This window comes from Magnolia sinica, chromosome 5 (genome assembly GCF_029962835.1).
Source record: "Magnolia sinica isolate HGM2019 chromosome 5, MsV1, whole genome shotgun sequence".
NCBI lineage: Eukaryota > Viridiplantae > Streptophyta > Magnoliopsida > Magnoliales > Magnoliaceae > Magnolia > Magnolia sinica.
In genome coordinates this window covers 201825-344345 of record NC_080577.1, presented here as the reverse complement: position 1 = coordinate 344345, position 142521 = coordinate 201825, and the positions used below count along the sequence as shown (strand labels likewise).

Genomic DNA, 142521 nt, shown 5'->3' with positions numbered 1-142521 from the left:
ATGGGTGGCACTACCGCACCCAGGCGGTAGTGCTGCCGCTCTCTGGTGGTCCAGGCGGTAGTATCGCCCGGGTGCAGTAGTGTCGCCCGTCCCCCCTCCCCCTTTTTTTAAATTTCGAGTGGGTCTCATCGTGGGTCCCACATAAAGAGATTATTTACTCTCCCCCACACGCCTAAACCCTCATATTCCACACCCTTTCTTCATCTCCCTTCCCCTTTCTTCATCTTCCTTCACAAAAACCCTCTATTTTCCTAATCTCTCAACTTCCAAACCCACTACCCACATCTTCCACAACCCTCATTTCCATCTTTCAAACTCTCATTTTACTAACACTTTCTTCATCTTCCTTCCCCTTTCTTCACCTTCCTTCATAAAACCCTCTATTTTTCTAATCCTTCTACCATCTCCTCAAGTTCCAAACCCTCTCTCTTCATCTTCCACAACCATATTTTCATCTTTCTAACACCTTTCTCTTCATATTCTAAACCTTCTTCCCTTCTTCTAAACCCATCATCCTCATGGGGAAGAAGAGGGTGGTTCAAGCAGGTCCATTATCTCCGCCTCTCTTAAGAAGCACGAGGCAGGCCGCTGCGGATGTCGCAAGTCCACCATCACCACCCGAGAGTGGAAATGTGAGGACGGTCAATGTTGGCACTACGAGTTCTTCACCACCACCTCGTGAAAGGAGGTCAAAGATGGGCCACGATGGAAATGCACGGACATTGGATGCAAACCGATATCGCGATCGGGAAGTGGTTTTCGAAGTCACGGTGGGGGACCGACTGTTTGTCAAAAATGACGTGCTTGATCGACTCTTGCATCAAGGTTGGGGACCTATTTTTGAAGGTAATTTTCCAGCCAATGAGCATGATGTACGATTTTTCTATTCTCGAATTATTAATGCAAGTGTCAACCCACTTGGATTTGACATTTCCTATGGAGACATGGTGCGTCCCATCAGGGTAGAAAACATCGTGAACATACTTGGCGTGTTACTGAGAACAGTCTGTATCCCTATAGACACAAAGAACTTGAACACATCGCAGCACAGGAGTGAGCTGAGCAGAGATTGTGTGGCCACCTCATGGAGTGGAGGAGAGAGAGTAGCTTCAGAAATAAAGAAATGATTCCAATTTATAGACTGTTGCACTACATCTTCACACATAATTTATATCCGAGATGGGGAAACAGTACGGAGGTTTCTGTTTACCATGCAGAGATAATGTTCCAGATAAGGCATGGGGAGAATGTGTGCCTGCCCTCCATTATCCTTTACCATATAGTGAAGGCCGTGAGGACAAGAAGATGTAATCTCTCCCTCCCATTTAGCCACCTAATTTGCAAGCTAGCCCGAGATAATGGGTTCGGGGCATCCATCAGCCCTTCACATCCAGAAAGAGTGATAACCGAAGACACCTTAAATCACATGCAATGTGGCCCTAGACAAGAAGCAAGGCAGTTGGAAGAAATTGGAGACGAGATAGCTGAAGATGAAGAAGAAGAGCAAGAAGGCAACAAAAAGGATACGGCTGAAGAAGAAGAAGAGGGTGATGATACAGGTGAGGTGCCCGATGCACGTCAGGGTTTAGATGGGCATTTAGGTGTGATCGAGGCAAGTATATTTGAGATTAAGAAGGACCAAGACTATCTGAAACGTAAGATGAAGAGTATGCAACGAACGATAAAGGCGGTATTGTGTTGTGTACAGAAGGAAGGAGTGCCCCCTCCCTCGCCGGACTCGGTATCACATTAGGGAGTTGTGACGCATATGGACTCTTTCACTTCTGTTAGGCCGTGTTAGTGGTTATGTGCTTTGTATTTACTGTGTAGTAAGAAGTGGAGCATTTCCACATAGTAGTGTAATAGTTAGTAGTTGGGTTATTTATGTTTTTCACTTGGTTAGGTATGTATGGGAACAATGTACTAACTCAGATTATAAATGAAATTGTTTCCACTTTGGTTTACGATGTGCAGTGGTGTATGGATGTTCTCATTTTATCACTCTCAATCCCCTTTATCATGCATCTCAGATTGATCATGGGCCTTCACAATCAGAGCTGATTCTGTCATTCCTCATCCCAAGCATGAAAATGAGTGGGGCAAACATGAAATATGAGCTGGGCAAACATAAAATTGAGCGGGGCAAACATTAAATTAAGCGGGGCAAACTAGGAATTCAGCAGGGCAAACATAAAATTGAGCGGGGGAAATATGAAATTGAGCGGGGCAAGCTAGAAATTCAATGGGGGAAACATGAAATTGAGCGGGGTGACCATGAAAATGAGCGGGGCAAACTAGAAAATCAGCAGGGCAAACTGAAATATGAGCGGGGCAACCTAGGAATTCAGTGGGGGAAACATGAAAATGAGCGGGGCAAACTAGAAAATTAGCGGGGGAAACATGAAATAGAGCAGGGCAAAGTAAGAATTCAGTGGAGGAAACATGAAAATGAGTGGGCCAAACTAGAAATGCAGCAAGGCAAACTAGAAATTATAAAGTATGCTATACCCAAAGTAGAAAGTTTATTTCATCATCCACCAAGATTACAAAGTATGATATACATCAAAATAGTAAATAAATTACAGAGTATGCTATTTTTCAGGTATAGAAAACTTGCACTTTCGGCGATTATGCCCTGTTTGTTTGCATTGCCCACACTTTATTGTTTTCGATTCCTCTCCACACGATGAAATTCTAAGCTTTTTGGGTCTTTCAACTGACCTCTTTTGTCTCGGGGGTTTAATTTGCGCACAATACTCCTTGAAACCCGCTGAAATTTCTTCCCACTTACTCTTGTCACATACTGGGTACACCGATTCGCTATATGTGGCCATGTAATTTTGCGCCATGTAGAATGGGGGTTAGTATGAGTAATGAGGGAGATTGTAGTTTATACATGCTGACAGGACATCCATACAAGGGTACCCCTTCACGCCAAACTCGCGACATGTACACGAAAACTCACTGAGCTTGACTGTATCATTATAATCTCCCACAACATAGTACTCATCTCGAGAAATAGGATGATAGCGAACATCTCGCGCCTTCTGCACAAGATCCTTTAACTGTTGCTCTGCCCATGGTGTCAACAGCTCTACAAATGATGCCGTAGATTCCCTTCTCTTATAAAACAATTCCTGTATCTTAAATCTAACCCCTTCTATCAATTTCGTAACAGGGTATTCGCATGCTTCTTTGAAGAGGGCATTAACACACTCAGAAATGTTTGTAGTAACCAAGTTGAATCTTTTTCCTAAAAAGTGCGAAGATGCCCATCTCTTATATCTGATTTTTGTCAGCCATGCATGTACTGCGGGGTTGGCCATTTCAATATCATGCATTAATTTCTTGAATTTTGCCCTCCTACATATCTTCACTGCCCGCCAGAAGTACATCTCCAATGACTTATCTTTAAAGGTGTCCACCAAGTTTCTGTAGATATGATACACGTAGTAACCATGAATTGCACGCGGAAAGACTTGGGGAACCTCTTTCAGTAAACCTTTAGGTCGACAGATATAATCACAAGATCGTTCAGAGGCCCTATCGTATCGTTAAAGTAGGTAAGGAACCAATTCCAAGTGCTACTGTTCTCCGATTCCCCAATGCCAAATGCAACTGAAAATATATGATTGTCCTCATCTAAGGTCGTGGCGATGAATAGAACACCCTTGTATTTTTCCTTTAAGTGTGTCCCGTCAATGGCTAATACCCTCCGTAATGATTTTTAAAAACTTCTAACGCATTGTCTGAGCGCAACAAAATATCTCTCGAACCTGAAAATCTCTTTGTTAACAAGCAGGGCAATCACTGCCCCTGGGTTGACCATCCTCAACTCATGCAAATACAAGGGGAGTTGATTGTAGGAGCCTTCATAAGACCCCATCACCTGATTAATTACAAGCTCCCTGGCTACCCATGCCTTCCTATAACTGATAACAATATTATACTTCTCTTGCATGACGAAGATAATATCACGTGGCCTCAACCCCAGGCGTTACTCATTGCGGCTAACAATCAGATCACAAGCTAATTTACTGCTTGCTTGCCGGTGATCGCTCCTCATCCACGACATGCCACACGTGTGTTTTGACGTATTAGTCCGTATCTTGAATATCCTAGAATCACTCACGCGAGATGCATGAACACGCCATTCGCATCTATCTTCATAGCACACAACCGTAAATCTCCTAGAATTTGAATACAGTACCCTATACTGGAATTTATTCTAAATTGCAAATTGGCTCAACACATACTGGCACCGACTCTTGTCCTTAAACATTTGCCCAACGGCTATATCGATCGATTCACACAATGAATCCGTATATTCCAGCATTGTTGCATTAGTGAATGCAGCATCATCAAACAGCGCGGGAACTTGACGAGTGATGAAGTTTGATGTTTCGGGAAGGTCTGGATTTGGGAGGTCGCTTTCAGGTTTGATGTATCTTCAGGCTATGGATGATGACGGCAGATTTGCTGTTGTTGCTAGAGGCGGTGCCATGTAATCATAAATGAGGTCAAGGTCACATGCACCGCTGACTTAGCTACTCACAAATTTTGATGTTTGAGGCGGCTCGGGCAGTTGATCATTTGTTCCTCCTACTTGTAATGGAGTTGGCTTATATTCAAATTCCACGACATGCTCCTCTACCACACTATACACGTGTGTTGTCATATTAATGTATTGTATTGTCTCGATGACTAAAGGGATGAATTTTTTCGAATGCTTCAACTGTGTTGTCAGGAACTCTCTAACGTCATCGTCGTCCTCAAGTACGATTGGAGGGATTGATTTATTAGAGCAGGGATACAAAACTTTCATCCTAATATCACAATCTGTTGGTGTACTCTTAATAATCCTATACATTTTAGATAGAAGTTCCTCGTGCTTAGTATCAACATCTACCGAAATAGTTTTCGTACTTCCACTCGTGTACATCCATTGCTTGTTTTCATATTATAATTCCCCGCCATAGCAACAGATGATTCTCGTAGCCATTATCTGGAAATCAATACAATAACAAATTATCAATAAATCGTAAAACAACGGAACCTTGCCATAAGACAAAACTCAATTAAATAATAGAAGACCGAAAACTTGCTTTCCCTTATAGATGAGAATGATACAAAGCTTAAAGAAATAAAGAGTAAGCAATTCGTGAAATTTTCATGTAAACAACCGGAGCTTATATATATTAGGCCTTTTATGAATGATTTCGTATCATATTTTATTAAATTAAGTAAGGCAATCTACCATGACATTGAGCGGGGCAAACTGGAAAAATGAGCGAGACAACATAGAAATTGAGCAAGGCAAATATGAAATTTAGCGGGGTAAGCATGAAATTGAGCGGGGCAAACGTGAAATTGAGCGAGGCAAACATGAAATTCAGCGAGCATAGCATGAAATTGAGTGGGGCAAACTATAAATTAAGCTATGCAAGCAAACATTAAATCGAGTGTATGTAATCCCCATCAATACAGGAAATTCACTAAGCCTAACGCATGAAATTCACTAAGCCTAACACATGCGCATCAACTTGTATTAAATTCACTGAGCTAGCATCAAATAAGTCTATCAGTAAATTTACTAAGCTAGCATCATAAATAACCAGGATTAGGCCTTCAACGATACGAACTCGTTTAATTTGGTGACATTATCTATCATGACATTGAGTAAGACAAGCATAAATCTTGATCAACGCAAACTAGGAATTGATAGAGGGAAGTATGAGAATTTAACACGACAATCTAGAAACTGAGCGAGGCAAGTATTAAAATTGAGCGGGGCAAACTAGAAAATTGAGCGGGGCAAACTAGAAATTAAGCAGAGGAAACATGATATTGAGCGGGGCAAATATGAAATTCAGCGGGACAAACTAGAAAATCAGCGGGGGAAACATGAAATTGAGCGGGGCAAACTAGAAATTCACCGAGGCAAAAATGAATTTCAACGGGGCAAACTAGAAATTGAGCGGGGAAGCATGAAATTGAGTTAGGCAAACATGAAATTCAGCGGGGCAAACAGAAAATTGAGAAAGAGAAAAATGAAATTGAGCAGGGCAAATATGAAATTCAACAGGGCAAACATGAAAATTGAGCGGGACAAACTAGAAAATTCAACGAGAAAATCTAAAAAATCAGCGGGGCAAACTAGATATTGAATGGGGCAAATTGAAAATTGAGCAGGACAAACTATAAATTCAGCTATGCAAGCAAACATTAATCAAGCGAGCGTAACATGATATTGAGCTGGGCAAACGATATTTCGAGCGAGCATAACATGATATTGAGCTGGGCAAACATTAAATCGAGGGAGCATAGTATGATATTCAGCAGGGCAAACATTAAATCGAGCGAGCATATCATGATATTCAGCGGGGCAAACATTAAATCGAGCGGGCATAACATGATATTGAGTGGGGCAAAAATTAAATCGAGCGAGCATAGCATGATATTGAGATAGGAAAACATTAATTGAGCGATCCTAGCATGAAATTTCTCGAGGCAAACATTAAATTGACCTTATCTACAATGAAATTGAGCGTGACAAATATGAAATTGAGCGATCCTAGCATGAAATTTATCGAGGCAAACATTAAATTGACCTTATCTACCATGAAATTAAGCTAGGCAAACATTAAATTGAGCGATCCTAGCATGAAATTTATCGAGACACACTAAATTGACCCTATCTACCATGAAATTAAGTCGGGCAAACATTAAATTGAGTGATCCTAGCATGAAATTTATCAAGGCAAATATTAAATTGACCTTATCTACCATGAAATTAAGCTGGGCAAACATTAAATTGAGCAATCCTAGCATGAAATTGAGCAAGGTAAACATGAAATTCAGCGAGCATAACATAAGATCAAGTGAGCCCTAACATGGAATTGAGTGAGCTTCAAATGGAATTGAGCGAGTTTCACATGGATATGACCAATCAACGCATAAAATTCACTAAACCTAACGCATGAAATTGAGTAAGCCTAACGCATGAAATTGACCGAACTTCGCATGCAATACAATTGTACGAGCCGAGCATTTTTTTAAAATATTTGTACCACCGACTACCGTAGTACCAGTCAAATGTAGGTTGAAGAGAGGTGCTTTGCAGTGAGGGAATATTTTGAACCTTCTCAAGGATTGCAAATGCAGCCACTTCGTGGGATTTCACATAACCCGAGCCAAGACTGAAAATGGCAAATATAGAATGATGATATCTAGATGATTCACGGATATTCCGATCAAGAAAATGAGAAGAAAAACCTCTATACGTCGGTTTATCGTTGAAAGGGAGTGAAATGTGGTTATTTTGAGAAGGAAGGTTTTTTGGTTAAGGGAGTGAAAGCAACGGAGTGAAAGAATGAGTAAAATATAAGCCATCTAAAGGAAACGGATTGGCTACTCCCCCTGCCACCAGCCAATGGTTGGTGGTTGGTGGTCTGTGAGCCCCACCATGATGTATGTGTTTCATCCATTCCGTTCATCCATTTTTACAGTTCATTTTAGGGCTTGTTCCAAAAAATGAGAGGGATATAAATCTCAAGTGGACCACACCACAGGAAGATAATATTTATTAGATACTGATATTAAAATTCTCCTAAGGCCCAACGAACTGTTTATTTCACATCTAATCTGTTGATTAGGTCATACAGGCCCAATGATGTTGATTAGGTCATACAGGCCTAGATGAAGGGAAAAACCAAAAATCAGCTTTATCCAAAACTTTTATGGCCCCCTAATGGTTTCTAATGGTTGACTCTCATTCAACACTATTTCCTGTAATGTGGTACACTTGGGATTTGGATATAACTCATTTTTAGTCTCATACCATAAAATGATGGACGGCATGGATGAAAGCATACATCATGGTGTGGCCAACAGACCACCGAACATCTGCCGTTTGCTGGTGGCAGGGGGTACCCAATCCGATTCCATGAAAGGGAGGGGTATTTTCGTCGTACAATTCAGTGTCAGTACGAGGAGGTCTAAGTGCGTGTTGTAAGTTCGTATAACTTCAAAAAAATCACTGGATAAAAGGTGGGGTCCACAGTTGTAAATTTCTCATTTTACCGACAGCCTCAAGATTCAGGTGGAATGACGCACGGTGGATCTTGAATACAGTAGAGAATTGCATCGCAGCGTACCTTCTGATACGTGGCATTCAATAATTGGGCCGTAAGGGAGGGTGGTTACACGCCTCTCTTTACCTTAAAACGGCATCAAGTTGTTTGATGGCATATTATTATGGTGAGCATCGACGATTTGTTTTAGCACCCCGGCCCATATCAGTCTCTTACTAGGAGCGGGCTACCTAGCCACCTGACTGAATTGTACCCATGAAGTCGTAATGGGTGAACGGCTTGGAAGGCCTATAAACAACACCGTGGCCCCTCGAAACTAATAGTGACCGTCTCATTTTCCTATGTGTGGCCCGCCTTTGATCATTGTGATTTTTGGGTCCCTTGATTACAAAGAGACAACAAAGGTGATGGATTATGTGGATGTCATGACAACCGCCCCACGCGTGGCTCTAGATGAAGTAACCCAGCGAGTAACTTAGCATCAGGTACGCTAGCTCAGAGATGAAAGAACGGGACTTTAGACATTGTATTTGAACTACTTGCATTGACAAATCGTTTTTGTCATAGGCCCGAAGTATACTCTTGAATTGAATACTTTAATCCTTTAATGATGCAAAGTTTATTGAAGGGCTAAAATGATCAAAATCAGGAGCTTTTATTTAGGAAATCTTAAAAAGTAAAAATAAAATAATAATAATAGAAAATTTACACTATCTTATAAATCTGTTATTTTCTGTTACATTTCTTAAAACTTAGGTTAGGTTGTGTTGGGTTGAGTTAGGAATGAGCCAACTACTCAGGTTGCCTCCACCGTAATGTGTATTCAAAATTTATTGTAACCTCATGCTAGGCCAATGATAAAAAATCATCCCCATCTGTGATACAGGTAGTCCACAGTATTATAAAAAATGCACGAGGCAATAATTGTCTCCTAACTTGTTCCCCTCAACGTAACTCACTTGAGTCATGGATAAACCTGATCCATAGGCCATAGACCTAAAGGGCCTATTTAGTTCACGGCATTAAATTGTATGGAATTGCATTGGATGGAATTAACATCATTTTTGCACAATGATTACGTGTCTTTAAATAAGATGATTTTTTTACTGTTCAATCCCAAATTTGGGATCAAAACTTTCATGTAGGAAAAAAACATTGTATTAAGCAAAACCAGCAAATTGTAATCGATGGACCAAAAGCACAATTGGCGGATGTCTTTCTCCTAACTTTTTTTTGTGTGGCCCACCTAAATCACCAATCTACATGATTTTTATCTCTAGGCCAAAATGAGATTGTGCATCCAATGGACGTCAGAGTAGATATCACACATGCATCACGGAGGGTCTTACAAAAAATACAATACAGTGTCCCTCTCCAAATTTACTGGAGATTATTTAGTTTAAAAAAATAAAAAAATGGTATGGAACACTACTCTTGATTTCGATGAGTCCATCGTGATGCTTGTTTTAGATCCACCGTGAGCATTAGATATTTACTCCCATATTAGGGCCAAAGGCAAAATAAAAAATAAAATAAAATAATTTTGACTTGTGATTTTGGTGGTCCACACCGAATGAGATAGTTGAAAGCTCGTTACCCTTGATTTTTACAGAGCCAGTTGCGGTAATTATATGAAATCCACTCCAACCTTTAGATTCTAGACAAAAATTCAAGCATGTGGCCGATAAATCATACCCATTAGTGATTCGCTTGGACTATGCTAAAAGGAAATAGTTTGGAGGGCGATCGTTGCTCTCTGCAATGTTTCCAATCGAAATCGGATCATGTGATATGCTTGAGTCACGAATGAAGTTGGCTTTTGGGGGTGATGCACTTGATGGTCAGGTAGATTTTACATAAGCATCATAGTAGGGCTTACCAAAGCCACTAATCCATTTGCTAGCCCACCTACCGTGACAAAAGGATGTGGAATGATAAATATTTGGATGAATGAGGTAGCTTTCTTAAAACTTTTTTGAAAAATGTACTAAAATATATATTTTATATTGAATATGTAGTTTTTTTCTTTTTAATTCCTTTTTATTTATTGGTGTCTACCATGCAGTCATGTAAATGTTTTAGATCATCAAAAGATAAACCAAATTCAACGGCTAAAGTCACGAGAATTATTCCAGCTAGTCATGAGGCTTATCACGTTTAAGTTTTTTTGTACCAAAATCTGTCATAAGTAGATCAACGATGGAGAATAAGCCACGTGACATACACAATGTCTTTGGGGCATATGCTGGAGATACAAGAGATCGATCATTATTCAAAGAGCCTCGGTGTTTATGCATTTTTTGGCAGAGTATGAGAAATTGTTAAGGCACATCGGTGCTAAAGCACGCTATGAGCACTCGGCAAAAGCAAAACACAATCGAAGAAAGGTAACTTACTCTTTCCCAGTAGATTACATGCGAAGGTGCCACGGGGATGGGCAGTTATCCTCACGCTCCATCAATGTTATAAATTGCAAAGGCCAATCAATCAAAGTAACGCAATATTATTTATCTTTGCCTAGTTAACTATCCTCGCTACTCATCATCTATGGGATGTTTAGCATATAGGAGTAGCTTGGTTCGTCCCTACGCATATGCCAACTTTAGTTATAGTCAGTAGTTGTAATTCCCTTCCATCTATCTGCATCTACATGTCAAACCTTAGTTTTAAGAATCGTCCACCTAGGCTCATATGTTGGGTCAACCGTATTTGTAATTATCAACATTGTCTCAGTCTCGCTCATCAACACGTTGCTCCACGAAACAACATGTTGCTGTCGGTCAGGTAGATCTGTACATGAGTCGAGTTAGCTCGGTCAGCTCACTCAACTCGGAAAAGCTCGACTCGCCTCAGCTCAAAACTAGATTCAGACTGGGTCAAGCTGGTTTTTTTAGCTCGAAAAAATTTTGAGACGAGTTTGAGCTTGACTTGGCTCAAACCCCAACTCAAATTGGCTCGGATTGAATCAACTCGATGACTCAATCATTTTGATCTTAATGTTTCTCACCAAGTGTTTGATGAGATCCCTTAACGAAATGTTGTTTCTTGGATTACCCTCATATCAGAGTATTCTCGAAATGGGTATTCAAAGAAATATTGAAGAAACAAATTCCAAAAAAAAAAACTTTACATTGTAGGACTGCTCTTATAGTTTAATGTTGATGTTGCTTGCCGAGTATGTTGATGAAATGCCTGCAAAATGCTCTTACTGATTTCCATTCAAAACGTGAGAGATTGAAGATGCAATTTATGTGTTTGAAAAAATGTCGCACGGTCTTGAACTCAGCTCAATCTGGCCCATGCTGTGGACCAAACCGAGCCATGCTAGCCGATCATGATTGAGGATCGATCCGAATCGAGCCGTGTCAAGCTCGACTCAACTCGACTTGTGTACAACTATACAGTCAAGTCGGTGATCCCGTTGTAATGGTAAGTATTGCTCATTTATGAAAATATATCTTCTATTCATTTTCTATTCATTCAACCATACAATTGTTGCACCCTTTAAAAGTTTTTGATTTCCAAGGCAAAAAAGAACTCATGGGCGGAAGAGCCACAACCTCTGCAAGTCACCTAATAGCGCACCCGACAGTTGGTTGAATAGACGATCGATCGAGCTACAATCAAGCATTGCTCTGTCTCGATGCTAGGGGTTGATGGTCATGGTTTGAATCGAACCCAATCGGTTCCAGCACACCTGCAAACCCCACATACATCCTACATGACCAAATTATAAACCAACATAATTGGTCTTAATGTATTATTGCAAAACATCCATTAGAAGTGTTGGCGGATGGATGAGATGAGATATAAACTCAGTGTTTACAAAATTATTGATTGAAGTGGGAGAGTATGACATGTTGAACCAGGATCAAGGTTTGTATGCCAATGCCTCTGTAGCAATACATGCTTGTATGTACCAATCTATTGGAGTTTTAGTTAGGTCCATGTAGAGGTGTACACAAACTGACTAGCTCGGTTAGCTCGCTCAACTTGACTCGAAAAAGCTTGATTCGACTTAGATTGAAGCTGAGTTCGAGTCGAGTCGAGCTGATTTTTTTAGCTCGAAAATGAGTTCAAGCTGGCCCCAGCTCGACTCGACTCGGATCAAACCCAGCTCGAATCAAACTCGGATTAAACTAGTTCGGTGACTCAGTTACTTTAATATTGATGTTGCTCACCAAATGTTTGATGAAATGACTCAACGAAGTGTGGCTGGTGGCAAGGAAGGTATGTATATGAAACAAATACCCTTTTTTTCTTGATTTTTATGTTACTTAGAAGGTGTTTGATAAAATACCTAAAAAACCTTTGTTGTTATTTTACATACAGTGGGATTTTAAAGGTGCATTCTAGGTGTTTGTGGAAATGTTGCACAGGCGAACTTGGCTCAAACTGGCCCAAGCTGCTGACCGAACCAAGTCGAGTTGGCCAATTAGGCTCAATGACCAAGCCGAGCCGAGTTCGAGCTGAGGTAAGCTAGTGGGCGAGCTGAGTCGAGCTGAGGCCAGCTCGACTCGGTTCAACTCAATAAACACCCCTAGGTCCATGTTTCAATGACTGAAACCCTTTTTTGTGCACGAATGATAAACTACAACCCGTTTACAGGCGACCCAGTGACTAGATAACCCTAAAATTGGATCGGTACCCATGTTGGGTTGACACGGGACTTAACCAGTTGATTAAGAAGGCAGCGAGGTATTAAACTTTTAATTATATATTTTTATTATTATTGAATATATAAGTGTACAGTTTTGCTAAGCGTGAATGTTGGTATGACATTCTACATGTTTTTTTTTTTTTCAAAAATAAATCCATCCATTAGGTTGGTCTATAACCTTCTACTATATCTATATATATATATATATATATATATATAGAGAGAGAGAGAGAGAGAGAGAGATTTGGTACATTTATCATATGACTCCTAAAATTGGAAACAAGTGGATGATTTAGAATTCTTGGGCTAAGTTTTGTATATTTGTATATTGATTTTGCAATTTGTGGCCTACTTGACTGATGATTCAACATTTTTTCTTAGTTTAGGGCATTAATACAATAATTCTTATCCGATTAATGGATTGGACATGAGACTTAGGCCCCGTTTGTTAAATCTGAGGTCTAAGGACCGAATCTGAAATCTAAAGATTGAATCTGAAATTTGAAGTAAAAAAAACTTGTTTGATAATTATGGTTGAAGTCTAAAATTTAAGTACTGAATCAGAAACATATTGCTTGTTGACAAACATATTAAATGTCTGAAATATGTTAATTTGACACATTTGGCCCTATCTCTCGTTTGGAAATGTTTTACATTATAAAGAAATTATTTTTTATTAAATGAAAATAAAATCATTATATTTAATTCAAATAAACTAAAATACTTAATAAAAAACTAAAATATCATCATAAGGCCCTCAATTCCTCTTAGCGGGAAGATTGTCACTATGTGTTGTATAGGATTGAACACCAGTAGTAACAAAACCTTCAAATAATGCCCACCTTATATTTATATAGGGAAAAAAATCATATTGATCTAAAACTTTTGTGACCCCAAAAGGGTTTCAATGGTAGATGTTCAATCCCTCGCTGCTTTTTGCAGCTTATTTTTCGTCTCAAGCTTTTATACGAGCTCACCAAATGGATGGATGGTTTGGATATAACACATACCTCATGATGGGACCCACAGAACTTGCTGGCGTCAATACAACAGCTATATAGTTGGTGTGAGGTACACCAACCAATCCACATCCTACTTGACGTGGATTAGCTCTTGACAAGTTTTTTTTTTTTTAACACACGCACACACACCCCATGCACTCACGCTGGTGGAATTTCACCACCTATGGGTACTCAAACCCTTGACCAGGAGTTGAAACTCCTGAGAGTCTACCACCCGCGTAAGAGTAAGGACGAGATTCACTACTGAAGTGACGTCATCAAGTTCCATAGGCCCACTATGATGTGCGTGTTTTATCTACACCGTCCATCTATTCGGAGATTTAATTTTAGAGCATGAGTTAAAGAATGAGGCAATCCAAATATGTAGTTGACCCCACCATAAAATAAAAAATAAAAAAAATAAAAAAAAAAAAAAGAAAAGAAAAGAAAAGGCAAGATTGATGCCTACCGTTGAAACCTTCCTAAGGCTCACCATGATTTTTATTTGAAATCCAACTTGTTCACAAGTTTACACAAACATGAAAGAAGGGAATAAAAAATATCAGCTTAATAAAAAACTTTTGTGGCCTATTTAAGTTTTTAATGATGGGCATCACTATCCCCACTGTTTTGTGTGGTGAGGTTCACTGAAGCTTTGGATTTGACTCATTCTTTGGATCTTTACCTAAATTATATTTCCAAATGGATGGACGGTGTGGATATAAAACATACATCATGATGGGGCCCACATAACTTGGTGACGTAACTTCACTAGCATGTTGAGAAGATGTCGGGTAAAAGGTGGCATATACGGTGGTCAATTTCTCTTAGGTTTATGAAACGGACTGGGTACTCCATTGTCAACCAATGGCTGATGGTCGGTGCTGTGTGGGCCCACTATGATGTATGTGCTTCATCCATGCCGTCCATCTATGTTTCTAGATCATTTTATGGTATGAGACCAAAAATGAGGTATATCCCAATCTCAAGTGGACCACATTATAGGAGAACAGTGTTGAATGAACATCGACCATTAAAAGCTTTTTGGGGGCCATAAAAGTTTTGAATCAAGCTGATCTTTGTTTTTTCCATTCATCTAGGTCTATATAAGTAACGTCCTAAAAAAAATCGGGAGTCGAGCAGGAGCCCAACACCTGAGTTTCAACACATCACTTATGCAATATAGATAATGATGATTTAATGCTGTCCATATTAGTGCCTTAAACATGAATGAGATTATACCAAAACATCATATCATACTCCAAAGACAGTTAAATTACGTAAGCGGAAGACTGTGATAGATGTATAAGATACATAAACTGTTGTAACTCTCCAGAGTGTGAACATGTTACCAGGTTAAATATATACATGTATACTCCCAAAATGAATAAAATGAATATACATGTGTGTTCCAAAAGTGTAAGAAAAATGACAAGTATAATGACATCTAATCAGCATCCCTGTAACCCCGTCGATCAGAACACGGTGTACATTGACTCGCCTGATAACTGCATGAAGGAGAACTCTTCCTCATCGTCATAAAAGTCCGGCTCCGCTTCATAAGCATCGCCATCATCTACAACTATAACAGGGTCTGGTTGGTGTTTAAAACATTGTCCCAGAACGTAGGAATGATTATCAACTCGGTGGAATCATGAAGCAAAGGTTAACATGTTATCAATTCAGTTAAGCAGTAATAATAAAGCAATACAACACTCATGTCCTACGTACTCTTGTTAATGCAAGTATGATATGTTATAATGATGCATGCCCTCACCTGCACTCCCTCTTGCACAACATCTAACGATCGCGGCATGCACCACTCCCAGTAAACGTGCACTTCCTTGCCAAAGCACCATGCAATGTGATGCATGATTCGTGTTATTCAAATTCTTAGTTAGGTTTATTCATACAGCAGGGTTGGGAAGCTAAGGTACATCCCTTATATCAATTTCCAAACAATGATCCATTCTAAGGTTGTCAGTCCTACTAAATCTCATACGATGTTGCGGTTCTAGGTCACTACAAGTGGCTCGTCACCAAGTCGTAGGCCGACAGCTCGAATACAGTGTCCCATACCACTGTATTCGGCTCACGAGGTGGGGTTGCTCACTGGTGACTACGGGGAGGCTCGTCGCCCCTGCGTAGGCCAACAACTTGACCACGGTGTCCCATACCACCATGTCCGGCTCATGAGTCTCAGTGGATCGAGGTACCAAGGTTAATGGGGTTTCCATTGTTAAGTGTGGTACATAGGTTCAAGCAGTAGCGTCCATACATGGTGAACATGCCTTAGGCCAATTGGGTTACTTAACAAGCTCGAATGGTACGAGCATATGTTGAGCCGATCGACATGGAGCGCGCAAACACTCCGTATGGCCTAACCACTACCGACAAGCAGCGTACGACTCGGATTCATCGGGCATGTCTGTCGTGGCTAAATAACTCGACCACCGATCACAGACCATTACCGATTGCCTGGACTACATCATAGCCACAAACACAATACAAATAATAGTATGCGCGGGTATTAATCAGGGACAACATATGAGAGCTAAAATCAAATATAAATCTTAATCTAAGCAATTCAACAAACCACATACTACACATGTATCAGACAATAGCATTCCATCCTTAATTCACATAGTAGTAAAATAGGTTATATGAAGGATTCTATAACCATAGATAAAGGAGTTGAAAATCTCATCTCAACACCCTCATTACAAGCGTTTAAACAAGCATTTTCACATTCAGGCATTTCATCAAACACTTAGGCTACATATATCATATACATGTAATACGGTAGTTATAACAGGTATTATAGCAAATCCTTTTACAAGGGCTTCATCGTGCGTACACCAAACATGTTTTATTAGTCAATGAGCATGGCAAGCATAAATCATAATTCCATACACATTCGAACATTTCAACAAGCACACGAAATGCATTAAAATTCACATAATCTACATATACATGCAATATGTGGAAAACGTTGTATCTACACACATGTGACAGAAATCAAGTCAGTTATAAATCATTACTGGCATTGAAAGCCTTGAAACTATAACCTAAACATTTATAATCTACACCTTTTACCGGTAGACTCGTAACGAACTCAGTTTAAAAGCTAAGTCTTTGTCTAAGGCACCACAATAACCTATAATAGGGAATAGGTTAGCTATTCCACCATTTACACTATTAGAAACCCTAAAATAGATTAGGGTTAGGTTTTCTTACCTAAGAACAGAATCGGAAATGCCAGAATAGTGACACGGGAAGAGTGGTTAAGCGCGTGGAGTAAGGGGATTGAATCCCAGAAATAAACTCCAGTTTTCTCTCTCACTTTCTCTCTCTTTCCTTCTCTTTTTCTCTTTTCTCTCCCCTAGGGTTTAGAAATTCGTATGGAGTGAGAGAGAGGGGGTTTTAAGCCTTTATATAGGCCCAGGACTGATGGAAATGGCCCCAGGGCCAAGGTATACTTAGGTTATATCTAAAGGGCGTCTGTTTCAGTCCAACAGAGCACTTTTGGTGGCCTCTCTTCAGCATGCAGTTGGTCTTAAGCTCCCTGACATTGGATCTAGGTCAAGCTGAGTTTTTGGTCTGATCGGATTTATAGATCGACCGTGGTGGACCAGTTTCAGTTCAACAGTCACCGGTACTCGATCAGTGCCACAAGTGTACCGACATGAGTTGAAAATTTTCCCTGATCCAAGGGTGTACTTGGGTTAGATTCTGACGGTCTGAATCCTTAGATTTGGCCTGCGAGCGAACGACTCAATTCACTTAAATCTGGGTTCGGCTTCTAAAAATATTTGCGTTTCTCACACACTTCACTCCAGGCTCAAGTTGTGCATTTTCAGACACTGTTAGGACTTGATTTCTGAGATGGTTGTCAAGCCCAGTGAAGCAGTCATATTCATATAGTTTCGTGGTCATTGGACTTTTGACGTGCGGTCCAGGTCCGATACGGAGTTTCCATGTACTCCCGAGAGCATCTGGGTTTAGGGATTGATCATAGATTTCAGGGTAATATAGCGTTAAAGATTCTACACGTTTTAGGTCTTGCAGTTCGTATTTAAAGTAATTAGTGCTAATTCCAGAGGTAGTCCCGTTTAACACTTATAATTCTCGTCTAATTTCTAAAGGATCTGGTCCTTAGTGATTTCTGCCTAAAGTGATACTCGGGTCTTTGAATGGATTTTTCTGAGACGTTACAATATAACCTAATCAACAAATTGGATGTCAAATAAACAGTACATTAGGCCTTAAGAGAATTTTAATGGTGGATATCCAATCATTATTGTTTTCCTGTGGTATGGTCCACCTGAGATTTATATTCCTCTCATTTTTAGTATCAAGCCCTAAAATGATCTTTAAAAATGGATGAATGAAATGGACGAAACACATGCATCATAGTGGGGTACAAAGAAGTTTCACTAGTTAAAAGTTGATTTTGTATTGCACAAACAATTTAAGCAAAAATTTTTGTTTAATGAAAAATCCCCTGAGCGCATTCCGCATTCACCATTAAGCCAGACTCCTCTCATAGAAAGAATTCAGTGAAAAACCACTTAGCACTTTCCTTCTTCCGTATTAACGATGCATTAACAAACACCACTAAACACGGAACATTTTTGTAATTGCCCTTCACACATGCATGCATTTAACAAAGTTCAAAATTTGTGCGTGATGAGCCCATGTGTATACAATTTGTTAGTAAAAGAATTTGAAGAGACATAAATGTAATAGCTTAAATCACGGATTGCGCCATCCTCAAGACAATAAATCCTCCCCAACTAAATTATTATTTTGAAGGATGCTATCAAGTATTCCTTTAAAATAATTCAACTCAAGTCTTAAGATTGTTGTTGTATAATAAATACTATATTATTGCACAACCTAAATATATTGTGAAAAAAAAAGAAGCCAAGAGAGGAAGTTTGAGAAAAAGAGATGCAAGAGATTGCCGGATGATTTTCTTAGAGAAATTTCCTAATGTACGACCCATTTATGGCCCAAGAACCTTTTAAAGCCCACTTATTTTTAGCTCCCAAAAATAAGCCCCACATGTACAAACAGCTTTTCACAAGTCAAAAATGCCTCTGCTTTATCAATTTCACTCCATTCACTTCCTTACACTCAAATACACGTCCGAGCTCATCTCTGCCATACTTATTCCTTCTTTTCACCCATTTTCTTCATTAAATCTCCATAGAATCTCCATCCTACTATCACATTACATCTCCATGTTCCATTCTACTCAAGGCTACCTGCATTCATTTTCTGAGGGGACGTGGATGCATTGATAAATGTAAAATCTTGTAGGCTTTTCTCCGAAGAACACGTTTTACATCAACGCACTCTTATTCTTTTTCTCAAACACAGATTTCACTGATATGACGGCTGTGGGAGATAAGGACGATTAAATTCTTAAGAAATTACCTAGAAGTTTGTGGTCAATTTCATGCATTGCTATGTCAATTTTACGTGGTTATCCAATAAACTTCAAGAAGTTCGCGGTCAATTTGATGAAGTTTTGCGGTCAATTTCACTTAGTTCCCGGTTAATTTATTGAATTGATCGGTCAACTTCATGCACTACTTGGTTGCATTTTTGTAATACGACTATGAATTTGTAGTGCCTTTTTTGTAATACGACTGTGAATGTTATATATTGAATACATTTGTTGCTTTCTTTGAAATTGTGAATTTTTTACCACTACGATTCAAATTTTCAATAAGACATTCATTTCACGGTCAATTTCATGCATTTCACGGTCAATTCTCTTCACTTCACGGTCAATTCCATGCATTTCACGGTCAATTCTCTTCACTTCACGGTCAATTCCATGCATTTTACGGTTAATTCCATGCGATTTCCCCTCACTTTACGGTCAATTCAATTCATTTCATGGTCAATTCCCTTCACTTCACGGTCATTTCCATGCATTTGACGATAAATTCGCTTCACTTCACGGTCAATTCCATACATTTCACGGTCAATTCCATGCATTTCATGGTTAATTCCATACAATTCCCCCTCACTTCACGGTCAATTCAATTCATTTCACGGCCAATTCCCTTCACTTCACGTTCATTTCCATGCATTTGACAGTCAATTCCCTTCACTTCATGGTCATTTCCATTCATTTCACGGTCAATTCCCTTCACTTCACGGTCAATTCCTTTCACTTTTCATGGTCAATTCCGCCCTTTCCCCTTCACTTCATGGTCAATTCAATTCCCTTAGGGCACGTTTGATTTTTGTGTATCAGGGAAATACCCTTGAAAAAGGTCATTATTACCTTTTCACCGTGTTTGAATTTTCAAATGCATTTTCGTATCGAAAATTGGTCCAAAAAATTTGACTTACGTTTGTGGACCCCACTGTGATGTGCATGACATATCCACACCGTCCATCTATTTTATCAGAAGATTTTAGGGTCCAAGTCCAAAATTGAGACAAATGCAATGCTCAAGTGGCCCATACCACAGGAAACAATGGCCTTAAACGTTCGCCATTGAAAGTTATTTTGTTTATTGGGCCCACATTAATGTTTATTTGTCATCTAATTTGTTCATGAAGTCATAAAAACATTGATAAGGGGTAAACACAAATATCAACTTCATCCAAAACATCCGAGGGCCACATAAATTTTTATACAGTAAGCATCCAATTTCCACTGTTTCCTGTGGTGTGGTCCACTGGAGCTTTGGATCTGCCTCATTTTTGGGTTCATGGCCTAAATGAGGCTGACATATATGATGAACGGTGTTGATACATCATGTATATCACAGTGGGCCCTGTATTCATTTGACAGCCATCCTCGGTTTTAATGCTTAAAAGTTAAGCCGTCAACGACAACACAAGAAACGATGCAATAATTACCTGGTAAGTAATTATTATTTATTTACCAGGTAATTGCCTCTTCCCTCAAAAATCAAACAGGCCCTTAAGTTCACTCACTTTGCGATCACTTTTAATCACTTTAGGACCAAGAAGTGAGTGAAATTCATCGCGAAGTGAGTTAAACTGCCCTAGAAGTGAGTAAAAATCATCGTGAACTGAGTGGCATAGATCCCTGCAATTGAGAACTTTGAAAATATGACCGATAAGTTGGTTATATTCGAGCTAGTACAACGGTGAATTTCCTACTACTTGGTCAAATCCACCTTATACATGTGAATACTAAACAAGTTATATCATTGTGTTTGTTTTTAGAAAATGTGTTCGATAATGATCCTATGCTCGTATGGTGGGGAGTTAGTAAGCAAAAACAATCGATACATGTACACGAGTGGAGACTTGAAAACTACTGTTGTGGTTGTTGACGCTACATATGATGAGCTTCTATCGAAAATATACAGGATTGCGAAGAGTAGACCTGAGGATTATAATATTAGGTTGAAAGCATCGTATCCTTGCACAAACGAATCAGTCCCTCCGACTGTAATTGAAGATGATGAAGATGTGAGAATGTTCTTGGCAGCACAGTTAAAGCATTCGGATCACTACATCCCTTTATTCATCGAGACAATGCAGCGCGTTAATGAGGCAATACTCAAAGACCCGGTGGCTTACAGTGATTTCGAACATGACGCCCTAACTATAGGAAGTTTGGGTGAGGAACATATATCGAAATATGAATATATGGCATTACCTTCACAAGTTCCTCTAAGCAACACTCCAGTACCCGAGTCGGCTCAAACATCAAGCTTTATGACAAGTTAAGTGAGGGCGTCGACTGACGTGAAGCTCATAAGTAAATATACGACATCACCTTCATTTACAAGAGTAGATTTTCCATCAACATCCAACGCCAGAAATGTAAGTGGAAGCGACATTCCATTGCCCGAGCAGGCTCGAACATCGGACTTCACCACCGGCCTTCCCATTTTACCTTTCGAGGATACTGGTTTCACCAATGCAGACCTGTCATTGTATTCATATCCACTTGATGACCTGATTGATATAGCCATTGGCCAAACATTTAAGGACAAAAGCCAGTGTAAGTATGTGTTGAGCCAATTTGTAATTCGCAACAACTTTCAATACAGGGTATTGTATTCCACATCCAAGAAATTCACCACGGCGTGTATGGAAGATAAGTGTGATTGGAGGGTACACGCATCTAGAGTGAATGATGCAGGAATTTTCAAGATTAAGACTTACACGTCTATACATACATGTGGAATGTCATGGACGAAGAGTGATCATCGGCAAGCAACCAGTAAGCTAGCCAGTGAACTGACTGTCAATTGCATTGAGCAACGGCTGAGATTAAGGCCGGAGGACATTATATTGGCAATGCAAGAGAAGTGTAATATTCTTATTAACTATAAGAAGGCATGGCGCGCTAAAGAAATTACAATCAATCATGTAATGGGGTCTTATGAAGACTCTTACAAAGAACTCTCGATGTACTTGCATGAGTTGAGGATGGCGAACCCGGGGACAATGACTGTCTTGCTTATGGATCCACAAACAAGGAGGCTCGAGAGATGTTTTGTTGCACTCGGACAGTGCATTAAAAGTTTTCAAACATGTCTGCAAAGGGTCTTGGCCGTTGACGGGACGCATCTAAAAGGTATGTAAATGGGTGTTCTGTTCGTTGTTATGGCTTTGGATGACAACAATTATATTTTTTCAGTCGCTTGGGTATCAGAGAATCAGAGAACAGCAGCAGTTGAAATTGGTTTCTTACCTACCTCAGTGGTTCGTTAGGGAATTTACTTGGTCTTGTGATCATATCAGACCGGCATAAAGGTTTAATAAAAGAAGTTCCCCAGGTCTTCCAAGTAGCAACCCATAGCTACTGCGCCTACCATATATACCGAAACTTGGTCGACACGTTCAAAAACAAGTTGTTAGAAATCTACTACTGACAAGCTGTAAAGACTTGAAGGAGGGTTGAGTTCGAAAAGTTAATGCATGATATCGAACTTGTCAACCCCTCGGTATATGCATGGTTAAGGGAAATAGGGTATGAAAAGTGGGCATCATCGTACTTCCTACGAAAAAGATTTAATTTAGTCATTACAAACATATCTGAGTGTGTTAATGCTCTATTTAAATAAGCACGAGAATATCCCGTGACTATGCTGATAGAGGCAGTAAGAATGAAAATTCAAGAGATGTTCTATAAGAGAAGAGAATTAGCATCATCATTCGTTGGACCGTTGACACCGTGGGCCGAGAAACAATTAAAAGATCTCATACTTAAGGCACGAGATGTTCGTTGCCATGTAATTTCTTTGGATGAATACTATATTATGGGATAGTACAATGATATTGTCAAGCTCGGTGAGTTTTCATGTACATGTCGCGAGTTTGAAGTAAAAGGATTCCCTTGTTTTCATGTTCTTTTAACATGTATAAACTACAACCTTCCTTATTATTCGTACTGCTCCCCGTTGTACACGGCGAGGAATTATCAGATCACGTATGAAGATTCCGTGTACCCAGTACGGGACAAGAGCTAATAAGAAATTTCATTAGGATTCAAGGAGTATTGTGCAAGTATGAAGCCACCACTACAAAGGAGGGCAGCTGGAAGACCGAACAAGGCACAAATCCTTTCCCGTGGAGAGGAACGAACAACAAAAAAATACAGACATTGCAAACAAACAGGGCATAATCATCGAAGTCGCAAATTTTCAATACCTTCGGAATAATGTAATTTGTAGTGCATTTTTTGTAATACGACTGTGAATGTTATATATTGAATGCATTTCTTACTTTTTTTAAAATTGTGAATTTCTTACCACTACAATTCAAATTTCCAATAAGACATTCACTTCACGGTCAATTCTATGCATTTCACGGTCAATTCCCTGACTTCACGGTCAATTCCATGCATTCCACGGTCAATTTCATGCGATTCCCCCTCACTTCATGGTTAATTCCGTATATTTCACAATCAATTCCCTTCACTTCACGATCAATTCCATGCATTTCACGGTTAATTCCCTTCACTTCACGGTCAATCCAATTCATTTCATGGTCAATCCCCCTTCACTTCATGGTCAATTCGATGCATTTCATGGTCAATCCCCTTCACTTCACGGTCAATTCCATGCATTTCACGGTCAATTCCCTTCACTTTACGGTCAATTCCATGCATTTCACGGTCAATTCAGTCACTTCTCAATAAGACAGTGAAGGGAATTGTCTTGGAATTCGCCGGAGTTGCATATGGTCCACATTCAACTATAAAAACTCATCAACTATTTGGGTAATGCTTTCCAGCTGGAGAAAGTCCTGGAACCAATGTTCGAAGTATCAGTATCACTACAAGTTTTGCTGGCTAGGGATACAAAAACAATATCGATATCATCATGGGAACTTCCCATGAGGTCGGGTTGCGTGGGCCCCATCGTGATGTGTGTCGAACATGAACACCGTGCATTTGATGGGTCCCCTTTAGGTTATGGGATATCCCAAATATTAGCCATATACGAAACTTAGGTGGGCCATACTACTATGCGAAGACATGCCTAAAACATATAAAAGCACTTGGTAGGGCCCACATGAGTTTTGGATGCGACTAAAACTTGTTCAGACCCCTCATCCAATTGGGACACGCAATTAATTGGTTGGATTTGTGAACCACATCTCGGTGGGCCTAATAAATGATTATGAATGTTTTAATGGGAGGGTAACCCCTCTCAACTGTTGTATGTGTTGTGGGCCACCCAAATCATGGATTGAGTAGATTTTTAAGCCTGTGGCGCACCATGGAATGATGCATCTGACTGATGGAGTAGATGTTCGACACACATCACAGTGGGGCCCAAACAGCTTGACCTCATGGGAAGTTCCCATGAGGTCGACCTCATAGTACAATGTCCATATATATATATATATATATATATATATATATATATATATATATAACCCCATTGATTGCTGGGAGTGGGTGCTTTGAAGAGTCACTTGACTTATTGTCAAAAGATAGATCTGTATTTTAATTTGATTTAATTAGGAGCAATATTGGTGTAATTTAATTGCAGCATCAACCTAACTAATTTGGCCAATAACCTTTCACACCACCTTGCTCAACTATTGTCTTAACTACCACTAGAGAACTGTCATGTTGTGTAATTGTACACATAGTTGTTAGTTGTTACATGGGTACAATAACATAGAACGGTTAACATAGAGCAAACCATTGATCGAGCCTCGTTTCTTAATTATGACAAGCTACGATTTAAGTTATGGTTTGGATCATAATTTGACTTTGGGCTAATATAGGATTGATAAAAATTTAAAATTGACAAAGTCCTCTACTACTCAGTGCTTTGATGTGAATGTACGAAGTGCAACACAAGAATATGCTTTATGTTTCTCCATTACCTTATAAACATGGAATTCAAATAGTTCCTGGAAGAGGGTGCTTTGAAGATGTAGTTAATTGATGGCAAAAAGCACTTATATCTTTTGATTTAAATTAAGAGTATTGTTAAAATTTAATTTTAGTGGTTAACTAACTTGATTAATCCATTTTTCAAATCACTCATTCTTATTGTGATCTTCATTAATTGTTACCGGGAACTTACCACATTGTCTAACTATATACATAACTACCATATGAGTACCAAATCACCTGTAGCCTGAATCCTACATGGAGCAAAACCATATTCCCTCTCTACTAGTTATTCCCTCTCTACTAATTCAAATAGTTCCCGGAAGAGGGTGCTTTGAAGATGTAGTTAATTGATGGCAAGAAGCACTTATATCTTTTGATTTAAATTAAGAGTATTGTTATAATTTAATTTTAGTGGTTAACTAACTTGATTAATCCATTTTTCAAACAACTCATTCTTATTGTGATCTTCATTAATTGTTACCGGGAAATTACCACATTGTCTAACTATATACATAACTACCATATGAGTACCAAATCACCTGTAGCTTGAATCCTACATGGTGCAAAACCATATTCCCTCTCTACTAGTTATTAATCCTTTAAACATTTTTCGTGAAGAATACTTTTAAGATATAGATTTTTTAAAAAGAGAAATCATAAGATTTGTAGCGCCAATAGCCATCATTGTGACTACTTCTGACAGCTTGAGAAGAGAAATCATGAGATTTACAAGGCAAATCAACATCTAGGGATAGTAACCAACTTCTTGTTGTTCGGTGCCTTCGCTCATTGTTGAAAAAATATTATTTGGTTAAATCAAATAATGTATTTTTAAAATTTAAATTAAAACTTCAGAAAAAAAAGTTTCCCTCCAAAAATTTTTGAACAAAAAAATTTATGAAAAAAGTGAATTCCACTTTATCCCACGTTGCTTGGATATGGAAAATTTGATGGTTTTATAAATGGTTTTGAGAATAACTTGGGAAAAGAGGGAGAGAGATTGGGTTACGTGTTCCAATGCGCATACACGCACAGGTGTAGTGAGGTGGTGTGCCTGTGGAGGCACTAGTGACACACTTTTCACTTCATGAATACCATCTTATATAAGTTTATGGAAACGGTCAAATCCGTTTGTTACTGAGAATGGCTAGAAACTGACATTGATTAATGCCAGTGATATGAAAACAATCAAATGGTCTGAAACGTCTAGATTAAATGAGCCAATGGTCATAAATGTTTTTGTAATGTTATAATATTTAATGGCCTCAGGTGCAACAGTCCATTCTCTCTATCTATATAAACTGGATCCTTGAGTTTGATTACTTATGGATTTTGCCATAGACAATGACTGTGTTAGCCGAGTTCCTAAGGTGGTCCCATGATTGCTGCATGCACGACCAAACAAGTTTGTCATATCTTGTAAGCAATCTAGCAGTACCCTGTCAATGATCTCTAATCCAAGAGGAGATGGGGAAAATTATGCTTTAAGGACAACGTATCTAATAAGTGTGGCCTTATTTGAAACAAATTTTCTCAATTATTTTTCAATATCCAAATTCTTTATTTTCATAATTTTACCAACATTTTTAAAGCGAGATTTTCGACATGAATTCTGAAAGCGTTGCATCAATCAAGCTAATGAACCATGACCTAAATAGGCTTGATCGATTTAGTGGCACCAACTTCGCCAGATGGCACGACAAGTTGAAGTTCATTCTCACCGCTCTAAAGATCTACTACATTTTGGACATGAACCTGCCACCACTTCCAAATGTGACTTACAAGGGTTATGCATAACAGATCGTTGCAAGATTCAAGTGACAAAAAGACGAGTTGTTGTGTTATGGTCATATCGTAAACACCTTATCCGACCATCCATATGACTTGTACACTGGAATAACCTTGGCCAAAGAATTTTGAAATGAACTGGAATTCAAGCACAATGTTGAAAAGGAAGGAACAAATAAAATCTTAATTGCTAGGTACTTCGACTTCACAATAGTAGGCAATAAGTTTCTATTGGCACATATCCAAGAATTGCAACTGATCATAAATAAGATAAAACTATTAAAAATTGATATAGCTGAATCCTTCTAAGTTGGGGCCATAATAGCTAAACTGCCTCCAATCTGGAAAGATTACATGAACAGGTTACTGCATACATTTTAAAAGTCTACCTTGAACAAATTTGAAGACATATTCGAATTGAGGAAGAATATCGCAACTGAGACAAAAAAAAATGATGCCTATAGTGCGTTCTTATCCAAGATGAATGTAGTAGAAAAACCATCAAAGAACAATAATAATCCGGAGAAGAATGAATCCCTAAAACCTAATAAATATAACAAAAAATTCAAAAAGTCCCAAAAGAATAAGAACATAAAATCCAAATAGGGCGTCTGGCGCATGGCATTATATGAGATTAGGTGGGATGGAATTACATCTGGTCTCATGCAAAGTCCATTCGACGTTTGGGGAGTACATAAAGGGTTGGAATTAGGTGGGATGGAATTGCATTTGGTCCCATGCTGAATTTCCGTGGATTTTGAAATCCGCCACACACGTGAGCCCCACATTGATGCATGTGTTTTATCAATGTCGTCCATCCATAGACACCATTTACATATAACATTCTAGTAATATACATGTATGAGTGACCGACATCCATTGCGAATTTGGTTCATTGATTACAATTCCATGGTTCACCAAATAGGATTTTCCTTACTCTAGTGTTTTTCCCATAGCAAGATTTTTATCCCAAACATGAGGATTGGATGACTCAAATACCATTGTATTTTCCAGACATGCAATCATCGTGCAATACTGGTATTAATCTCATATAATACAATTCCATATAATTTAATCTCACGGACTAAACAAGCTCAAAGGGTCTTGCTATGTCTATGGAAAGACCAGAGTCTATAGAGAATGCGGGAGGCTTAAGAAAAGAGGCTAGTGTAGTATAAGATGGCATAGTCCCAATTATCACCGAAGTGAATATGGTTAAAGGAAAAGTCCCCAGTTTGTGGTAGGGTACAACTGCCATAGTACATGTGTGCTATAACAAATTTACCTTTAAGATCCGTGAAGACACGACCAATGATTAAGAGTTTCAAATGGGGAACGAAGGCCGGTCAAAGGTTGTCAACAAAGGAACCGTGGAACTTGTGTTTACCCCTGTAAAGAAGGTAATCATGACCAACGTGCTACATTGCCCAAACATGAGAAGGACCTTAGTTTTATGAATTTTTTTGGGAAAACCAATGATTATGGTAGTATATGAATCCGACAAGTTGATATTATACATGAATGATTTTTTTTTTGGAAAAGGTATGCTTGTAATGGGACGATCAAACCCTTGCTTAATGAAAATAATTCTTTTGTTTATGTGGTTGAGTCTGTATCCTTGTGGCATTGTACATTAGCACGTGTAGGCTATAATACCATGAGACTCATGGCTAAAAGTGGATTAATCTTGTATAGTGAAAGTAAGAATGATAAATTAACATGTGCATACAGTATAAGATGACTAAGAAATCATTCCCTACTATTAATGGATTATCTAAAGTATTAAACCTATTGCACACTCAGATATGTGAGCTAAATAGCATCCATACATCATATTCACATCGACCAAATGAATATAAATACATCATTCATGAATGATGACCTCGACGAGAAAGTATATATAGAGCAACCAGAAGGGTTTGTTCCACCAGAAAATGAAAATAAAGTGTGTAGGCTCATCAAGTCAATGTATAGATTAAAACAAGCACCTAAATAGTTGCATGAAAATTTCAATTCAAATGTGTCATCTTATGATTTTCATAATGTAGCTGATAAGTGCATTTACTCTAAGGTCCATGGTGATTGCATTATTATTATATGTTTATATGTTAACGACATGCTAATTATCAATAATGCAATGAAATGTGTAGCTAAAACGAAGGGGTTTATCTCTTCCAATTTTAAAATAAAGGATCTTAGATAAGTGAATATCATCCTATGTATCAAAGTTAAAAACATAACGGGAGTTATGCGCTGCGTCGGTCTCATTACATTGATAAAATACATAATAAGTTTAACCGCTTAAAATTTAAAGAGGCAAATACCTCATTTGATATAAGTATCAAGTTCGAATAAATAATAATTACACAACTTTAATATGTTGGTGATATAAGCAGTCTTATGTATGCTATACAATGCACATGACTGGATAAAACATACGCTGTGAGTAAATTAAGCAGGTTTACTAGTACTTCCAGCACAAAACATTAGAACGCTATTGGTAGAGTTCTTGTTACCTCAAAGCGACCAAATAACTAGGGCTATAATATATACATAGAATTTTCGATCGTATTTGAATAACATATCGATGCAAGTTGGATATTGAGTGCATGGGATAATAAGTCCATAAAAGGGTGATTGTTCATCTGATGAGGTGCAATTGTTTCTTAAAGATCCAAGAAATAGACACGTAGAAAACACTCGATGTTGGAATATGAGTTTATAGCTTTGATTGCAACAGACAAAAAGACTGAGTGGCAAAGGGATCATATACTATAGATCTTGTTATGTGCGAAGCTTATACCCGCTATTTCACTTCATTGTGATGGTGAGGCCACTATAGTAAAACCTACAACTACACACATAATGCAATGTCCATACACATAAGTCTGAGACATAACCATGTAAGGCAGTCGATTCAAGATTGAATCATTGTGATTTCATATGTGAAGTCAAAAAATAACTTAGCTGATCCTTTTACTAAACTTCCAATAAGAGAGATAGTAAGAACATTATCCAGAATGATGTGGTTAAAACTCTCCACTCAAAGTTTCACAAGTGATGAAAACCTAACATAACATTAAAAAACCTATAAGTTTAGGTTAAATGGATAAGAACAAGTCACTGATAAATAAAAAGTTTCAGAAAAATAAAAATAAAAATAAGATGATCTTATCTAGGACGAATAATGTTTTTCATTATAAATAACTTAGTTGATCATTTCACTAAACCTATAATAAAAGAGATGGTAAGGGCATTATCCAGAGGGATGTGGTTAAAACTCTCCATTCAAAGTTCCACAAGTAATGGAAACCCAACATTACATTAGAAAACCTTTAAGTTCAAATTAAATTGATAAGGACAAGTAACTGATAAGTAAAAAGTTTTGGAGAAACAAAAGTAATAAGATGACCTCATCCAGGATGAATCGCTTGTGTAGGTGCACGTGCACAAGCGATGACATGTGCAGTGTAGCTATAGAGACACTAGTGGCGCCAATGACCCACTTTACACTTCGCACATGCGCTTATATAAAAGTTTTGAAACGATTAGATTTGTCCATTTCAGAACGACTAGAAATTGAGCTTGGTCAATGCCAACGGTTCGAAAACCGCCAGCCATCTAATGATTTAAACGGGTAGATCTTTAATCCAACGGTCTGAAACATCTGGGTTAAATGAGTCAGTGGTCATAAATAGTTTTGCAATTTTATGATATTTGATAGCCTTAGGTGCAATGATCCATTCCTTATATCTATATAAACCGGACCCCTACGGGTTTAGAGCATAATAAATCCAATCGATCTCCTTTGCAAGAACACAGAATCTTTCTCATATTCTTTTAAATAAGTTAGTAACATTCTGTGTATTCAAACTCACTAAGTTCTGAGTCTGATTATCCACTAAGTCTACCAAATACATTAACTACATTAGCCGAGTCCCCAAGGCGATCTATTCGTGATTGTTGTACACATGACTAAATAAGACTTGTTGTATCCTGGAAGCAATTCGCCGACAACTCATGGTCCATTTCTAATATAAAATGAGGGGTGAACTACACTTTAAGGATATCGTATTAGATACATGTTTTAGCTTAATTAGAAATATATATATTTTTAATTTATTTTTCAGCATTCAAATTCTTTACTCTTGAAATATTTATCAACACTTAATCATACCATAGTGGCATTTAATTTTAGACTTTGGCCCATATGCTGCATTTTAATTTCATTTTAGACTTTAGGCCACGGGCTGCATTTTGATTTATGTGCCTGTGCTAGTTCCTTTTTGTCTAAGCCCACGCCCCTTTGCTTTCCTTAGGTTTTGGTCTCGTTGATTGTGATAGGGCTAAGGCCCATCTCTCTCGCTTTGCTCGGCCTTGATTTCTGTTGATTATGACTGGGCTTGGCTTCTCGCTGCTGGTAAAAAACTTTTAAGCTTATTTTCTTTTTTTGAAAAGCGGTGCTGTTTTTTAGACTCGCATGACGAAAATATGTTTCAGGCCTCACAGGGGGGAAATGCCCAACACCCCGTGGATCCATCACCTAACAAAAAATACTCCATGGAAATGCTGATTCGTGCTCCCGCAGGACATATATTTCAGATCCAGCACATCCATCAATACTTTTCCTTTCACTTTTGCTTTTAAACAGTGCTTTTTTAAGGCTCTTACATGGTGCTTGGATGCCATATCCATCACATGACAAAAATATTCCTCATGCTGATGGATGCACAAACATCTCAGATCCAACATATACATCAAACTGGGGCGTGCTGTGGTCCACTTGAGATTCGGATCTTCTTCATTTTTGGGTTAATTTCCTAAAACGAGAGGTCAAAGCGGATGGACGGCTCGGATATAAAATATATGCATCACGTTGGGCCCCACAGCACCCAACACATGGCAACACCACCTGACTGATTCGCCTCCGCACGGGTTGTGGGTTTTTATACAGCACGGTCTCTCCTCGCCAACTGCGCATCATTTCTTCCCAAATTTTTATATTGGTATGCGGAATGACTCTTTCCCCCCTCTACTCCGCTGAGACTCGCTTCTCCTTGTAAACTCTTGGCTGGTTCTTTGTTTGAGAGAGAGAGAGAGACAGTCTTGGCTGGTTCTTCGTTTGAGAGAGAGAGAGAGAGAGAGAGAGAGAGAGAGAGAGATGCGATGCCAGCCGGTGGCGTGCCTTTGGTACGGAGGTAGCCCACACCTCCATCATCATAGGATAACTGCTCGCGCTGTCTTGAATCAGCCGCCCACCCTTTACACGGGCGGATCCGATGGCTCCATCATCTGGTGGAACCTCAACCCCCCTCACAATCGGGTAGGTCATTCTTCCTCCCTCTCGTTTTCTCTTCTTTCTTCCTAAGTCAATGAATATCCACCTTATTTATTTAATTAATTTTAATTTCCATGGACATTGTCAAATCGGAATCCATTGATATTTTATGCACTTGCCACCGTCCGTCCATCCTTCATCGTTACATTTGATTACTAACATCCGAACCATAAACTTTGACAGGAAATTTGGCCAATGGCAATGCTGTGTGGTCATGCCACTCCCATAGTAGGTCTAGAAATTTGCATCCCGATCATTAGCCATGGACAGAAAGAGAGCTCAAGTAATGTAAGCTCGACCTCATCTGGTTCTGCTGCACTAATGAGTGCTTGTACTGATGGTGTGTTATGCATTTGGAGCAGAGGTAGCGGCCATTGTAGGCGTAGAAGAAAATTGCCTCCATGGGTAGGTACCCCATCTCTCCTGTCATCCTTGCCTTTGTCCAGGCGATATGTTTGCATTGCTTGCAATTTTTCTGATGCTATGCAAGCATCAAACTCCGGTTCAGTTGAAACTGCCGAGATTGTGAACCCTGGCTACCTTCAAAATGAGACTGCAACTGACAAAGAAGCACATTTCAGAAGGACCTCAAAATGTTCTATTGTCATTGTCGATTCATGCACCCTCAATATTGTCCAGACTATCTTCCACGGGAGCTTGACCATTGGGTCATTGAAATTCATGGCTGTAGTTCCATCTTTTGAGGACATGAAAAAACAGTCAGTGATCATGACAGATGCACTTGGACAGGTAGAATCAATTGCAATACTGGAGCCTGATCCAAATGGCGAAGCTGGGAGTGGTCTGCAGAGAAGCTCTTCATACATGGGAAGAACATCTGTTGAGGCTGACAGTTTGCAGCATGATGGGGTACAGGCAGTATCAGTTTCAGCTAATGGAAAGCTATTGGCTCTTGTATTTAAGACTCACTGCACATTTATGTCAAGGACCAGTGAGACTGCTATTTGCGAAATCTCCTTAGCTGATGGTTTGCTTTGCAATGAAGGCCCTCTTACTCCGGCGTGCCCAATTGGGGGCATGTTTCTTCAGAGTGGCTGTAGTGACAATGCATTGGATGCAGATGAAGGATCTGTAGAACAGTTTGCTGTATGGAGTGACACGGGTGCTGCTATCGTGTATAAGATATCGGTTTCTGGTGTCACGTTTGATGTTGAGCCTTGTTGTGAAATCCCTGCTGCTGTTGCTGCTCCACACTCTGTGAAAATGCTAATTAGTTACTGTCAGTTGAATGATTATCTTCTTCGTATAGAATCATTATGTTTTGAAGTGCATGCTTCAACATCGTGGCAACCTCGTGTCTCAATATGGCTAGTGCATCAGCCTCTGATGGCGCAGATTGTTAGCAATGGGCAGTTAGGTATAAAGAAAAGCGACAATTCTGGTGATCCTTGCTCCTGCATCATGGTCGGGGAAGGTAGTTTTCTTGGTGATTGGGTTGGGACATCCTGTTCTCTTTCTGAAACTGAGGCTGTCAGGCAGAACGCATGCCTAAAAGCAACTGAAGGGGAGACTGATAAAAGTTCTCACCAAAACTGTGTTGCAAGTCCTACAAACTTTGGCAATGGTCTTCTGTTGAAAGGACAGATTGTGTCATCTTCACTGGTGCTTTCGGAAGATTTTTATGCTCCATATGCTGTAGTCTATGGCTTCTATAATGGTGAAATACAAGTAGTTCGATTTGAGATGTTTCATCAGGAACCAAATTTCATTGATGGAAGTTTTCATCATAACATCGATCCATGTATATCTGAACAATCTCTTTTGGGACACACGGGTGCTGTGCTTTGCTTGGCAGCACACCATATGGTTGCAACCTCGAGTGAACAACATTTCAAACGGGCGTTAGTATCAGGAAGCTCTGATTGCACGATTCGTATATGGGATATGGATGTCGGTAGCCTTGTTTCAGTAATGCACCACCATGTGGCTCCAATCAGGCAAATTATTCTTCCACTGCCCTGGACGGACTGTCCTTGGAGTAATTGTTTTCTCTCTGTTGGGGAGGATTCTTGTGTGGCTCTTGTTTCACTTGAGACTTTACGGGTAGAAAGAATGTTTCCTGGACATCCAAGCTATCCAACAATGGTTGTATGGGACAGCAGGAGAGGTTACATAGCGTGTTTGTGCAGGAGTTTCTCTGCTTCGTCTGGTGCAATTAATGCTCTATACCTCTGGGATGTTAAGACAGGTGCTCGAGAGCGCACCCTTCGTGGTAATGCTTCTCATTCAATGTTTGATCATTTCTGCAGAGGTATCAATGTAAATTCAGTGACCGACAACATACTGGGTGGCACTACTTCGGCATCCTCATTGCTCCTTTCTGTAACTGAAGATACAAGTGTTGCACAATCGCATATTACAGATCTTGACAAGGGGATCACTAAGTCGCTTGCAGCAGGCAACACTCAGCAAAGAATAATGGACTTCCATGGTTCTGATGGTTCTCCAGCACATGATACTAAAGGAAAGTTACCGATTTCAAAAACAGCTCATGAGTTTACTTCTCATGCAGCTGATCATAGTTCTATAGAGCAAGCTCCATCACTTCCACTCCAACACCAGAAGCATCTTATCAAATGCTCCTGCCCTTATCCCGGAATTGCCACCCTGAAATTCAATCTCTCATCTTTGATGTATCCATGTCAAAGGCATAAAGAGTCTGTAGGGAATGGTGGCAAGCAAGAGATTGTTCTTGTCTCAGAGAAGCAGCTGGAGAAAACAAATTCAAATGATAGTTGCGATATGGAAGGGATTGCAAGTCATCCCATAGAAGAACATACATGGGTCAGATCACTTGAAGGATGTTTACTTCGCTTCAGCTTATCTTTTCTACATTTGTGGAATGTTGACCAGGAGCTAGACAAATATCTGACTGATGAAATGAATGTATGCAAACCAGAAAGCTTTGTTGTAGCTTCTGGTTTGCAAGGTGATAAAGGCTCTTTGACAGTAGCTTTCCCTGGTCTGAGAGCTACACTTGAGGTATTTTAAGAAACTGTTAATTGTCAGGGCATGTGTTTTGAGTCTTCTCCGTAAACCCTAAGACTTTCTCTTAACATTTCAGCTTTGGAGGTCTTCATCTGAGTTTTGTACAATGCAATCATTGGCAATGGTTTCCCTTGCCCAACGCATGATTAGCTTGTCTCGTTCCACTTCAGCAGCTAGCAGGTGCAATTTTTTTTTTTTTACTTTCCTGTTTTTTCACTGTTTAATTGTAAGAAGATTAGATCAACTGTGCATGTTCATGATTGCATCTATTAGCCACATCTTCTCTCAGACGGAAGGAGATATGTCACCCATGGTACAACAACTATGCAGGACATAGAAAGACTTTCTACGTGATTTTTTTTAATACTTATTTCTTATTATTCTTCTTATTATTTTTTAAGAATTAACAACATTATTGAAAGAGGAGCACACGGCTTATGTTTACATAGATTACACACTAGCTAAGATTGACCCATCATTTGGTTCAAAATCCTTTAAGCAAGAAATCCACCCAATTACATTCATTTTTACCCTTATATATACATCTCCCTCTGATTTGCTTGTGACTTGGAAGTGATGTGCATTCGTCTCCCTCTATATGCCCCATATTGCCACCTTCATCATTAGCTTCCACCTCTCTCTCTCTCTCTCTCTCTCTCTCTCTCTCTCTCTCTTCTTGTGCTATGGCTGGGCCATGCCAAAAGGAAGCCTGTGATTGAGCTCTGCATCATCCAAGGTGACCGGAAAAATGCAATGAATCCATCCCACAATTTCGAGACAAAGGGGCATGGAAGAATAAGTGATCTACCGTCTCGACCGCTTTCGTACATAATGCACAACAATTTGGGATGATCATTGCCCTCTTCTGAAGATTATCAATTGTTAGAATCTCGTTCCTCGCCACCTACCATATAAACGCTGCCACTTTCGGAGGGGCATCGCTAGACCAAATGAATGATAGTCTCCTGCTCTCCTCATTCAGATTAGGCTCACCAAGTGAATCATAGAAGGAATGAACTGAAAAGTCTCCTGATCTCTCCAATGCCATTGAGTGTTTTGCTCCCATATGCCATTTGTGACGATGAAGCCACTCTGAGAGCCTCGAGTATGCCTCTCATCTGACTGATTCTTGCGACACAATGGGGTCCATACATGATACAACGGAGTGATTTGAAAAGGATACGCACCCATCTATGGTCACCTCCAAGTTCTCAACAACTCTAGCTATTAGTGGAAATTCCATGCTAAGTGGAATCTCTCCTAATCAAATAACCTCCAGAATCAGATTCTTCTCCCATCTCCCCATGTAAATCAGTTGCTAGCCTTGCACTTATGACTTATCCATCACTGATGTGACTCCCTTCCACTCCCCCGATGCCCTATATAGTGATGACCTCTTGACCTACCACCCACCATCCTAAAAGTCATATTTGTTTCCTATTACTTCCTGCCATAGACTTCCTTTCTCCAATTTGAATCACTATATCCATTTGCCAAGGAGAGCTTCGTTTATCTTATGATTCTTACCCATTCTTCGAATTTCCACAACCCATATGGCTTACATGCCTTTTCCCATTTTAAACGGTGGAATTTTTGCTTCACCTCTGCTCCTTGCCAATGAAGTTTCTTCTTAACTGTTCCAATCCTTCGATCACGAAGGCCGAACACTTGAAAAGAGACATGTAGTACACAGGTAAATATGACATTGCCGCCTTTATTATTATTATTATTAATTTTTTTTTTGAAGATTAGACGGAATTTTATTGAAGGCTCGCCAACAAAAGCTGGCATGAAAAGAATACAAAGAGTAAAAAAGAAAAGAAAGACATCATCCCTGGGGCTTAAACAGAGTGCTCCACTAAGAAATAAATACCGAGACGTTGGCCATCATTGTCTCAATTGAAAGGGACATGTTTTGAAAACACCGTCTATTCCTCTAAGCCCAAGTCGCCCACCACACCTCTGGAAGGGAGATGTTCCATTGGGCTCCATCTTTAATATGGAAACCTCCTCTATGCTAGGCCCATAGAAGATCCCCAGCATTGTTGGGCATGGTCTATGAAGGGTTGAAGGAAGAGAGAATATGCGACCAAAACTTGGATGTAAAAGGGCATGATATGAATAGGTGATCAATAGTCTCCTCATCTTGTTTGCAAAGATAACATTTATTAGGAATGATCAACACTCGCTTTTGGAGATTATCTATCATGAGAACTTTCTTTCTTCCCACAAGCCATGTGAACGCCGCCACTTTAGGAGGGATGGCATAGTGCCAAAAGTGGAAAGAATGCCCCATTCTTCCTCCTGTATCTTGGGGCTAGATCATCTTATAGAATGAGCTCACTGAGAACCGGCTAGAATTGCTGGCATTCCAAATCATCTCATCCCTACCAGTTGATGAAGAAATAAGATGAAGCAAGTCGAAATGGCGAAGAAGCTCCTCCACCTCGTGATCTAGCAAGTCCCTTCGGCATGGAGGGGTCCAACAAACGTTTGAATTGTTCTTGAAAAAACACTATGCTGCTGTAATGTTTGGACTAGGAGCATGACAAGCTAGGTTGGGAAAGACTTGATCTAGTGGAACTGCACCACACCACACATCGGCCCAAAATCTGACTCGAGTTCTACCGCCAATAGAGAATGCCATGCCTTTCTTGAAAGCAAGCTTAAGAGACATGATCGACCTCCAAGTATTAGAGGCCTTATATAAGGGGGATTCCTTAAGTTTCCATCCCCCCACCTGGAACCCATATTTGGAAGCAATCACCTTCCTACAAAAGCGACCTTCCTCCATGCTAAACTGCCAAAGCCATTTCCCCAGAAGAGCGTAGTTCATGCTTTTGATGTCCCTCGATCCGGCCCCTCCCTTGTTCAACTGTTTACAAACTTCCTCCCATCTTAAGAGATGGAATTTGTTGGCAACTTCAACGCGTTTCCAAAAGAAAACCCTCCTAAGCTTGTCTAGTCTCTTCCGAACAGACGACGAACACTTGAATAGAGACATGAAATAAAGCGGCATGTTAGAAAATGCAGATTTGAGAAGAGTTAACCTTCTTCCCATGGAAAGATGGCGACTCTTCAAACCACTTTGATAAGATCCCCTCAATTCTCTCAATTGCCTTATTCATTAAATGAGTAGGAGGCTTCCCAACACATAGGGGGAGCCGCAAATAAGAGGAGGGAAGGGATCCCGCCTTGTAGCCAAGGACCGAAGCAAATTCTGAAATTTCATCTTTGGAAATGTGAATGCCCATTGTCTCGCTATTTCCCAAATTACCTTTCAGCTCGAGAACTACCTTGAAGCACACTATAATTTTGCGTAAGTTATCTACCATGTGTGAGTCCGCGTCACAAAAAAATAATAGTATCATCTACAAATTGGAGGTGGGAGATAGACACCTGTATGTTGGGAACACTAAATCCTCTTATAAGATTCGATTCCTGACCCCTTGCAAGCATTCAACTAGAAGCTTCTGCCACTAATAGGAATAGGAATGGAGAGAGAGGGTCTCCTTTGCAGAGGTCCCTTGAGGGTTCGAAGAAGCCTTTGAGCGTGCCATTTATGAGCATCGAGTAGGCCACCGAGTGGATACAAATATGAACCCATTTCTCCACTTCTCTCCACAACCCATCCTTTTCAACAAATAATCTATGAATTCCCATTCTACGTGATTGTAGGCTTTCTCAATATCTAATTTGCAAATAATATCCGACCTCTTTTCTTTATATCTTGAATCAAGGCATTTGTGAGCGAGGAGGGCACTATCCAAAAATTGACGACCACGAACAAAAGCTCCTTGATTTTTTGAAATTATGCCGTCAATAACTTCACAAAAGCGTGAGGCTAGGATTTTGCCAATAATCTTATACGGGCTTTCAATAAGGCTGATCGCGCAGTAGTCTTTGATATTTTCAACCCCTTTTATTTTGGGAATAATGGCTATAAAGGACGCACCATAAGCTGAAGGAAGGCTGCTGTTGAGGAAGAATTCCTTGACAAGGCTTATAACATTTCTGCTCACTGCATTCCAGAAGACTTGAACAAATGCCATGGGAAACCCATCTGGCCCCGGGGCCTTGTTGTGGCCTAGTGCATCCACGGCCTCCTTAACTTCGTCCGGTATCTGACATTTGAAAGAGCTGGCTGATTCCTTAAAGAGGTTGGCAAAGGGAAGGACGTCCAGCTGTGGACAGAGCCATGGATCCTTAGAGAGAAGTTTCTCATAAAAGAAGACTATAGCTTTACACACCTGGGATTTTTCTTCAAACCTTTTGCTGTCAACTGATATTGCAGTTATCTTGTTATTCATGGCTCTAGCAGAGGCTATTTTGTGAAAGAAGCTTGTATACCTATCACCCTCCTTAAGCCAAATAGCCCGGGAACGTCGTCTCCACTTGATTTCGTCTTCCTTTAGACGTTTGGAGCATTCCTGCAACAACAGCTCACTACGCTTTATCTTGTCCTCTTCTGAGAGTAACTGACCTTCCTCACTTATATCAAGGGCATGGATTTCTTCAATGATAGAGGAAAACTTAACCTCCCTTTGTCCATAGACTTCCTTGCGCCAAACATTGAGCTTGCCTCTTAGGAGTTTCAGCTTAGAGTGGAGCAATACCTCAAGCTGACCAGGGGACTTAAAGGACCGCTACCAAGTCTCCACAAGGCCATGAAAACCATCCACCTCAAGCTAGGATAGCTCGAATCTAAAAGGCTTTGGGCCCCAACTGCCATTTCAAAGTGAAGAAGAATTGGTCTGTGGTTTGATGCAGTTCTAGGCAACCCTTTCAGCTGAATGAGGGGAAATCTGTTGATCCACTCAGAAGACACCATGAATCTGTCTAGGTGGGACATAAATCTTATGGCCATTGGACCAAGTAAAAACAACACCTTGCATAGGGACATCAACCATTTCAAACCTCTGAACCCACTCTGCAAACTGCCTCGTGCTTAGGGTTAAATGAGACCCCGAAGATTTCTCGTGTATAAATCTTGTAACGTTGAAGTCACCTCCAACACACCAAGGAAGGGACCACTTTGAGGGAATGCACTGAAGTTCCTCCCAAAATCTGGATCTAGCAGTAGCCTTGCAAGGCCCATAAATTGCTATGAAGAGCCATTCATAACCTGAGGACACTTCAGATAATACCACTGTAATTGAAAATTCACCGCACCAGCTTTATACTTTTCTCCATATTGACATATTCTAGGCCACCAAGATACCACCTGCTGATCCGTCAACATTCAAAGATACAAAATCCTTAGTCTGAATATCACAAATTTCATCCAGAATGTTCCTGCTGAAAGATGCCAACTTCGTTTCCTGAATTGTAATAATCCGTGCCTTTGACCCTCTACATATATTTTTAACTCAGATCCTCTTTTCTCTGCTTCCTAGGCCCCTCAAATTCTAGCTTAGAATATTCATCGTGATGCCGATTGTGCTCGTCTACCCTTGCCTCCCTATCTAACTCTAGTCACGAAGTTAGCCAATATCTCCAAACGAGTCAGTTCCCTTTGGACCTTTGGAATTTTCCGAATAGGTCTCCTTGCCACCTCCCTTCCCTGTTGCTCTATGGATTGAACAAGAGCCACTGCATCTTCATCAGAAGCCTGGTAAGACATGCCAAGTTTTCTTCCCACCCTGTCTATGATGTCTTTGGTCCAAACTATCTCGTCCTCTGACATAATTGTTTAGGTAAGCACTGTATCTTGAGGTTTGTATTGATCAAGATTCTACTCTTGACCCTCTTCTACCATCCGTTGAACACTCCCTGCAAACGCTTGGAAGTCGCCCCCATTGCAAGTAGCCCGCATGTATGCTGTAATCTGCAGAGGGGACACATCCAAAGTCTCCAAGAATACCCCCTTCTCAATGAAAGGGAGACCTTCTGATTGGATATTAATATCTACAAAAGGGAGACCTGACTGTATATTAATATCTACAAAAGGAAGACCTTCTAACTGGTTATTAATGTCTACCAAGGCTAACTCATCAAGTCCATCTTCGTTAATCGGAGTTTGAAAGTGAAAATCTGTTTTTGAAGGCATCATATCTTGCTTATCCTAGGCTGCAATTTGAGAACAAGAACTGATCTTGTAATGCACTTGACTGTTCGTGGCTTCTTCCAGATTGTCTTCTAGGCAAAGGGTTTTAGATATGGGAGAACCCACTTTGTCTCTTAGCAGCACAACCCTCGGACCAACTATGGTATAACGGACTATTGCCCTAGACGCATGACTAATAGGATTGCCTACTACCAGCTTAGTGGAGGACTCGTTCACACACAGAGAGATAAGCTCGTGTAAAGCATACGTTTCGTCCGATTGCTGTCTAGGGGTAGCTATTTTAAACCTGTCCCAACCTGGACATGTGGAGTTTTGAGGCTCTTCACATGCTTTAGACTCTTCAAGAGTGTGAGAGTATTTGAATGCAGTGACCACGTGGCTCTTTACAACACCTGTCGTTTTGGGATAGAGAGGCAACTGCTTGCAATTAAAGGAGCTTCCACTTGTCGCCTCTCCACAGCCTTGAATCAAGGCTTGGTTCTGGGCCTTGTAGGGAACCTCAACGTGGTTCTTTGAGAATGCGACACATGCTTCCGAGTCTCTCGTTTGTAATCGAGCTTGGTCTCAAACTGTCATTACACAACTTCTATCGCACCGAACCTCTGTATTTAGGTCTAGAGAAAAAAATCTCCGCAGCAAATTGTGGTGATCCTTCCCCATGTTATGGCTCTTTTGTTGCCACATCACCTTCAGAGGAGTATGGGACTATTCCTCCACCTGCATCACACCAGACCATGCCAACTTCTCCAGCGCTCATCAATTGTCCTTCCAACTCCTGCAGATGAATAGCGTTCATCCATCTTGTAAGCTCACCTTTTTGTGCTCCTCAGGAGGCTAGAGAGAGTAATCCTTCTTCCCGGCCTTCGTCTCCGGTTGGAACTTGAGATTGTTTCTCTTCATGGCTCTTCCATTCCTCACCCCATCGACCGGGGAATCCCCGTGCAACTTCTTTTACTATTATGAGTTGGAGACTTACCTTTCCGACCTTAATCTTGATCAGCTTCGGAGTCTGGAAAGCATTTTTGGTCATGATATAGATCCTTGCGGCACTAACATCCTCACACTTCTCCAGGCCTTTGTCTTTGGCAAGAAGAATGCCTAAACAACTATCGATGGCTTGGAACACTTGTTCCAAAGCTCGAGGGGATGCCACAGAGGAGAATCTATCCATCAATGGTTCTGAACATAGAACAATTTTCCCACCTACTGACTTGGCGAATAGGGCCATCTTTGAATAAGGCTCCTGCTATGAGAATCTCTTCTACTTTAGATTCCTCCTTCAAAGATATCCATATCTCAAGCTCGTTAAGGGCCCTTAACTTGTAATCCCATCATCCATTTTGCAACACGCCTTCAACCAAGATCTTATTTGAGAGAGCATAGCTCCATTCTTTGTCAGAACCACCACTGACTTCTAAAGGGAAGGCCAAGCCTCCTTGATGATGGAAGGGTGAACATGAACAACTGGCCCAATGTCAGATATCTCTCTCCAACTTCGTGCTATAGTCTGATTGTTGATTGGGGTCGGTGACTTCTCCTTGTTGCTATTAACTTGGGGTTGAGAGCAGTTTCCGTAAACGATAACTTCCTTGAAAGATTCACTTAAGCTCCCCGGTGGTCCTTGTAATGGGGGAAGCCCATTACTGAAGGGATCCTCCCCCATCGATGGAACTTGATTTGAAGACGTCCTTTGTGTTGATGCTGGGCTGTAGCTTTTCCTCGAGCTGACCTCTCACCCTTCTTCTTTTGAGCTGCTGCTTTGTTGACGATGCCTGGTGCGAACTTTGCTCTTTGGACCAGCATTTTTCCTTCCACCGAAGTTTTCACCATTGTGAAGATTCACCACTTGTTCGAGCTCTCCCTCTGATCTCATCTGAACGAAGGCGAAACCTCGAAGGATTCCTAATCCCTGAGCCCTCGGTAAGACAACATCCATTACATCTCCTGCTCGGTCGAAGACCCTGGCGAAGTTAATGGCTAACCATCTGTCTGGGTATCCTTTTACGAACAAGGTTGGGAGTTCGGCAATAGGGCTAGCATCCTTTTCCCCATTATTTGAACGTTTCCTGTTTCGAACTTCAATCCATTTGCCATCTTCATCGTCTTCCTCACAGATGCCCTTCCCTTTATCAACACCCTGATGCTGAGAGCAACCCACATCTGCAGTCTTGGTTCTTCCGCCATTACAACCTTCGATTCTAAGCTGGTCATGTTGAACCGTAGCCGCTTTTTGTCAATAAGCTGGCCGATAATTATCTCTGCGTCCTTCTCTCATTCTGCCTGAATTAGTCTGCCCCCTAGAGGGAGGTATCTTCCTTTCCATGTTGACACCTTTCTCTCTATTCTTTTGATGACCTTGTCCCATAGGTGTTTTGCCGGTTTACTCATGCATAGTGGATGTCTTAGATACCCTGGAAGGGAGAGAGCGGGCTCCACACCTGAAAATTATTGCCAGAGTTTCTACTTCATCATATGTTGTGTGCACTCCAAACAATTCGCTTTTGCTATATTAACCTTTAGACCTGATACCACCTCGAAACATTTCACCATCTTCCTCAGATTATCCACCATATTAGATTTAGCCTTACAAAATAAAATAGTGTTATCTGCATATTGAAGATGGGATATTGGTGGCACTCCAACTCCCACTTTAAAAAGCTTCTAGTTAACCTCACTTCCTAACCTTTATCTAACATCTTACTCAATGCTTCCACTACCACAACGAACAAGAAGGGGGAGAGTGGATCGCCTTGTCTCAAACGTCTTACCATCTTTAAGAAGCCTTTTGGTGATCTGTTTGCTAACACTGAATACCCTGTCAATGTTAAAAAATAAAATAAAATAAAGGAAAAAACCTTGCCAAGCTTATGCATTTTTTTGATCCAGCTTCTTTATTTTTGCCAGCAACCTAATCCTTCCAGCATGTAGTCTAGGAATCCACAATCTACGTGGTTGAATGCTTTCTCAGTATCTAGCTTGCAACTGATTCCTTTCTTTCCTTCCTTGTGCTTCTAGTCAAAGCATTCATGCACGATCAGGGCACCGTTTAAAATTTTGCTTCCCCAGACAAATGCTTCTTGTGTTTCCGATCTGACTTTATGCAGAGCCACTCGAAATCATGCAACAAGAATCTGTGCTAGTATTTTATACAACCCTCCATTCAATTTGATCACTCGGTAGTCCCAAAGAGTCTCTGCCCCTTCTTTCATTGGGATAAGAGGAGTGAATGAGGCCCCTAACTATGGGGAAAGGCGGCCTCTCCTCCAAAATTCAGAAACAAAACTGTACAGATCCCCCTTAAGTAATTCCTAAAATGTTTGGAAAAAAGCTAAGGGGAATCCATCAGGGTCCAGAGCTTTATCCCCAGCTATTAAGTCCACTGCTGCTTGTAACTTGTCCATCAATGTTGGCTTCTCCAAGCTTTTTGCATCCAACTGCAATAGTTGACTAAATGCTAGTTGATCCAACTGAGGCCTCTTCCATCCTTCATCCGATAGTTAGATTTTCATAAAATTTTGTTACAGCATTGCACACTTGTGCTTTATCGTCTATCCTTCTACCATCCATCAACACACTATGGATCGCGTCGTGTCCAGCTCGAGCACTTGGGATGTTGTTGAAGAATTTACTGTTTTTGTCTCCTTCCTCCAATCACGTGGACGGGACTATTGTCTCCATTTTATCTCTTCTTCCATGAGCCTGTTCATGTAATCCTGTGATTGCATCACCCTTGTCTCTCTTTCTTCTACTGACAGCTTGCTGCTCTCTTCCTTCGGATCAAGATCTTGAATCTGTTGTAAGATTTCTCAGGTTTTGGCTTGTCTCTTCCCCACAACTTCCTTTTTCAAATCTACTAGTTGCCTTTTGAGTACCTAGAACTTCTTGAATAATTTGAAGCCCTCGAAACCTACAACTTGCATCAAATTCCACCGTTCTTTTACATGATATGAAAAGCCTTTTACCTTGAGCCACATTAGTTCGAATAGAAATTGTCTTGGTCCTCATTTATCTTTCTCTATCTCCAGGGTTATTGGGCAGTGATTGGAAACAGGTTTTGGGAGTCTTCTTTGCTTTATGAGTGGGAACATATCCACCCAATCCGGGGATAGCAGAAATTGGTCAAGCTTCAACATTGAAGGTTTTTCCTGGCCGTTGCTCCATGTATATTTTATGTCTCCCATTGGGATATCTACTAGCTCATGCTTGTTGACCCAATTTGTAAAGTCATATGTACTTTTGGATATGTTTCCTGCATTCTACCTTTCGAATGTGAAACACACTACATTGAAATTTCCCCATATTACCCATGGTTGCTGCAATTTGTTTCTAATCTCATCTAACTCAACCCAAAATTCTGATCTAAGATTTGCAAGGTTCGGACTGTAGACAGAAGTGAAAACCCATCTCCCTTTTAAAAGAACCAAAACCGAGAATTTGCCGCCCTACGAGTCTTCTTCCTCACACAACTCCAAGTACCACATCACTGCTATACCCCCATTCGAGCCTTCCACATCCAATGCGGCCCACTCATTTTCTTTGATTCCCCAAATTGAATCCAATAGCTTTTGGTCCAGTTTCTGCATTTTTGTTTCCTGTAGCGTCACTAGCTAGACTCTAGTGCGCTTGCAAAGGTCCTTAATTTACACCTTTTTTTTTTTGGTGGCACCCCAGCCCTCTAATGTTCCAGCTCAATAACATCTTCATTTAGACATGACATTCACCCCCTTCCCCCTTTTTCCCAATTCGTTAGATGCCCCTGAATCGTAGTTAATAGATCATTCAAGCCTCGCCAATGCTCTTATGCCCCTTGGGGATGAAGCCATTGAACCCTATTTCATTAGCTTGACCTTTTGAGCTCCTCTTCCACAAATTTGAGAGCTCAATATAGTATTCTTCAGTCTCCAAATGTGGCCCCAATCATTTTTGCAACAAGGTTTATTGCCCCTTTTATCCATTTCATCCCCGTCTTCTCGATCAGTCTCCTTCTCGTTCTGCAATAACAGTCGTCATGCCTTCACATTGCATTGCAATCTCTCCTTTTGTTTCCTGATGGGAATGATGTCCAACGCTTCAGAGAGCAGTTCTGCTGAGCTCAACAGCGGTCCTGCACTTGCAGCTTCATGTATGAATAGTGCCTTATCCTGTTCTTCAGCATTTTCTGCGTCCTCTGAATTCTAAAACACCACCAGCTCCATTGAAATGCCACTGCCTTCGTGTAATTCTTGTTGGAGGACGTTAGAAGGGAGTTTCTTTCTCCTAGCTTCAGCTCGAAACAACCTTTTGGCAGAAGGGGGTCTTCTTAACTTGAAGCATCTGATGAACCTTTCTTGAGTTTAGACATGTGTTCGCCATCTCTCCTCATTGGTAACTTCCCCTTGATACGTCGTCATCTGCTAGCTCGGATATACCAAGCTTACTTTTCTCTTCCAAGCCTTCAACCTGAGCCTGCTATTGTCCTCCGAACCTGACATCTGAGCCTACAATATACCGCTCTCTCTCTCTCTCTCTCTCTCTCTCTCTCTCTCTCTCTCTCTCCCCTCTCCATTGTCACATGTCGAGACAATATTCAAATCGCAACCCTGCTTATTTAATGCATTGTCCATCATCATCTCCTGCTTATATTCATTACGGCATCTGCCTTCCTCCTCTCGCATGCAAGCATACAGATAGCCACATCTTGTGTGGAGAATTTCTACTAGCTTCTGCATCATCCCACATCTATTAGCATGTCCCCTCCCTCTGATTTCGTGTTTCTCTTGAGCATCCAACTCGTGCTCCTTCCTTGTTTCCTCCTCTCTTGCCGTCAATGCCTCTTCTATCCGCCTCTCTCCAGCTTCTACAATCTCTTGCTCTGTCCTCTTCTGCCGCAATTCCTTCTCGAGATAACTTGACCGAGATTCTAATGTCGCGAATAGAGATGAGCACTTGATCTGGCATGGCCTTTTTCTTCTATCTTTTCACACATAGTTTCACCATTCATAACTCTTCCATGGTTTCCGTCACTCTATCAATGGCTACAACTTCACCGACTCCAGCTTCTACAATCTCTTGCTCCGTTCTCCTCTGCCGCGATTCCTTCTCGAGATAACTTGACCGAGATTCTATCGTCACCAATAGAGACAAGCACTTGATCGGGCATGGCCTTTTTCTTCTTTCTCTTCACACAGTTTCACCATTCATAACTCTTCCATGGTTTCCGTCATTCTATCAATGGCTACAACTTCACCGACTTAGGAATCCACTTCCATGATAATGCAGGGGCATTTTCACACCGGGCTTGTGTGAAGCAGGGGCACGCTCGGGGTGGATGGCCTGTCTGAGGTGGGTGGCTCGTGTGAGGTAGGCCCCACCTGTGTGGGGCAGAACCCATGTGAAGTGGGGCCCACAAGGGGGGTTTCAGCTGAGGGCCTGACCCATGTGAAGTGGGGCTTGGGTTATGAGATAAAGGGATTGATTTGCCATGCCCTATCAATTCGAGCTTTTAGAGCAAGTGGTTAGTTGCCTTGCATCACATGAATGCCTTAAAGAACCAACATTCCAATGGCAGATCCGATATCTATATCCAACAAGTCTCCTCCCTGAACTATGACCAATTAGACCACCGGCACAAGCTAGTTACTGACCCTTAGTTGAATAGAGCTCCTGTGAATAGTATGGTCTCTAAGTCCATAGATGGTCTCAGGGAGGCCAACACAACGTTGTTGGAGAGCATTTTCAGTGTGCGATCTGATTCATCCACCCACAATTTTTTCGAGCCATCTCCCAAGTCCTAATGTCAGTGGTCGAAGCCCCCTGACTTTTAGTCACAACCAGGCTTCACCGTAGATGCCTCCAGGTGTTCTCAATCACCGACTCTTTGAAGCACATGTCCGGCCCTTCTGGTTCCTACTACACTGTCACCGATCTCTCTTCCTCCACTTTCTCCTCCTCCCCTTTGTTTCCTTCTCCCCCTTTCTTCTCTTTTGCCCTCGTGAACACCCTACAACAGCATCTCTGAATGATCCAGAGCCTCCCCGAACCCTGTCTGGTACTACGGCTTTTCTTCTCTACATATCCAAGCCCCTCACTCATCTTCCTCCCCTCTCCCTCTTCCCCGGACCTTGTCTCCTTCCTAGAAATCTCTTTGTTGATTGTTTCTGGCCCATATCTAGCTATCTGCACCTCCAATTTCTTCTCATGATAGTTCTTGCTGCTGTAAGCTGCACCTGCTTGTTTTGCCTCCTCGCACATCGTCATCCTCACAAATGCGTATCCTCTGATTTCCTTTTAAGCCCCTTTTCTTCACTATTATCACTTCCATAACCTCCCTGCAGTTTCTGAAGGCCCTTTCAAAGTGCCATTCTATCAATTCATAAAGAATTTTAAAAAAAATAATGTTGGAAACTCTCTAAGCTTCCAAGTTTCCCGATCTCTCCCTTTTTCCTTCTTTTGGACCAGTGTCCAGCCCTCCTCCCCAAATCTTCTATCGAGGATTCCATCCTCCCCTCTGGCTGCTCCCTTTCCTTTCTCCTCTTCCCTGTTCCTGTCTCTCCTTGTTATCTCTTTCCACTCTTCTCTCCTTGAGCATCGTAGTCATCGGCAGTGATATAGATCTTCTCTCTTCCCTGCTGAAACCCCTGTGGTGACCTCCCTTTTCCCGGAACCCTGATCACCCTTGCAAGCTACCTCTCTCTCACATCTTCACCTTGAGGACTGATTGATGTCTTCAATGTTGAAGATGGGTTTGATCGCCCTCTCGAGCTCTGTTCTTGTTTTAGAACAGCAGGTATTTTGCTTCTTCCCCTCGAATCTATGTGACTTAAAACTCATGTTCTTAAACTAGCCATTATTTGAAGAATAGCTGCCAGGATAGTGTTCCAATTTCTGCTTTGTCTGCATGTTTCTTCATGTCTTGTTACTAGGTTCCTTTCTTGTGACGTGTTCATAAAATGATCTTTTGGTGTGAGAACACGCCTTTGGCCTAATTGACTTTGCTGATTAACTAGACTTGTGGTGTTTGGGTTCCCCCTTTCCCTTTTTTTCCTTCTTAAAAAAAAATCCTTGATCTGTATTTTTTGCAGTGCCTTGGCAGGGTTTTATACTCGTAATTTTGCGGAGAAAGTTCCTGATATAAAGCCACCTTCGCTCCAGGTTGCATATACTGCATGATGGTTTGATACCTTCTCTTATATCTTAACATGATATGTCAAGTGTGATAATTTATGTTAACATTTATTAAATAAGTCTTTTATTACTACCCTTTAGAAGTTGAGTTATGTAAAGCTGATCTTCTAAATAAAATGCCCTCCTTAAAGAGTCCAAATGAAAAGAGATATGCCTAAGATCTTATATAGGAGAAATTCGTTGACATTTTTTTTAGGAGCAACTGAGGGCCTGTTTGGAAAGATGCATTGCATTGCATTAAATGGAATTAACACCATTATTACACAATGATTATATGTTTGGAAATACCATGGTATTTTGACCATCCAATCCCACGTTTGGGATCAAAATTTTCTGTTAGGAAAAACACTATTATGTGAAACCAACTTTTGGTGGACACTGGAATTGTAATCCATGGACTAGATTTCACAACCGATGTCGGTCACCTATACTTACATGCAGCTCGCGTGTCACGTGTAAAGGGACATGGATGGACGACATGGATAAAACACATGCATCAATGTGGGGCCACAGACGTAGTGGATTTTGAAATCCACCTGAAATCCTGTTGTATCTCCTACTGGGACTGGAAGGCCAAATACCTAGACTTAAAACAATCCTTCTCATCAATTCCAAATGCCGGGTGGAATTTATATCCCACCTAATGCAATGCAATACCACCTAATCCTGCCTTCCAAACAGGCCCTAAAATATTATATTAATTAGAAAAGTGATGCAAGACCGATGCATGAACTAAGTAACATGTGAGATCAAATAACCGAATTAACATATTTAACAAAAAGACACAAACATCGCTATATTCATCGCAAATATCATGAAAATCAAAAGAAAATCATGCATAATCTTGACCTAAGCTATCAACATCGTAACACAAGATCATTTGAATAAAAAGAAAATAGGATCTAATGGATGTAGGGACATCCAATTAGCATAGGGTATAGTCCATTTCAAAATAGGAAATCTAATACAACCTAGGGTGAAAATTAAGGTTTGGGTAATTTAGGAAAGTAGGAAAATTCAGAATTTTAGGTTTAGGGTTAGGGTTTGGATTGTGGATGGGTATGGGAAGGTTGGGTTTAGGAGAAGACGAAGATCTGTGATGGGGAGAATGAAGAACCTGAAGAAAATACCTGGATGGGGGAGAAAAGAGGAGAAGATGTGGGGATAGATGGAGACTTCGCACCTTCGTTGATGAAGATTAGCCTTGCATCAATCTTCCTTCCAAATCGCATGGAAGTATCTTCAATTCACATGAAGATGGGAGAAGAAAGCAAGAGCTTTATTTTATTATTTTATTATTTTTTTAATCACAAAATTCAATGGGGGAGAGGTCACACGCCCCCAAGAAGTTTCAAAAATTACGAAAATCCCCATCTTGTGAATTTTAACGAAAATAGCCCTAGTCTAAATAAAATCAACTAAAACACTCATAATGTGTCCAAATATAAAATAATAAAAAATTAAATCCTAAAATATGATAAAGTCTAAAACTGACGTGGATGATCAACGATCAATGGCTCGATCATGCAATCCAATGACCCGATCGTCGCGTCCCTCCGATCCAATGGTCTGGATCACTCCATAAAGCAGCCCATGTGCATCTTCCTAGTGTGGGGTCTTCCAGATACTCGTACATGCACATGGGGTCTTTAACACGATCATGGGTACTCGCCTAGCCACAGGGAAATCGGCGCGGCCCGCCTCCTCTTTTGATACATACGTAAGGGTGTACGTAACGTGATGTCCTCATCAAAAAGAGGGGTTAATTCCAAATACATAAGAGAGATCTAGTAGTCATCAACTGCTAAGGACTGGGAATCAAGATTCGACTCTTTCTTACAAAAGTAAATGAAATATTAAATCTAGAAGTGAGGTTTCTAATTTTGTTAGAAACAAAGCAAAGCCCCCAAGGCTATGACCTATGTGCTACTTAGTGGATGACTCTAGCTGATTGCCCTTGATGATGATTGGTTCATTGAAATCTGCCCAATAAGATGCAGCCTGTCTCAATGCTATAGCTTCAGCTTGAGGTGGAGAGCAAGGTGAAATCAAACCTGAGATGGATAGTGAAATTTGACCAGAAGAATGTCTCAAAATCCCCCAATGCTAGCTGTTGACTGAGCTCTGTTGGAGAGATTGCGAACATTTGAGTGTCCATGAGCCGTTAGGGGGGTCAGTCCAGCTTATCGAGGCTTTAACACGATGATCATCACCGACCACTGTCACATAGTCTTCACAAATTTTCATGGGGGGCAGATCCTTGAATGATTTGGATGATGCTACCCATTCCAACACCGTTCCTATCACCTTGTCGATTAGCGACTCCATGGAGACTTGCATGTCCTTGAATATCCGACTATTCCTCTCCTTCCAGATGTCCTAACAAATTGTGGAAGGAAGAAGACCCCACAATACTCACCCCGCTTTTGTGGAAGGAACAACTTCCCTACATGCTAATTCCTCCTCCATCGAATGGTTTAAGACGCACTTGGTTTAAAAGCTCCCTAGAAGGTGACTCCACACCTAAGTGGTCTACCTCTAAAGCTATTTTCCTACTCGGAAAATTGATGGAGATATACAGCGAGAGGAAGAAGGATCTCCACATGATCTTTATTGACTTAGAGAAAGCTTACAATAGGATCCTTAGAGAGTTAAATCTAGTGGGTGTTGGGAAAGAAATGAGTTTCAAGAGGATTGATGCAGGACTGGATGCTCTTACCTGACATGATGCAATGAAATTAAAAGGCAAATTAACTAGAGCAATGGAATGACAAAATAAAGCTAATTTACCATAAATTCAGAAATTTCAGATTCATGACGTATCCAAATTCAAGCCTATGACAGTCTCGCAATGCGAATCTCATAAATTACTGATTAACCAGGACCTATGGGAGATAGAACCCCCATCCTAGCATAGGGTTAAATCTGGATTCAATGGAAATCATGTGTCTTGTACGAGCTTTGACATGTTAGGGCGGTTTAAAGGCTATGGAATATGCGAAATGGGTTTGGGGTATCTAGGCTTTGAGGAATTAAGGTTGGAACATTAGGGTTGAGGTTTTTGGGATTTCAAATTTTGGGATTTCAAATTTTGGGTCAAGGGTTTTAGGACTTAGGGTTTCTAGAATTGGGAATATGGGTTTCAGGTTGTGGGAATTAGGGAATTTTGATTTGGACGAGGGATTAGATTTTAGGTATTTGGGATTGGAAAAATTGGAAGTTTTGGAAATTAGGGTTACAGATTAGGGTTTTGAGATTCTAGAATTTCAGTTAGGGTTCTAGAGTTAGGATTGAAATATGGACAATGAATAGAGGGGAATGGAGGTGATGAAGTAAGAGGGACAAGGGGGAAGGGAACCGTCCTTACGGACAACCCCACACGTGTCTGTATAGCCGTATGGACATGAGTTTGGGTCCGAGGTAGTTTGGGTTGGGGTGGATGGGCTAGGGTTTGGTTGGGTTGAGGTTTGATCGGATGTGGGTTCTAGGGAGAAGAGAGAAAAACCAAAGAAGAGAGATTAGGGAAATTAGAGAAAGAGAAAAGAAAAAAGAAGGAAGATAATACCTTTTTGAGAAGAGAGAAAAGTAGGAAAGATAACTTGGAAATCGCTCCCCATGGTTTCGCACCGCCAATTCAATCAAAGGATGATTCTTTTTTTTTTGCTCAATCTCAAAGCAAAAGGAGAGAAATCTATTTCATTCATAACATGGCTAGGGTAGGGATGTTCAACCCTTTATAGTATCAGAAAAGACATTTTAGAAAAAGACGCTATCAGATAAGATTCAATATAAAGACGCGTAAAGAATTAAAAGTTGTTTCTAACTCCCTAATCTCAATACAAATATGAGCCATAAAAAAAATAATGAAACATCTACACAAACTAAACAACTAAACTATTTCGTGGCCTATGGAGGTCCACGATCAAGATGTTCGATGATGATGATCCAACCATTAGAATGGTCCATGTTCAAAATCCAACGGTTCGATCATCATGTCCACTCGATCCAACGGTTTGATGTGTCTATCAAGCTTCTATATGCAACCCATGTGTATTTTCCTACTATGGGGTCCTTAAAGATGCACAGACATGCACGTGGGGTCTTCAATGTGGTTAGGAATGTGAATTGGGCCAAGTGAGTCTCATGTAATGGTCGTCTATCCATAAGGAGATTGGCTCAACCCTCCTCTGGTATGGTGCTCGGATGTCCTCATCAATTCTCCTCGGCCGAGGAGATTTCGCCTCTGGTGAAATAAAGCTGCGGTGACACTCGAGGGGATTCGTGCCTTGTCACTGAAGCTCTGCCTCTGTGATCCACGTATTGTCTGACTTTGGTCCGCCCTTCCACTTGATGATGTATTCCTGGTAACCTCCATGTCGTGTGGAAACCACTCACTCATCCAAGACATCCTCTATCTTTTCTCTCTTGGTGGGTGTGTATGGAAAAAGAGGTAGATGCTGGGAAGAATAGTCGGGTGTAGGCCAAAGGTCATGGGACAAGCCAGGAGGGATATCATGAGATCGAGGTGATGGTCTGAATAAAGGCTAGTAATTGTAGATGTTGGACCCTTAAAAGATACAAGATCTTCCACATTGAATGTAGATTTAGTACCCATGTAAGGTGGAAGATCTACAACATACACATCGTGTCCCAAATTATTCAATATGTTATTAAGGTTCTGTACTGCGGGCTTGTAGTTTCTTAACAGTCCCTTGCAGAAACTGTTCATGCCTTATATGAACCATCACATAGGCACCCACCTGAAACTTTCTGAACCTGTGATGAGAGCCAACAAATATCTTATCCATTTCATTGGTCATGCTAATCCGTTTTCTAATTTCAACATGCGAATCATGGATATGACATGTAAATGCATTTGCGGACTCTGACGACCCATGTGAGACTAATGCGAGAATAAAATCTATGGGTTTCTTAGGCGCATCTACTTGCCTTTCCAGATCCGCTTCCTTTGCGGGACTCATTTGATTGTGAGGAAGGTTTGGTAGAGTCAACCTGGGGACAAGATTTAGGGCATGTTGAATGTTCTGCATGGGTGTAAGCTCATTTGGTATGTCCTTTAGGATAACATCACTAGACTTCCCCAATACCGGACTAACCTCAGGTGGTAACTTTACACTACCCTCGGGTGTAACCTCAGGTGACATCTTCATACTAACTTTAGGTGTGTCCTCACTTGCCACGTGGACATACACCGTCAAATAAGCTTTAGTCTCCCTTTCAGACTCTTTGGCATTTATTATAAGGAAAGACTCAAGCTGGAATTTCCTCTCATTTTCAGGATCACGTTTCTTGATGTCCTCCTTTTTTGGAGTGCTTTTGGGCGGGAAATGATTCAACTTTATCTTCTTACCCTTATGCATAAATTAATACGTATTCGAGCAACCAAATAGTGTCACATCGTGATTATACAATTAGGGTCAACTCAAAATAATGTGACCTATATCCATAGACCAAACATTACACGACATGTTTGTATACAAACCAAACTGGATGGGAATGGGACAACGCTGAGAAATTGGAATCGAAGATGCATCAACCCATGAGATTCAATAGGGTTGAGGGTGAGGAGCAACTATCAAACCTGAGCGATCCACGGTACCAGCAGAGACCGCATTGGTGCAACTGTCACTATCAGTGATCACATTGCTGTTTTTGTCACCACATTTGGCATAAGTGTGAAAAATTGAATTCTTGCACCAATCATCACTTTTTGTAGTTTGGCCTAAGGTGCATTTGACAACTACAAGTGGCATAGTATCTACTCCAACTTCTTCATCACTAGCACCAATTTTGGGCTAATATTCTTCTTCTTCCCAATCGCCTTCAACCACATTTTTATCCAACTTGTTAATGATGAGGGCCTTATTTTGCTCTTTTGTAGGGCATTGATGCGCGAAATGCCCGTATCCTCAGCAGTTGTAACACCGCACTTGTTCACCTCCCTTTGAACTGGTACTAGCTAGACCTTTATCCGTGACATCCGTAATGTTGGATTGAGTACTAGTAGGGGTTTTAGATTGACCCCCAATACTAGGCTTGGCTCCTTGGGAAGTGGCCTTGACATTGGACTCATGAGGGTCGAATCCCATCATGAACTGCAGTTTTAGATGCCGCTCAAGGTCTTGTAGCACTTGATAAGCATGCTCTAGGGTGTTGACATCGTAAGGGATGAGCTCACGCTCAAGCTCGGATCGGAGGCCCATCTTGAAACAAGAAAGTGTCACTAACGGGTCCTCGATGCTACATCGCATTATGTATTCATCGAATTTGGTGATGTAATCTGTCACGGGCATTGATCACTGGTGACGGGATTGCCACTGATCTAGGAGCCTCTGGTGGTACGAGAGGGGGATATACTTTTCTCTCAAAATCTCTTTCTTGGCCCATAATGTGACCGGGCCATCTCCAGACATCTCCATCTTCCCCTCAACATTTGTCCAGAACAATTTGGCTTGGCCCACCAAATTCATCATGGTGAATCTCACCCGACGACAATCGGACATAACGTGCCACTCGAAATAATGATCCATGTCTGCAAGCCAATTGAGAAAGGCCTTGAAATCTAGGCGACCATCATAATTTAGGGCCTCAACTTTCAAACTCTTCATGACTTTATCATCAAGATCATGGTGGTCTATATACTCTCCTTGGGGTGGTTGGGTACTCACCCTACCACGACCAACACCTCAGACGCGGCATCTTCCACACTGTCCAATTTGGTTTCCTCCATCTTTACTTCCGCTTGAGATTGACTATTTATCCCATCGTCGGGGTTTTCCTGGAGGGAAGCTTCCAACTGGATCATGCGAGTATGGATCTCATTCTCGAGGGCTACCAATTGATGACCGGTGGTTCTACTTTGGGCCTTGATGGCATTGATAATCTTGGCAAGCTGTTTCGAATTCATGATGGGGTGTAAACCAAAACCACGCCCAGTATGAGTGGGCATAAAACGGGAACCTAAAGGGGAACCTTAAGACTAAAGACTTTAGATGCAATGTGATGAGAATGGGAAGACTGTTAACCCTAGACACGACAATATGAAAACCGTACTTTAAATGTAACATGAAAGTCCTATGCTAGACCTAGGCTCTAATTCCAAAATTTGATGCAAGACGGAATGATCTAACCTAATATGATGCCATAAAATTAAAAGACAGATTAACTAGAGCAATGGAATGACAAAATAAAGCTAATTTACCATAAATTCAGAAATTTCAGATTCATGACATTTCCAAATTCAAGTATATGATAGTCCCACAATGCAAATCTCATAAATTACTAATTAACCAGGACCCATGGAAGATAGAACCCCCATCCTAGCATATGGTTAAATCTGAATTCAATGGAAATCTTGTGTTTTGTACGAGTTTTGACATATTAGGGTGGTTTAAAGGCTAAGGAATGTGAGAAATGGGTTTGGGGTATTTAGGCTCAAACAAATTAAGGTTGGAACATTAGGGTTGAGGTTTTGGGAGGTTTCGGGTTGGGATTTCAAATTTTGTGTTAAGGATTTTAAGACTTGGGATTTCTAGAATTGGGAATATGGATTTCAGGTTGCGGGAATTATGGATTTATGACTTGGACAAGGGATTTTTGGACTTTGGGGATTTGGGTTTGGAAAAATTGGGAGTAATGGAAATTAGGGTTGCGGATTAGGGTTTGAGATTTTAGAATCTAAGTTAGGGTTTTAGAGTTAGGATTGAAATTAGGGACAATGAATAGTGGGGAATAGAGGTGACGAAGCAAGAGGGACAAGGGGGAAGGAAACTGTCCGTACGGACAACCCCACACGTGTCCGTACGGTCGTATGGACATGAGTTTGGGCTGGGGTAGTTTGGGTTGGGGTGAATGGGTTAGGGTTTGGTTGGGTAGGGATTTGGATTGGATGTGGGTTTTATGGAGACAAAAGAAAAACTAAAGAAGAGAGAGATTTGGGAAAGTATAGAAAGAGAAAAGAAAAAAGAAGGAAGATAATACCTTGTTGAGAAGAGAGAGAAGTAGAAAAGATAACTAGGGAATCACTCCTCGTGGTTTCGCGCTACCAATCCAATCACATGAGGATTTTTTTGCTCAATCTCAAAGCAAAAGGAGAGAAATCTCTTTCATTTATAACATGCATAATGGCTAGGATGTAGACGTCCAACCTTTTATGGTATCAAAAAAGACCTTTTACAAAAAGGCGCTTGTAGATAAGATTCTCAACATAAAGACGCTTAAAGAAATAAAAGTTGTTCATAACTCACTAATCTTAACACAAATATAAGCCATATAAAAAATAACAAAACATGTAAACAAACCAAACAATTAAACTATTCTGTGGCCCATGGAGGTCCACGATCAAGATGTCTGATGATGATGATCCAATTGTCAGAATGGTTCACGGTCAAAATTCAACGGTTTGATCATCATGTCCACTCGATCCAATGATTCGATGTGTCTATTAGGCTCCTATATGCAGCCCACATGCATCTTTCTAGTGTGGGGTCCTCAAAGATGCATGGACATGCATATGGGGTCTTTAACATGGCTAAAAAATGTGAATTGGGACAAGTGGATGTAAGGGTCATCTAGCCATAAGGAGACTGGCTTAGCCCTCCTTTGGTATGGTCCTCGGATGTCCTCATCAAGGTTATATTGACATGATTAAGGATATGTATGAGGGAGAGGTAATATATGTGAGGACCACTAGTGGAGAGACAAGTGAGTTCCCAATTACTATAGGCTTGCACCAGGGGTCCACATTGAGCTTGTACCTTTTCATACTGGTTATGGACGAGTTAATGGGGCATTTGTAAGAAGAGATCCCATGTTGTACATTGTTTGCAAATGACATAGTTTTGATTGACAAGGCGAGGGAAGGCGTAAATGTATAGCTAGATTTATGGAGGGGTGCTTTAGAATTTAAATGATTTAAAAATAGTTGGACTAAAACAATATGTGGAGTGCAAATTTAGTAACTACAGGAGCGAAAATGAGGAATTAGTTAGTATTCATGACCAAGAAGTTTCCCAAAACGACACTTTTGATAACTTTTGTTAACAACAATTCATGGGAGTGGAGAGATTGAGAAGGATGCTGCCCATAGGATTCAAGCTCGGTGGAAGAAATGGAGATCTGTCTCTGGAGTTTCACGTGATCATCCTGTACCACTCAAACTGAAAAGGGAGATTTTATAGGATCGCTATAAGACCAGCCATGCTTTATGATAGAATGTTGGGTAGTTAAGGAACAATATGTTCATAGGATGAGTGATAGATGAAATGAGGATGTTGAGGTGGATAAGTGGCAGGACATGGAAGGATAGAATTAGATATGAATGCATTCATGGGAACTTAGGAGCGGTGTTTTAAATAGCTATGCTATGTAGCGTGTAGCTTATGCTATGTAACATAGCTTAGCTTAGCTTTAATGCTACATGGGTCATGAAAATAGCTTAAGTCGTGTGTAATCTATGCTACACGATAATTTGCATATGCTACACCCTACATAAACTACGCTACACACTACATAGCTCACATTACAAGTTATTTTTCACAACAACATTAAAATCGAATAATGTTTTCAATGATTTGTTACAATTTTTCTATTTTCAATAAAAATTAGTTACAACTTCAAAAATAAAAGTTAATCTTTTCAATGCTTTTAGTAAAATATTACAAGTAACAATATAAAATTTCACATTCTCTCTCTTTGAAACAAAAAAACAATATAAATCAATTTAGCTGCTCCGTCTTTATCTTTATACTTAATCATTGCACCTTCCTTTTACTTCCAGTTGTGTTTGGTTGCACTAAATATCATGAAATTTTGTTAAATTTCATTATTAATCAGTCTAACTTGTTGCACAATATCATGAAATTGGTGCAACCAAGCGCAACCTTGACCAAAAAATCTAGAAGTAAAATGTAGCTTACGCTACACGCTATGTAGCTTATGCCTTACACTTCAAAGGGGTGAATGCTATGCTACAATCTCGTTACTATTTAAAACACTGCTTGGGAGCAGCACTAGTAGGTAATAATACGAAGGAAAGTAGACTTAGATGATTTGGTCATGTGCAACGGAGACCAAGAATGCAGTAGTTAGGATGAGTGTCTTGGACTCTTTGTAGGGGAAGGCCCAAAAGGATGTTGATGGAGGTAGTAAGAAAAGACTTGATGACCTATGATCTAACTAAAGGTATGGCCCTTGATAGATTGAAATAGTAGAAAAGGATTCATGTAGGTGACTCCAATTAATTGGGATAAGGCTTAGATGATGATGATGAAGACTTCTTCATATAGAATGCCATGAATAAAGACATTCTTGAATTAAGTTGTTGAATAAGCCAACCTTTAGAACAACAACATTGAGAACAATGTGCATGTTTGTAGGTTTGACCACATGACTAAAAGTATCATTTAAATGAAGATCATGTTGTTGATCATAGCCTTTGGCAAGCGTGCAACATGTTCCTCTATCCAGATGACTTCCTTAAGTTAAGTAGGGTTTTTATGCCATTTCTTGTTCTAACTATCAGCTTGTGACTATTGTAAACCACAATGAACTTCAATCGAAACTAATTTTCTGAATTTCTTGTTGTTGGACATGTTGGGTGATGCATTTTGATATCAATTCTTGTTATGACATATTCTGTTTCTTTTCTTATTTTCTTTTTTTTTTGTCAATAGTAATGCCCTTCACCCACTCACTTCTATCATTTTTAATATGCTATCTTGTGTTGTCTATTAACAACTGCATCTTTTGTATTATCACTTTCGTATGCTATCTTCAATGCTAAATATCCATGGAACTATGTTGGTCTGTCACATCCTCCTCACCACCATCACCTCTACCACCACCACCATTATCAGGATTTTGTATCAGGGGTTCTCTATCTAATGTAATAAACTATTGCAGCTGTTGGTGAGTTTCTGGCAAGATCCAAGTGAGCACGTGCGTATGGCTGCACGCTCTTTATTCCATTGTGCCGCCTCACGGTCTATTCCGCTTCCCCTTTATGGTCCAAAACTAATTCAGCATGCACTTCATTCGAGCCACATAAATGGAGTTGGAGTAAACATTTGTAAAAATACAGGTGAGACATCTACAAATAGCTTGTTGCATGGCCAGGGGGTCAGTGAAACACAAGGGGGTTATCAGGATGACGAATGCAGCATACTTTCATGGTTGGAATCATTTGAAATGGAAGACTGGATTTCTTGTATTGGGGGAACGAGCCAAGATGCAATGGCCTCTCATATTATTGTGGCAGCGGCACTAGCTGTTTGGTATCCAAGCATTGTGAAGCCAAGTCTTGGTAAATTGGTTGTTCATCCATTGATGAAGCTGGTTATGGCAATGAGTGACAAATATAGTTCAACAGCAGCTGAACTCCTCGCAGAAGGGATGGAAAGTACATGGAAGGCGTGTATTGGTCCTGAAATACCTCGTTTGATTGGCGACATATTTTTCCAAATAGAGTGCGTAAGTGGTGCACCAGCTAACAATGCCATGCAAAATCCATCTTTGGCCGTAACTATTCGGGAGACTTTGGTTGGGATTCTTCTTCCAAGTTTAGCAATGGCTGATGTAATTGGATTTCTAAATGTAATAGAAAGCCAGATTTGGGCTACTGCTTCGGATTCACCTGTTCATTTAATTTCGCTCATGACACTCATCAGGGTTGTTCGTGGTTCTCCAAAACCCTTGTCTCTGCACCTTGATAAGGTCTGCACAACCAGCTACTTTAAACAGTATGCATTTTCGATGGCTATTGTTAATAGCTCTCAACAGTCAATGTTGCTGTGAATAGTGATTTTGTACTTCCCATGCCACTGTTCTATCACTTAAATTTGTTGTGAAATATAAATGCCATCTTGATCATTACTTGCATTGACTGTGGCACATCTTCCTTGTCAATTGCATGTATTCAATCGCCAATTTCCATGTCAGTCACATGTCTTGGGTGCCTCTCCATTTACTAATTTTTTTTAACTGTATGTGTGCATCCAATCAACATTCTTCATGTGATGGAATTCTTAAGTAAACCTTCTCCTCTTACCATATAGAAGACTTACTGCAGATGTGAAGAAAGTTAAAGATGCAACATTTTATGATCGAACCAGTTGGTTTTAATTGGTCCATTTTTGCTGGTCACAATCTTATAAACTTGGACGACCTTTTCTTTTCCCTTGTTTGTCATGTATGCATGCCATGTTGATAAGTTGGAGGGCATAATAGGAGCTGGTGTTTCCATTGCTAATCAGAAAGAAATATGTAGTTAGAGAACTCTTCAAGTTGTTGAACTGAAATGTAAAATGCGATATGCAAGCAGCTAAACCAAATGCAATATTTTCATTAAAAAAACAATTTTAATATTTAGATATTTCCTATGGATCTACTTGGATGATAACCAAGGATGTCAAGATTGCCGGACATGAGACAGGAGCAGACCGTCGTGCGTTGAGTGTCACTTTGTAACAACAATCCTTTGGTTTCAAAACATTGATCATTAAAACTGTTGAATGTCTTTTTGGAAGGGTTGAAAATGTCAAATATGTTACGAAATGGATATGATAATTGATGTAGAAAATAAATACTATCTCTAATGTGCATATGACTACATCTACACTTACTAAAGGTATGACATACAACATCCTTGCTTTAAGAGCTGCTAGGCTTTTAACTTCAAAAAGTAAATGAAATTGCATGTCTTCCTTGAGGACTATTTCATTTTCTGGGTTGGTATCCAATCACCTACAAGCAAAGGCACTGCAACTTGAGGTGCTGTGCCAACTATTCCACTAACCTGCCACTTGTTCAGGACATTCATACCTTGAAAATGGGGGGCCCAACCATGAAGATCAGCTTTCTTGAAAATCACACTCTGATGCAGGACAATTAACCACTTGTTCTAAAAGCTCGAATTAAAAAAGTTTGAACTGTTAGAGTATGACAAATTAATCCCTTTATCTCATAGCCTGGGCCTCACATCTCATGGGTTAGGACCTCGGCCGAACCCCCCTCGTGTGCCCCAAATGGCCAAATCACATGGGTCGCCCACCCCGAGTGTGTCCCCGCATCCCACAAGCTACCTCACTCGAGCCTGGTGTGAAATGCGCATTGATCACCCCCGGTGAGGAGTCTCGAACACGAGACCTCCCCGTGGGCTTCGCCCACCCCGAGTGTGTCCCTGCATCACACAGGCGATCCCACTCGAGCCCGGTGTGAAAATGCCCCTGCATTAATCACCCCTGGTGAGGAGTCTCGAACACGAGACCTCCCGCTCTGATACCAATTTGATGTAGGACATGAAAATTAACTATGATGTGCAAGATCTCAAGCTTTAGATCATACTAATTCAGAAACAATCACATAAAAATTCAATGTCCCACACAAAAGCTCAAACATTCAAGCAAGGGGAATCTATGCGGGTCCAGGCCTACACATGTTAGGGTTGGATCACTAAAAATTATGGACCAAACAATACTCAAAGGGAAGTATATTCATCCACACATGCACAGAAATATGTTCCAAATCCAAGGGATTCAAAGGTTTCAATTCATAGAACCCTAGGGTTAGGAAAAAAGGGCAAATAAATTGGAATTAATGCAATCTAGGGTTAGGGTTATGGAAAATAAGCAATAGAGGAATGAAAGAGGGAAAAAACTGAACCTGGCGACAGTCCACATGCGTGGATAACGGGCCAGACCTGCCGCACGTGCACAGGGGCCTGGCCGCACGTGCCTGTGGGACCCGAATGGAAACCGACTTCTTGAGTTTGGTCGGCTAGGGGTGGGCTCCAAAACCTCCAATTTTCAGGCCGATCCGATATACAATCTGTGTGTGGTGCTCCGCCGAAGTTTCAACCCTCCTGCAGGGCCAGATTCTGGAATTCTGCTGTATAGAGAAAAACTGCTGCAATAAAGGAGGGATTTGGAGCGTAGATGATTGTAGGAGGAGATTTATGGATGGTAGAAGGTGGAGGCAAATCGGGATAGATGTGGCTTCGTACCATGATAGTCAACCCCTCGAGGAAGGGGGAGTTTCACACCCAATTGGATTTCCACAACTCAGAGGCTCAGAGGAGTAGAAAAAACGCAGGAATTTTTATTAATCTTCAATGAGACAAAAAACCTACAAGGGGTGCTTATTTATAAGAAAACCCTATACCCTAAAACTCGCGCCATGTGCGCAACCTATTGCTTGGCGACGAAGTAATAAAAAATAACAATTAATCAAAGCAATATAAACCGTCGATGATACTCCTAATAACAATAATAAGCAAAACCCAAAGTACTAAATTAATTGGAATAGTGGGCCATGATCATGAGAACCCATGATGGGATTCACATGACTATCGGGTCCACTCCAACGAACCAAAACGCAGCCCTCTAACTAAGAGGCCCTCCTTGGACATCGTCATTGATTCAGATCGATGGTGGGGCCCTCCTTGCTTACGTGCGTAAGGGGGCGTGTATGTGCGCGAGATGTCCCTATCAATTTTCCCCGGCTGCGAAGGTTTCGCCACTGGTGAAACAAAACTCTTGAACCGCTTCGAGATGTAAGGATCGTCTCTGAAGCTCCTCCTCAGTGAGCCACGTATTGTCTGAAGCTGGGCGTGACTTCCACTTGACCAATAACTTCTGAAACCCGCTGTCCGATATGGATATTATCTGATAGTCCAGAATATCCTCTATCTCCTCCCATAGGCCGTACAAGATGGACAATGTATCAGTGGTCCCCTAAAATGCAACTAGATCCTCCACATTGAATGTGGAATTAATTCCCATGGAAGGTGGAAGATCCACCACATACGTGTTGAGACCGTTTCGTTTTATAATTTTGAATGGTCCAGTGCTACGCGCGTATATTTTACGAATGACTCCCTGAGGGTACCGCTCTGGCCTGATGCGGACTATCATAGAGTCCCTTACATTGAATTCCTTGAAACGTTTATGTTGGTCTACAGAAAGTGAGTAATGTTCATTACTAGTCATGATCTTCTGCCTGATTTCTTGATGCCATGAATGAATGTGATGCGCAAAAGACTCTGTAGACTCTAACGGCCTATGGGATAGTGATATAGGGACATAATCAATAGGTTTCCTAGGTTTATAACCAGTAACGACTTCAAAAGGACTTAGACTTGTGGACTTATTGACCGAACTATTAAACGTAAACTCGGCTATAGGTAGTACGGTGTCCCACGTCCTGGTGTGCTGTATATCCCTCACAGGGGGAAACTCATCCGGTAGATCATCAGAAAAGATATCACGAAACTCATCTACTACCGGAATGGCCTCAGTGGGTAACTTTAAACTAGCCTCTGGTGCACTCTCTCTAGCCACAAGGCCGTACATGTTGTACGACTCAAAAAGGTGGTCCATGTCTGTTAACCAATCCTGAAAAGCTTTAGAGTCAAAGTGGCCATCAAACGTGTGAGCATCTATTCTAACTCCTTTGAGAAGTTGCGCATCAGGGTCATAGTGGTCTTGATGTACCTCACGGGGTGGGTGCACGGGTGTGCGCCCATAACCGATTCCTTGACCACCTCCATTCCTTGGTCTATCCTCCTGACCACCTGCCTGAGATTGAGTATCTTCCCCAATGGTGGGGTTTGCCCTCGCGGAGGTCTCTTGCTGGGTAATGCGCATATCAAGTTACTCAAAGCGTTGGTCCATACGTTGTTCCAAGCGCCTACCCAAAGACTCAAACTGTTGGGTCAGCTTGTTCATTGACTCTTGCAATTGCTCCATGTTTAGTGTAGGGTGCAAGCCAAAACCACGACCCGTACTTGTGGGCATACAACTACTAACTCAATCTAAGGACCTTCTACTATGACTATATGCGCCTAAATATGACTAAATGCTCCTATAGGACTCTATATGGAGAAAACGACATAATACTACTTAATTTCCAGCAACCTATCTGTCCAAAAAATCTGTCAACAGAAAATCCAGCAAAGAGATATGCGGATTTTCTGATAGCAGAAAATTCAGCAGCCTATATCAGAAATTATAGACCTTTAAACAACTCTATATGATGTTACTTAATGCATAATAGACACAAATAAATTAAACCCTAAACATGCAATGCATTCCCCTACAAGAACCCCTTTTCCTGGGATAATGAACTGCTGAATTTTAATAGAGTTTGTGGTTGAGATTAAGTTTAGATTAGGATCTTTCTTTTATTTTTTATTTGTTTGAATACTAGGATCTTTCTCTTATCATACACAGATTTTTTTTTTAGATGCTATATGGCCATTGTGAGTTGATGAATAAGTTTAACTTATTTTCTCTATTCAACATGGAGAGAGATTCTCCCTCCTTGATGGTGCGACTCCAGCTGAAGGCAGTGAGACACTCAAAGAACCCTATACCAGAAGTTCTAGGTTTGCGTGATTTCAAACATGGTCTTAAATCAATAATGTTAACAATATTCTTTATTCATGTATATGAAATTTATTAGAAAAAGATGGGGGATGTGTCATAAGTTGGATGCCTCTTGGAGAAGCTGGAGAAGGCCACAGAGAACCTAGTTGGATGATTCTTGAAGCTTTTCTTTTGACTCAAGGCTCATTGTTAACTGAATATTAGAAGTTGTTTGGGCATTGCAAGTTCCATAACTTGGGAAAACTTCTGGTTAGGCACCAATTTATGGTTGTTTCTCAATGTGAATAATAATCCATGCATTGAATTTTGTGCACGGGCTAGGTGATTTTCAGTGATAGGTTGCATATAGTTGGGAGATGTGAATAGGATATGCTATTTTAGGTCACTTGTGAGTTTAGTTACTTCTGAAGAGAGGTAGCCCAGAATTTATGAAATGCTAGAACTTGGGATAGTTTCTGAGACTGTTCAGGGATAGAGCCACGCGAGTCATGATGCCCCTTAATCTTTCCTATTATTTTGAATTCCCCCCTTCAAACTGGATTTGTAGTTATCATTATATACTGTAATGGACTTCATTTGCGGGGTTGAGTTCTATCTTCATCTCCCCAGTTAAACACCTTGTGTCAGAATGGGCGGTCTATGTAAAGGCAGCCTTAGCTGCCCTCCCATTTTGAGTAGTCCTGTTTTTTCTGTCGGGTTTGTATTCTTTTCTCACTTTTTGCGAGTCTTCTAATAAAATTATCGTTCTCTCTCTCTCTCTCAAAAAAAAAATAAAAAAAAAATAAAAAAAAAAATAAAATCTTCATCTCTCCAGCTAGAATATATTAAGTATTCATAAAAAGGCCTAAAATTAGAGAATTGAATTCCTGAACAAGATAATTTGGAAAATATGTAATAGGAAATGACATATGGATATAATTTGGAAAAAATGGCATATAGTGACCTTTTCCCTCTGTTGCAGTCCAATTCCAGACATTCTGTATCATAGTTGGAAGTTAGAACCTTTACTAGAACCAAGGACAAACTAATAATATAAGATGATACAAAAAACTGTACAATTAAAAAGATTATGTAATTGGATGTTTTTTCACCCCATTCACATTGAAATTCTTCATCGCTGACTGCAAATGTACCTCGACCATTCCCATTGTATTAAGGATCATCTGTCCTTGCCCTCATGTTTGCTTGATTTTCCTGTGAGATTCTTGGAATCAAGGCATCAAAGTAATGGCATATTGCCATTGTTTTTAGAGGAGTCAGACGTCAAGTGTGTATGCATCATGATTTTATACACTTACACGAGACACCTATATTTCTTGCACAGTAGGGCGCTTAGAGGTTATCGTTCACAGTACGATTTCTCTGAACCTACAGTCTAGACTCGGATATGTGGTGCAAGCTACCTTTTTCAAACTATAGGATATGAAGAAAGAAAAGATTATGTCGAAGTTGCCAGGTTCTATTTTCATCTTGGTTTCTTTCTTGATGCATGGATTAAAAACAAATCTCAAATGCTTGGTATACCTTCTTATGGCTTGTTTTTGCTAATTTTATGCGATACGTGGATTACAATAAATTGTGTGTGTGCACGTGCCCACATGTGTTGTGTGCATGTGTCTGTGTGTGCGTGTTGCATGTTGTGTGGGTGTGTGCATTTGCATGTGCGTGCGTTCGTGTGCACGGATGCATGCATGCGTGCGTGCATGAGTGGGCATGGGTGTCGGTGTGCTTGTGTGTGTCTTTGTCTGACTGCTTGTGTGCACACATCTTTGTTTCAGGCTCTATACTTTATTTTACAGAGAGAGTGTTTATCTTGCAGGCTGTAAACTTTATTTTGCAGACTATGGACCATGGGAACTCTGTCATGCGCAGAGCTTGTCTCCAAAGCTCCATGGCAGCATTACGAGAAGTTGTACGTGTTTTTCCAATGGTAGCTCTGAATGAGGCATCAACACGGTTGGCTGTTGGCGATGCAATTGGAGATATCTGCAGTGCTACTATTCGTATTTATGATATGCAAAGGTATTTGAAAAAAAAATGTAGATATTTAGGCTTTGTTTCGTTTGTCTTCAAATTGTAGGGCATTAAAGACAATTCCTTTTCCACGAGTTGCTTTTAGTAAAAATTGAAAAAAGAATAAGAAATGGTTTCTAAAACTTTTTTTGTGGTCAGAATCCTCTTTCATTATTTGGATCCTCCATTTCCTCTTTTCATCAGAGTTCCTCGGGGTTTCTTTCAGTGCCTTAAATTCCAGATGGTGGTTTCAATATTTTCATAATATAAGAGCCCCACATCTTAGGTAGAATCTAAAGAAGCATTTGAAGGGTGGCTTTGTTGTTATTATTATCATTATTATTATTATTATTTTGAAAGGTGGCTCTGTTATTTGAAGGGTGGCTTTGTTATTTTGAGGTTTTGAAATGAAATAAATAGCCCACGCCTTAGACTTAACATTTGAGGTGTGGAATAGAATATATGGTACTGGACACTTCAAAATTTCGAAGCACCATGGTTACATGTTGGCACTGAATACAGGAGTGTCAGCCTGTCTTCATCATAAAATGCCTCTGGTTGTCTCAAATCACCTTCTAACTTATTTTTCAATGTCAAAGCCATGTCAAAACATGCTGATTCTTTGACATTTCCGTGTTTTTGAGATTTGGGTAAATATCACGTTATTTCACCCCCAGCAACTTACACTTCTTTATTATGTAGTGTGACAAAAATAAAGGTTTTGGATGCAAGTGGACCTCCAGGACTTCCGAGTTTACTTGGGGGAGTGTCAGATACAATGATCACTGCTGTGATTTCAGCACTGAGCTTTTCACCAGATGGAGAGGTACGCTACATTAGTCCAAGCATATGACAGTTTGAAACTCACTGATTAACCTGAGCATTGGCCAAGTTGACTTGGTTTGGCTGCTGAGGTTGCCTTGTCAACACTGACCCAATGATCAAAACAGCAGGTTTTTTTTTAAAATCTGTGAGTCTCTTTGAATTGAACAAGTCAAACTCGGAGATTGATGGGTCAATTTCGGAGTCAAATTTAAGCCGTTTGACATTGGTTTGTACACATTGTGCAAATGTGCATGTGCTCATATGCATTTCAACATTTTCATGACCACATAATATGGATCTCAAAATGATATAGTAGAATAGGCAAAGCCATATGTTAGCTTAAGTTGGAACGAAGACAGAAGATTCCAAGAATGACCTGAAATGTCTTTAAATTTTCTTACATATGAATATAATATTTCAAGAGTAGCATAGATGCACAATTCTTTTGTTAGCATCTAACTTTATGTGCTATCATGATGTAAAAAATGCTAATGTTTTATATGTCCAATGTTTAGCAGCCACCGTGGACACATTGTTTTATATGTCAATGTTAAATGTAGGAGTTTTGAATTCAAATTTCCAGCTTCACTTATTTCCTTGGCATTCTCTGCATTGTAAGTCCATAGTTTGACTTCCGCATGATTGTTCCATAATACGTGACTTCCTCTTCCACTTCTATGCTTTTCTTCCATTCTAAATCTGCCAACATGCATAAAGAGGACTGCAAACATTGATGGCACACATTATCTGATTTCCTGTTCAGTAACTTCAGTTAATGCCTCTGTTTATATCAGTTCCAAATCGATCATCTAATGCCTCTTTTCTGGATTTCGTTCTTATGACTTTTGTCTTCCTAAGCAAGGTTTTTTGGAACATCAATAAATCCCCATAAGCCTTTCAAACTAGTCAAGGCTTCGATAGCTTCCATCCTGAATTTTGAATTAGCCATTGATGCTATGCTGCTGCTGCGCTCAACCCCCCCCCCAATTATTTTTTTTAAAGGGTAACAAAAGTTTTATTAGCTCTAAAGGGCAAAATACAAGGCAATGGAAGGTGGGTGGTGGGCCAATACAAATGTAGAGCCTAAGGGCTCTTAGAGAATCTAGAATGCAATTAGTCTCCCTGTGAACAAATAGTAGATTGATCTCTCTTGGCCAATGAATGTGTCGATTCCTACTATAGGAGAGGGGAGGAAGGTATGGTTTGCAAGCTTGTTGTGGAAAAAGCTTACGATCGTGTGAATTGGTCATTCCTTGATTATATGTTGGGCCGATTAGGATGTGACCCAAAATGGCTATTTTGGATTCGGACTTGTGTCAATTCGGCAAAATTCTTCATATTGGTGAATGCTTCGCCAAAAGTTTTTTTTACGGCTTCTCGTGGACTACGTCAAAGTGATCGTTTATCCCCATTCCTTTTCCTCACAATTATGGAGGCCCTTAGTAAAATGTTAGATGGAGGGGTGCAGGTGGGATTGGGAAAAGGCTTTAGGGTGGATAATATAAAATTTCGGATTTTTCATATACAGTATGCGGATGATAGACTCTTATTGTGCATGGTGGATGACTATTTTGTATAAAATCTACACTCGATTGTAGTAAGCTTTGAGGTGGTTTCCGGTTTAAAAGTCAATATTTCTAAAAGTGAGATCTTAGGGGTAGGCATTCCCAAAGAAAAGGTGCGGGCTTTTGCAGAGGTGTTCGGGTGTAGGGAAGCTTCTTTTCCAACAACATACTTGGGGCTACCATTATGAATAGGGAGACCAACGGAGCACGTGGGACGGAGTTATCGAAAGGTGTGAAAGAAAGATCTCAAAATGGCAGTCATGGTTCTTATTTGTGGGTGGGAGGATGGTAATGATTAAATCATCAATGTCGAATATTCCAGTCTATTTTATGCCTCTTTTTTAGTGCCCAAAATCCATTCTCAAGGCATTGGAGAGACGAAGAAGGGATCTTTTATGGGAACGGTCGGGGGAGAAGCACAAATTCCATCTAATGAAATGGGAAGATGTTTGTAAACCAACTGCTTAAGGAGGAGCAGGGATCTTAAAGTTGGAAGAGATAAACCTAGCTCTATTGGAGAAATGGGTATGGAGGTTTGGGTTGGAGGGAGGTAATAGAAAAAAAAATATGGGGTAGAGGAAGGGGGGTGGCGGACAAAGTCTTCATCCTTGTATCGATGTTATTACTTGTGGAAATTGGTGGCGTCATTGAAAGAGAGTGTGGGAGGGAATAGGCTTTCATTTGGGGGATGGTAATAGAATTAGATTTTGAGAAGATAGGTGGGCGGGAGAGGTGAGGATGAGTGAGAGATTTCCATCTTTATCAAGGATAGCTAGGGAGGAGGGGGAGATGGTGAATAATTGTTTTTTAATAAGAGGGGAGGAAGTCATATGGATGCCAATTTTTAGAAGAAATCTTTCGGATGGGGAATTTGAAGAGTTGGTGCTATTGCTTGAGTGGTTATCAAAGTTTTATCCTATGCTCTCTGAAGTGGATTCCTTGAAATGGCTCATGTCCAAGATAAGATCTTTCTCAGTTAGATCATTCTATAGGTTCCTGAGTGAATCGGTCGAAAATTTTGAGGTGGTGGCAACAACTTTCCTTTGGCAATACGGTGTTCCTTTCAAGGTGGCGGCTTTTGGTTGGCTAGTAGGCGTGGACGGAGTGCTAATGATAGACAATCTTTATAAGAGGAACATGTATCTCCTTAACGTTTGCATGATGTGCTTCAAAGATGAGGAATCGGTGGATCACTTATTCATTCACTGTTTATTTTCTAGGGAGGTATGGGGTCTTCTTCTCCAATTCTTTAGGGTTCTAAGGGTGTTCCTGAAGACAATGGAGGAATTTCTCATTGCATGGCACAATGGGGGGATGGGCAAAGAAAGAAAAAGGTTGTGGCTATTAAGTTTGCTAGCAACCCTTTGGGCTTTATGGTGGGAAAGAAATCAACGTTGCTTCAACAACAAAATGAGAGGCCCGGTGCAAGTCTTTAATATGGCAACTGATGCAGGGACATGTGATAACCTAACCCTAGATGCATGTATAATCAGGTCAAAGAATATTTAAATAAATATACCAATTAACTAACTATTTCCAGACAAAGGAATTAGGTAAATCTCAACACAAAGATGAAGTTATTCTATCAGGATCATGCCCTTTAGCATAAGATCACGTAAACAGTAAAAATGGAGGACCTCGGGATATGAGGATATCCTAGATCTAGTATAAGTCAGTCCACGAGTAAGCTTGGATTTGATTCTACCGACTAACCATCCCTCTTTTCCGTTTGAACTAGAAAGGGGTATCCAGAGAGAAACGAAAGGGGTGAAGTATGAGGGGTTCGAGATGAAGAAGGTATAGGTCCTTTGTCGTCAAAAGAAAAGGAGGAGGATGATTCTTACCTTTACCTGCACCTCGAAGATCTTAGAAAGAGGGAAACCCGAAATCGGGGTGGAATCCTCAACACCCAAGGGCCAATCCTGAAGCCCTAATCTCTTGAATAAAGAGGAAGAAAATAGACGAATTCTTATTCATTCAATAATTACGAAAATAGGGTTCCTCACAACGTATATATAAGCTATGGAAAAAGTAAAAGTGCACTAAAGCCCCTAGAAACAAGAAAAATAACAAAAAGACGAAAAATAAAGTTGCAATAAAGCCCCTGAAACAAGAAAAATAACAAAAAAGTCCAAAAATAAAACACCCATGTGGTAGGGTGTGAAATCCGACCCATGGATCTATGGTCGGGGTGTAGTCATGCCGCTCCTGCACTTGTAGTGCGTCATAAAGTGGGTCCGAAGGACCCTTCGTCCATCCACATCAACTCTTCCGCTCTGGTACTCCGTCGGTGATGCCTCCTCCTCTAGTACACTCTAAAGGGCGCACCACTGATGTTCGCATCAACAACTCTTAATTTGAAGGATTGGGTGAAGCTTAGATTTTTCAATCTTCTCTTCTCGAGTTTGAGGGGTCTTTTGCTGGGAGGGTGTTGTACTTTTGTATATTTGTATGCTTTGGCTTTGACCTTTTTTTAAAAATATATCATCATTGTTCTAAAAAAATGGAGTTGGATATGAAGGTTACCATGGAGGATCACCTTTCCCAGATGCACAAGTGATTTCATTTGGAGAATTGCCCTTCACTATCATTGAAACACTAACATGATCAACAAAGATTCGGTTCCCAACCTTGGTGACCAAGAATTTTAGCCCTATTGGAGTTTCCTTTTTGTGTTGGTTTTGGAAAGGATTACTTAATGACACCATGTTCATCTGTTAAAACCCCTCCCACTCCAGATTCCCTAAGATTTAACTAGAACTCCTTCCAATGTTAAGCTTCTATTTCCCTGACGGAGAGGCATTCCATTCGACAAAAGGAGATGGCTTTTGGACAACTACTCTCCAATTACGAAGGAGGCCAGGTTTTGAAATCCATTAAATTCTGGCAATTTGACCATCAATTGACCATTGATCCTTATGCTTTCTTGATAACTTTGAATAAACTTGATTGCTTGGACTTAGATATCCTACAATTTCTCTCTCCTTCCATATACTCTACATAGTGGCTACAGGTAGCATCCTCCATGGAAATTTTTCTTTAGGCTTGAAGGCTTGCCACCCCAAATGTCCATGAGATTCAACCCCAAGTTGGGTTGGACCCAATCTATTTCCAAAAGTTGGAAGAAAAAAAGACCATATGGAGGAGGCTGCAATGCAATGAAGGAAGAGATGATCTTTTGATCCTTCCTCATTATGACACATGAAGCGCACATTTTGTCGGGGAGCAATTTCTCCTTTTCAGATTGTCAAATGTGATAATTTGTTACCTGTGGCCACCCAACTGATGTAGGATGATGGAAACTATCGTAGGATGCAAGATGAGATATCAATTACACATTAATTTCAGCAATCAATCATGTAAAATCAAGCAAAGCATATTCTCATAATAGATTCGGAAATTCAGATTTATAACATGAAGATCCTAGGTTTTCATATACACTTTGCGCGAAAATATAAAATAGTTCAAGAGTGGCCACTTGGAAGTTGGGATCTCTAATCTAGCGTAGGTAGTGCAATAACCACGTGGATATATAATGATGCAAGCAAAATTCTGGTTTTGGAAAAGTTTCACAAAAATAAAAATAAAAAAAATTCAGATTTTGATTAGGGTTTTGGATTTATTGATGAAAAATTTAAGAACGGGGTTTTTAGGGATTCAAAGGATCTAGGGTTTAGAAGATTGTAATGGAAAGGAAAAGAAGAAGACAAGAGAAGAAGAATAAGAAGAATACCTTTGGAAGAAGCGAGAGGAAGGATGTAAGAAGAAGAATATATTTCGAAGAAGAGGAAGAGGAATGACGTACCTTGGGGAATCCACCACCAAACAAGCTTTTACCCTTCCACAATTCAATTGGAAGGGAGGGTTTCTCACAAACCCTAAAACACAAGTTGAAAAATTCTTTCACACAAGAGAGCTTCTCGGTTTTTTTTTTTTTTTTCCCTTCTTAATAACACCACTAGGGTTGGAACTCCACCCCCCCTGTGGTTTTATAATTAAAAATTCAGCATAATTACAACTATGCCACTTAAGTGAAGTGGCCCATCATCCAAAATAAGAAAACTAAAACATTTATTATCAATCTCAACCATAAAATAAATCCTAAAAATAACAAAAAACATAAAGAAAGCAAGATCAAAGTACAGGGGGCCCAGATTAGGAAGATTTGGTGGCCCGATGGCATGATTGACAAGATCCAACGGTCAAATTAACACAAAATAGAAATCTTATGACTAAAATGGTCTCCTAAGTAGCCCACATGCATCATACCAAAGTGGGGTCTTCCTGATGCACATCCAATGCATGTGGGGTCTTCAAAATGGCCTGGCGGGCCCCATCTGAAACTCGTTTCCCATCCACAAAGAAAGTTGCGCTGATATGGGTGGTTGTCTCCAGCTCGGGTACACCCGAGTAGGTCCTTGTCCCCATCACCAACAAAATGCATCACTTTGAGAGTGCATGTACCCCAAACTTTCGCCCATGTATGTTGGTCTGTCTTGAACTTCTGATGTGTGGAAATTTTTAGCATACTCTTTTCACAACACTTTCCCGTTGTTTAGGTGGACCTTCCAGATTTCAATTGCCAAGGCTTTTCCAATGAGCATCCCTTCTTGTTAAATCCTCTCCTCCATCTGGTGACAATTAACTTAGCTAGGAGTCTCTGTTTGATGCTCCTACTTTCTACACGTACATTTTTGTATTTTAAACAAGTAATACCATCACGTTTTTTTTATTTTTTTATTTATTCATTTTTGTTTGAGAGATACGTTCTAGTTATTACCTGTTAGAGTTTTGGAAATGTTAAAAAAAAATTCAAAGGTTCGGATTAGTTGATTAAGCCCAATGATCACCATTTAGATATTATCAACTTTCTACAGAAAACTAAAATCAAAGATTTCAGGTTTAGAGATGCCTTTTGATCGCCACTGTTGAAAACAGTTAGAATGCTGATGCCATACCTTCAAAGTAGAAGGTTTTCTCCTAAATTTATCTCAGACGAGGAGAGGAGAGCCAACACGTAAACCCAAGAGCGGGGCTAGGGCCACCCACGTAGACACACACAGTGGACCCGATACGTTTGGGCGTGTGGACGTAGGGAAGGAGGGAAAGAAGTTTCTCACTTTTATTCTCTCTTCTCACGTCTCTCTATCTCTCTATCTAGTGATGCCCTAGGGGGTACGGATGTCCTAGGCTCTCTCTCTCTCTCTCTCTCTCTCTCTCCTTTTGTACTCCCTTTGGGATATGATCTTAATTACGAGGAGTCAAGCTTTCAAGGAGAGACTAGTATGCCTCACCACATCTACTTTCTGTAATCGTACCTAACCATACCCAAATTGACTTTATCCCTCCATTGAACATGGCCATCCATCCTTAGTCCAATTCCCATGCAAATCAAATGATGGACCACAATGTCTCAACCGTTGGAATTACCATTAAGTGTGATGAAAAACATTTATGGTTAATGGGTCCTTACTCATGCCTTAGTGGTAGACTCGAATGAGTTTCAACACGAGATCATGGGTTTGAGTACCTATTGTGGTGAAAAACCACTGTGGTGTGAGTGCGTGGGTGTGTGTGGGGTGTGAGTGCATGTGTTAAAAAAAAAGTCTTAATGGTTAAAACAAAATGATCAACGATTTAAAACGTTCAGAAACCATTTAAAGGCTTTTGAGGTATTGGTACGAGTGAAAAACTAATTGATAGATGATTTGATTTACCGGATCTTAGCCATAAGAGTGTCCCAAGGAGACCAATGTATCCCTTATTGAATCATATGGACCTCAACTGTATCATATTGTATGAACCCAACGACATGAATATTTAAGCCACTACAATTAACTTTGTAGGACGAGCCAAATCACATTACATCAGGAACTTGAACTCCCCATACATCCTCAGGTCTAAGGATTAGTCAAAACTAGTACATACATAAGTTGATCATAGTCCAAGCATGATGGGTCTTCTAGTCTAGAGGCTTGAATTGATCCTCCAATGCAAGTGTCCAACAAGTCTAATACCACAATTCAATTCCCAAGCATCCTATGCAAGGAAGCAAGCACACCAATTTGTTGTCAAGCCTAATGGTGGAGACCTTTCATTCCAATTCGTCATCGGTTACCACACACAGGATGAAAACATATAATAGCAACCACATGTTTGTCCTACCACCTACTAGGCAATCATGAAATAACATGGTATTGAGATCCATGGAACACAAATCTCCCTTGACTAGCGGCTGTTGTGCCCAATCTCAAGTTCCCAAGAACAACCAGAGGAATTCCTTTCCTTTGTATACATATACGATTTAAGATATACCCATATACTGGTCATGGCACTAATGACATGTTCATGCAGGAACTATGGTCATCGTGATCTACAGTCAAGATCATCGAATGAACGGTTGAGATTGACACATTGGTTTTGCAGGGCACACAACACTAACATTACTTTTTTTTTTTTTAACATTGACAATATTATTAAAAAGGCCAAAAGTGTAACATACAAATGTACAACACAATTACAACAACCGCCAAGAAAGTGGAAAATGGCTCACAACATTTGAAGCTGAAGCCCATTCCATAACCTTGAATTTGGCCCTACTAAAAACGATTACAGCTGACCTTTTTCTATTTCTGAAACACCAATCGTTCCTTTCTCACCAAAGACACCATATTCCTACCAGCATAGTCAACCTCCCACTAACATTACCTTTTATGCATACCATTGAATTAGTTCGAGTCTTAAAGTAATCATGCAGGTTCATCGTCAAGAAAACTATGATGTGCATCAGATGTGTTAACCTAGATTTTCCAAAAGTTATTCTAATCAATTATCTTCTTATTGCAGGGTCTAGTCGCTTTCTCTGAGCATGGATTGATGATTAGGTGGTGGTCACTGGGAACTGGATGGTGGGAGAAGCTCAGCAGAAATATTGTTCCTGTTCAATGCACGAAACTGATTTTTGTTCCTCCATGGGAAGGATTTTCACCCAATTCTTCTCGGTCAAGCATAATGGCAAGCATAATAGCACATGATAGTCCAAACGTTTCACCGGTAATTATACTAGCCATTCTATTATTTGCTTATAGTGAAAGTTCTTTTTTATTTGCATACTATGTAAGTTAGGCAAGTTAGACAAGGACACATTTGTCAGTAATGGTTGCAATGTGAAACCTGACATGCTGCCATGTCTGTACAGCTTATATAATAAAATTTTTAAAAATCATTGTTCAACAAGCGTGTTTATCCCAGCAATATTTGGAAGATGATCATGAGATGTCTGTGTTGCATAGTTCGCTTTGTGTTAAAAAAAGACTTATCCACGATCATGAGTTCATGTTTCTCCAGAAATTGCAAACGCAATCAGTTTATTTCCTCACGTTTGCAAATTTGTATCTTTGATTTGGCCTTTAATTTGCTTTTCTATAAAAAAAAAGAAAAAGGAAAGAAGAAAAGGCAGAAGAAAAAAAGGAAAAAAAAAAAGAATTTACATCTACCTCATTCTTGTTATGCATTTTAATCCACATCTATTTCGTTAGGATTATCTTGGCCTTGTGTTTTCCTTTCTAGTTAGATAAGGTGGGATCAAAGCTGTTAACTCAAAGTTGCAACAAATAGCAGCCCATGGTTTAATTGGTCAAGTTGCTTCTCCAATCATGCTTCATGAAAACTTGCGCATGACTTTTCTTTTATCATGGCGGCCACTCAATCTGAAAGATCCTTCTTGTTTTAAAAAGCCATTTCCATAGCTAAAAAGTTTGTGTGAACCCTCTCGAGTTGCTAATTGGTACAAGCTAACTAGCAAATTTAGGCTATTCTTCTTGAGGTTCAAATGGAAGGGAAGTACAAAGAAAATGAATAGAAAGTGCTAATGAATGGTCTAGGCCATTGGGGGGATTTTTGCTTTCGTTTAATGGTATTTTTGTAATTATGAAACATTTATAATTTTTTGGGCCCGGGGGGGGGGGGGGGTGGTGGGACCCTAACTTCAGTCCATTCTCTTCTCTCTCTTTCTTCTTCTCTATTCCATCTTTCTTTCCAATATTTTTCATGGTATCAGAGCTTCATCGTTTCTGATCCTTCTCCTCCAAATCTTCTAATTTCTTCTTTTCTTTTATCCTTTAGTGTCTTTTATTTTGCTTGTGCTGAAAATTTCTTAAGAAACCTAGGGTTTCTTTTGTCTACCGGGCCTTTCGTAATGATCCGCATGTGGGGGAATGAAGGCATCGACTTCTTGAATGATATAACCTCACATGTGATCGTTGCAAACATGTGGGCTGTTTGCCCATGTTGGATGTTGTGTTTGTGACTAAGGCAGTTGGAAATAGTGGACATGTGAGCTGATTCTTCTGTCTAAGGTGACGTGTGCATTGTGTTGGATGTGTAAAATCAATTTAATTTGGGAGTATCTGTGTTTTGGTCTAATAATGCCGATGAGTACATGCCCCAAGCTTTTAAGTTAGCTTCTATATATATATATATATATATATATATATATATAAGAATCCTACATCAAATATCATGCGCACACACCCCATAACCAAACAAGGTTCTAGAACGAAAAAATCTTCACCTTCTTGAGGTAATTGGTGCTCTCTTTATTCACATGAATGTTTTTAAGAGTTTTTGGAGTGATGCAATACTCACAACCTATTTTTCGATAAATCAGATGTCCTCATATGTTTTAAATGGTTAATCACCTCATCAAGTTTTGTTCTTAGATATTTTGTTGCTTGCTCTACCTACTAATGTTTTTAGATGTGTTTGTTTTGTCCATCAGTTAGAGTATGTCCAAGTTTGATCCTTGAGCAGTTAAATGTATTTTTTCTTGGATATTCTGGCACACAAGGGGTTATTGTTGTTATAGTCCATCATTTCAAAAACAATTTGTATGTGCAAATGTTACCTTTCCTTTTGTCTATCCCGTTCTTTTCAAAAGATAGTAAATCTCTTGATACATAAATTGTTCCTATACCTATTGTGGTCAACGAAGACATCCAACCTCCATCATCAACTACCTCTTTCATTCCCACTAAAGCCTCCGTTGAAGGTGTAATTATGACAAAAACAGACAAATGGTACAATCGATCATGACGTGTCGTCGAATATATCTTCTTTAGAGACTTGTGGTCTAGTGAGTTCTCTAGATACATTTGATATTCTATTTCCCTAAGAAAAGGTAAGCATACATGTACTAATCAAGGTGTCCCGTATCTGTTACGATACGGCCGTGTAGGCCGATACATAACGGTAACGGCCGACACCGTTACGCGATACGGGGTCGAAACGGCCGTTACGGAATTCTGTGACCATAACGGCTGTTACGGGCCTTGAAAAAAAAAAAAAAACTTACCTTTTTTTCCTTTCTTTTCTTCTTCTTCTTGGGCAGCTGCGGCTGCGGTTGCGGCCTTCTTCCTGTTCTTCTTCTTCTTCTTCTCTCTCTCTCTCTCTCTCTCTCTCTCTCTCTCTCCCTCTTTTTTCCTTTTCGGTTTCCTTCTCCCTTTTTTTTATATTATAAATAAAATTTGTAGGTGTACCACGCACCAGCTAGCTGCTATAGGTACGTGTCACGCTAAGACGAGCGCTGACACTCCTCAAGCTCCGAGTTGTATGAACGGTTCAAAGGAGATCAAAGTTATATGGGCTCCACAATGATGTATTTATTACATCTACACCATTCATCTATTTTCAGAGATCATTTTAAAGCACTACCCAAAAAATGAATTATATCCAAAGATCATCTGGACCACACCAAAAATAGCAGCGGAGATAATGATTTTCACCGTTAAACAATTCGTAGGGCCCACGGTAACATTTATTTTCCATCCAATCTGATCAGACCCGAGTGGGCCCCACCATGATGTATATATTTTATCCATGTCGTCCATCCATTTTGCCACGTCATTTTAGGTCAGGATCAAAAAAATTAGGAATATCCAAATCTCAGGTGGACCACACCATAGGAAACAGTGGTTATAGGATGCTCACCATTAAAAATTTCTTAAGGTCCACTGTAATGTTTATTTTCAATCTAACCTATTAATTGGGTCACACTGACGTGGATGAAGGGAAAACACACATGTTAGCTTGATCTAAAACTTTTGTAGCCCCCAATAAAATTTTAATGGTGAACGTTTAATTATTGTTGTTTCTTATGGTGCAGTCCACTTGAGCTTTGGATGTGCCTCATTTTTGGGCTCATGCCCTAAAATTATTTGGCAAAATGGATGGACGGTGTGGATATAACATATTCATCACGGGTGGGGCCCAAAAAACTTTGACGCGTCCTACACTTCACAATCCGAGTCCTGCCTAATTTGAGCCTTAAAAAATTGTACACAAGGCATATATTAACTTAAAATTTAGCAATTAAATTATGGACTGCAATTGTTAACTCACAATGCCAAAATCAAATTGTTTGAATAGTTTTAATTGTTAATTTGTGGACTTTTATTTTTTAAAATAGGGCCTTTTGATTTTTTTCATGATTCACTATCCAATAAATGTCCACCAATTCATAAGTGGGATAATGACAATAAAGTGCATGAATTTGAGGCTGCTTTGGAGCATAGATTGGTCCCCCAAGTCAGCCCCAAATTGGCAACGCCATCTACCTGAATTTAATTTCATTTTTTTAAAGAACTATTGGGAGAAATGATATCAAGTTGTTAAGTATATAAATTAGATATTTAGAAAATTAAATATATGAATTTTGTAGTCAAATTCAAGTTACCTGGTTTAAAAATTAATCAAACAGTTTGATTCAACTTCTCACCAAAGAGTGGATCGTTACACCACCATAAACATGTTCTAATTTATAAATGAATGCATATTTGGAATGCTTAGAATATTCCAGATTTAATCCATATTTTTTCATATTTTTTTGGCAAAAAAAAAAAAAATTTAAATAAATTTGCACTGTTACGGGCCGTTACGCCTCCGTATCGCCGTCACACCCTCGTATCCGTATCGGTATCGGAGGGCACCATTACGCCAACCAATACCGATACGGGATACCTTGGTACTAATCCCATCTCCAAATATGCCTTTCTTTGCTTATTTCCAAAATTTGGCAACTTTGCCCTGTTCTTTTCTTCTCGCTTTGTTCCCAAGTCATCAGGGGAAGTTTTGTTACATAAGGGGAGGAAACAGGCTATGGAAGAAGAGATTGATGCACTTCATCAGAACGACACTTGGGAACTTATCACTTCTGGCTGGTAAACGTGCTATGGATTGCAAATGTGTTTACATAATCTAGTTTTATCCTGACTATATAGTTGAACGGTTGAAGGCTCGCCTAGTCATTAAGGGATATACTCACTCACTTGGTGGTGATTACATTGAAACTAATGGAGGGGCATTTTCACACCGGGCTCGAGTGGGGTAGCCCGTGGGATGCGGGGACACACTCAAGGTGAGTGACCCATGTGATTTGGGGCCCACGGGGGAGATCTCATGTTCAAGACTCCTCACCGGGGGTGATTAATGCGCATTTCACACTGGGCTCAAGCAGGGTGGCCTCTGAGATGCGGGGATGCACGAGGTGTGCAGCCCATGTGATATGAGGCCCACGAAGGGGGTTTGGCCGAGGTCCTAACTCATGCAATGTGGGGCCTGGGCTATGAGATAAAAAGGATTAATTCACCATACTCTAACAGTTTGAGCTTTTAGAGCAAGTGGTTGATTGTCTTGCATCAGATACCTTCTCTCCTGTGGCCAAGTTGAAGTCCATTCGGGGTATACCGTCTGTAGCCGTTGATCATGGCTGACTTCTCTTTGAACTTGATGTAAAAAAAATGCCTTCCTTCTTGGTGATCTTACAAATGAAGTTTATATGGAGCAACCTCCTGGATTTGTTGCTTAGGGGGAGTCTTAACAAAGTGTGTAATTTGTGAAAGACAATATATGAGTTAAAACAGCCTCCACATGCATGGTTTGACAAGTTCAGCAAGGTTATATTAAATTGTGGCTTTGTTCAAAATCATGCTGATCTTTCTTTTTTTTAAAAAAAAAAAATAATTTTATGGAAGGGTATCTTAGGTCTCGTTGTGCTTGTAGTATATGTTGATGATTTTGTTGTTATTGAAAACGACAACATGGGGATTGAAGAACTAAATAAGTTATCTTTAACAGGATTTTCTCACAAAAGAGCTAGGTTATCTTCAATACTTCCTTGGTATAGAAGTAGCCAGATCTAAAGGAGTTAATCTATCTCAACGAAAATATGTTCTGGATTTACCAGTGGAGATGGGTCTTCTTGAGACCAAGCTAATTGACAATCCAATGGATCCTACTCACAATCTTGTACGCGATCAAGGAGATGCAGTGGAGGATCCAGGGAGATACAACAGATTGGTTTGAAAGCTTATTTACTCAACTATTACTCTACCAAACATATCCTATGCGGTAACAGTAGTGAGCCAATTTATGAGTTCTCCAAGAGTACCTCACAAAAAAATAGTTATTCAAATTTTGGGTTACCTGGAAGGAACACCAATTCAAGGAATTTTGTAAAAACAGAATGGTCATCTTCGGGTCACAGGATATTCAAATGCAAACCGGGTATATTCCTTAGCAAATAGATGATCCATTCCCGCATATTGTAGATTAGTAGGAGGAAATCCAGTCTAATGGAAGAGCAAGAAACAGTGTGGACATCTCCACTTCATCCACTAGCTCTATTTCTATGGGCAACATCCTCCTCAATCTCTTGGCTTTTCTGAATTCTTGATCCAACATATTGAAAATGGTCATTTTGGGGTATTTCCTGGTCAACAAACTTAAACTAATTCATCTCGACTAATTTCCACTTCTATTGTTACTAAAATTGCATTCTATTTATGTTTTAGTTTGTCTAATGTTGAAAACTTTAGATTTTAAAGCATATGTCCATAGTTCTAGCAGTGGGTTTACTCCCTCCCGCATCTTGTCAATTAAAACTATGTCATCCGCAAACAGTAGACACCACGGGACTTCTTCCTGTAAATGCCTCGTTAATTCAACTATAACAATGCAAAAATATACAGTTTCAATGCCAATCCCTGGCACAAGTCTGCAGCAATTGGAAATTCACTTCTCTCCACTCGTAGTCCTCACATTTGTCATCACTCACAAATATTCTCAATCATGTACATATATCCTAACACCCACTAGATTAACTCTGTAGTGGCCCTATCATATGCTTTCTGTTTTTTTTTTTTTTTTAACACACACCTGCACCACACACCCACCCACCTACACACGCACACCACATGGGCGCTCAATCCCATGATCTCACTGTTGAAACAGAACCTGTCTACCACTGAACCATGGAACTGGATCCTATCATATGTTTCTCTAAGTTAATAAAGACAATGTAGAGATCCTTTCTCCTCTTCATGTATTTCTCCGTCAGTTGGCTAAGTCAGAAAATAGCCTCCATGGTCGAGCTTCCTAGCATGAATCGAATATGATTTTCTGTTACATTCGTATTATGCCTTAATATTTGCTCGATCTGTCTCCCAAAGTTCCATAGTATGACTCATTAAGTTCAATCCCACAATATTTAATGCAGCATGACTCATTAAGTTCAATCCCACGATATTTAATGCAGCAAGTTCAATAGTAAGTTCAATCCCACGATATTTAATGCAGCAAGTTCAATCTCACGATATTTAATGCAGCTCTCTCTCTCTCTCTCTCTCTCTCTCTCTCTCTCTCTCTCCCCCTTCCCTTTATTTTGGTATTTTGGTAAATAGGCACCAGTGCTTTTCCTCCATTGGTCTGGCATTTTCTTTGATCTTACAACCTTGTTGGACAACTTTGTCAACCAGAATAAATCAAGATCTCCTTTGCACTTCCAAACCTCTATCGGCATACAAACCATTAGGTCTAAGGGCCTTTCCTAATTTCATCTTTATCAAAGCTCCTTTCACTTCGGATATCCTAATCCTACAAAAGTATCCATGGGCTCCAACCTCATTTGAGATAATGATTCCTTCTATCTTATAGTGGTTGTCATTTAATAAGTTCTGGAAATAGCTTCTCCACCTCTCATTGATCTCATCGTCCTTAACCAATACCCTTTGGTCATTGCTTTTAATAATGCATCTGTCCCTACCTTTTCTCTCCAAGTGTTGCCACTGGTAAAGATAAATTTTTGCCATTCATAAAAATTAAGTTATTTTTTCCCAGTTCTCTTATACTGTTATCAATTCAAATACAGTATGTCAGTAGGAACTTACCTATATTGAAAAAGTTCTAGTTGACCTCTGCTGTTTGTGGTTTTTGTCCATGTACTCCTTTGAGATTGATCAGAAATACAAAACTGTTATTTCTTTTCCATGTACTCCAGATCACCAACTATTGTTTTGTGCATAGAAGTTTCAATGCGTTTGACGAAACTAAGATTTCAGTGAAAGAATTGTCATTCTATTATTGAGAATCATCTTTGGATCTCTGTTGCAGGAGAAAACAAGGGAATTTGGTGATGCAGACAGTTTGAAACTCTTGATCCATAATCTTGACCTCTCTTATCGGTTAATATGGGTGGGTGAAAGGAAAGTAGTGCTTACACGGCATCGTCAGGAGTTGGGCACTTTCCAATTGTAGCTTTTCTTGTGCTGGATAACTATTGGTGCCAAAGTACTACAGAATTTGTAAGTTACAGATTCAATGTGTGGAATACTGATGACAAAAGGTGAAGTGATCGCTCCAGTTCACAAAAAGCTGACATGGTTCTGGATTACAATTTTTTTTTGTTTTCAGATGGAGCGCTTCCCATGTACAGTTGATATTTCTTACCATGATGGTAACCAGCAACCTCTGGTTTTCTTAAGGAAGAGAATAAGAGAAACATGCACAATCTTCCAAAAAAAAAAGGAAGAAAAACATGCAAGTGCTTCTGGGTATTGGAAATCCTTTGTACTAGGACTGGTGTGGGCATTTGAATTGAAATCCTTTGCACTAGAGCTGGTCGGATCATCCATTCTTGTATTTGTAAGAGGTGAGGGAACAAGTTTGTTTTTCATGAATGCCTTTTGCTTGCTGCAACATCCTCCTTCAAGAGGTGGTTATGTTGCCTTATTTAAATGGGTCTAAATGTGAATTAAATTATGCTGCAGTCATCCTATTTGAAGAGCGTTAATTATTGGACCCTTGTTTTCAGCTGCCAATGTTTTCCTCTTTACCGAATTCCCAGGACCTGTGAGGACCACCATCAGACTGGCACCTTTTCTTTCTTTCTGGAATGAACTGAGCAGTGGATTCAAGCTGCAATTTTATTTGCCAACTATATTTTCAATACCATGAAAATGGTAGGCCCCATCATGAAGGTCACCCCTTAGTCTATGGTCAGACTAAATGCTCCTTGATTGTCCACACCTGTATGTTGTGTCAAGGGCCACCTGATGAGTGCAACCATCTTATTTTTGGTCTGCCATTTCGATGGGGTAAATGGCAAGTTGGTGGTAAAGGTCCGGTACGACTTAGTGGTTACCTTCCTGTGTGATCAGTTCTCAATATGCTATAGCTTTGGTTCTTCCAATCTGGGGCATTTTGGGTTAACAGACCATAAGAAATGAGGCCCATTTATCAACTGTTTGAATTACTAAACCATGGTCCCGGCCAGTGTTCGAAATATCAGTATTGCGTTTTGTATCGCATTCTTGGGATATGGATACATATGTATCGGTTATCGCATGGGATATATTGGTTGTATCGTGTAATGTATCACTGTTGTTGGAAACATGGGGTAACATTGGGAAATTAGTTGATATTTTCAATAAAAATTTAGTGATTGTTAAAAAGACATCAATACACTTATAAATTAAAAATTACAAAAAACAATTACATATTAGAGGATTTCTTTGTATGGGGTCCCTAATCTATGCGCCGTCTAACTGAAATGATGTAAGTATATTCATGTAATTTATAAATGTAAGGAGACATGTGAAAACACAAGCAATGCATTCAAAAGCAAAAGAAGAATCACTAGATCAGGTTATATACATGTTTAATTTTATGTTTAGACACAAAGATTGCAAACGATTTGTGAGAAATTGAGAATTTTTTATTTTTTTTTTTCAATTTTCCGCAATTCGGCCCATCTCCTCCAAATCTCAAAATTGAAGCTCTCAATCTATGATTTATTATGCAAAACATGAAAAAGGATTGAAATTTGAAATGCTCACCAGATCGAAGAACATGTGCGATATATCGCACTACCTATGCGTTTCGTATTACACAGGTGGGTAGGGGTGCACACGGGTCGGTTCGGTCCGTTTTTGGGGTAAAACCGGAACTGAACCGTTCCTAACGGTTCTGGGATTTTCTGAACCGGAACTGGACCGTTAGCCCACTAGAACCGAACCAGAACCAGAACCGGACCGTGAAAACCGGTTCGGTTCCGGATCGGTTCCACGGTTCCAAACTGATTCAATGTGGTTACTTCAACAACACGCACGCTGAGGGTGAAATCAGGCGTAGTTGTTGCTCATCAGTAGGTTGACGTTGAGGAGGCCTGATTGGCGTGCCATGGGTTAGCGTGGAGTCAACAACACTGAGAACATTAGGTGGAGATTAGGGGGGAGAGACATTGCGGGTAGCATTAGAACTCTGTACTGGAATTGCTAGAGAGGAAAAATAACTTGGGGAATATGAGATTGGACCTGCTGATCCAAGAAATACACCCGCTTGGGCGTACTTTTGCTATTTGAATGCTCACACACGTGCTAACATAGAAAACATGCGAGAGATCTGATGGTTACTTTACATCTTCTCTGTGTAATTTTGAGTTCCCTCCCTGCGTAAATGGGTTTGTGGTTTGAATTTTGAAAGGCCTTTATTGGAACTTTAAACTCACACGCACATTAAGTGCACTCGAGAAACTCACATGTGGAAATGAGGCACACATGATTGATCGGATTCGTTCACGGGACGCTCCAGTCTGTAGCTGTTTTGTCTGAAAAGCCATGAACATCTGGCTATCGTGTGGGACCCACCTGTCACGAAACAAATGGGTGGTTGGGATGAGATTGGCCAATTATCCATATTTATTGTGCACGTGAGGTGCACAAGATTGTTACAGAGTTTTTTTTTTCGAGAAAATGCGGCCAAATAGTGGGGAACACCTGACTGGCTTAGATTTTGCACACGTGTATCTGGTTGGGATTAACGGCTTGGATCCAAGGTTCAGATCCATGGTTCTGGGCCATGGTTCAACAGATCGGCTCCACGGTTCGGGTCGATGGTTCGGTTCGGTTCTACATGCCCGTAAACCGGAACCGAACCGTATCCAACAGTTCTTGCAATTTTGGAACTGGAGCCGGAACCGGTGCTGTTTAGAACCGGACCAAACTGGACCAATCCAACGGTTCCGATCCGGTTCCACGGTTCTACCGGTTAAATGTGTACCCCTACAGGTGGGATACAAGATATATCCTGAGATATATCAGCTGATATTGTTGATATTTAAAACACCGGCTGATATTGTCAATAATTAAAAGTTAAAACACCGGTCTCAGCTATTACAAGCTGAAATCCCACGCTCAGCCTGAGCATTGTATTATAACGCATCAGTCAAACGGAGGCTGGCAATTTGCCTCTTGGCTTGGGCTTATTGATAAATATGTCGAAGGAATTAAAGGTTCCTTCACTTGAGGCTCTCTGACAGTATAGTCGGGTTTCACTTTCTCAACAGCTCACTAATACTGGTTCCTGGTCTGGTGCGTCCACTGCAAATGGACAATGCCTAAAAGCTTCCCAGATTTCATGATCCTAGGAACCAATCTTGGACCCGATTGCAGGCTGTTGCTGTATCTCTTTTTGGTGGCCACGTCTGGATCACCGCAACCATGGCCCCCTACTTGCTAGAAGGGAAACGCAGGACTTGTCTGAATGGCAATGACCCACCAACCGCATGGCATCTACCTAAATCTAAATTGTCCAAAGTCGGTAGCATTGTTCATAGATGGATAGAATCAAGACACAAGTAAATAACACTAATAAAAGGGGAAAATTACCAAAAGAACTCCCAGCAGAGAACCTGAAAACTCATTCTATAAGTACCCCTCGTACCTGTTTTTGTCAAAAAAAAAAAAAACCCTCACCATAAAAGACTGCTCGATGCCGTCCAACATCACTAGGGGTATGGCAAGTGCTAGACATGTGGAAGAAGTGATAGAGAAAGGGGGCAAGGGATCAGAGTCCTCAACAGCGCTAGTTTTACACACCCCATGAAATGCCTTCAGTCTGCGGGCCGACCATGTTTTAAGTTTAAACCCCACTCCGTTCATCAGGTCCATCACTCGATATTAGCTCCTGAGATTATTTTTAAAAAAGAAAAAAATTCGCCTCAGATTAGTCACACCACATGGAACAGTGGGAATGTAATGCTGACCATAGGTTTTTGCATGTGGGTTGCCATGTGCTGTATCACCATGATAAATAACTCGGGCCAGACCGTGTGAAGCTGAAAAGGTTTTGCAAACAATTTTACATTGTCCCGTAGGTGTGGTCCATGTGAGTTTTTTTTACAGCTGATCTTCTGTACTACGGTTAAAATAATGGTTCTCACCATCTAGATAATGGGACCCACTTGATGAACTACTTGGATCTAAAGAAAGCTGCGGACTTAGCAACCCTCAACAGTCTATAATCAAACATTTGCCGCAATAGTTCCATATACTGCGCTTAAGATACGTCAGGATTATAAACATAGGATCTGGGTCATGTTTGGCAACCCAACCATTGATCTGACAACATCAGAGCTGATGGTGGCTGCCAGAAAAATCTTCAAGGCAGAAGATTTTGAACTCCGGTTAAATGGCTCACAAAGCAAAAGTTAATTGAGGTCCTCCATATTCAAATGAAGTGTTAAATGATTTAAGGATTAAAATTTTCAATATGAGGGTAATTTTTGAGCATTACTCATCCACATGAGGCCCATCATAAAAATAGTTTGGATCGTTGAAACATGACCTAAATCCAACAGCCTGTCTACAAGTATCTTATAAAAATAGTTTGGCGAGCAATGTAAGGCACCTTGTCAATCTTTTAAGATGGGTAAAAATGGAGATATAGAAAGTCTGATTCAAAATAAAGATACCCCATGGTAGGCGCTACTTCTAGACAGGAATGAAAATATACCTAGGTGGGTTTTTGTTAAATTTTCCATAAATAAAACAGTCCCAATTGTGTTAGCACCATTCAGTATTAAAATGGAAGTGGTTTATAGTACCATGTTCAACTGTCAAAAGCTGTGGCTTGAATCATCCAATCACATTGACTTCTCAGTCTGTAATCCATCTACAATAACACCAAACATTGGACACGTATGAAGACTGAGATAACACCATTCGTCAAAGATGTGAAGAACTCAACACCAAATTCAAGCACCCGAACACAAGCAGCTTTAGGTTTGGAGTTACTAATGAAAAACAAAGTGTTGCTAGTTCTACACCCCTGTAGCTGCTCTTATATACGGATCAACTTGTGCCACGTCCAAGTTATGAATCAGGTTAGGACTCACAGTGAAGATGCCCAGCCCGAATATCATACTGTTACCATCATCAGGTGGACCAAGGGTTCCATGCAGCAGATCCACCTGATGTTCGGACTTGCACACAACCATGTGGCTTCAAGATGCTAGGTGTTCCTTCGTTTAAAAGTTGGCAAAAGCAATCAAGTTGAACCACAGTAATTGCCAGTAAATGAACTTGACACGAAGAGAAATCCAATATATCATAATACTAAGAAGATGGGAGCTAGGGCCAAGGGTCCTGCTCTTCAGAAAATGGATAATTCTGTTCACATGCAAGCATCCCCATGGATGTGGCAATGTAAATCATTGACCTGATAGCTTGCCCGCACCCTGAAAATCTTGTTGCTGTCTTGTTGTCTTCTTTTCGTGTCATATTTGAAGGTCAACCTATGAGAATTGGTGGGTGTACCTTATCTACATTAGTATCCATCAGATCAACTGTTTGGATCACCAAACCACAGGGCCCAGATTCGTGAAATCCTGCATGTCAGCAAGATACATGTTTTCTAATGAAGAATAAGACTCAGACTCTAAAAGATTATCTTGAACTAGTTCCCCAATGAAATGTGAATTATAACTGTAACAGGGAAGAGATTGACAATGTCAGGAGACGATCAGATAGAGAAAATGACTACACCAGCACACCATTAAAACAATGGCTTCCTTCCTTTGAGCATACCCAGCAGCTGATCCAAAACTTGACCTCCTCCGTCACGCAACCCAGAATGCATGAACTCATTCGTTACCCATAGCCTGAGCCCTGCAATCTCAGCAGATGTCTCCATCGCTAGTTTGAAGTTTACATACATGTCTTCATAATATACGGCAGCAGCAACTGGCACCTGCTGACAACAATCATATCAATAGCAGCAGGACCCAGGTAAGGGAGTCGATAATACCAAGTCAGGAAAAAAAAAAAAGGAGAGAGAAAAAAAAAAAAAAAAAAGAAGAAAAGAAGAAGCTATATTAAGATCTGAAGCAAATAGGAACCCAACCACATCTAGAGCCTATGATCGTGCCTTATCCATGTACCCAAATTGAACAAATCCCTCCACTGATCATGGTCATCCAGCCTCTATTCAATTCCAATGCAAACCATATAGCAGACCACAAGATCTCAACCATTGGAATACCATTAAGTCAGATTAAACCATTTTGAATGGTCAAAACAAAAGATTAACAGTTTAAAACAATTAATAAAGCCTTAAAACCTTTTGAGTGACGGGCCTAATTTAAAAACTACTTGATGGATGGTCTGATCAACAAGATCTAAGCCATAAAGTGTTCCTAGGTAACTAGTGAATCCCCTTGTTGGATCATATGGACCTCAATCGTATCCTAATGCATCCACCCAACCACACCAACATATAAGGCACTGCAGTTGACTACGTAAGGCGAGCCAACACATTACACGAGTAACTTGAAGGCACCATATGTCCTCAGGTCTAAGGATTAGTCAAAGCTGTCACATACACAAATCGATCTAGTCCAGGCATGATGGGACTCCTGGTTTAGATAATTAAATTGATCTTCCAATGTAAGTATCCAATGGGTCCAATAACAAGATCTTCATGAATTACTTGCACTCCTATGTGGGGTGGGGCAAAGGCACTGACTTGTTGTTGAGCCCAATGGTGGAGACCTTCCATCCCGACTTGTCATTGGTCCCCTCGCACAGGATAACCATATAAGAATAACCACAACTTCATTGTAAAGCCTGTGTGGTGGTCATGGACTGACTAACAGGGTACTAGGATCCATGGAACACGAGTTATGCCCAAACTTAAGTTCCCAAGGTCAATGGAGGAAACTCTCTTTTGACCCATGGTTTCCCATGCTTGGGGTAAACCCACATTAATTATGGTGTCCACGGTCATCATGATCTACGGCCATATCATCAATATCAATTGTCAAGATACACGTCCATGGACAAGCTTCACATTGGCCTTCTAGGGCACACAACCCTAACAGTTGGTAGGATGCAGAGTTCGTCAACCATTTATTCTCACATTGTATCTTTACTAAAGCTGCCTATGGAAGGATCTTTGGGCCCTTTTCATTTGTCTTCAATCACGCCTCCTTCAATTAGCTCTTCTTTTTCTTTTCTTTTTTCGCCTCGCCTGAAGGGTAGTGGAACCCAAAGGCAAGTTTTATTAGCTGGTTTCTAGTCTATTTGAATTTTGGGCAAAAAGGAAAGACAAATACGAAGACGTGCTAGGAGAGGTAAATTGTTTGTGGTCACATGGGCTAAATCTTTTGCTTGTAATAGCATAGGGCATGTTTGTACTGGAGGAATCCTTGGTGTGGGATTGGAAAAATAGTGGATATTGTCCATTTACGTGAGATTTTGTCTTGTTTCGATAGCAAAAAAATAGTAGATTTCGCCTCATTAGCATTTTGGAAGTAAACATTTTATTCACAAAAACTTCTTTAAAAATGTCTAAAGGGTAAGCTACAAAAGCAATACAGTGATTTTCCTCCCCAGGAGTGGGCTCGATGTGATAGCATCATTCTTTGTAATAGTCAAGCTAGTAGTCCATCGGTCCACACAATTGTCCATGTACTAATAGAAGATTCGGCAGCTACCACAGTTCCGGCTTCTTAGGTGAAACTCTGGGTTGAGTAGCTACTTGGAATGCTGCCAGGATATCAGCATCTTTGGTTTCATATAACTGAGTACAATAAGTCAATTTGTACTCTTTAACACCAGCTTTACATCCAACACATGCTTTAGTCTCTGTTTGTGACACAAGTCATTACCAACAACTCATGATTTAAGAATTATCTCAAGGTCTACTTGACATGATTAGGCATGAATGAAACCTTCCACAAGAATCTTTCACAAAATTATCAACTAATATTATGAACTATCAACAAATTAGAACGGTTCATTATTAAACCATGGTATTTAATGCAGCAAATGCATCCAAATACATTATTATTATACTCTTTCATAACCCCCTGCCCTCTCCCAACCACAATCTAAATATCTTAATAATAAGAAATTGACTCTTGACAATGATATGTTGTATATGTGAATCCTAGATATGAAAATAGGCAGAACTCATCCTTGAAAAGGTATAAAACAAGAGTAGGTGGAAATCGATATCCTACAACAAGGATGCTGAAATAAGGAACAACGGCCAATAAGATAGAAATGAATCATGAATAGAGTTTAGGTTTGAATTCAATAGATAATATGTACGAGACAGTTTATCATGATAGAAAAATGAAACACTTTCTTATGATTCTTATTCATCTACTTGATAGTTTGAAAAAGAATTGGTTGAATATGAACTTTAATATCCACTCATTGAGTAAACAATTGAATTGGATTCAGTTGGATGGTACCATCAAAATCAAGCGCCAGCTACCATTTCTTATTGAATCAACCGATCAACTAGTTATTGGACATTTATTTTCGATTCGGTAATATTCATTAAAAAAAATGTCAACATATTTCACTTTATTCATCATCATCATCATCTTCACCTTATCCCAATTAATTGGGATTGGCTACATGAATTCAGTTTCGCCATTCCACTCTATCAAGGGCCAAATCTTCAATTAGACCATAGGTCATCAAGTCTTTTCTTATTACCTCCATTGATGTCTTTTTGGGCCTTCCCCTTGCCCTTTTAAAGCCTTGAAACTTTTATCAACTCACTCCTAACCTGTGCGGTTCCTAGTCTCTGTTGCACATGACCAAATCCTTGAAGTCTACTTCCACTCATTTTGTTATCTATTGGCGCTGCTCCTAAAGTTACCTTGAATAGGTTCCTCTCTAATTTTACCCTTCCTCATCTTTGCCACTCATTCATCTCAGCATACTCATTTCAGCTGCACTCATCCTATGAACATGTTGTTCCTTCCCAACATTCAGTGCCATAAAGCATGGCTGGTCTTATAACTATCCTATAAAATTTCCCTTTCAGTTTGAGTGGTATATGATGATCACATAAAACTCTAGAGGCACATCTCCATTTTTTTTTTCCATCTAGCTTGAATACTATTAGCAACAGCCTCCTCAATCTCTCCACTCTCATGAATTATTAACCCAAGGTATCAAAAGTGGTCATTTTAGGAAACTTTTTTTGTCAACAATTTTAACTACTTCCTCGTTTTCACTCCAGCTATTACTAAAATTGCACTCCATGTAGTCTATTTTAGTCCAATTAATATTAACTCCCGATTTTAAAGCATCCCTCCATAAACCAAGCTTTGCGTTTATAACCTCCCTCGTGTTGTCAATCAAACTAGGTCATCTGCAAACAACATACACCATGGGATCTCTTCTCCCATATGCCTCCTTATCAATGCAAAAAAGGTATGGGCTCAATGTTGACTGTGGTGCAAGCCTACAGTAATTGGGAACTCAATTTTCTCCACTAGTGGTCCTCGCATTGGTTACTGTTCCCTCATTCATATCCTGAATCATGTCAATATATCCTCTTGAAAGTCCTTTCTTTACCAACACCCACCAAATTAACTCTCTAGGGATCCTGTCGTATGCTTTCTCTAAGTCAATAAAGACCATGTGGAGATCCTCCTCTCCCTATGTATCTCCATCGGTTGCCTTAGTAGGAAATAACTTCAGTGGTAGACCTCCCAAGCAGGAAACCAAATTAATTTTCTAATACATTTGTACCATGCCTTAGTCTATGCTCAATCGTTCTCTCCCAAATTCCATACTACAGCTCATAAGTTTAATCCCACAATACTTTTGCAACTTTGCATGTTTCCTTTATTATTATAAATAGGCACCATGGTACTTTTCCTCCATTCATTTGGCAATTTCTTCGATCTTACAATCTTGTTAAACAACTTTGTCAACCGTTTGGACCAAGGCCTTCCGTGTTCCATCTTTCTTAAAGCTTCTTTTGCTTAAGATATCCTAATCCTATGAAAGTATCTATGGTCTTCGACAACATTTAAGTTTATGGTTTCTTCTATCCTTGTGCTCTCAAAGTGGTTGTCATTTAACAAGTTATGAAAATAGTTTCTCTACCTTCCATTGATCTCATTGTCTTTCACCAGTTCCCATCGGTATCACTCTTAATGCACCTAACATCATCTAGGTCCCGACCCTTCCTCTCTCTCATTTTTGCAGGTTTGAAGACATCTTCCTCACCTTCTCCTAATCCCAATTTATTGTAAAGATCATCACACACCTTATGTTTAGCCTCACTTACCACTCTCTAGCAATCTTTAAATTGTTCAAAATTATCATAATTTCTAGTCCCTTGCTAGGCTTTGAAACATGAACATTTCTCATGAATAACTTTCTCCACTACCAAGTTTCCTTATATGATTGGCTTTTCCCTCTAAATACTCCTAAAACATCTTTTGTCACTTTCCTAATACATTCAACCATCTCATTCCACAACATAAAATTTATTCCTTCCTTGACATTCCACTTTCCTACTTCCATCAATTTGTTTATAAATAACATTGTTTTTTCTCCTTTCAAATTCCACCATCTAGTTTTTGGAGACCTATTAATTCCACTCCCTTTCCTCCATCTCTTAATGCAAACATCCATAACCATTACCTATGTTGTGTAGTCAGACTCTCTCCTGGTAAATCTCATGATCCTTACATATTAATCGTTTTGTTTCCCAAGTAAAAAGAAATCGATTTGGCTTATACATGATCCACTATTGAAAGTAATTAATGTTCATCTCTTCTTTTTTTTTCTTTTTTTTTTTTGTTTTAGTATATGTTTATAAGAGCTAGATCGTATGCCATAGCAAAATCAAGGATAACATCCCCCATCTTATATCTTCTCCCAAAACCATATCCACCATGTACTCTCTCATATCCTCTACTTTCTTTTCCTTCATGAACATTTCACTTTATTATTGTTATGAGAATAAATCCTATTACTTCAAGTCCTAGAGTTTCCACACTTGAAGGAGAAAGAAGAAGAAGAAGAAGACATGAAGCATATTGCTTGAATCATTGGTCTGGTACTAGATGTAGCTTTCCCCCCAGCAAGATGCCTAATATTTATGACACTTCGGTAGTTAGGGTCCAGATACTGCTAGTCAGCAAATAACTGTGACTTGTTGTTTGGATTCTCATATACAAAATATGAAATGACCATTGTGAGAATATGAGAATTTTGCTTGTTATCAAAACAATACCTCTAAAAAATGAAATCCATGTTTCCATAGTGCCTTGGGAAACAATCATTACATAGTGATTGAGAATTTCAATCCCACACCAAGCATGCCTCCAATACAAATATGCCCTCAGAGATTTGTGAACCTTGGAAGGCTTACACTTTTGTACTGGTGAGATGCCTCATAATTGCTTCCCTTTGTTTTTCCTTTTCTTTTGCCAATAAAATTAGCCTTTCTTGTAACAAACAGCAAAATAATGAACATCACAACACAATCCATATGATATTCCTGTAGATAAATTGTTTGTTAAGAAGAATATGATATTCAACAGGCAAATGCTGGAATTGATAGATGAGGACAAATATACAGAAGCTCTCACCTGTCCAAATTACTGGAATGAATCCTAAAAAGACCACTTAGATGAGTTTTCAATGGGTGCAGCTTCAGCGAATCCCTGATTGTGGGGCCCATTGTGATGTATGTGCCTTACATCCACGCCGTCCATCCGTTTTGACAGCTCATGTTAGGGCATGATCCAAAAAATGAAGCAGATCCAAATCTCAGGTGGACCACACTACAGGAAAGAGTGGTGATTAACCATTAAAAATTTCTTGCAGGCCACAAAAGTTTTGGATCAAGCCGATATTTGTGTGGTCCCTTCATCCAGGTCTTTGTGACCTTATCAACAGGTTGGATGGCAAATAAACATTCCGGTGGACCCCAAGAATTTGTGGGTATTCAATCACCACTGTTTCTTGTGGTGTGATCCACCTAAGATTTGGATCTGCTTCATTTTGTGATCATGCCCTAAAATGAGCTGTCAAAATGGATGGAAGGTGTGGATGTAATGCGCATAGATCATATTGGGCCCCACAGTCAGGGATCCACCAAAGCCGCACCCGTTTTCAACCACCTCACAATAGACGTCACCCTCGAGTATAACTCTTGACCAATGACCAATCTAGTAGGCTCAGCAAGTTTAAACTTTCAAGTCGACTTTAATGAGTTTTTATTCCATCCTGCTAGCTGGTTTGGGCTTTTAGGAATTCCCAATGCATGATTGCTCATTAGCCTCTGATATATGGAATTTTCCCTTGCAAGATTACAACAAGCTTACTTTCGTTGGCATCAAAGGAAACAACAGAAGGTCAGTTCAGTGCGGATGTCAGTTAAGGTATGTGACTTTTTCTGCTCTTTGTGGGATTTAAGGCCAAGGGACCATGCCATGGCCTCGAACTTCATGACTCTAGTTCACTTCTTCCCTTTCAACAGCTATAACTCACACGCTGTTTGAAAGATCAGTATTGTTATTGAAGCTCCCAAGATGCTGATCAAGGCACCAAAAACTTAGCAGTTAGAAATGAGTTGAAAGATTCCTCAGCCAGAGGGATTGGAGCAATCCTGCTAGATGGATTATTATCATGCAACTGCATAATTAGAGAGGCAAAAAGGACAACATTTATTATCAGAAAGAAACATCCACCAGTCTTGCAAGGTGGTTCAGTCCGTCAAATTATGATAAAGGTATACAACCAATGTTTTCAATATCATTATCAACACATGTATTGCACCCTTGCGATACGGAACAATTAGGTATTGCATGGGAAAAATTGCATGTATAGGGGAACGTATAGCTAGGTGGATGAACTGGAGATGTGCCACTAGAGTTTCTATGATCGCTGCATACCAATGAAAATAAAGGATAGTTATAAGTATTGAGATATATATGTAATTGTGAACTGTGTCTTTATTTGAGTGCATGTGTGTTTTGTATGCTCTTTTGAAGCACCATACTTTATTTGAGTGCATGTATGTTTTGTAAGCACCACATGTACATATTTATAAATAATATGAGGGTTGTGTAGAGGAGGATACACAACTCATTGCCCTTACAATCCTTTTCTTCTTTTCTCTCTTTCTACACCTTCCCTTCCACTCTTCCTACTGATTTCTTCTCAAATCTAACTCAGCTTTGTATCAGAGCTTGGATTCAGCTTGCCTCTTTTGTTCGTCGCTGTTGCATCTTGCTGATGTCAACTTCCGTACAGCTGACGTCATCTTTTGTACTATCCGTACGACCATGTAGCAAATGAAGTGTATGGTTTGGTAGATCTTGATTTTAGAAGGATTATAGTGATTTTTATGGATTTTTTTTTATTTTTTTATTTTTTTATACCAAGATTAAGGTGAGTTTCGAAGCCCCTAAGGTATTTTTTGGAAATGGTCCATTTCAAGTTTTTCTATGATTTCTTTCAATCGGATGAGTTTTTCTGAGGAAGATCAGGGGGTGGGGAGTTTTTTGCATGGGGATTGATTTTTCCATGGTTTTTGGGGAAGATTGGGGTACAATTATGGCGTTTTTGCCATTTCCTTCCTTTTTTGTGTGAACTCAGCTGGGGGTTGGTGTTAGCACCCTTTTAGGCATGTTTATGATTCTTCCTCTAATTTTTTGGGTTTGGTATGTGGAAGTTTTGATTTTCGGGCTGTGTGGGCTGTTGGCTATACATTAAAAGTTGGGTGTATTTGCCATTTTGGTGTGATTTGGATTCTTCATGTGGTTTATATATATCTGGTCATTCTCCATCTCTTCTTTCGACCAAGTATGGAAGATAAACTTTCTATCGGAGCCCTTACGGGGCGTTCCGATGCTCACACATTGTTGATCATAACTGTCAAGTTAAATGGAAACAATTACTTGCAATGGGCCCAATTCGTCAAGCTTTTTTTTTGGAGGGAGCGCCTTTCTTATATCTTGGATAATCCTCCAGATTCAACTGACGAAAGATTTAAAACCTAGACTAAAGAAAATTACCAGGTCATGGCTTGGCTTCTAAACAGTATGGAGAGCACCATTAACAATTTTGTTATGTTTTTAACGTCGGCTAAGAAGATATGGGATACTATCCGAGACATGTATTCTGAATATTGTAATATATCTAGGGTGTACAAGTCGATTTCAGACATACCTAAGTTTCAACAAGAATCTAGAAGCCTGAAGGAGTACTTTATTGTCTTACGTGGTATGTGGGATGAGCTAGATATGTACCATCCTCTCCCATCTAATTGTAGTCAAGATCATGAACTCATCCGACGACAACGTGAGGAGAATCGAATCATGTTGTTTCTCTCTAGATTCAATTCAGAATGTCAGAGTACTCGTCGCTAGATCATAGCTATGGAGCCCTTCCCCTCTTTGTCAGTTGGCTACTCTCTTGTTTAGAGAGTTACTGATCCATCCTCGGCTGCACCTGTCACTCATGTTGATGATAGATCTGCATTCATAGCTGGTAATCGCCTTTTGGAGCTCTACTTCTTGGGCTTCAAGTTCTAGCCATACTCCTAGTTATGGTAATAGATCCAGATGTCGAGTTCCTGACAGAGGTGGTTGTGGTAACTGCATTTTTAGTGGCCGTGGATGTGGTCATAATGGATCTTCCCGCATTTGCTCTCATCGTGGTGGAACTAACCATACCATTGATCAATGCTGGGATATTGTTGGTCACCCTTCGTGGATAAGTGCTTATATGGCGGGTGTCGTGTCATCTATTTCTAAGAACTCTCGTCAAAAACTTTCAGCATTGCTTCACGAGGTGTCGGCTTCAGGTGATTCAGTTACCGTCTCTCGAGAAGCATATGATGCCTTGATGCACCGCCACTCATGTGACCCGATCTCTTCTTCTAGTCCTAGCTTAGTCCAGTCAGGTATTGTACTCTATGCATCCTCATCTCCCCCGGGGTCATCGACTCTGGCGCTACATCTCACATGACTAGTAAGCTTCATTTGTTCCAATCTTATGAACCTACTAGTCAGTCTAGTTCTATTACAGTTGTCGATTGCAATCACTCTCCCATCTTTGGAATTGGATCCATTACCCTTTCTCCTACTATGCATCTATCCTCTGTTCTTCATGTTTCTTCCTTTCCATTGAATATGGTGTTTGCTAGTTCTCTTACTAAATCATGGCATTGTTCCATAACATTTTTTCCTTCTCATTGTGTATTTCAGGATATCCAGACGAAGCAGACGATTGGTGGGGGCAATGAACATAGCAGGATTTACTTCCTCGATGATACCCCTGCTAGTCCTATCAGTGCTTTGTCATTAATAGGGAATCCTGTCAAGATGCCATTGCCGTTTAGGGCATCCATCTTTATCAAGACTGAGACTTATTTTCCCTTCTATTTCTACAAGTAAACCAAGACTGAGACTGATTTTCCCTTCTATTTCTACTGTTAAACTATTATGTTGTGCTACATGTGAGTTTTCTAAGCATCATAGAACTATGTTACCTCCTAGCTCAATTGCGAGGAAGTCTAGACCTTTTGAGTTTTACGACTTCACTGTAAAAGGCCTAGAATATATCAAAAACTTCATGTTTGAATTTCATAAGATAAATCCATGTCATGCGAGAATGATCATCAATGAAAGATACGAATAATTTGTAACTTAGAATCGAGTCCACATGCCGAAAGGAAGAATCGTCACCTTCTAGAAGTTACACGTGCGCTCCTCCTTGGTATGAATGTTTCGAAATGCTTTTGGGATAACGCTCTACTTATTGTTGTCTTTCTTATTAATTGCATTCCTTCTAGGATTTTACACAATAAGTCCTCCTTTGAACTTCTACATCCTCATGATAAAGCTTTTCCCTTGTTTCCTAGAGTTTTTGGATGTACTTGTCTTGTTCATAAACTAGATGGCAGTAATGACAAATTAAGCCATCGATCCAAAAAATGTATCTTTCTATGATATTCACGGTCCCAGAAGGGGTAAAAATGTTATAACCCCCTGACTCGCAAGAAGTATGTGTCAATGGATGTAACTTTCTTTGAGGATGTTCCATACTTCTCATATGAAGGGCACTCGTTACACAATTATTTTACCAATCGAGGGGAGGGACTATGTTAAATCCGCCTATACATCTTCCAGTTATCTCTCTTAATGAAGACTCACATCTTTCTAAACATATCAAGCCATTACGTGTGTCCCAACGACAGAAGAAATCCTTAACTAATCAGCCTTTCATCATTCCATCCACTTCCGATGGAGATCCAGGTACTATCCATTCATCTTTTGATGATCTCCCTATTGCTTTACACAAATCCTATCCATTATTACGCTTCCTTTCAATGTTTGTCTCCTTTGCTACCTCGATCTCCTCTTCATCTATTCCTCCCACTCTCAAGGATGCCCTCAATAGTCCTAACTAGAGGCAAGCTATGATGGAAGAAATGTAGGCTCTTGAACAGAATGATACATGGGAGCTATTTCCCTTACTGAAGGGTAACCAGACAATTGGGTGCCAATGGGCTATTAAGTACCTTCCAGATGGATCAAATGACCGGTATAAAGCTCCATTAGTCGCTAAGGGCTACACTTAAACGATGTAGTGGATAATTTCGAAACCTTCTCCCCTGTGGCCAAGCTTAAGTGTGATCATCTCATTAGCTACAAATCTATCTTGGCCGTTATTCCAGCTAGATGTGAAGAACACATTTCTTCATGGTGACCTTGCTAAGGAAGTGTATATGGATCAACCACCAGGATTCTCCCTAACCAGTAGCTTACATTAGATTTGTCGCCTAAAAAAGGCTATCTATGGTCTTAAGCAACCACCCCGAGCCTGGTTTAACAAATTTAGCCAAACATTGTAGGACTTTGGCTTTGTTCACAGCCATTCTGATCACTATCTCTTCATCTGTCGTCGTGCTAAGGGGATTACGGTTTTATTGGTCCATGTAGATGATATTGTCTTAGCTAGTGATGATACAGTTTGCTATTAAAGATTTGAGTACACTTCACCACTTTCTTGGTATTGAAGTAGCTAGATCCAAGTCTGGAATTGTTCTATCGCAGCGGAAATATGCCTTCAATCTCTTGTCTGAGACTGGTATGCTTGGGTGTTGACCTGTTGCCACTATGGATGTTGCTTAGAAACTTAGTCTTGATGATGGCGAACTCTTATCTTATCCTGACATGTATCATAACCAGTGTTCGCAATATTGATACTATTGGCCGATATTATTAGTATCACAGTCTAGCGATACGAAACCATCCGAAAGATATTTAGGTGAAAAAAAAAATCAAGAAATAGCTGGTATCGATCTATATATCGTTAAATATCGGCTAAAAATCGTGCGATATTATTTCTATCGCGATTTTTTCACAAATAATGCTTTACTCAAACATCATAAAAATTCAGCGAAATCGGAGAAAAAAGGAGTAAAAAACTTTCAAGAGGGTGGATTTGGTACTTCAAAAGGAGTTGCCTTTGATCGGAAGCTTCACTTGGTGGGCCATTCGAATAAGAGGGTCGCACCGTTTGTAGGTGAGTGAATCTCCTTCTCGAGCATCAAAAATCGAAATCCCAAGCTTTTCGATGGGCCATTCGAATGCCGATTTTCTCTGAAATCGGAGAAAATCGGAAAAATGTAAGATTGGGTGCAGGATTTGTGGGGATTTAGGGTTTCGGAATCCCGAAACCCTCTCGCTGCTCGGCTACTTCCCAAAAATAAAATTGACTTCGACCATTCGCGCAGTATATAACCGGCGCTGCTGGGATGATAGGTGGGGTCAAGCTTGATGTTTGTGAGAAATCCATTCCATCTATCCATTTTGCGAGATCATTTCAGGACACGCAAGAAAATGAAGGGGATACAAAACTCAAGTGGGCCGCACCAGAGGAAACAACGGGGATTCAGTCACCATTGTAGAAATATTTTGAAGGCCACAAAAGTTTTGTTCCAGGCTTTTTTGTACCAGGCTTAAAGGTTTTGTGTTTTCACTTATCCCCGTGGGAATGACCTTATAAACGGGTTGGATGGCATATAAACATCAAGGTGGAGCCCACGAAGGTTTCAACGGTAGAAAACTCTTTCCCCAGTTTCCCCTCTCTTATGGCCCACTTGATTTTTTGGATCCACCTCATTTTTTGACGTATGTCCTAAAATGAGATCGGGAAATGGATGGATGGGGTGGATTATTCACAAACATCAAGGTGGACCCTACCTACCACATCAGCGCACGAACTCCGTGCGAAAGGGTTTCTGTGTGCCTTTTTGAAGAAAACCGATTGGCTAGTGTAGCATGTACTGCACCACGATTGGTACTGAGTAATCTCTACTGGCCATCTTGAATGTATGTGGCTTATCCATTCCGTCCATTCATTTTTCTAGCTCATTTGAGGGGTTGAGCCCAAAATTGAATCATATCCAAAGCTCAAGTGTACCATACCATAGGAAAGAGCGGGAATAATGATTTCCACCGTTGAAACCTTCCTAGGGCCCAAATTGATGTTTATTTGTCATCCAACCTGTTCATAAGATCACAAATACATGGATGGAGGGAAAAAACAAGTATCAGCTTGATCCAAAACTTCTGTGCACCCAAGAATTTTTCAACGGTAGACGTTCAATTCATACTACTTCCTATGGTGTGGTCCACTTGAACTTTGGATGTGCTTCATTTATGGGCTAAAGAACTAAAAGTATCTATTAAAATGGATGGAGGGAGTGAATAAAATACATAACTCAAGGTGGGTCCCACAGAGTTTACTCAGCACACTTACTGTACTGAGTTAGTCGGTACGCAATCTGCCTCCGTATGCCACACGCCACCTGTGTTGACGTCACCTAGCTTTGTGGGTCCCATCATGAGCTATGAGTTATATCCAAACTGTCCGTCCACTTGACGAACTCATGGTAAGGCTTGAACCGAAAAATAAGACATATCCAAAAATCAAGTGGACCACACTGTAAAAAGCAGTGGGATATTGAACGTCTACCATTGAAACCCTTTTGGGGGTCACGGAAATTTCAGATCAATATAATATTTATGTTTCCTCTTCATCCAGGTCTATGTAACCTTATGAACAGATTGGATGGAAAATAAATGTTATGGTGGGCCCTACGAATGTTTTAACAGTGAGAATCACTGCTATCTGTGGTGTGGTACACTCGAGCTTTGGATATGACTCATTTTTGGGATCAACATCTAAAATGGTCTCGCCAAATGGATGAACGGTGTGGATAAACTAAACACATCATTATGGGGCCCATTTAACTTTGATCTCCTTTGAACCGTGCGTGCAACTCGAGCTCCTCTTCGCGAAAGAAGGGTTGCGTCTTACCCCACGCACCATACTCTGTCTAGGCAGGCATCTGTGGGGTCCACCATGATGTAAGGGTTTTATCTACGCCATTCATCCCTTTTCTCATATCATTTTGCTGCATGATCCAAAAAATGAAGTAGGTCCAGAGATATAGTGGACCACACCAAAGGAAGCCGCAGTGATAATGACACCCATCACTGAAACCTTTCTAGGGGCCACTGTGATGCTTTTTTACCATTCAACCCATCCATAAGGTCTTGTAGACCTGGATGAAGTGAAAACAAAAATATCAACTCGATCAAAAACTTTTGCAACTCTTAAGAAGCTTTTAATGGTGGTTGTTCAATCACCACTTTGTGGCCCACTTAAGCCTTGGTTCTGCCTCATTTTTGGTTTCATATCCTAAAATGATCTGTAAATAGGGATGGAAGGCGTAAATAAAACCTTTGCATCATGGCGTCGATACTATTCCCAGCCCGTTGAAATGGAGACGATGATTACGAGCCACAACGCAACTTTACGTGGATCTAAGCCACAACTAGTATATTTTTCAAATTTTACTTCTTTTGCTTTTCAATGAAATGGTTGTGTTTTCATACATGTCTTTGATACATTTATAAATGTTATACATTCAATTTAAATATAGTTGCATTAGTTTAGTTAAACGTCGCATAACTTATTACCCAATACAAAGGAAACTTATTATGTGCACATTTTTTTTGAGATGTTATGATTTAAAAGTGTGTATTAAGGTCTTTTTTAACAATCCCTTAAGTTTCATTGAAAAATTCAACTGTTTTACCAATGTTTCCCCATGTTTCCCAAAAAGTGCGATAAATTATGCGATACAAACGATATATCCCGTGCAGTGTTTGAGTTGTTGGTATCGCTAAAAGTTTCGCTGGCCAGAGATAAAGATATAATATTGTTATCGCCGATAATATCGCCAATAATCGGAAATGCAAGGAAAAATTGGGAAACATGGAGAAAATGATGGAATTTTTCAGTAAAACTTCAGGACATGCCTAAATACACATATTTACATATTCAGGAATGAAAAATTTGCAAAAAGAATTCATTAAATAATGAGTTTCCATTTAATGGGGGCCAAAAGGCATGCGTTGTTGTAAGAAATCACTCAAATAGTAACCAAAGAGTGTATATAATACAAATGCAAGCTTACAATAATTAAGACATGCAAAAGTAAATGAATTTTAAAAAAAAAAAATACACTTTTTGGCCAAGTGGACCACACCACAGGAAATAGTGGTAATAATGATTTCCACCGTTGAAACCTTGGTAAGGCCTACAGTGATGTTTATTTGTCATCCAACCCCTTCATAAGATCACAAAGACATGGATGAAGGAAAAACACAAATAACAGATTGATCCAAAACTTTTGTGGCCCCCATGAAATTTTAGACGGTATAATTTCAATTCGCATTGTTTCCCATGGTGAGGTCCACTTGAGATTTGGATATACTTAGTTTTTGGGCTAAAGCCCTCATATTATCTGTTAAAATGGATGGACGGAGTGGATAAAATATGTAAATCACGGTGGACCCCACATAATTTAGTAAGTACACAATTCGCATCCTCACACGACACGTATGTACCCGCTTCCGTAGGAACACGGATTAGCTATGACAGGTAGAGTAGCAAGACTTGCTACTGAAGTGACGTCGAGTGGTTCTGTGGGCCCACCACGCTTTATGTTTCGTATCCATACCGTCCAACCATTTGAAGATATCATTTTAGTATGAGGTAAAGAATGAGTTAGATCCAATGGACCACGCCACATGAAAACGATAGTGATTGGATATCCACAATTAAAATCCTCCTAAGGCCCACTGTACTGTGTATTTGACATCCAATCTGTTGATTAGGTCATACAGACCAAGATGAAGGGAAAAATCAAAGATTAGCTTGATCCAATACTTTAATGGCCCCAAAAAGTTTTTAATAGTCTACGTTCATTCAACACTGTTTCTTGTAACGTGGTCCACTTAAGATTGGGATATACTTCATTTTTGGTCTCATACCCTAAAATGGTCTAGAAAAATAGATGGACTGTGAGGATACAACACATACATCATGGTGGGGCCTACAGAACTTGGCAACGTCACCTCGGTGGCGAGTCTCGCTACTCATCCTGTCAGCAGCTAATCCGCGTCCGGACGGGGATTTCTTTCCTCCACTGGGACGCTACGTGGGGCCCACCATGATGTTTCTAAAAAATCCACCCCGTCTATCCGTTTTTTTAGCTCATTTTAGGACATCAGACAAAAAATCTGTGGATCCAAAACTCAGGGCAACCACACGAGAGGAAATAGTGGAGATTCAGTAACCACTGTTTAAACATTCAGTGACCACTCATTTGGGCCCACCTTGAATGTATGTGGTCTATCCACGCCGTCCATCCATTTTTCCATCTAATTTAAGGGGTTGAGCCCAAAGTTGATTCATATCCAAAGATTAAGTAGATCATACCACTGTAAACAGTGGGGATAATGATTTCCACCGTTGAAACCTTTTTAGGCCCCACAGTGATGTTCATTTTTCATCCAACTTGTTCATAAGATCATACAGACATGGATGAAAGGAAAACACAAATATAAGCTTGATCCAAAACTTCTGTGTCCCTCCAAGTATTTTTCAACGGTAGACATTCAATTCAACTGTTTATTGTGGTGTGGTCCATTTGAACATTGGATATGCCTCATTTTTTGCCTTTAGGCCTAAAATTATCTGTTAAAATGTATGGACGGAGTGGATAAAATAAATAAATCATTGTGGGCCTCACAGGGTTTACTCAGTTTCGCTAAGCGTAGGAGTTGCTCGCTACGCAATCCGCTACCTCAAACGGATTGGATACTCCTTGCGACTAGCCAATGGCTAGTGGTCGGTGCTCCATGGACCTTAAACATGATGTATGTGTATCATCCATGCCGTCTAATCCATTTTACAGATAATTTTATGCTAAGAACCCAAAAACGAAGCGGATCAAAATCTCAAGTGGACCATACAGCGTTGATTGAACTCTCACCATTAAAAACTTCCTGGGGCTACAACAGTTTTGGATCAAGCTGATATTTGTTTTTTGCCTTCATCCAGGTCCGTATGACCTAATCTACCGGTTATATGTCAAATAAACGTTATAGTGGGCCCTAGGAGGTTTTTAATGGTAGACGTTCAATCATTATTTTTTTCCCATGGTGTGGTCCAACTGAGATTCTAATGAATCTCATTTATGGGACAACGATTAAAATGACATTTAAAAATGAATGGACGGTGTTGATAAAACAAATAGATCATGGTGGGGCCCACATAGCACTTGTGACTAGCCACCTGGCAGCGTCACTAGCCAAACCGCATCACGTGCTCGAGGCTTCCATATAAATCTTCCGGGCTGGAAGGTTTTTCTTTCAAAAAAAAACCCAAAATTTCGTGGAAGAGGGATTGCCGCCGAATAAAGGGGGTTTTTGAAAGAGGGTTGTTGCCGAAGAAAGGGGGATTTTCTTACCTGCAAATCCGAACGGAATGTCTGCAATCGACGCTGTTGATCGAGGCGTTCTTCCGAGCTCCGAGTTCCAATCAATGGGTAGATCTTCCCAGTTCCGATATTTTTTCCGATTTTTTGAAAGACGGGTTTTCTTACCTATTTATTGGATTTATGGGTTGTTGGTTGGTAGCTACAGTGCGATAATCTCGATATTGTCGGCAATAATACAAGATTTTCGTCTATATCTCTAATATTTCGCCGAAAATCCGAAGAGAAATGAAAAAATGAGGTTTCGGTATCGCTAGACTAGCGACACCAATATTATCGGAGATAATATCGCCATTTCGTCGACAACTCGAACACTGATCCCGTGCGATAACCAATACGTATCTGTATCCCAAGGGTGCGATACATAGCGCGATACCGATATTTTGAACATTGATCGTAACTTAGTTGGACGCTTAGCTGGAAGCCTGATTTATTAGACTATTACACGACCTTGACCTCTCGTTTGCAATAGGTGTCATCAATCAGTTTATGCATGCACCTCGTACATCCCATCTTTCTGTTATGTATCGGATCCTCCGTTATTTGAAATTGGCTCCTAGTCGAGTCTTACAATTTCAATGACATGGTCATCTTTATCTCTCTGGTTTCTCTGATGCCCACTATGCCGGTAGTCTTCATGATCACCAATCTACATCTGGCTATTGCACCTTTGTGGGTGGCAATCTAGTCACCTAGAAGAGTAAAAATCAGTTTGTAGTTGCTCGGTCCACTGCATAAGCTGAATATAGAGCAATGGGTGACGTTTGAACTTATGTGGCTTCACACCTTGTTACAAGAGCTTGGTTATCCTCCTTCTGGTCTAATTCCTTTGTACTGTGACAATCAAGTTGTCATTCTAATCATGTGTTTCATAAGTGTACCAAACATCTTGAGATAGACTGTCACTCCATCCGTGAAAAGGTGGTTGTTAAAGAAATTGCGACTCCATTCATTCGTTCCAGGGAGCAGTTAGCTGATCTGTTCATTAAATCCCTTGTTCAAGATCCCTTGCAGCATCTAGTAGACAAGTTGGCCATGATTGATATCTATGCTCCAACTCGAGGGGCAATATTGAGAAATATATGTAACTATGAATTGTCTTTATTTGAGTGCATGTGTGTATATGCTTAGTATGCTCTTCTGGAGCGCCATATGTACATATTTATAAATAATATGAGAGTTGTGTAGAGGTGGATAGACAACCCATTGCCCTAACCATCCTTTTTCTCTTCTCTCTTTCTACACCTTCCCTTCCACTCTTTCTACTGATTTCTTCTCAAATCCAACTCAACTATAAGACCAACCATGCTTTATGGGACAAAATATTAGACAGTCAAGGAATAACATGTCCATAGGTTAAGTGTAGTGGAAATGAGGATGTTGAGATGGATGAATGGCAAGACGAGGATAGAATTAGGAATGAATGCATTTGAGGGAAGTTAGGAGTAGCACCAATCAATGTTTTAAATAGTGGTAGCGTGTTGCATAACATTCATCCCTTTGTAGCGTGTATCGTAAGCTACACGATACTTCTATTTATTTATTTTTAATTTAGAAGTTGAAAAAATATGATAAATAGTAAGAAAAAAAAACAAAATAAAAATAAAAATTCCTAAAAGATTATTCATTTTTTCAAGTAGAAGCATGTTCAAACAAGTAATTAATTATCATTTATCAAAAGCCAATTCACGTACATAAACCAAATCAAATCATTATCACGTCAACAACGTTTTAAGCAAACTATAATTAATAATGTCTAATTGAAACCACAAGTCACAAGTACAAAAAAAATATTAAAAATTAAAATCCCACAAGTTGAGAGTATTAAGTACAAATTACAAAATATAATTACCATTTATTTTTAAAAAAAGTATAGTATATGCTACATACGCTATGCACGCTATGATGCTACATATGCTATACATGCTACGACACTACATACGCTACGCATACTTTACGCTATGCTACAAGCGTTACCACTATGCTACGGGCGCTATATAAAACACTTGCACCAATAGGTAATAAGAAGAGAGGAAGTGGACTTAGAGGTTCTGGCCATGTGCAATGGAAACCAAGAACTACACTAGTTATAAAGATTGAGTTGTTCAAGTTAAAAGGCTCTAAAAGGGAAAGGGGAAGGCCTAAAAGGACGTGGTTGGAGTTAGTAAGAAAAGACTTGAGGACCTATGGTTTAACTGAGGATATGGTCCGTGACAGAGTGGACAAACATAACAAGATTCAGTAGCCGACCCCGATTAGTATGGAAAAGGCTTAGATGACATGATGATGATGATGATGAAGATGATGATTGGAGAATGTATAGTTGTCCGGGGGAAACATTGGGAAAATGATGGAACTTTTCAATGGAACTTCAGGAGATGTTAAAAGAGACATTAATGCAGGGGCATTTTCATACCAGGCTCAAGTGGGGTTGCCTGTGGGATGCAGGGGCACACTCGGGGTGGGCAGCCCGTGTGAGGCGGTACCCATGTGATTTGGGGCCCACGAGGGGGGTTCGGCCGAGGTCCTAACTCATGAGATGTGGGGCCTGGGCTATAAGATAAAGGGATTGATTCGCCATGCTCTAACAATTCAAGCTTTTAGAGCAAGTGGTTAATTGTCCTGCATCAGACATGATTGCATACTTGGAATTCAAAACATCACAAAAAACAAAAAATGCATAAAAAGCTTCCTTTTGTATATGTTCCTAAACTATGCTATCTGATAGAAGTGATTTAATTATATCTGAAAGGAGTTTAGATCATTCATATATCGTACAAAACAAGCACCAAAATACAAAAAATAAATCCAAAAACCAAGAAAAAGAAGCAAAAATATATTTGTGCCCACGACATCCCACCAAGAGATTCAAAACAAAAAATCCCTGAAAAAATGAGTTTTTTAAACCTCCCATATGCTACCTTGATATCATTGTTACGTATCGTATGCATTGACGATATCGGGAACTTTATAAAGGAATCCTGGTGATATCTCATGATATTTTAAAATATCAAGAGCTACCATCAATACAATGCAATATTATCGGCGACACCATGGAACCTGGTTGTTTCATATTAGGCACCTACAATGCTGATAATATCGACCGATATTGTCAATATTGAAAACACTAGATAAAATCAACATAACGACGGAAGTCTTATTTATTCAACCAGAAACTGGAGAGGTAAAATTATGCAAACAATATAAAAAAATAATAATAAGAAAAAGAAAAGAAAAGTGACCTTTCATTATTGTTACAAAGAAAAATAAAAATAAAATCTTATGATTACTAGAGAGAGAGGTACAAGAGGTAGCAGACCTGGTTATTATTCAAAGAAGCGACATCATATAATGGAGGCCAATTCTCCTTCGTGGCCAGCAAATGAGCTGCCTCCTTGAAATGTCTCAAGGCATGAATTTCATCAAACATCCATGGGAAAATCATCTGTATTCAGACAAAGGAGTGTATGAGCTAATACTATGAGACACCACTGCGAGGGGAAAGTTACTCAAAGGGGGATAACAATATGGGTTTAGGATTTAGTAAATATTTATAAGCAACTGATACAGGAAGTGATTAATTTTATTTGAACTGTTTGTTCATAAAAAGTGAAAACAACCGTGTCAACAAGCTTTTTCCTGATGAATAAATATCACGTGTACCCATTTTTGTCTGTTCAGTGCAGCTGGCAAAAATGGACCAAGGCATGAAACATGGAAGATGAAGGAAGTATGTTCCAAACCCAAAAAAAAAAAAAAAACCACTAGATCTAAGAAAACCAAGAATATAATGAACTCTCCAAACTTTAATGGTTCTATTCTCAATAATTGAGGAAGGTAACTGAACAAACATCACCTAAATTTATCCTAATCCAGGCTTGTGAGAAATCCTCTGATTCTGAATGCAAGTCCATGTGGCAAAGCCTTATAAGAACACACCCATAATCCTCAACCATAGCCACAACAGGCACGAAGGATTTTGAATATATGTATGATGTATCTTATACAATGCTTGGGTGAAAGATTGTAAAGCATGTTCCAGTTTCAGTTTATGCAAGTGGGCTGATGGTTCACTGATGCAAAATGTTGATATGGTGCATAGCATGGATGGAAAATGCACAAAAAATCACCAAGATTGGAAGATCCTTAATGCAGAATATTTGGCCTTCTATTGGTTGAATGGGAACCACATTGGCCGCCTGTTGAAGGGTTTAAAAAATTTCCATCTTGGATGTTTTCGATGCATGGTTCATTCAGAGTGGGCCGATGATATCAACAGCTTGAATCACTGAAAAACAGATCCACTTGTACAAAATGAAAATCAGAAGAATACAGTGCAAAACGCTTGCTCTGAGCATTATCTAATACCTATTTTGGATATCTACCTGAAATATATGAGAGAGAATTTTAGGTACACTTGATATATCATACAATTTTTCATATGATTTATACTTGGAATTACAGTTTTCTTTGCTTCCTTCTTATCGTTTTATATGCTTCCAGATTTTCTACATAAATACTTCTCTGTCACGCACCAAATTACATCTATGATGTCCTTTTGCTAATTGCCTTCCGTACCTCGTTATTCCACCAAACATTTCTTTATGTGAGCTTTTCTTGCCTTTAGATTCCTCAAGCAGTTCCATTACTTTTTCTATACAAACAGTCATCTTTGTCAGCATCCACCTGCCCTCTGCTTCAAGATTCCACTTGCCTTGTGCTATCTCTTTCTCCCCAAATAACACTGACACTTTCTATTTCAAGTATCGTCATCTTATGCTTGAGCAATTTTTACTCTCAACTCCTCTATTCCACCTTAATGCAAAAATCTAAGAGATTAAGACCACTTAAGTAACCTATCTATCTCTCCCAAATCTCAGTCTTTCACCAAGATCCCCTAATCCCATGATGCATCTACCCTTGTTTATATCTTTACTTCTAATCCCATGATGCATCTAACATTGTTTATGTCTTTACTTCTAATCCCATAATGCATCTAACATTGTTTACGTCTTTACTTCTCCTCTCCCTCACTGTTTTTAGTTTGCAAATATTTTCTCTCATGTGCTTAACCCATCATATAATTTCTCATATACTTCAAAATGGCATTACTGATTTCTTTGTTTCCTCTTTATCACTCTATATGATTTTGGGTTTCTATATTTGAACTTCTATGACAATCTTTACAGCTAGACCACGTTTTGCTAATTGACTTTTGTACCTCATGCCCCCAGCAAACATTTATGTGCATTGTTTTCTTGCCATCAGATTCCTCAGGCACTTCTTCTGCTGCTCTTTTTAAACAATTAGTCCCATCTTTGTCTGCATCTCCCCACCCTCTGCTTCAAGATTCCACTTGCCTTCTGCTATTGCAGTATCCCCAAATAACACTGATATTTCCCCCTTTAAGTTTCACCATCTTTTTCTTCTTCTTCTTCTTCTTCTTTTTCTTTTTGAATTTCAACTCTACTTCTATTAAAAGGACCAAAAAAAAAAAAAAAAAAAAAAAAAAAAGGCACTAAGTAGCTCTACAAGCCAAACAAAAAGCAGGATGATGAGATATTTTCCAACAAATATAGTTGAATCCGGACCCCAAGTGGCAGCAAAAAAAAATTCCAATTGCATCCACAAAAAAGGGTCAATTTCAATGCCTAGGAAATAGCCCAATTTTTTGGACCTTGTCACGACCCGGAAATACTGCGAAGAAGAGTGTTTTTCCACTCTTTCCAAATACCCATAGGCTTTCCACAAGACAAACCTTCCAAAGAGTTTCCCTTGTTTTTCCTTTCAAAACCCCCTTCCAAGCCTAGAAAAAACCTGGTCATGTGTCACCCATCAAACCTTGAAAACCTAAGCATTGTGCTCTCATAATCCCGCCAAGAGTCCACAATGCATAAACAGGTGATCCATCAACTCTCCATCCTGTAAACAAAGGATGCAAACATTGGGGGTTATCCAATTCCTACCATAAAAACGTAATGATGCAGAACAATTAACCACTTGCTTTAAAAGCTCGAACTAATAGAGCATGGTGAATTAATCCATTTATCTCATAGCCCAGGCCCCACATCGCATGGGTTAGGACCTCGACTGAACCCCCCTCGTGGGCCCTACATCACATGGGTACCGCCTCACATGGGCCAACCACCTTGTGTGTGGCCCTGTATCCCACAGGCAACCCCACTCGAGCCCGGTGTGAAAATGCCCTTGCATTAATCACCTCCAGTAAGGACTAGGAGTCTCGAACACGGGACCTCCGGCTCTGATACCACTTTGATGCAGGATAATTAACCACTTGCTCTAAAAGCTCGAACTGATAGAGCATGACGATTAAATCCCTTTATCTCATAGCCCGGGCCCCACGTTGCATGGGTTAGGACCTCGACCGAACCCCCCTCATGGGCCCCACATCACATGGGTAACGCCTCACATGGGCCACCCACCCCTAATGTGCTCCATTTGACGCAGGACAATTAACCACTTGCTCTAAAAGCTCGAACTATTAAAGCATGGCGAATCAATCCATTTATCTCATAGCCCAAGCCCTACATTTCATGAGTTAGGACCTCGGCCGAACCCCCCTCGTGGGCCCCAAATCACATGGGTACCACCTCACACGAGCCACTCGATGAGGAGTCTCGAACACTAAACCTCCCACTCTGATACTACTTTGATACAGGACAATTAACCACTTGCTCTAAAAGCTCGAATTGATAGAGCATGGCGAATTAATCCCTTTATCTCATAGTCCGGGCCCCACATCTCATGGGTTAGGACTTTGGCCGAACCCCCCTCGTGGGCCCCACTTCACATGGCTACCGCCTCACACGGGTGGGGCCCGCCTCACACAAGCAACCCACCCCAAGTGTGTCCCCGCATTCTACAGGCTATCCCACTCGAGCCCGGTGTGAAAATGCCCTCACATCAAATTGGTATCAGAGCAGGAACTCTAGTGTTTGAGACTCCTCATCGGGGGTGATTAATGCAGGGGCATTTTCACAACTGGCTCGAGTGGGGTAGCCTGTGGGATGCGGGGGCACACTTGAGGTGGGCGGCCCATGTGAGGCGGTACCCATGTGAAGTGGGGCCCAAGAGGGGGGTTCGGCCGAAGTCCTAACCCATGAGATGTGGGGCCTAGGCTATGAGATAAATGGATTAATTCACCATGCTCTATTAGTTCGAGCTTTTAAAGCAAGTGGTTAATTGCCCTGCATCACGTAACCACCCTAGGAGAGGTAGGGATATACTCGAATGAAAGCCAAAGAATTCTCCAAAACTGCGTTGTGGAGGATGACTAAACTGGCATAGAAAGATTTGACAAAAACACCCTGCTACTATATAAAATCCAACTGCACGTGTCTTCCTTTTATCTTATTCTTTGGTAACTTTTACTCTGGACTCCTCTTTTCCAGTTCAATGCACAGTTGCACACATCAAAGACCACTAGCTTATGTTGCATAGTTAAGGGCTTCCCAAATCCTAGTACAAATTTAAAGCCCTTGCATATTTAACCACTCCGTTCTCCTAAGCAGGAAAAGTCTATTTTTGATGTGCTGTCCACTCTTCAAGGTCATCAAATGCTCATCCTGCTTTTCCAAAAAGTAACCACTATCACTATGTGACATGATGTTGCAAGCTCAACTATTCTTGCTACTAATTAATTTCCCTCACCAAAGCCATGTCTGGCATGTACCTCTCATGTTTTCTTCCTACATTCACATTTAAGTCTCCAACTATAAATACCCTTTCCCCATTGACGATCCTTGCATTAGTTCCTCCACTTCCCAAACTGCCTTCTAATATTGTCTTCTTTCTTTACATCAGATGCATGCATGCATCTAGATGAGGAAAACTCATTTTGTCATTCGAGTTAGGCAAGCATCCCTTGAATAAAATGAAAAACAGAAATGACTATGCATAAACGTTCTCTCCTCCCCCTCCTCCTCCGTCTCCGTCTTCCTATTCCTCTTTTCCTTCTCCTTCTCCTTATTCTTCTTTGAATCTCTCTGTAACTAGAAAAAATGATTCTTTAAACACATACATAGTAAAAAAGGAAATTACAATCGTCAGTCTGTTTGTCACTTCCATATGCAATTTACAGCTTGTGTTTACCTCTCCAGTGAATAATACGGAACGATTTTCTTTTGCAGCCTTGATTGGATCAAACATGTCCTCAAATTCGTCCCTTACTCTGTGAGCAGACCACTGCGATGAAGCTCCCTTCTAGTTGGAAAGAATGAACTAGTTAGAGGCAAGTTATAAGATTTCAACATTATAAAACAATTCGAAGGCATCCATGCTAATTGAATAAATAAGCATGTAAGAATGACATGGCTGAGAGCCCCAACTAATAGAGAGAGGTCAAAGAAGATTACCTGACAGTATATAGACTCATGCAAAAGAGCATAAAGTGGATTTGTATCAAATGCCATCCAATTCTCGAACTGCAAAACAATAGCACAATAGCTTTATCAGCAAAGAAGTATTGCATCAGATTCAGCCATTTTTTCCCATAATAACTATTACGGCCTTGTCATGCGCAATGGCACCTGCCATTACCATTACTAATGGCTGTCACAGCCATAACTATTTTTTGATACCATGATCAAATTGCCAATGCTCTTGTAAAATAGGAAAGGAAAAGCAAAAGGAAGAAAATATGCAAGCAAGTTCAATCCAAGTAGATTAAGACTTCTGGGCCTAGCTCACAATGGGCCAAGCTTGGGCCCAGCCTGAATTTTGTGCCCAAAAGTAATCTGCTTCTGGTTGAGGCTTTCTTTTCTGAGGTGTGCAACGTTTGGAGAGATCGTCCCTTCCGTACCACCCCTAGGGGTCGCAATGGGCCGGGTTTGGTCCGGTTAGGCTAGGTTGGCCCAACTCAATACTCAAGGTCCAAGGCTCGAGCCCAGTCTAAAGCCAGGCATGGGCTTAGCACGGCAGGCCTAAGCCTGTGACCCAAAAAAATTTGGTTGAGCCCAAGCCTGACCCAAAAATTGATAATCCCCATTTACCACTCAATTGTTCCTAATCTATAAGTTGATCAAGTGGGCCACACATGCAAAAAGTAATAGAGACATCAATGATCTACATTCAAGATGCATGGGTTGCCAAATCAAGGGGTGGATATTTTTGGAATATAAGACACGTACCTGTGAAGTCGAGTTGAGCCAGCCGGATTGGGCTAAAATGACTTGAGCCCAAGCCTGGCCAAAAACTTGAGTGGGTCTAAGCCTAGTCCAAAGGAGGTCGGGCTCATCGAGCCAGGTGGGTCACCTGGCCTATTCCCACCCTTAACCCCAACCGCAACCGGTTGTTCTTGAGTAGATCCCCCTACTAAACATAAGGGATAGGGGGAAGGTGGCCGGGCATATCATATCAATAGGGTTGTAGAAACAGAACCTAGCCACCTACCTCATTCGATGTCCCATGGCAGGCACCTGCCCGATTCAATTGACCAATCAGGCAAAGTCTGCTTACTGAAGATCCAAGAAATTCCAGGACCCAGGTAAGATTCTTTAATAGTTTTTGAGATCCTTTAATTGACATAGACCCAAGTCCTCCAGTAGGATGATGCACTGGGATTGGTAGGGATATATCAGCCAGTAGACTCCCAATCAACAGACGGATCTGGGTCCATGATGCGGTTTGACAGCAATTTTTTTTGTTGGTTTGAACTGGGCCTGAATGACAGCTCAGCAAAATGGCCTTGCCCTAGCCTGACTTGTTTTGGACCCGATCAATAAATTGAGCAGAATGAGCCTCAGATTTAACTAGCTCAATGATGCCTCCAGGACAAGTAACTTCAGAGAAGTTCAGAACTGATTGAAACTTACGGCAGCAAAGAGAATTGGAAAAAATAAACAGGTAGATTTCAAATTATATCAGTTATAGTGATTGTATTTTCACATTAGGATGGGCGTCATTTGATACAAAACTAGCATCTATGAGCAGGCGTGAAAGGCATGGCGAGTTCAGCAAGAATGACAAGAGAAACATTGCAATGCAGTGACAAACATACAACAAACTGATTAAGTGGCATAGGCCAGCCGCGATGAACCGCCCATTTAGATTTCAAGGATATCAAACTGGTATTTCAGGGAATATATGCCCACCTGTTTTGCATGTTCCTGTGAATTTACCAATTTGCAGCTACAAAACACAGACCTAACAGCCTTTCATGCAAAGCAGTTTAGCAGTTTGAGCCCGAAATAGTGCTTCAAAAAAGTATCTAGCATGGGCCTCAATATGGTATTAATTCACACTATTTATCTGAATCAACGGCAATGATTGTAGCAAAGGCATATAAGATTGAGGGGAAAGAAATGGTTTCTTTACAGCCTTCAAGAAGAAATAGCTGATACGCTTTCGTCCTCCTGGAACTAGTATAGGATCCCAGACCCTCTCAAACCTAGAGTAAGTAGACGGCACATCAATGTCAATCTTGAAATGCAAAAGCATAAGGAGCAGAATTTTCTTTTCCCCTATTTTCCTTTTGATAAGTGTAAGTCATGCCTTACATGTAGTGCAAGCGTTCAAAGCCAGTACTGGATCCTAAACCTGAAAGGCCAAGAGTTTGCAATCCCCTTGGTGTTAACATGCCCCCAGATGGAAGAAGCACCTATTCAAAGGATATAGATTGTTACAAGAACTGCTTTTTTAAATTGTATTGACATCATCAGCAAGAGGCCATGCTAAACTGGTATGACTTACCCCGCCTCCTTCATATTCTGTCAAGTGATTTACAACCTCACGAACAATTTCAATATCTGGGGGAAATCTTTTGTAGAATTTTTCATTTTGACGCAGAACTTGTTCAAAACCTGCCCTGTAAACAGCATCTGCAGTACAACCCTTCCCAATTGGCGGAAGCCCACCAGTGATTAGGGCACACTTAAGACCTTGCGGAGCAAAACTCAAATAGGTAACTGCACAAAAACCGCCATAGCTCTGCACAAGTAAAATGAAATAGTTATTCAATAACACACAAAAGCACACGAAAAGTTTCAAGGTAATACATGAAAACACAGGAATAATTGGATGCTGTAAACGTAAACTTCTCACAATAAAATGCATGACATGGAATCAACAGATACCCACTGAATGTATAAAAGAAAAACAAATGCACTGGGATGCAATAAAGCATTTTGGTTTTAAAAGTTTCACTTTGTTGGGTATCTATTCACGAAGAGGCATGAAAATATGGGAAACTCTAGCTCTATCAATCTTAGACCAAGTACAGTAGAATAACTTGAAAGGACATGGAAAGCTCTAACTGAAAACTTTACATGATTTAGCACAAGCTAAATTTTTTTCTAGCATCCTCTTCCTAATAAGGATTATAGTAATTAGTGAATAATATGGGCAAATGTCAATTCAAAGACCTGACAACTTGATTTTATATATATATATTAAATCTAAAGTAGTTGAGGACCTAATGATTCGATTGATTATTCAAAGGCCTGATTCAACCTAAGAGACTTTTTCAATGATGAATCAATTTCACACAGTTGTAAAAGCCAAATTCAGATTTAAGCAGTTTTGGACTTAGTATTGTGTGAGGTATGAGCTGAAGGTTTAGTTGCTAATGGAGAAATAAGTGCAATAAGAGAATAAAAAATTGAAAGAATATTTAAGATTAGCTAAACATAAAGGGTTTTCTAGAAAAAATAAAAAATAAAAAATCAATAGGTCAATAAGAAACAATTCCCTACTTCAAGAAGATACCAACAATATTGGGTAAGTTTAACCAAAGAATAAATAATTTAGCAATACTAAATCTTAAGCAGCACTTGGAAAATTCAGCAATACCAGGAACAGAATTTTAACAAATCATGAGAATTTAACAATACTATGAAAGTCTAATAGTATAAAATTTCAGCAATGTATAAATAGAAACCCAATCAAGTGAACTTTCCGAAAATGAATATCAGAAAAATGGATAACAGTCAGAAATTGGGGTCATTATTTGAGTTCAAAACTCGAATAAAGCTCGAATTTCAACTGATTACAGTTGGGTGATTAAAATCACTGATTCAGTTCAAAGTCAAAATCTGGATGGATAGAATTAAGGAAGAAAAAAATCAGCAGATGGATTCAAACTTCAATGAATTACAATTGATGACAAATATCAGTAGCTAAGTTCATATGAAGAATTAGGAAATAAGGAGTCGGCAAATTCAGTTAAAATTCCAAGTAAGCTATGGTTAAATCCAGATATAAGAATTGCCAAAAATTAATCACAATGCTGAATCAATTCAATTAAATTCAAACATCAACAGATTAGAATATAAAAATTCAAACTCAAATCACAACAACTAGGTGGTTGGAAGGAAATCTTAGTAGATGAAACAGCGAGTGAAGAGTCGGGTAAGATATGCTCAAATTCAGATACATCACAATGAACACATTAAGGAATTAAACTCTAATTTGAATAGACCAAAATTCAAGATAGATCTTCAAAATAAGCAATTGTCTTAATTCTGAATAAATCTAAATCTACAACTAAGAATTAATACACTAAAATTAAACTCCCTAACTCAAATCACAGAAAATTAGGGGTAGGAAACTAGAGCAATCAGACAATGTGATCCACCACAGATTAGGAATCTAAAATAAACTAATGACTTAATATGCTTTTAAAGATAGATAATAATAAAAAATCTACCACTTTCAAATCGGAGAAGACAAAAAGAGGGAAAGAATTCAGTGATTAAGCCTGAATTTGAAAATGGATTTAGAAGTTTGCAATGGAATACAAAGCTAAAACAGATTAGACATCACAAACTAAAGTTACAGATTATAGATTATGAATCAAAAGCAATCAATTGAATCTATTCCAGAACAAATAAACCAGCAATTTCTTTAAGATAAATTAAAACGTATTACATCCAGGAATAAAGCTCTAAAGCAGCTAAGAATCAGAACTTACAATTACAAAAGACTAGAAGTTGGAAATTAAAAGCAGCCAATTGAATCTAATCTGTAACAAACAATAAAATCTGCAATTCAATCTAATGAATTAAATCATTTGCATCCAATTAGAGAATTAAAGAAATAAATCACACTAACTTATGAATCAGGAATTACTCTTCAAAAAGAAAGTTATTAATTGGGAATCAATCAACAAGCCAATCACCTAACCTAAAATAATTAAACAAATATTAATAACAGCAATATGGAGTGCAATTTTAGTTACAATAGGGAGTGGGAACAAGGAATTAGCAAAGATTGCTTTCCAAGAAGTTTCCAAAATGACCACTCCTGATATCTTAGGTCAATAATTCATGAGGGTGGAGAGATTGAGAAGGATGTTGCCCATAGAATTCTAGCAGGGTGGAAGAAATGGAGATGTACCTTTGAAGTTCCATGTGATCGTCATGAACCACTCAAACTGAAAGGGACATTTTATAGGATGGCTATAAGACCAGCCATGCTTTATGGGATAGAATGTTGGCCACTTAATCAACATGTTCGCAAGATGTGTAGCTGAAATGAGGATGTTGAGATGGATGTGTGGCAAGACAAGGATAGAATTAGAAATGAATGCATTTGAGGGTGTAGGTGTATGTGCGTGTGGGCCTATGACTGGGCCCTCATGTACATACACTTGGGCCTTTTGTGTTATGGGCCTTAGTCTTAGCCTTTTTTATCTTTATTTTTATGCTTTTCTTATTTGTCCCTTGTCTTTCTTTAGTTGTACCTCCTAATAAGGCCATATATGTAATTATACCCTTCTATTGTTATCATGGCATGCCATATAGGTTGTTACGTAAAGGTAATGGTGGCAACCGTTACACATTACGGGTTCGTAAAGGCCGTAAGGGCCATTATGGAAAAATGAACCATAAAGGTCATTTCAACCCCGTAAAGGCCGTTACAACCCCCGTAATGGCCCGTTACGCCACCAATAAAGGCCATAACGGCCCTGCAACGATCCATTACAAGACTGATATAGGTTTTTTTTTTTTCAAAAAAAAAAACCGTAACGGTCGTTACAACCCCCGTAATGGCCGTCACACCCCATATCATAAAGGTAATGGTGGTGGCCGTTACGACCACCGTTATTGTTACAGAATACCTTGATTGTTATAAATAAGGCAGCCCGTTACGACCACCATTATTGTTACAGAATACCTTGATTGTTATAAATAAGGCAACTCTCTCTCTCTCTCTCTCTCTCTCTCTCACACACACACACACACACACACACACAAATTCTCTCCTCCTTTAACAGAGGGAATTTAGGAGTAGCACCAATGGGTAATAAGATAAGGGAAAGTAGACTTAGATGTGGTTCGATCATAATGGTTGTTTTGACTATGATGTCATAGATGAATTGACCCATTGACTTTAGGTTTACTACCAACCAATGTATTAAAAAATGGTTACATATCGATTGTATCAGCAGACATGTAATGAAAATTGTCACTACCATTATGCAATATGGGGGCGAATCGGTTTTGTTAGAGTATATTAGAGTACTCTTCTAGATTATGATATTTCTTTATTTGTTAAGATGGGTATATGTTGAGATCTCTCCAAATCTCCCATCTCTTTTATTTATTCCTATTATTTTGTCGGAACTCTACCTTGTTTGTTTCATTGAAAATAATAGGAATATATAAAAGAGATGGGAGATCTGGAGAGATCTCAACAAATACACATCTTAACAAATAAGGCAACTTAGAAGATTACCATAATATCCTCTAACGTGTTCATTATGAAACAATGGGTCATATTGACCGATATTCCTTGTATATGTCCCTTACAAGCTGACATGACCATAAAGGGCCCATTTTGAACATTTTTTATTTTCAAAATTTTGACCCAACTTTCAAAAAAAAAAAAAAAAAACAAAAACCTCTCCTTTCTTCATTTCAACTAAGGAAAAAGCTTAGAAACTCATTTTAAGATAGATTTGTGCCTCTTTTGAGGATCAAAACACCAAATTTTAGTGGAATTCAATGAACCGAAGCAATGTTGACCATTTTGGAAAATATCAGAAGAAAGTGTAAACCCTCACTTTTTTTTTTCATTTTTCCATCTTCTTTATGTTGGATTTATATGTAAAGGGCCCTAATCCACAAAATCATGCTTGATTTCTGTTCAATAAACTGTTTGGTCAACTTTTATCAGCTCAAGCTAACACTGCCTGACAGACAGCATTCTTACTGAGAATGACCTGTTAAGCCATCAAATACATGACGACAATCAAGTTAATTATCTAGCCTATAAACTGATATCAAGACCCTGATTTGGCATTGACATCAGAGGAAGTCCTGTTGCTAGTTAAGAAGCTGCTGAAAAAGCCAGCATGAAATCTATGATGTAGCCTTTCAGCAATTAATCATCATGTTTGCAAGTAACCGGACCTCATCCTTGAAAATATTAGTGATGGCAGAGGGTTCAAACATAAATAACATAGAATAGCTCTACACTACAAAGTTTAAAAAGACACATTTAACTTTTAAGTTGATACCTGCCCTAAAACTGTCCAAGGTCCACCATCTGGCAGAAGACGTACGCGAATAAATTCGGCATCATTCACAATATTATCTGCTCGAAAATGTTTCAAGTAGTCAGCAAGCTGCTCTGGAGCCGTCATTTGAGAGAGGGAGGATACTGTCAAAGGAGTTGACAAGCCTGTTCCCCTCTGCCAGATATAGACAACATTAATGTGCAGGAAGAAGAAGTAGAAAAAGTGAGATGCAAGCTGCTTGTAAAGTAAATCATGCCTGATCCAGCAAAACAACACGATATTCTTCGCATGCTCGCTTTAGCCATCCGCTAGCCTCAGTTGGTCGTGGGCTCTCAAAACCTGGTCCTCCTTGTAGGAATAGGAGATATGGCAGCGGTTGTTCTTCCTTCCCAGCTGTAAAATTATTATAATAAATAAATAAATAAATAAAGATCCAGTCACCCATAGAAGATGATAATCCGAAAAAAAAAAATGAGAGAGAATAAAAGAAGTTAAAAAAAATAAAAAAAGAAAAAAAAAGAAAAAAAAGAAAGGCAGTTAGATTGCATAAAACTTGTCCACTCCATCATGACAGAGACAGTTAAAGCAGGGAATTTTTTTTGAAAAGAAAGAGAGAAAGGAGTTTGAGAGAGAGATATATATATACCAGCAACGACCTCGCGCGCAAAGATGTTGATGGTATGAGGAAAAGAGTCGCGGGCAGAGTAGTCGAGAGGGACGGTGAAACGATGATCGCGAAGTTTCAGATCCGGCACCGAGTACCAATTCCCCACCGTGTGCTGCAGCTGCGGTTGATGCTTATCGTCCATTGCAGATGATGAGGAGGAGAGTTTAATCGTATTGTTACAGAGGGGCGGAGGATGATGACGACAAGGACGATAAGAAAATGAACGAGGGCGGGTGGGAAGAAGCTGGGACAGTACCCCTCTCGCTAGTAATGCCCGACTACCTGGAATCCAATTCCTTATCATCCTACTCGCATCTCTCTTTTCCCCAAACAAACAATGTTTGCTTGACATAGACGTGGATTGCGTGGTGAGGCCCACCGTGATGTTTTTCCAGCTCATTTTAACTACTGTAATTAGCTCAAAGTGGACCATACCACAGATTTACATACTTGAATGCAACCATGTCTCACTTATGCAGCGAATCCCAACCACTCGTGTGGATAGAACACATGCATCACCGTCGGCTCCTCACTCTACGGAACATTCTCCTCCTGACGAAAGCGTAACACACTACCCAATCGCCATCCGGTTGACGTACTTGTATGCACACCACGTTTCATTTATGCATAGAATCCCAACCACTCGCCTGTTAGGTATGGGCGTGTCCGGGCTACTTGGGAGCAATCAGTCATGCGAAGGTCCACGTGCTGACTCTACCCTGTCGTTTTGGATGCATTAACTTTTTAAGTTGTAAATAAGTTACCTGAAAAGCAAATCTCTACGTACAAGTGACTTACGGTGAGGGCTTAGGCATCCGAACAGCCTTATTTCTTTCAAATTTTATATCGAAGTTCAATTCCAACAAAGATAGAGATAAGGTTAGATGCGATTAAGTAATTTTCTCTTTGATTACTCTTGAGGTATCTTAATTCTAAATATCTCTAGAGAAAAGACTCAAAAGGAAAGAAAGAATTCCCATTGGAATAATTCTCATTATGCGATTCAAACCATTGATATATATATGATGGCTATATTAATTATATGATCAAAATCACGATTGCATTATTTTTGCTCCCCTAATAGTTAGCCACATTGTTAGGATTCTTCTTATTTGGTTAAAATAAATAAATACTTTGAATTTTGAAAATCAATTTAAAAATTAAAATTTTGATTTCCCTCCAAAATATTTTGAAAATTCAACTGTCCCATATTGCTTAAGAGATGGAATTTTTTGGGGTTATAAACTCCCTTGTGTTTAACATAATTACTTGGAGAAAAGAGAGCTTGGGTTGTGTGTTCTGCACTAGAGCACATGCACAGCTGGGTAGTGAGCTAGTGTGTGGATGTAGAGGTGTTTATGGGGTACAGAGCTAGAAATTGATGTTGTTTAATGCCAACAATGCAAAAGCGACCTACCATTAAATAATTTAGTTTTAATTTTTAGTATCCAAAATTATTATTTTCAAAATTTTCTAATAATTTTAGAGCATGATTTAACATGGATACCAAAAGCATTGCGTCTATCGAATTTATGAACCAAGACCTCATAAAGCTAGACCAGTTCGATAACATTAACTTCACCAAATGACAAGATAAGTTAGAGCTCATTCTCACCACTCTAAAAATTCACTACATCCTGGAATCGAACCTGCCACCATTTTCAATAGCAACTGATAATTATTCTTCTCTGGACTCCTCACAGAGACTTCTCGAATCCACGAGGAAAGAAAGCAGAAAATAGAAATAAATTCTAATAAATTCGAAATTGATTAATTGATGAATAAAAACGAGTTCACAACCCTTTAAATAGGGGTACCAAGCAATGGGAAAGAAATCAGAATCAAACTACAACTCAAACTCTTAGAATCCGCGACTTACTATAAATAGTAAACTTACTATTTATAGACGGTCGTGATGTCTACTAGTGCGCAAGGTTTTCGGCCAAAAATAGTAAGTGTCCTATTTGGCTTCACCAAACCGTTCTCCTAATTATTCTAAGCTCTTTTCACGTTGGGCGCAACTCCTAAAGCCCGACGGATGAAGAGTTATAATCAAACTAAAACTTACTATTTATAGTAAAAACGAAATTAAAACAGGAAAACGACCATCGATCCAGGGGTTTTTCGCAATTCCGGGCTGCGCAACCCGGCATAGCGGGTTGGTTGGCTTCAGTAGCTCGTTCTACCCCAAAATCATATATTTTACGTCAGATAACTCATTCCGGATTGCAAGATACGCCCGATTTAAGGTTCGATGGTCTGGATCACTTCTGTCGTCGACCGGGCCTTTTCTGATCCATCTTGGCCATGTAACTGTCCGCGACCTGCTCTACATCAGTCTCCTCCACTTCAAAAGAACTCGTCCTCGAGTTCTCGTCATGCTCTGGTTCATGATACTCGGTTAGGTCCATGACATTAAAAGTCCGTGAGATGGCCATGTCATCTGGGAGATCAACAACATAAGCGTTGTCATTGATCTTTCGGATGATTGGTACCGGTCCAATCTTCTTATTTTTCAACTTGTTGTACGTCCCGGTCGGAAATCTCTCTTTGCGCAGATGGACCATAACGCGGTCGCCCACCTCGAACACTTTTTGTCGCCGATGCTTGTCCGCTTGTTCCTTGTACTTCTCGTTCGAGGCATGTAACTTGGTCTGCACTTCTGCATGGATGCCCATGATCTTGTCTGCCATATGTTCTGCTGCAATGCTCGTGCTTGGGTACTTGGGCAGAGGGACCAAGTCAAGTGTGTGGTGAGGCACTCGTCCGTAAATAATCTGGAACGGTGATCTCCCTGTCGAGCGGTTCACCATATTGTTGAATGCAAACTCTGCTTGAGACAAGGTCAAATCTCATTACGGTTTTTCTCCTGAAATACAACGAAGAAGGTTTCCCAACGTGCAATTCACAACTTCGGTCTGCCCATCAGTCTGTGGGTGGTAAGCACTACTAAATTGAAGTCGTGTATCGAATCGATTCCATAAAGTCCGCCAAAAGTGGCTAATGAACTTCGTGTCACGATCAGAAGTAATGGTCTTGGGGACCCCGTGTAGCCGAACGACCTCCCTAAAAAATAAATTTGCCACGTGTGTTGCATCGAGGGTCTTCTTGCATGGGATAAAGTGCGCCATCTTTGAGAAACGATCTACCACCACGAACACCGAATCCATGCCGCGTTGTGTTCGTGGGAGACCAAGTACGAAGTCCATTGATAAATCCTCCCAAGGGCCGTTAGGCAGGTAACAGGTGTAGAGGCCCGTATTCGAGATTGCCCCTTGGAGGTCTCGACAAACATGACAACGTTGTACGGCTTTTCCCACATCGCGTACTAAGCTGCGGCCAATAATACCGCTCTTCCACAAGAGCTCGCGTCTTGTCTCGCCCTGTGTCCACCAAGACCACCTCCATGTAGCTCTGAATAATCTGTTCCCTCAGAGAACTGTTTGGGATGCAAAATATATTCCCTTAGAAGAGAAAATCGTCTCGCATATGCAGGTCACTGGGGTGACCTTCTTGACACTTCATCCAAGAATCTTTGAAGTCCTCATCCTCGGCATACAGCTCCTTGAGACAGTCGAAGCCGACTACCTCGTTGCTCATTGTTACTAGTAGTGATGCACGACGGCTAAGTGCATCAGCCACCTTATTCTGCTGCCCTGACTTGTGCTTCAGAACGAACGTGAATTCCTGTAAAAACGCAACCCATCTAGCATGCACACGATTCACGTTAGTCTGACTATTAATAAACTTTAATGCTTGATGGTCAGTGTACAAAACAAACTCTCTTTGAATCGATAATGCCGCCAATGTCGCGGTGCCATATGTATATCTCAAGCTCATAAGTCGACCACTTCTTTCGGGCTTCGCTGAGCTTCTCGCTGTAGAAGGCTACCGGCCTGCCTTCCTGTGATAATACTCCTCCAATTCCGACATATGAAGCGTCACACTCAACCTCAAACAATTTGTCGAAATTAGGAAGCACCAAGACCGGTGTTGTAGACAAACGATGTTTGATCTCATGAAAGCTCTTATCAGCTTTATCGGTCCATTGGAACGGTCCTTTTTTCATGCAATCTGTTATAGGCGCGACTATAGTGCTAAAATCTCGCACAAATCGACGATAGAAAGTCGCCAACCCGTGAAAACTCCTCACCTCATGAATGTTTGTCGGGATCGGCCATTCCCTAATAGCTCGCACCTTTTCATCGTCTACACGAATGCCTGTGGACGTTACAACAAATCCTAGAAACAATAGGCTGTCAGTTAAAAAACTACACTTCTTCAAGTTGAGGTACAACTTGTTAAGTTGTAGGACCTGTAGCACCTGCCTGAGATGTTTCTTGTGTTTCGCCTCATCCTGACTATATATCAATATGTCATCAAAATATACTACCACAAATCGGCCAGTGAACGGTTTTAGAACTTGATTCATCAAACGCATAAAAGTACTTGGTGCGTTCGATAGGCCGAAGGGCATGACCAGCCACTCATACAACCCTTCCTTGGTCTTGAATGCCGTTTTCCACTCATCACCGGGTCGAATACGAATCTGATGGTACCCGCTCCTTAGATCTAGTTTAGAGAACACCTTGGCCCCTTCTAACATATCGAGCATGTCGTCCAACCGTGGTATTGGGAACCGATATTTGATGGTAATTTTGTTGATTGCTCGGCTGTCGACACACATGCGCCAGCTTCCATCTTTTTTGGCGTTAATAATGCTGGTACGGCACATGGGCTCATGCTCTCTCTCAAGAGACCCTTACGGATCAATTCCTCCACTTGCCCCTGAAGTATCTCACACTCCTTCGGACTCATCCGATAATGAGGGTAGTTAGGCAGGCTAACCCCAGGGACGAGGTCTATGTGATGTTGGATGTCCCTTATAGGAGGCAATCCATCGGGTAAATCTCAGGCCAGACTTTTTTAAATTCATTTAGCAATAGTCTTAAACTTGGAGGAATGTTTGAGGGTTCCTCTTCCTCGCCCTTCACCACTACAGCGTATACCTCGCCGGTTTCCTTGGATTCTTCCATAAAATCCCGAATGGTCAAGAGGGAACTCCCCTCCACTTTAGAGGCTTCAGGGTGGTTCTCTGGTGCCATAGGGGCAAGGATTATTTTTCGACTATCCTTGACGAATACGTAAACATTATCTCGTCCCCGATGGGTCGCATCACGGTCCGATTGCCAGGGTCGACCGAGTAACATATGACAAGCTTCCATATCGACCACGTCACAAAGTATTTGATCTTTATAATTTTTGCCAATTGAAAACGAGATAGTGCATTGTTCAGTTACCTTGGTCTCATTCACCTTTTTTATCCAGCCAATTGAGTACGGGGAAGGATGTTTCATCGTTGGTAGCCGCAACTTGTCCACCATCACTCTTGAGACGATGTTCTCGCTACTACCACTGTCTATGATTACATCACAGACCTTTCCGTTGACGGTGCACCGAGTACGAAATATATTGTGTCGTTGTGGATGTAATTCCTTTCGTGGGGCATACAGTAATCGCCTCACAACTAGAAATTCGCCATGATCCTCGCCCGTCATTTCATCGCCACCTGCTATTTCTTCAGTGATTTGTTCATGTTCATCAAAGCGATGGTCTTCCTCTACGGCCTCATCTTCAGTGCCCCCTTCATTTATAGTCAAGTGTGCTGCGGGACGTTGAGGACAAGTGTTTGATAAGTGGCCTGGTTGGCCACAGCGGTAACAATTGTTCGACCTTGGCCGAGCATAAGGATTTGGAATCCTACTCGGACTCGCTGTTGTAGGTGCCGCACGTTGAGGCATGGATGAGCCGCTCCCCGTATCACGGTTTGCGGTTGTAGGAAGTTGAGGTACTAGGTCTTTTCCTCATGGCAACACTGGATTCTGCGTGGGACCCGTCATGGGGGTCGAGTTGAAGGATATGGACGAGCAGAGCTCTTGCAAGTTGTGTTTCGCCCTACCCGCCAATTGAATCGCTTCATCCACGGTCCCGACCGGGTACATCTGAACTTGGTCTTGAATTGTTGGCCGCAACCCACCTATAAATCTCGCCACCTTCTGTGACTCAGATTCACAGATTATTTCGTGTAGCCACCGTTGGAATTCTTCAGTGTAATCTGGATCGATTACCCTGTCGGCAATTTTGATATTGCTGGAATAATATCTGCTCATAATCACTGGGGAGAAATCGAGATCGAAGAAGACATCTCATCCATGGCCATGATGAGATGGGCGCCTTGTTCTGGCGGGCTCGTGAGAGTTTTAATTGTTCTCACCATGCAGAAGCACCAAATTTTAATTTAAACGCTACCAATTTTACCCTTTTATGATCTCGCACGTCCATGTAATCAAAATAACTCTCTACTTCGGCTAGCCAATCGAGAAAATCTTCTATACGTAATAAACCGTTAAAACTAGGAAGTTCAGCCTTACCTCGATAGTCTCTTTCAACGACGATCTAGATGATCACCTCCATGGATTGGTCGTCGGCAAAACCCTCATTAAGGTCCTCGCCGCTAGAACTTGAATCATCGGTGTAGCCCTACGGTTTGCCACCGGTAGTGCTCTACGAAAATCGGGGTTGTGTCGCACCGCGACCATGGGTGGTGGAGCCACCACGGGTGGTGGAGCACCGCCAGGGCTCGGGCGGAAGTAGCGCATCCGCAAGACGGCCGAGGGTTGCCTGTAGCCCTTGCATGGTCAATCGACTCTCCTGGAAAGCTTCCATTCTTTCCGAAAGATAACGAATCCCTGGATCACCGTCCACAGATTTTGATTCATACCTTCGTTGTTTGCCATCGCCCGAGGGGAATCCTCGCCCGATACCAATTGACGCAGGATGAACGTGATGAGGATAACTACTCCGAATCCACGGAGCTTCTCTGGACTCCTCACGAGGAAAGAAAGCAGGAGGAAAGAAAGCAGAAAATAGAAATAAATTCTAATAAATTCGAAATTGATTAATTGATGAATAAAAACGAGTTCACAACCCTTTAAATAGGGGTACCAAGCAATGGGAAAGAAATCAGAATCAAACTACAACTCAAACTCTTAGAATCCGCGACTTACTATAAATAGTAAACTTACTATTTATAGACGGCCGTGATGTCTACTAGTGCGCAAGGTTTTCGGCCAAAAATAGTAAGTGTCCTATTTGGCTTCACCAAACCGTTCTCCTAATTATTCTAAGCTCTTTTCACGTTGGGCGCAACTCCTAAAGCCCGACGGATGAAGAGTTATAATCAAACTAAAACTTACTATTTATAGTAAAAACGAAATTAAAACGGGGAAACGACCGTCGATCCAGGGGTTTTTCGCAATTTCGGGCTGCGCAACCCGGCGTAGCGGGGTTGGTTGGCTTCAGTAGCTCGTTCTACCCCAAAATCATATATTTTACGTCAGATAACTCATTCCGGATTGCAAGATACGCCCGATTTAAGGTTCGATGGTCTGGATCACTTCTGTCGTCGACCGGGCCTTTTCTGATCCATCTTGGCCATGTAACTGTCCGCGACCCGCTTTACATCAGTCTCCTCCACTTCAAAAGAACTCGTCCTCGAGTTCTCGTCATGCTCTGGTTCATGATACTCGGTTAGGTCCGTGACATTGAAAGTCTGTGAGATTGTCATGTCATCTGGGAGATCAACAACATAAGCGTTGTCATTGTTCTTTCGAATGATTAGTACCAGTCCAATCTTCTTATTTTTCAACTTGTTGTACGTCCCGGTCGAAAATCTCTCTTTGAGCAAATGGACCATAACGCGGTCACCTACCTCGAACACTTTTTATCGCCGATGCTTGTCCGCATGTTCCTTGTATTTCTCGTTCGAGGCATGTAGCTTGGTCTGCACTTCTGCATGGATGCCCATGATCTTGTCTGCCATATGTTCTGCTGCAATGCTCGTGCTTGGGCAGAGGGACCAAGTCAAGCGTGTGGCGAGGCACTCGTCCGTAAATAATCTGGAATGGTGATCTCCCGGTCGAGCGGTTCACCATATTATTGAATGCAAACTCTGCTTGAGACAAGGCCAAATCCCACTACTTCAGTTTTTCTCCTGAAATACAGCGAAGGAGGTTTCCCAACGTGCGATTCACAACTTCGGTCTGCCCATCAGTCTGTGGGTGGTAAGCACTACTGAATTGAAGTCGTGTATCGAATCGATTCCATAAAGTCCGCCAAAAGTAGCTAATGAACTTCGTGTCACGATCAGAAGTAATGGTCTTGGGGACCCCGTGTAGCCGAACGACCTCCCTAAAAAATAAATTTGCCACGTGTGTTGCATCGAGGGTCTTCTTGCATGGGATAAAGTGCGCCATCTTTGAGAAACGATCTACCACCACGAACACCGAATCCATGCCGCGTTGTGTTCGTGGGAGACCAAGTACGAAGTCCATTGATAAATCCTCCCAAGGGCCGTTAGGCACAGGTAACGGGGTGTAGAGGCCCGTATTCTGAGATTGCCCCTTGGAGGTCTGACAAACATGACAACGTTGTACGGCTTTTCCCACATCGCGTACTAACTGCGGCCAATAATACCGCTCTTCCACAAGAGCTCGCGTCTTGTCTCGCCCCAGGTGTCCACCAAGGCCACCTCCATGTAGCTCCTGAATAATCTGCTCCCTCAGAGAACTTTGGGGGATGCACAATCGATTCCCTTTGAAGAGAAAATCGCCTTATATATGAAGGTCTGGGGTGACCTTCTCGACACTTCATCCAAGAATCTTGAAGTCCTCATCCTCGGCATACACTCCTTGAGACAGTCGAAGCCGACTACCTCGTTGCTCATTGTTACTAGTAGTGATGCACGACGGCTAAGTGCATCAGCCACCTTATTCTGACCCTGACTTGTGCTTCAGAACGAACATGAATTCTTGTAAAAATGCAACCCATCTAGCATGTACACGATTCACGTTAGTCTGACTATTAATAAACTTTAATGCTTGATGGTCAGTGTACAAAACAAACTCTCTTTGAATTAGATAATGCCGCCAATGTCGCTGCGCAAATGCGTACAACTCAAGCTCATAAGTCGACCACTTCTTTCGGGCTTCGCTGAGCTTCTCGCTGTAGAAGGCTACCGGCCTACCTTCCTGTGATAATACTCCTCCAATTCTGACGTATGAAGTATCACACTCAACCTCAAACAATTTGTCGAAATTAGGAAGCACCAAAACTGGTGTTGTAGACAAACGATGTTTGATCTCATGAAAGCTCTTGTCAGCTTTATCGGTCCATTGGAACGGTCCTTTTTTCATGCAATCTGTTATAGGCGCGACTATGGTACTAAAATCTCGCACAAATCGACGATAGAAAGTCGCCAACCCGTGAAAACTCCTCACCTCATGAATGTTTGTCGGGATCAGCCATTCCCTAATAGCTCGCACCTTTTCATCGTCCACACGAATGCCTGTGGACGTTACAACAAATCCTAGAAACAATAGGCTGTCAGTTAAAAAACTACACTTCTTCAAGTTGAGGTACAACTTGTTAATTTGTAGGACCTGCAGCACCTGCCTGAGATGTTTCCTGTGCTCCGCCTCATCCTGGCTATATATCAATATGTCATCAAAATATACTACCACAAATCGGCCAGTGAACGGTTTTAGAACTTGATTCATCAAACGCATAAAAGTACTTGGTGCGTTCGATAGGCCGAAGGGCATGACCAACCACTCATACAACCCTTCCTTGGTCTTGAATGCCGTTTTTCACTCATCACCGGGTCGAATACGAATCTGATGGTACTCGCTTCTTAGATCTAGTTTAGAGAACACCTTGGCCCCTTCTAACATATCGAGCATGTCGTCCAACCGTGGTATTGGGAACCGATATTTGATGGTAATTTTGTTGATTGCCCGACTGTCGACACACATGCGCCAGCTTCCATCTTTTTTTGACGTTAATAATGCTGGTACGGCACATGGGCTCATGCTCTCTCTCAAGAGACCCTTACGGATCAATTCCTCCACTTGCCCCTGAAGTATCTCACACTCCTTCGGACTCATCCGATAATGAGGGCGGTTGAGCAGGCTAGCCCCAGGGACGAGGTCTATGTGATGTTGGATGTCCCTCATAGGGGGCAATCCATCAGGTAAATCCTCAGGCCAGACTTCTTTGAATTCGTTTAGCAACAGTCTTAAACTTGGAGGGATGTTTGAGGGTTCCTCTTCCTCGCCCTTCACCACTACAGCGTATACCTCGCCGGTTTCCTTGGATTCTTCCATAAAATCCCGAATGGTCAAGAGGGAACTCCCCTCCACTTTAGAGGCTTCAGGGTGGTTCTCTGGTGCCATAGGGGCAAGGATTATTTTTTGACTATCCTTGACGAATACGTAAACATTATCTCGTCCCCTATGGGTCGCATCACGGTCCGACTGCCAGGGTCGACCGAGTAACATATGACAAGCTTCCATATCGACCACGTCACAAAGTATTTGATCTTTATAATTTTTGCCAATTGAAAACGAGATAGTGCATTGTTCAGTTACCTTGGTCTCATTCACCTTTTTTATCCAACCAATTGAGTACGGGGAAGGATGTTTCATCGTTGGTAGCCGCAACTTGTCCACCATCACTCTTGAAACGATGTTCTCGCTACTACCACTGTCTATGATTACATCACAGACCTTTCCATTGACGGTGCACCGAGTTCGAAATATATTGTGTCGTTGTGGATGTAATTCCTTTCGTGGGGCATACAGCAATCGCCTCACAACTAGAAATTCGCCATGATCCTCGCCCGTCATTTCATCGCCACCGGCTATTTCTTCAGTGATTTGTTCATGTTCATCAAAGCGATGGTCTTCCTCTACGGCCTCATCTTCAGTGCCCCCTTCATTTATAGTCAAGTGTGCTGCGGGACGTTGAGGACAAGTGTTTGATAAGTGGCCTGGTTGGCCACAGCGGTAACAATTGTTCGACCTTGGCCGAGCATAAGGATTTGGAATCCTACTCGGACTCGCTGCTGTAGGTGCTGCACGTTGAGGCCTGGATGAGCCGCTCCCCGTATCACGGTTTGCGGTTGTAGGAAGTTGAGGTACTAGGTCTTTTCCTCGTGGCAGCACTGGATCCTGCGTGGGACCCGTCATGGGGGGTCGAGTTGAAGGATATGGACGAGCAGGAGCTCTTGCAAGTTGTGTTTCTGCCCTACCCGCCAATTGAACTGCTTCATCCACAGTCCCGACTGGGTACATCTGAACTCGGTCCTGAATTGTCGGTCGCAACCCACCTATAAATCGCGCCACCTTCTGTGACTCAGATTCTGACAGATCGTTTCGTGTAGCCAGCCGTTGGAATTCTTCAAGATAATCTGTGGATTCGATTACCCTGTCGGCAATTTTGATATTATTGGAATAATATCTGCTCATAATCACTGGGGAGAAATCGAGATCGAAGAAGACGTCTCATCCGTGGCCATGATGAGATGGGCGCCTTGTTCTGGCGAGCTCGTGAGAGTTGTAATTGTTCCCACCATGCAGAAGCACCAGATTTTAATTTAAACGCTACCAATTTTACCCTTTTATGATCTGGCACGTCCATGTAATCAAAATATCTCTCTACTTCGGCTAGCCAATCGAGAAAATCTTCTATACGTAATAAACCGTTAAAACTAGGAAGTTCAGCCTTACCTCGATAGTCTCTTTCAGCACGATCTAGATGATCACCTCCATGGATTGGTCGTCGGGCAAAACCCTCATTAAGGTCCTCGTCGCTAGAACTTGAATCATCTGGTGTAGCCCTACGGTTTGCCACTGGTAGTGCTCTACGAAAATCGGGGTTGCGTCATACAGCAATCACGGGTGGTGAAGCAACCATAGGTGGTGGAGCATCGCCTAGGGCTTGGGGCTGAAGTAACACATCCGCAAGATGATCGAGAGTTACCTATAACCCTTGCATGGTCAACTGACTCTCCCGGTGGAAAGCTTTCATTCTTTCCGAAAGATAACGAATCCCTGGATCACCATCCACAGAATTTTGATTCATACCTTCGTAGTTTGTCATCGGCCCGAGGGGAATCCTCGCTCTGATACCAATTGACGCAGGGATGAACGTGATGAGGATAACTACTCCGAATCCACGGAGCTTCTCTGGACTCCTCACAGAGACTTCTCGAATCCACGAGGAAAGAAAGCAGAAAATAGAAATAAATTCTAATAAATTCGAAATTGATTAATTGATGAATAAAAACGAGTTCACAACCCTTTAAATAGGGGTACCAAGCAATGGGAAAGAAATTAGAATTATACTACAACGCAAACTCTTAGAATTCGCGACTTACTATAAATAGTAAACTTACTATTTATAGACGGTCGTGATGTCTACTAGTGCGCAAGGTTTTCGGCCAAAAATAGTAAGTGTCCTATTTGGCTTCACCAAACCGTTCTCCTAATTATTCTAAGCTCTTTTCACGTTGGGCGCAACTCCTAAAGCCCGACGGATGAAGAGTTATAATCAAACTAAAACTTACTATTTATAGTAAAAATGAAATTAAAACAGGGAAACGACCATCGATCCAAGGGTTTTTTCGTAATTTCGGGCTGCGCAACCCGACATAGCGGGTTGGTTGGCTTCAGTAGCTCGTTCTACCCCAAAATCATATATTTTACGTCAGATAACTCATTCCGGATTGCAAGATACGCCCGATTTAAGGTTCGATGGTCTGGATCACTTCTGTCGTCGACCGGGCCTTTTTTGATCCATCTTGGCCATGTAACTGTCCGCGACCCGCTCTATATCAGTCTCCTCTACTTCAAAAGAACTCGTCCTCGAGTTCTCATCTTGCTTTGGTTCATGATATTCGGTCAGGTCCGCGACGTTGAAAGTCCGTGAGATCGCCACGTCATCTGGAAGATCAACAACATAAGCGTTGTCATTGATCTTTCGGATGATTGGGACAGGTCCAATCTTCTTATTTTTCAACTTATTGTACGTTCTTGTCGAAAATCTCTCTTTACATAGATGGACCATAACGCGGTCGCCTACCTCGAACACTTTTGTTGCCGGTGCTTGTCCACTTGTTCCTTGTACTTCTCGTTCGAGGCATGTAACTTGGTCTGCACTTCTGCATGGATGCCCATGATCTTGTCTGCCATATGTTCTGCTGCAATGCTCGTGCTTGGGTACTTGGGCAGAGGGACCAAGTCAAGTGTGTGGTGAGGCACTCGTCCGTAAATAATCTGGAACGGTGATCTCCCTGTCGAGCGGTTCACCATATTGTTGAATGCAAACTCTGCTTGAGACAAGGCCAAATCCCACTGCTTCGGTTTTTCTCCTGAAATACAGCGAAGGAGGTTTCCCAACGTGCGATTCACAACTTCGGTCTGCCCATCAGTCTGTGGGTGGTAAGCACTACTAAATTGAAGTCGTGTATCGAATCGATTCCATAAAGTCCGCCAAAAGTGGCTAATGAACTTCGTGTCACGATCAGAAGTAATGGTCTTGGGGACCCCGTGTAGCCGAACGACCTCCCTAAAAAATAAATTTGCCACGTGTGTTGCATCGAGGGTCTTCTTGCATGGGATAAAGTGCGCCATCTTTGAGAAACGATCTACCACCACGAACACCGAATCCATGCCGCGTTGTGTTCGTGGGAGACCAAGTACGAAGTCCATTGATAAATCCTCCCAAGGGCCGTAGGAGTAACGGGTGTAGAGGCCCGTATTCGAGATTGCCCCTTGGAGGTCTCGACAAACATGACAACGTTGTACGGCTTTTCCCACATCGCGTACTAATCGCGGCCAATAATACCGCTCTTCCACAAGAGCTCGCGTCTTGTCTCGCCTATGTGTCCACCAAGGCCACCTCCATGTAGCTCCCGAATAATCTGCTCCCTCAAGAGAACTTTGGGGATGCACAATCGATTCCCTTTGAAGAGAAAATCGTCTCGTATATGAAGGTCACCGGGGTGACCTTCGACACTTCATCCAAGAATCTTTGAAGTCCTCATCCTCGGCATACTGCTCCAGTCAAAGCCGACTACCTCGTTGCTCATTGTTACTAGTAGTGATGCACGACGGCTAAGTGCATCAGCACCTTATTCTGCTGCTCTGACTTGTGCTTAAGAACGAATGTGAATTCTCGTAAAACGCAACCCATCTAGCATGCACACGATTCACGTTAGTCCGACTATTAATAAACTTTAATGCTTGATGGTCGTGTACAAAACAAACTCTCTTTGAATCGAGATAATGCCGCCAATGTCGCGGTGCCTGAACAAATGCGTACAACTCAAGCTCATAAGTCGACCACTTCTTTCAAGCTTGAGCTTCTCGCTGTAGAAGTACCGGCCTGCCTTCCTGTGATAATACTCCTCCAATTCCGACATATGAAGCGTCACACTCAACCTCAAACAATTTGTCGAAATTAGGAAGCACCAAGACCGGTGTTGTAGACAAACGATGTTTGATCTCATGAAAGCTCTTATCAGCTTTATCGGTCCACTGGAACGGTCCTTTTTTCATGCAATCTGTTATAGGCGCGACTATAGTGCTAAAATCTCGCACAAATCGACGATAGAAAGTCGCCAACCCATGAAAACTCCTCACCTCATGAATGTTTGTCGGGATCGGCCATTCCCTAATAGCTCGCACCTTTTCATCGTCCACACGAATGCCTGTGGACGTTACAACAAATCCTAAAAACAATAGGTTGTCAGTTAAAAAACTACACTTCTTCAAGTTGAGGTACAACTTGTTAAGTTGTAGGACCTGTAGCACCTGCCTGAGATGTTTCTTGTGTTCCGCCTCATCCTGGCTATATATCAATATGTCATCAAAATATACTACCACAAATCGGCCAGTGAACGGTTTTAGAACTTGATTCATCAAACGCATAAAAGTACTTGGTGCGTTCGATAGGCCGAAGGGCATGACCAGCCACTCATACAACCCTTCCTTGGTCTTGAATGCCGTTTTTCACTCATCACCGGGTCGAATACGAATCTGATGGTACCCGCTCCTTAGATCTAGTTTAGAGAACACCTTGGCCCCTTCTAACATATCGAGCATGTCGTCCAACCGTGGTATTGGGAACCGATATTTGATGGTAATTTTGTTGATTGCTCGGCTGTCGACACACATGCGCCAGCTTTCATCTTTTTTTGGCGTTAATAATGCTGGTACGGCACATGGGCTCATGCTCTCTCTCAAGAGACCCTTACGGATCAATTCCTCCACTTGCCCCTGAAGTATCTCACACTCCTTCGGACTCATCCGATAATGAGGGCGATTAGGCAGGCTAGCCCCAGGGACGAGGTCTATGTGATGTTGGATGTCCCTCATGGGGGGCAATCCATCAGGTAAATCCTCAGGCCAGACTTCTTTGAATTCGTTTAGCAACAGTCTTAAACTTGGAGGGATGTTTGAGGGTTCCTCTTCCTCGCCCTTCACCACTACAGCGTATACCTCGCCGGTTTCCTTGGATTCTTCCATAAAATCCCGAATGGTCAAGAGGGAACTCCCCTCCACTTTAGAGGCTTCAGGGTGGTTCTCTGGTGCCATAGGGGCAAGGATTATTTTTCGACTATCCTTGACAAATACGTAAACATTATCTCGTCCCCGATGGGTCGCATCACGGTCCGACTGCCAAGGTCGACCGAGTAACATATGACAAGCTTCCATATCGACCACGTCACAAAGTATTTGATCTTTATAATTTTTGCCAATTGAAAACGAGATAGTGCATTGTTCAGTTACCTTGGTCTCATTCACCTTTTTTATCCAGCCAATTGAGTACGGGGAAGGATGTTTCATCGTTGGTAGCCGCAACTTGTCCACCATCACTCTTGAAACGATGTTCTCGCTACTACCACTGTCTATGATTACATCACAGACCTTTCCATTGACGGTGCACCGAGTTCGAAATATATTGTGTCGTTGTGGATGTAATTCCTTTCGTGGGGCATACAGCAATCGCCTCACAACTAGAAATTCGCCATGATCCTCGCCCGTCATTTCATCGCCACCTGCTATTTCTTCAGTGATTTGTTCATGTTCATCAAAGCGATGGTCTTCCTCTACGGCCTCATCTTCAGTGCCCCCTTCATTTATAGTCAAGTGTGCTGCGGGACGTTGAGGACAAGTGTTTGATAAGTGGCCTGGTTGGCCACAGCGGTAACAATTGTTCGACCTTGGCCGAGCATAAGGATTTGGAATCCTACTCGGACTCGCTGTTGTAGGTGCCGCAGTTGAGGCCTGGATGAGCCGCTCCCCGTATCACGGTTTGCGGTTGTAGGAAGTTGAGGTACTAGGTCTTTGCCTCGTGGCAACACTGTATCTTGCTTGGGACCCGTCAGGGGGGGGTCGAGTTGAAGGATATGGACGAGCAGGAGCTCTTGCAAGTTGTGTTTCTGCCCTACCCGCCAATTGAATCGCTTCATCCACGGTCCCGATCGGGTGTATCTGAATTGGTCTTGAATTGTTGGCCGCAACCCACCTATAAATCTCGCCACCTTCTGTGACTCAGAACAGATTATTTCGTGTAGCCACCGTTGGAATTCTTCAGTGTACTTTATTGAATACCTTGTCTAATACCAATTTTGATATTGCCTTTGGCACCCATGTTTTACTCATAATCACCGGGGAGAAATCGAGATCGAAGAAGACGCCTCATCCGTGGCCATGATGAGATGGGCGCCTTGTTCGCGAGCTCGTGAGAGTTGTAATTGTTCCCACCATGCGGAACACCCGATTTTAATTTAAACGCTACCAATTTTATCCTTTTATGATCTGGCACGTCCATGTAATCAAAATATCTCTCTACTTCGGCTAGCCAATCGATAAAATCTTCTATACGTAATAAACCGTTAAAACTAGGAAGTTCAGCCTTACCTCGATAGTCTCTTTCAGCACGATCTAGATGATCACCTCCATGGATTGGTCGTCGAGCAAAACCCTCATTAAGGTCCTCGTCGCTAGAACTTGAATCATCTGGTGTAGCCCTACGGTTTGCCACTGGTAGTGCTCTACGAAAATCGGGGTTGTGTCGTACAGCAACCATGGGTGGTGGAGCCACCACGGGTGGTGGAGCACCGCCTAGGGGTCGGGGCAGAAGTAGCGCATCCGCAAGATGGTCGAGAGTTGCCTGCAGCCCTTGCATGGTCAACTGACTCTCCGGTGGAAAGCTTCCATTCTTTCCGAAAGATAACGAATCCCTGGATCACCGTCCACAGGATTTTGATTCATACCTTCGTTGTTTGCCATCGGCCCGAGGGGAATCCTCGCTCTGATACCAATTGACGCAAGGATGAACGTGATGAGGATAACTACTCCGAATCCACGGAGCTTCTCTGGACTCCTCACAGAGACTTCTCGAATCCACGAGGAAAGAAAGCAGAAAATAGAAATAAATTCTAATAAATTCGAAATTGATTAATTGATTAATAAAAATGAGTTCACAATCCTTTAAATAGGGCTACCAAGCAATGGGAAAGAAATCAGAATCAAACTACAACTCAAACTCTTAGAATCCGTGACTTACTATAAATAGTAAGCTTACTATTTATAGACGGTCGTGATGTCTACTAGTGCGCAAGGTTTTCGGCCAAAAATAGTAAGTGTTCTATTTGGCTTCACCAAACCGTTCCCCTAATTATTCTAAGCTCTTTTCACGTTGGGCGCAACTCCTAAAGCCCGACGGATGAAGAGTATAATCGAACTAAAACTTATTATTTATAGTAAAAGCGAAATTAAAACGGGAAACGACCATCGACCCAGGGGTTTTTCGCAATTCCGGGCTGCGCAACCCGGCGTAGCGGGTTGGTTGGCTTCAGTAGCTCGTTCTATCCCAAAATCATATATTTTACGTCGGATAACTCATTCCGGATTGCAAGATACGCCCGATTTAAGGTTCGATGGTCCGGATCACTTCTGTCGTCGACCGGGCCTTTTCTGATCCATCTTGGCCATGTAACTGTCCGCGACCTGCTCTACATCAGTCTCCTCCACTTCAAAAGAACTCGTCCTCGAGTTCTCGTCATGCTCTGGTTCATGATACTCGGTTAGGTCCATGACATTAAAAGTCCGTAAGATGGTCATGTCATCTGGGAGATCAACAACATAAGTATTGTCATTGATCTTTCGGATGATTGGTACCGGTCCAATCTTCTTATTTTTCAACTTGTTGTACGTCCCGGTTGGAAATCTCTCTTTGCGCAAATGGACCATAACGTAGTCGCCCACCTCGAACACTTTTTGTCGCCGATGCTTGTCCACATGTTCCTTGTACTTCTCATTCGAGGCATGTAGCTCAGCATGCACTTCTATATGGATGCCCATGATCTTTTCTACCATATATTCTGCTGCAATGCTCATGCCTGGGTGCTTGGGCAGAGGGACCAAGTCAAGTGTGTGGCAAGGCACTCGTCCGTAGATAATCTAGAATGGTGATCTCCCTGTCGAGTGGTTCACCATGTTGTTAAATGAAAAATCTGCTTGAGACAAGGCCAAATCCCACTGCTTCGATTTTTCTCCTGAAATATAGTGGAGGTTTCCCAACGTGCGATTCACAACTTCGGTCTGCCCATCAGTTTGTGGGTGGTAAGCACTACTAAATTGAAGTCGTGTATCGAATCGATTCCATAAAGTCCGCCAAAAGTGGCTAATGAACTTCGTGTCACGATCAGAAGTAATGGTCTTGGGGACCCCGTGTAGCCGAACGACCTCCCTAAAAAATAAATTTGCCACGTGTGTTGCATCGAGGGTCTTCTTGCATGGGATAAAGTGCGCCATCTTTGAGAAACGATCTACCACCACGAACACCGAATCCATGCCGCGTTGTGTTC

At 40.7% G+C, this 142521-nt stretch overlaps 2 protein-coding genes across 11 annotated transcripts; one reads left to right on the top strand and one right to left on the bottom strand.

Moving 5' to 3' along the window:
- The first annotated feature begins 31873 nt into the window (after positions 1 to 31873).
- On the top strand, positions 31874 to 85437 carry LOC131245027 (uncharacterized). 7 transcript variants are annotated; one of them, XM_058244187.1, is made up of 10 exons: positions 31874 to 32233; positions 32432 to 35251; positions 35334 to 35437; positions 49385 to 49454; positions 60411 to 61220; positions 67710 to 67912; positions 68606 to 68729; positions 77140 to 77346; positions 84739 to 84929; positions 85039 to 85437. In XM_058244187.1, exons 1-9 carry the CDS (start codon positions 32072 to 32074, stop codon positions 84880 to 84882), a joined length of 4644 nt encoding a protein of 1547 aa, XP_058100170.1. In that variant the 5' UTR covers positions 31874 to 32071; the 3' UTR covers positions 84883 to 84929; positions 85039 to 85437. The 7 variants fall into 7 exon arrangements, with proteins under 7 accessions (XP_058100170.1, XP_058100171.1, XP_058100169.1 ...); XM_058244190.1 differs by having other exon boundaries at positions 32096 to 32233; positions 32432 to 32536; positions 32611 to 35251; positions 84739 to 85437; XM_058244188.1 differs by having other exon boundaries at positions 67731 to 67912; positions 84739 to 85437.
- Positions 85438 to 90335: 4898 nt separating this feature from the next.
- On the bottom strand, positions 90336 to 124077 carry LOC131245026 (uncharacterized). Of its 4 annotated transcripts, none has more exons than XM_058244182.1 (10): positions 123723 to 124075; positions 123333 to 123469; positions 123077 to 123250; positions 118309 to 118545; positions 118116 to 118216; positions 117934 to 118006; positions 115974 to 116042; positions 115711 to 115821; positions 110918 to 111043; positions 90336 to 90654 (listed from the first exon to the last, which is right to left on the bottom strand). In XM_058244182.1, the coding sequence occupies exons 1-10, from the start codon at positions 124045 to 124047 to the stop codon at positions 90460 to 90462; spliced, it is 1548 nt and encodes a 515-aa protein (XP_058100165.1). In that variant the 5' UTR covers positions 124048 to 124075; the 3' UTR covers positions 90336 to 90459. The 4 variants fall into 4 exon arrangements, with proteins under 4 accessions (XP_058100165.1, XP_058100166.1, XP_058100167.1 ...); XM_058244183.1 differs by having other exon boundaries at positions 115711 to 115818; positions 123723 to 124074; XM_058244184.1 differs by lacking the exon at positions 110918 to 111043 and having other exon boundaries at positions 123723 to 124077.
- Between the last annotated feature and the right edge of the window lie 18444 nt (positions 124078 to 142521).

What these genes read in the sequence shown, in the direction of transcription:
- LOC131245027 (XM_058244187.1), top strand. Translation starts at nt 32,072, where the DNA reads ATGCGATGCCAGCCGGTGGCGTGCCTTTGGTACGGAGGTAGCCCACAC. An exon ending in TCAACCCCCCTCACAATCGG is followed by an intron (nt 32,234 to 32,431) that starts GTAGGTCATTCT and finishes AAACTTTGACAG; the next exon opens with GAAATTTGGCCAATGGCAAT. An exon ending in CGTATTTATGATATGCAAAG is followed by an intron (nt 67,913 to 68,605) that starts GTATTTGAAAAA and finishes TTTATTATGTAG; the next exon opens with TGTGACAAAAATAAAGGTTT.
- LOC131245026 (XM_058244182.1), bottom strand. Translation starts at nt 124,047, where the DNA reads ATGATAAGGAATTGGATTCCAGGTAGTCGGGCATTACTAGCGAGAGGG. An exon ending in CTTGGACAGTTTTAGGGCAG is followed by an intron (nt 118,546 to 123,076) that starts GTATCAACTTAA and finishes TTACTTGTGCAG; the next exon opens with AGCTATGGCGGTTTTTGTGC. An exon ending in ATGAGTCTATATACTGTCAG is followed by an intron (nt 115,822 to 115,973) that starts GTAATCTTCTTT and finishes CTTTCCAACTAG; the next exon opens with AAGGGAGCTTCATCGCAGTG.